The 138981-nt window shown below is 43.1% G+C and overlaps 2 protein-coding genes and 1 long non-coding RNA gene across 4 annotated transcripts in view; 1 reads left to right on the top strand and 2 right to left on the bottom strand.

Moving 5' to 3' along the window:
* Window positions 1–24148: 24148 nt before the first annotated feature.
* LOC111868286 (meteorin-like protein) lies at window positions 24149–103978 on the bottom strand. Its single transcript, XM_023858812.2, has 4 exons — window positions 103387–103978; window positions 33145–33548; window positions 29592–29648; window positions 24149–28558 (listed from the first exon to the last, which is right to left on the bottom strand). Exons 1-4 carry the CDS (start codon window positions 103656–103658, stop codon window positions 28209–28211), a joined length of 1083 nt encoding a protein of 360 aa, XP_023714580.1. The 5' UTR covers window positions 103659–103978; the 3' UTR covers window positions 24149–28208.
* Window positions 103979–108307: 4329 nt separating this feature from the next.
* LOC117282613 lies at window positions 108308–110566 on the bottom strand. Its single transcript, XR_004513415.1, has 3 exons — window positions 110431–110566; window positions 108735–108837; window positions 108308–108361 (listed from the first exon to the last, which is right to left on the bottom strand). It is a non-coding gene; the product is annotated as an uncharacterized LOC117282613 (long non-coding RNA).
* Window positions 110567–131821: 21255 nt separating this feature from the next.
* LOC111868287 (meteorin-like protein) overlaps window positions 131822–138981 on the top strand; it is a 135796-nt gene continuing 128636 nt past the window's right edge. For both annotated transcript variants that reach the window (XM_023858815.2, XM_023858813.2), the window contains exon 1: window positions 131822–133129. In XM_023858815.2, coding sequence (XP_023714583.1) covers window positions 132996–133129 — 134 coding nt within the window. In that variant the 5' untranslated portion in view covers window positions 131822–132995. The remainder of the gene's footprint in view (window positions 133130–138981) is intronic.

Here is a 138981-nt window from a genome sequence, read left to right as displayed (position 1 = left end):
CGTGTAGCGCGGGCAGCCCACTGCCCCCCCCCCCCCAGGAAGATTTCTCGTATTCATTTCTGTTAGAGTCGGCCTCAGGGCCATAGTGCGGCTGGAAGGATTAGATAAATTGAAAAAATCCAATGAATTCATCGGGAATCGAACCCGCGACCTTCCTGCTTGTAGCATAGGGCCTCAAAACAACTACGCTACCCCAAAGTTCAATTATGAATCTGACTGAATCGTTGTAAACCTAACAACACAACAACGGCGGCTACTGTTGTCCTGCAGAGAGCAGCACATCTGTAGACAATTTAAAAGCGCGTTTTTTTTTTTAATATTGTTTCAGCCATGTTTAAATTGCTAATTGTAGTTTGGTCCTGAATTCTCATTCTTTTACAGCTCTCTTTTTTTTTTTGTTGGAAATTTATGAACAAAGATCTCCTGCCTCTTCACCAATGACCTGACTGAAACACGCTGTCGAACATTGTGATGGACAAAGTCCAACCAGAAAACTGTCGGCTGTTTTTATTGTGTCGGACAATGCTGTAAGATGCCGACATTTCAGTGGTCTTTATAGGTAGACTTCCACTTGTATTTATAACACATTTAGTTGTATATATTGGCACAGGCTAAACTAAACGATCAAGAAAGAATAGACCTCACTTAAATTTTTTTTGAAAGACATTTCTTCTTGTAACTTCACATTTCTTTTCAGAATGTCAAAATGCTTTAAACATTTGGTCACCAGCTTGTACACGTATCTCACTTCTTTTTGCATTGAGTTTCACTGCTCTTCTGGGCTTGAATTGAGTTTGCAATGCGCTCGTATGTAGTCAGTGGCGACTCGTAATAAAGGAGAACAGGGATAAATAATTTGTATCAACAGGGTTAAAGAATTGGTACATTGACGAGGAAACCTCGGACTGGGCAGGACAACGCCTAAGGTGACACAAAGATATTATGAGATTAGTCTTGTACGCCTGGTTAAAAGAAACAAGTTCTGGGAAGAACTAATTTCCTACTTCCGTTTCATTGTACATTGAGCATTCGATACAACACGGTTTACATAGTAAACACAGCGTCCAACAGTTCTATTGTCGAAATGTGCCTGCTTTATCACAATTTTCACTGCATATTTTCTGTTATGTCTTTTTGAATTAGCCTGGTCTCAGGTAATTAAATAGCTGTAGTGAATATGACATGGGTTGTCTGGTGAGAACGGTTAGCTTCTTTAAGGGACCCAACAGAGTAGCTGTCTTCCCCCTCATCTGAGGACCTGGCCCTGTGATTGAGGTTAGCTCTTTCTGAGGGACCCAACAGAGTAGCTGTCTCCCCCCTCATCTGAGGACCTGGCCCTGTGATTAGCTCTTTCTAAGGGACCCAACAGAGTAGGTGTCTCCCTCTCACCTGAGGACCTGGCCCTGTGATTGAGATTAGCTCTTTCTAAGGGACCCAACAGAGTAGGTCTCTCCCCCTCTCATGAGGACCTGGCCCTGTGATTGAGGTTAGCTCTTTCTAAGGGACCCAACAGAGTAGGTGTCTCCCTCTCACCTGAGGACCTGGCCCTGTGATTGAGTTTAGCTCTTTCTAAGGGTCCCAACAGAGTATGTGTCTCCTCTCACCTGAGGACCTGGCCCTGTGATTGAGTTTACCTCTTTCTAAGGGTCCCAACAGAGTAGGTGTCTCCCTCTCACCTGAGGACCTGGTCCTGTGGTTAAGGTTAGCTTTTTCTAAGGGACCCAACAGAGTAGGTGTCTCCCTCTCACCTGAGGACCTGGCCCTGTGATTGAGGTTAGCTCTTTCTAAGGCACCCAACAGAGTAGGTCTCCCCCTCTCACCTGAGGACCTGGCCCTGTGATTGACTTTAGCTCTTTCTAAGGGTCCCAACAGAGTATGTGTCTCCCTCTCACCTGAGGACCTGACCCTGTGATTGAGGTTAGCTTTTCTAAGAGACCCAACAGAGTAGGTGTCTCCCTCTCACCTGAGGATCTGGCCCTGTGATTGAGGTTAGCTCTTTCCAAGGTACTCAACAGAATAGGTGTCTCCCTCCTCAGACAGGACAGAAACAGATCCAGTTTCCGGAACGTTGTGTTTTCTAGTTTCTAAAATACCGGACGACGGACAAAGTCCGAAACTTTATTAGAGAGGCACATATTTCTTGAATTCTTAGAGACCAGCCGCCACTGCGCCAAGTTTTTCCTAAGCGGTCACTTTAGAAAAGCTCCCAATTCCTCACATCCCACCCTACCTTACATGTCTGCTGCAACAGACCTTGCCTTCCACCTGCGTAGAATTTGAAATGAGCAGGAATAGAATCAGTAATGATGCTCTGGGTCACTTTCCAAGCGCAGCTTATAAATACCATAAATAATAACAGTTGAGCCATAACTAAGGGGAAAAATGGCAGACCTCCGTGACCAAGGTAGCAGCAACGTCAATAATTGGGCCGACGTTTTATTGTGGGTTCTTTGTAAGAGGCATAAAAATGCACGCATAATGGGCATGGCCTGTCCCTCTCTGTGCGTAGTTCCTCTTCGAGTGAGACTCACCATCAGCGGTTTACACAAGAGTTGTCCGCTGGATTTCGTTCAAGTTAGTTCGAAGTGATCCACTGTAACACTTGTCCATGTGTTTAGCTAATTAAGCACTACACCATGAAGACGTATGGGGGAATAGATGTATAGATCCACGTATTCACCTCGGCACTAGTTGAAGATGAATGGTTATCTTCATGCCACGGCCGCAGTACCCATAGGGAAAGAACCCCTGGTACCCATTGGACAGGAGGCTGGTTCTGCTCCAGAACCGGCTTGGACATCGTGGAGAACAGAGAAAATTTGCTTCAACATGGATTCGAACTGCGTACCCTCAGCCGCCCAGCCCGTAATCACACTGTAACTGCTATTGTAACGCCGTATACACCCTTCATATTCGTTCTATACGTGGTAATGTAGTTGGATGAGACACTATGCTACAAGCCGGAAGGTCCCGGGTTCGATTCCTGACGAGGTCATTGAATTTTTCAGATGACCCAATCCTTCAAGCCGCACTATGTCCCTGGGGTCGAATCAGCCTCTAACTGAAGTGAGCACCAGGAATTTTCATGGGGGGTAAAAGGCGGTCGACGTGTAAGGCTGACAACCTTACCGCCATCTGTGAGCCGATTGTTTAGAAAATGTGGAAACCTCAACATCTCACAAACCTATGGGCCTCCATGATCTGTTACAGGGATAGCTTTACCTTTTTTATACAATTTACACGAAATATTCTTGTTCATGAAAGTCCACGTTTCGTTGAATTCGCTTATGAATGTCGAAATGGGTATGATGACTGGGAAAATACCAAATTGCTCCACAATCACCCTCACCTATCATCTGTGGCTGCTACAATAGGCCAGAAGTGGCCGCAGTATAAGGGACTCAGTCCCACACCACTAGCAATAAAAAAAAAGTTACGTACTTTTCGCATCCGAGTCAAAAGACCAAGGAGATTCGATAAGAAGACAAGGGTTTTCTGTGGGAGCGACCCACAGCGCATTCTGAGTTCTGCGTAGTTTATAGAGCAACTATTATCTGTACAAAATATAAGTGGAGGGGCGGGGGGGAGCAGGAGAACAGACCACTTCTCTTCTTCTGCAAGAAACAAGGATATTCTTAGGGCTTCGGTACTCTGTTATTTTCAATTTGTGGATTTTAATAATTGATGCGACACTAATAGTGAAAAGAGAGAACATACATCTGACAGCAAAAGGCCACTTAAAACAAACCGAAATGCAAAGATGACATCACACATTGAATACAAAGGGAGTATTTTATTACTCCCCTGTTTTTTTCCTTACTTACGCTTTCTGCCAGCAGAAACAACCTTGAAATGCTTAACAAAATATTCATTCAATTCAAGACTCCTCGCATTCTACTGACATTGAATTTCTGATCAGGCTGACAACATAACCTTACAATATATCGTTTATGGAACAAAATAAAAATTTCAAATTAAGGAAAGACCACTTTTGATACGATCTCTTTGGTCTCCTTTTGTTTCATTTTTAAAACAAGCTGAACTGTATATAAATCTACAGGATATGTCATTTTTGTAGCAGAGATTTGTGTCCTGACGGCCTCTGTGGGCGCAGATTTGTATTCAAACTTTGTATTCTATTAACGAGATAGGAGATTTCATTTGGCAAACTATGGGCTCTAACACCGGGGAATCGGACATCGAATTCCGGTAGGGGCAAAGGAATTTCTCATCTTCACAGCGCCCAGACTACCTGTTGGCCCACCAGACCTCGTATCGAGTGAGTACCGGGGTCTCTTTCTCCTGGGGTAAAGCGACTGAGGCATGAAGCTGACTTTTCACCTCCATCTAGTGCTTAACTTAAGATTATATGGAGCTATTCCTCCAGGTCCAGTACCTTTCCATGTTTTGGTGCTTTGTTTGCATGACTTTTGAAGCGGAAAAGTTTGTTATACATTCCACCAGCTATAACACTATACAGGTGTCCCAGGAGGCAATGTGAATATTCTGGAAGGTTATAATATTGGTCATTCTAAGGAAAAAAACGTGTATATGTACATGTGTGGATGTTTGTGTGCGTTTTTCTGTGTTTGTCTACAGGTAGAGGCTTTGCGACGAGCTGATCACTCGCCCAAGGAGTCCTACTGAATGTGTAAGATCTAGAAAAACCGAAGTGAACGGAGTTCATGGAGGTAGGCCTAGGCCCACTGGGGCTGTAGTGCCAAGGGAAAAAAATGTACATGTGTCCTATTCCTATTGTATTTCACTGCACAGTCCCAAAACTGTTGACAAAAAAGGTATATTACGTACTGTTTCTAATACCGGTATTTATTGTTCAAGCGACAAAGTTGGTACAGCTTACCTAGTGTGATACATTTTCGAAAATTCTACCGTTAACTGCAGTGCACCTTGCAACTCGCGTGAGGACATGGCGTGTTGCTACTACTGGGAACCAATGCCAGATGACCCGGACTTTTGTTGGACTAGTTCTACGATAATAAATGTAAATTTAGACTTAAATCTGTTTATGTTATTCTCATACAGGGATAATGAATCTTTTATGAAACCAAATAGGTCTGTCACAGTAAATTTATGATTCTTCCATATTATTTATCGTTTCGCGGGCCAGTAGAAAGAGCCTCGCGGGTTGGATTTGGCTCGTGACCCATTGCTTGAATAGTTAGAGCCTCAACTTCCCAGCCCTTACCATACTCACCCCTCTGAAGAATCCTTTAATCGCATAGTCTGTTGAGTCAACGGGTGTTTCGCAGTAGGACGTCGCGTACATCTTCAGTGTAGAAGAAAAACCAAATCAAGAAATGAATCAAGTAGCAAGCAGAGCTATTCAACCTTGAAGATAGAGGCGAAATATTCCTCCGAAAAGTGTGTTGACTTTCAAAGACTACACGGCGCTATATCCCAGAAGACAGATCTCTTCATAACCACAGCTGTTACCACAAATCCTTCTGCATTCATTTTTTTCTTACGAAATATAGTTAGAGGATCTGGCTTCGGATAAATTATTTATGTTAGGAGTGAAGTTGAATTGTGGGTTCTAATGGAGGTCGTTGTCCTAATTACGCCTCCCCACCAAAGAAGGGAAATATTTCTGGGCCGCCTATTCACATCTTCCATCTCCCGGTTCTGTTCTTCAAAACCTTCACTTCCAGCTTAACTTTCCTCCCCCCTTTCACACCCCTCTCCAAAAAGTCTTAATTAGAGACAAGCACACGTGTGGTATTTACATAGCTCTTCCATTTTAACGGTAATAACATAGCAATGAACATAAAAAGAGGATTTATGGATTTTAAAATATAATTAGAAATCGTGACATTTCATAATGTTGTATTTAACTCTTGTACCTGCATTAAGTTGCGTCCAGTGTTCCCTAAAGCTTCTTAGCTACCCCGATGACAATCTAGCATTGTTGTCATGGGCCTCCTTCACCCCACCCCCCACCCATAGACTTTGCAGTGGGAAGTTTTGCTGTAAAGTGACTTAACTCCGCTGTCGGTCAGTCAGAGACTCGCATCTCCGGCAGGCGGCAGCTCGCCTCTGAAACGTCCCGTCTCTGTCCACATCACCGCGTCATATTCAGTGAATATTCATTTCCTTCTACGCGTTCCAGCACTTCATTTTCTATAAAATGATTATAAAATAATAAATAATAATATAAATGCTTTTACTCCATAATGCAATTACCCAATTAGAATGCATGGGAGGGTGGGATGGAGTAAGACTCCACTACATAGCTGCTTTAACAGAAGGGATGAATGATATCCATCAGATGAGACCGTACGTGGGCCCGAGAGCATTTCTGAACATGTGAACTAACGGGAAACGAAATCTGGTCTTGTAGCCTCCAGACACTCACGTCAGTGACTGAGACAACCCGGCTAATATCTCTCCCTCCAGTACTAAAGTAAGTAGTAAAAAAAGTAAAGTTATCCCTGTGACAGACCGTGAAGACCCGTAGGGTTGTGAGACGTCGAGGCTCCCACATTTTCTCTAGACGGTCGGCTCACAGATGGTGAGGTTGTCAGTCTCAAGCACCGGCCGCCCTTTACCCCCAGGAAGATTCCTGATACTAATTTCTGTTAGACGCTGAGTCGACCCCAGGGAGATATAGTGCGGCTGGAAGGATCAGGCCAATTGAAAAATCCAATGACCTCATCAGGAATCAAACCCGCGACCTTCCTACTTGTAGCGTAGTAAACGTAACTGGTATCCATTTGCAAGTTTCAGAAATGGACAGACGGAAAAAAGACGAAAATAACATCCTCATTATGCGCTCATTTCAATAAAGAACATGGTTTAACATTTTGAAGCATGTTCCCCTCCCATAGTGGACCTTTACCAGAATGTCATATAATAAAACAGTTTTAACATATCTCACCGTTACATTTGTATTAACGTTGAATTAATGGATCATGGATCAGACTCAAACACACACACACACACGCACACTGGCATTACAAGGATCCGACAGGATATCCACACATTTAACAAGCAGTGGAAGACACAACAAAACAATATATTTTTACCGATAATATTTAAACATCTAAAAGTTTAACCTATGTAATCATTATGGCTGTATAATTTATGGAGATCCGGGATAGGTCAGTTGGTATAGCGACTGGTTACGGGGCTAGACAATCGAGGAATCGGAGTTTGAGTCTCGGTAAGGTTAAGAATTTTCTCAACCTAGTCCAGACCGGCCCTGGGACCCACCCAGCCTCCCATAAAATGGGTACCGAGGCGTGAAGCTGACCACTCACCTCCAGCTAGTGCCGAGGTCAAGTAAATGTGGATCTATTCATCCACTCCCCCATACGTCTTCATGGCATAGTGCTTAATTAGTTAAGTACAGGGACAACTTTACATTTTGTTGCCTGTCTAAGTTCTTCAGCAATTGTAAAGCGATTTCCTTCTAGTGCTGAGCCCGCGAGGACGGCCTCGAAGAACATATAAATAATTGAATTATTTGGAATAAATTCTTTTTATATTGAATAGCTTGTCATTCCAAGATTAAAACATATTCATTCCAAATGTCAGAAACTATTTAATTATAATCTCAAAATTGTGGCTCGTAACATAAACTAATAATTAAGACATGTACTATATTTATCATGATGACGTGTTTTAGTATATTTGTCTGCCAGCGTTTCGGAAATAGTTATGTCCATCATAATAAACATAACTTATTATTACTCACTTATGTATGCACATAAAAGTATGTAGAAGACAGATACCTTTCTACAGAAATTCCCCCCAAACTGAAACAAAAATTATACACAATACTAGGTGTCCCCCCCCCCACTTCCCAAAATGGAACTGAGAGCTAATGACGTAAACGTTTCGTCACAAAGTCTTACCTCAATGATTCTATTGACCTGACAACATTCAACTAAAGAAGCCGCAGTGAAATCTGTCATGGTGACCATCTGGCCAAACGACAGGTGTTTTTGAAGCAAGGATTTAATATTCCATAAGGACAATGCATATTAAGTCAGTATCCCATTGTACCACCTGCACAGCGCAGCCACGATGTTACCACACGCCATATTGGAAATGCACCGCTATTTTCCTCTCGCAGTCGAATTCAAATTTTGTTTGGATGGGGCCCAGTTTTGCTTTAATGGCAATTAATCAGAGAGACCATATGACGTACTTTCTTACAAAACTGACTGTCGCAAGATCTCCCCCGATATGAAGNTTAATATGTTAATATTATTGTATCCAATTTTATTAATACTGCAGTTCAGTGGTGTATATATGTTAGCCTTGTATTTGCCTCATGATGGATATTAATAGCCGAAACATGTAGCAGAGCCAAACTAGGCACTGACCTTAATATGACGGTTTTAAAGAAAGAAATTGTCTTTCTAAAACACCCACAAGTTACACGTATTATGTCTTTTACAATCACTGGCCGTCGGTCACAGTAGCCGCGCGGTCTAAGGCATGAACTGTCCTCGGTCGAACGCTGTGATCGTGGGTTCGAATACTACTGAAGACATACATGTCTATGTGCGTTTATTTTGAGTTTATGTTGTTCTGTGTGTAGGTAGCGGCCTTGCGACATGCTGATCCCCTGTCCAAAGAGTCCTACCGACTGTGTATATGATTAAGAAACTGACGTTACATTCCAAAAGATACAATTCTTCATAATCAACACTGTCAGAACCTCAAATCCTATTGTCCACTTAAGAGCCGTTTTCGTGTTTTGAAGTTTCATCAAGAATTACATTAATGCTTCAGTTTTACGTGAAGATTTCACCTCTGACACTTGTGCTATTCATTCTGCATGAGTTCTGCTATGTTCCGACGCGTTAGTCATCAATAAGAAAGGAGGTTCGTTTTTTAGATTAGGGACACAGGGAAGAGGTTAGAAGTCAAAGTATAAATTCATATTTCCCGGATGTGTGCTATGTATAGAAGTAATTAACTCCATTTTCCCAAGGCAGCTTAATTGTTTTCCCGAGAGTAATTTTCTCGCAATTATAAACATCATTTTTCTCATTTAGGCACTGGAGTTTTGTGACAGGTAATCTGGTATGTCCTGCTTTCTTCAAGGGTCTGCAAACCACTGAGGTAGTTCTATACTCCCTTCTAACCAGAAGGTAAAAAGGTAAACTAAAGCTATCGCTGTAACAGGCTGTGGAGGCCCATAGGGCTGTGAGACGTCGAGGCTCCCACATTTTCTTTAGACAGTCGGCTCACAGATGGCGGTGAGGTTGTCAGCATTACGCTTCTGGCTGCCCTTTACCCCCAGGAAGATCCCTGGTACTCATTTCTGTTAGAGGCTGAGTAGACCCCAGGGTCATAGTGCGGCTGGAAGGATTAGGTCAAATGAAAATATCCTGTGACCTCTGGAATTAGAATAAATTCAGTTTTTATAGTTTAATACTGAGGATAAGAAAGGGACTATTGTACCAGCCCCTAAAACGTTAAAGTACAGCCCCTAAAACGTTTAAGTACGTATATGATATTCGCACGGAAAACCAAAGTGTTCGGAGAGAAACCTGCTCCAGTGCCACTTTGTTCACCTCAGATCCCATAAGGACTGCCCTCGAATTAAACTCGGATCTCTACATCTTAAAGTCACCTGAGTACGCCCATGTTTTTTTAATTCGCATAGCAGGGGGTGGAGTTCAACTGGGTCCACTCAGCACGGCGGCCACTGATTGGCCTATTGTAGCCTGTCCCGGGTGATTATGATGATGGAGAATTTGGTGGAATTAAAATTGGTAGGGGAAACCGAAATACTCGGAGAAAACCCGCCCCTGCGCCACTTTGTCCACCACAAATCCAATTTGACCAGACCCGGGATCGAATCCGGGCCACTGCGGTGGGAAACCAGCTACTAACCGCTTGAGCTATGGCGCGGCCATGCCCATGGTTAGCCAAATATGTAAATTACTGAATTATGTATGTGCTTTATACTCCCCGTAGGTAAAGAGGTTTGGGGCTTGAAGTTGACCATTCATCTGCGTCTTGTGTCGAGATTATGAATGAGTACAGGGGCATCCATTCCCAAATTAGCTGCTAAATTAATCAGAGGGACAAGTTTACTTTTGATAAATATCTGCATTAGAATTCTTCACGTTGCACTTCTCTGCCTCTTAACAGAAGACAGCCCACGTTCCTTACTGTGATGTATCAGAAAATGTTGCGTAGTGAAGACGAGATTAGGTAGACACAGCATCTGTCGGAGCTTCCTGCCCTCGGTTGCTTAGTATGTAAATGATACATTCAAAAGTGAGGGCAAAATTGTCCCTGCGTCATAATTCATTAAGCACCACGCCATGAAAACGTATGGTATAGTGGAGTTATAGCTCCATCCATCTTGATCTTGGAAACAGATGGAGGTGAGTGGTTAGCTTCACGCCCCGGCCTCTTTACCGAGGGGAAATGGCCCTCGTAAAGATAAAGTTGTCCCTGTGCTTAACTAATTAAGCACTATGACATGAAGGAGTATGGGGGAGTGGATGTATAGATCATATTTTCTTGACCTCGGCATTAGTTGGAGGTGAGTGGTCAGCTTCACGCCCCGGCCCCTTTACCTCAGATACCCATTGGATAGGAGGTTGGGTGGACCCCAGAGCCGGTCTGGACGACATGGAGAAAATTCTTGTTCCTACCGGGACTCTTAACTCCGACCTCTTGGTCGTCCAACCCGTAGCTAGTCACTACACCGGCTCACGGAGGGCACTAGTACCCATTATAACTCAATATGACATGGAAAATCTCGTACTGCCGTACATCAAACGGGTGTAATATTATGCGTGCCAAATTGACGGTCCATGGAAAGTGAAAGCATAAGTTGAAGGTGTTTAAGAACAAAATTCTGAGGACAGTGTTTCGACCTAAGAACGGAGAACTAACAATGACTTCTTTTCCTTTACGAACTGTTGTTATAGTGATTAAACCAAGGACAGTGAGATAGGCGAACATATAGCACTCGTAAGTTAGATAAGAAATTATAGCATTGTAATTGTAAAACATGAAAGGAAGACACGACTTCGGAGACCTAGAAGTAGATGGTAAGACAATATTAAGCTAGATCTCAAAAAAGTAAGATGTGAGACTGTGGGCTTAGTTCAAGTGCTTAAAAACAGGGTAAGTGGTGGGCTGAATTGAATAGGGATGAATGTATTTTCGAGGCCCAAAATGGGCGGACAATTTCGTGAAGATTTGTTCTGGTAACAGCAACACAAAATGTGGAGACCATAGTTTCAGTTGCAAATTATACAATTTCGCATTGTGTCCTTGCTACAACAATATTATCACTGTTAGAGTTAGTCCCTTAAACAATACCCTAATTGTTTAAGATTTGAGGTTTTCACGGCAGTTACTATGAAGAATGCAGCCTTCTGTGATGTGGCGCCGTGTAGATCTGCAGTCTGCAGCCACCTGCTCACGCTGGTTCTTCGCTCGCGGATTTTTCTACCCTGAAGATGGAGGCAATACATTCCTCCGAAACGTCGGTTCACACAAGATCTACCAGGCGCCACATCCCAGAAGACGGCATTCTTAATACCCTAATTATTTGAAATATGGAATCATGCAAGCCGAGATATTGCAGTTAGAAAAGTGATTTGTTACAGACTAGGCCAGGATTCGATTCTCGGAAGTAACATGAATTTCTCTTCTTGTCAACAAATCCAGACCGGTTGTGGTCCACCCAGTCTCTTACCTAATAGATACCATGGGTAAAGTAGCGGGAGCTTGAAGCTGAATCATTCATTTCCCCTACTCCCGATTATTATCATATGTGGAGCTTTACCTCCACATCCCTATACACTTTCGTGTTGCGGTTCACGGGCATAACATTCGAACCATCTGTAGTCCGTCGTCCGCAAGTTGAAAATCATTGGAGCTTCAGAACAGTAGGTTTACGGGGAGAAGAAAGGCTCTTAGTAATTAACTAACAGCATTTCTACGTTAATGAACTGCAAAAGACGTCCCTTTCATATTAGTCTCTCTTCTCCGAACATGTGCTGCCATCTGTGAATGGGGACCAAAGTGGGCGTGAATTTTTGCAGGAGGTAGTGGATGTAGAATCTGGGACTGGGGTAAAAACACTTGGATCCTTTTTTTTCCTTTTTTTTTTTGAGGGGGGGGGGTTGTGACGAAATTAAGGCCATCGCTTTTACAGTTTGGAAAGAGAGGTCAAGAGGTTAAAATTAAGCGATCTCTTAAAATATTACGTCATCTGACAGTTAAGAATGATGGTAGGATAGAAATGAGGGGGAATTAATAGAAAAAATGCTGTTTAGATGGAAGGGGGGGCGAGTGGATTGAAATAGCACGTGTATAGATGCATTCTGGGGAGATTTGTGAGCGAATATAAAAGATGGAGTAATGCGGGCTCTTTAAAGGGGATTAAGTGTTACTATATTTGTTGGGAACGGTATTAAAATGACAACATGTCAGTTGTGCTCAGATACTGCGAGGATTTGAAAAGTAAAAAGGGATACGTAGAATACACTTTCATAAATGATTTAAAAGGTTGGTAGACACTTGTTTCGTCTCAAAGAAACAAAAAATATCCTTATTTTAGTAAGAGCTATTAATCAGGTTTGCTGAAAAATTTAATGTTTATTTTTTATTTATGTTCTTTAAGGTATAACATAGAAGAACCCTCTAGTACGCCTGCGTGACTGTAAACTTGAGTTTCATGTGGGCTATTGAGCTGGAACCTTCTATTACTTGTTTCACAGCAACTCTGGATTCGATGCGAACACGAATAAGCGCGAGAGATTGAAAACGATAGTTCAAAATGAGTGGTTAGCTTTACACCCCTGGCCAAATTACCTCCGTGGCCCGGAATCGTGAAGTCGATAGATTCGTATCTATCACACACGGGTATTTAAGTTGTCCTTCTGCTTAATTAAGCGTCACGTCAGAAAGACGTACGCTGGATTGGAGGTATAGTTCCTTACATTCATAATTTCGGCACTGGATGAAGGTGAATGGCCAACTTCACGCCCCAACACGCTTTGCACCTGCAGAAAGATGTTCCACTATCTAGAAGGCTGTGGGGAAGAGAAATTTTCTTGCTCCTGCTGAAAACCAAACCCGGATTCCAGTTTTTCGAGCCAGTAGCCTAGTTGCTATACGGACTGAGCTATTTCGGTTCCAGCAGTATTTCTGTAAGACATGGAAATTGGTAGGCATTCTCAGAGCTCACAACTGTTACTATAGCTCCTGAGTTGTATCGCCGTGTAGTTCGGAGTCATACAGACATCTCAAAGAACATGTCACACAGTCTGCTTCCACTGGTTTCTTGCTAGGCTTACTTATATATCGAGAAGATGGAGTCGATATGTTCTTCCGAAACATTGGGCTATCTCCGAACTACACGACATTTAACAACCCAGAAAACTTTACTATTCCTTCTTGTGTTTGGTGTACGTGCTTCAACTATGACACCTCACGATTTCTGTAATGGTTCTGGAAACTCAAAACATAACAGGTTAAAGCAGGATTTAAAATATTTTCACTAACAATGACCGCAAGTGTTTTGTTTATATAGGATACAAGTGCGTCGTGAAGGTGATCTGCAGACTGTTCTGCTCTGCACAGATTCTGGGAGGCCAAAGAGAAGCCCTCCCAGCAGGAGTCCGTCCCTACAGGACATTCTTGACCAAAGGGCCACATGCAGGCTAATTATGTTCTTCGCTCCCCGTGGCACTGCAAACTTTTAACGAATGACCTTTCAGTTAAATGAAGAACACGAGGGTGAAATCTGACTCTTCTTTGGCCCAGGATTTATGTCGCCTCTGTATGAAGGGAACGTAAAAGAAAACAGACACTCATTTTGTGGATTTTGTGGAATGTGGTCCAAGTGTTAGGGTTCGTGAACGTGGGTTGTAAGGCGGAGAAATTGCTTGTAGCTCATAGTCATTAAAAGGCTGTCATCACGAGGAAGTTCTGTATTGAACAAAATATTGTTACATGTAAGAGTTCTGTGGTCTAGTGATCAGAGTTCCTGGCTACATACACAGAGGTTCCGGGTTCCATTCCCGGCGCTGCTAGATTTTCTGAGAAGTATTGGGTCTGGAACGGGGTCCACTCAACCTCGTGAGGATAACTGAGGAGACATTTCAAGGCTATAACGGCTCCGGTCTAGTAAACCGAAATTAACAGCTGTGGGGATCCGTTGCGCTGACCACTTGACACTCTGTATACGCTTAAGTTGGTACTTACTTCGCCGACAAGCGGCGGTCGCTCGGTCGGTATAATTCGCTTGCGGACTAAAGTCACGGTGTTTGTTTGTTGTAAGAGTTCTGTTTTCTGTCGTCGCCTCCATCTTGTAGGCTTGTTGCTTGCTTCAGGCTGGTTTCTTGTTTGACTTTTTAATTCTGAAGATGTAGGTGATATGTTTCTCCGAAACTTTAAATGGACATCGCGTTATAACCCAGAATATAGAACTCTTCATAACCACCTCTGTGGGAACCTCGGGTCTTACAAAATACATGTAAATAAGAGCTCTGAAAATTTCAAGGATGTGATTATTAAGAGAAGAGTCCTAGATGCGTGAGAGGGAGTGTAACCAAGATGTCTGCTAGTGGCAGTGGCACACAGAGCGGAAGAACTTTCCCTGTACTACCAAAAACGGAAACATAAGTACAGATTCAATTACATTCTCTCCAGCCACAAAGGGTGCATGTACTCTAAGTTCATAACCATTGTTTTATACCACATATGAAAAGGCAAAAATGAATACAGGGCTTTTTTATTATGTCTCTATAGCGACTAGTCTGGGCGCTGCACGACTGAGCATGAGTTCGATTCCCCGGAAGGGACAAAATATTTTTCTCTTCTCCACAATGTCCAGACCGGCTATGGGGCCCATAACTCCCCATCCATTGGGTACTGGGGGCAAAGAGAGAGGGGCATGAAGCTGATAATTCATTTCAAATTAATGATAAGGCTATAACTCCACTCCTCCATACGTCTTCATAGCGGGGTGCTTAATTAATTCAGCACAGGGATAATTTTACTTTTCACCTCTAGGCAAATGCCATGATAATACCTCAAATTTGGCCACGACAGCTTCTGTGCCCCCCCACAGGTGGGCATATACGCTCGATTCAGAACCATCGCTTTATATGGTAAAGTTGTCCCTGTGCTTAACTAATTAAGCACTACGCTATGAAGGCGTATGGAGGAGTGGATGTATAGATCCACGTATTCTTGTTCTCGGTACTAGTTAGAGATGAGTGGTCAGCTTCACGCCCCGACCGCTTGAGCCCCTCAGAAAGAGCCCTCGGTATCCTCTGGATAGGATACTGGGTGGGCCCCAGAACCATTTTGGACGACGTGGAATGTAGAACATTTTTGCCACTACCGGGACTCGAAATCCGTTTGGTCGTCCAGCCCGTAGCCAGTCGCTATACCAGCTCGCCCATTGCTTTAGACTGCGTAAGAAAAAGTACAAATCAATTAATATCCCTCTTATCAATAATATCTGAACATAGGATTGGACTGAATTTTGTTTTGAGATGAAATGCCTTGCTTTAAGTTACTTCGCTATTACTGTTGTATCAGGGTTTTGCGAGATTTTCTCGTGTTCCCTTTCTTCGTTTTGTCGATGTATATCGATGCACGACGTAGCGTAGTTGATTGAGACACTATGCTACAAGCCGGAAGGTCGCGGGTTATAGTCCCGATGAGGTGGAGTATTTCAATTGACCTAATCCCTCCAGCCGCACTATGGCCCTGGGTTGACTCAGCCTGTAACAGAAATGAGTACCAGGAATCTTCCTTGGGGCAAAGGGCGGCCGGCGCGTAAGGCTGACAACCTTACCGCCATCTGTGAACGATTGTACAGAAAATGTGGGAGCCTCGACGTCTCACAACCCAATGAGCCTTCACGGCCTGTTACAGGGATAGCTTTACCCCTCTTACTTATTAAAATTTGTAAGTATTCTTTTCGTAATTCATTGCAGGGGGGAAAATAAATATCTCCTATTATACAAATATACCTGGAAGCTGGGTGTGTGAACAGGCAGAATTCCTCTTCCGAAACTTTCTTCTTAGGCTAACCACAGTTCATGGTGCACCTTCCTTCACTGGATACTTCCATAATTCGTTTTTTTTTCACGGTTTATTTTGTATGTGTGCGGTAGATTCTAATATCTCAATCGAAGCTACAGCCTCTGTGTGAGGAGGGATGGAACATAATGACTTTCAGCGCACCTGACAGGTGAACTCCTGTCTGAACATCACACGCCTTGACCAGAGAAACCAGAACAAAGCGTGTAGGCCCAGCGGTTCCAACGGTTGTCTGTAACCTCACTGAAGACTTACGTACTTAATACCCCGGAGCAGATCACACAAATTAACCTTCTAACCTTCTCTATACTGCGCACGAACTATCTTGCTTGGTACACAGAGTTCCAACCTGAATATATCCGCCGTCCTTAAAGATTAGTGAAAGAAAATTCTCCCTTCATCTCTAAACCCTTAAATTATTTGTGTAATTTGCATGATACAATATAATCCCTATTGGTATGTTTCCTTGGAACTACACCACAAGAAGGTTAGCTCTTTACAGCTGTCACTGTGCGTACAACTTGCTTTAAAGTAAAATACCTTATTTTATTGGTAGCCGGGGTAGCGTAGTCGGTGTAGCGACTGGCTACGGGCTGGACGACCGAGGGGTCGGAGTTCGAGTCCTGGTAGGTTCAGCATTTTCTCTTCTCCAGACCGGCTCTGGGGCCCACCCAACCTCCTAACCAATTGGTAGCGGGGGCTCTTTCACGCGGGTAAAGCGGCCACTCACCTCCAACTAGTGCCGAGGTCGAGAAAATGTAGATCTATACATCCACTCCACCCATACGCCTTCATGGTGTAGTGCTTAATTAGTTAAGCACAGGGACATATTTACCTTTACCTTATTTTATTAAAACGCATCTTAGATAGGATGGGATGGGCTGGATTAATCTGGCTCAGGATGGGGACCAGCGATGGACTCTTGTGGACACGGACTGTGTAAAAGATTAAGAAATTGGAAAAGGGGTCATGGTCCAACACAGGCTGTAGAGCCACAGATCAATGAATTTTATTAAATTATTGATCTTTGTAAGGGTGATACCGCTGTGTTCTCTTTGAGATACTCATTCATGTTAGAGGCTGAATCGACCACAGGGCCATAGTGCGGCTGGAAGGATTAGGTCAATTGAAAATAATCCAATGACCTTACGGATTGTAGACGTAGTGCCTCAGATAACTATACTACCTTTTAATTGTTTCTTGCATCCTGTTGTGTATTTAATCAATATCAGAGTAAATTTTACCGACCACACAACATATTTTTATTATTATTATACTATATGTTTCGACCTCAAGAGGTCATCCTCAGGTGTACGAACACAGTTGTATAATTACACGCAATCGCATTCATCTTCTCACTTATTCGATCCTGTATCTTGTTCAGGCCCACGCTCAATAATATATCAAGCTCCTCTCACAAAACAGAAGTTATTCTGGTTTTTGCGTATCTTGGTGTTAGCTGAAGATAGATACAGGTTCTAAGTGGATGTTTTGTTGCAATTTAACAATTTGTATTTTATATTCAGATATTTATTTATGCTTCTTGCCTGACAGGCATTTATAATTTTAATTGTTTCTTGCATCCTGTTGTGTATTTAATCAATATTAGAGTCAATTTTACCGATCACGCACAATATATATTTTTATTATAAGTGAGAAGACGAATGTGATTGCGTGTAATTATACAACTGTGTTCATACACCTGAGGATGACCTCTTGAGGTCGAAACATGTAGTGTAATAATAATAATAAAAATATGTTGCGTGGTCGGTAAAATTGACTCTAATATGAACTATACTACCGCATATCCCCAATACAGCTCTAAAAGGCAAAAATATCCACAGTCACCACCATAAGAACTTTAAATATTACTAAGTGAAAATGTAATATTATTTAAACCTTTTTTGCCATGATCTGCTCTATAAATGTTTGACGAATGTTTCTTGTGGAGACGCAGAAAGGGAAGAGTCCCAGTTCCTTGAACAGTTGCTAGAGGCAAGCCTCAAATTCTGGCGCCAGAAGGAACAGAAGACAGTGCTGTTGGTAAGGAACGGGTTCCCAAACGCAACCAGTAAAATACAGAGGTTCAAATCTACTGTAAAATAATTGTGATATTCTCTTGGGTGAGGAAATGACCATTTTTAAAGAACAGTGATTTATATCTGTGATTCCAAATCGATGGAAACTAAACGTCGATAATAGAAACTGCAGTAATAACTATATTTAGCAGAAGTCTGAAAAACAGAGTTCTAAAATCTTCTTAGCTTCGGCAGGTGAAATCGTTTTGTCAGACAAAAGAAGAGGAAGGATTTCAAAAAGTGAGACAGGCAACGTTTGAAATATATAGAATTATATCTGTGTTCGAATCGTTTGATTTGAGCCTTGAAGGTATACCTTTGTGGAATCCTTTTACACAAAACCCGATTTAACTCAATTTAATCACGGTTTAGATTGGAGGTTATCTGACATAGGCCTTAACATTATGACAGTCAAATGTTTCGTTTAACCACGCACTTTTCTGCTGTGAGGCAAATGATGACAGGGTGATGTGCAAGGTCGTGGTTTCAGTATGACATTAGCGGCAACCACTGCGCATGCGCACTGAAACCGCAGTTTAAACAACAAACTCCCATCTTTATATCTGAAAACGTCTAGAATCCCGCGAAAGTGAACACGTTTTGATTTTTTTTGTGCATGTTAGTGATTTTCAACAAAAAATATTTTAAAACCGAATAACTATGTATTATTAATAAAAGGTAAAAAAAAAGTAAAGTTATCCCTGTAACAGGCCGTGAAGGCCCATAGGTTTGTGAGTCGTCGAGGTTCCCACATTTTCTAGACAATCGGCTCACAGATGACGTTGAGACTGCCAGCCTTACACGCCGGCCGGCGCCCTTTAGCCCCAGGAAGATTCTGCACTCATTTCTGTTAGAGGCTGAGTCCACCCCAGGGTCATAGTGCGGCTGGAAGGGTTACATCAATTGAAAAGCCCAATGATCTCAATGGGAATCGAACACGCTACCTTCCGGCTTGTAGCATACTGCTACCGCGTGCCCCATTTATTACTAACAGACAAATTAATTGGTAAACGAAATATGGAGATTATATTCGTGTGTTAAGGTATTAATTGTGGGGTCCTTTCACGAATTCTTCCCTCTACGATACCGCGAACATTTCTCTGACCATCTCGTTTATTCTTTCATCTCTGCTTCTTCATAATCGTGACGTAAGATTGTATTATACTCTCTTTTCTCCCATTAACATTTGGATCTGTGGTCAAATATTTTTCAGATGTTACATTTTTACAATATATAATGTTCTTACATGCTAAATCCTCATTTATGCTGTCATTTACGTGGATACAAATTCTTCCGCCCACTGTTTCACTTATCAAATATCTTAATAGTATAATTGTTAACTTTTTGGGCAATATCCATCGTTGTTTTATTAAAAAAAAAAAACTTCTCAGAGACTGGATTTTGCCTCCGCCCTCAGGTAAAAGCCTATTCAGTTGAGCTAGTCTCTATCAACGTTTCGGAGACTGGATTATAGCTCCGTCTTCAGGTAAAAGGCTACTCAGCTGTTATACAGTATATTCTCCAGAGACAGGGACTAGCTCTATCGATTGGGCTCAACTGAGTAGGCTTTTATCTGAGGACGGAGGCAGAGTCTGGTCTCCGAAACATTGTTTTTTACATTAAACCAGGAAGATTGATAATATTCAAAATGTTAAGAACTGCATCACCATAAGATCGTTGCAAGCCTTTATATCTTAGTTTAATTGCAAGCTAATATGTTTAGCTCTGTATGGGGCTCAAACATGGACACTTAGGGCAGTAGATCAGAAACATCTGGAAAGCTTCGAAATGTGGTGTTGGAGAAGAATGGAGAAGATCAGTTGGACCGATTATGTGAGAAATGAAGAAGTGTTATTTGGAGTTAATGAGCAGAGGAATATCCTACACGAAATAAGAAAACGGAAGGCTAATTAGATTGGTCATATCTTACGCAGTAACTGGCTTCTAAAAGAAGTTATCGAAGGAAAGATAGAGGGGCGGATAGAAGTGACAAGAAGACGAGGAAGAAGACGTAAGATGCTGGATGACCTTGGGGACAGAAGAGGATACTGTCATTTGAAGGAGAAAGCTCTAGATCGCATTAAATGGAGGAATTGTTGTGGAAGAGACTGTGGACCTGTCGTCTTGACAGATTACTGATGATGATGATGTTTAGACACCTCCCCCCCCCAAAAAAAAAACTGTGCGAGGATTTTAAAAGTACACAACATGAATGTACTAGTACATTAAGGCTGGACCCACCGAGCGCACAAAATGCGTCCGTTGTAACGAAGGTACTTTATGACGGACGTTGCTGATCACACCACACCGTTGCAGAATGCGGTGCACAGTTTTTTGTCTGCAATGGAGACAGAAGAAAGCGTAGCATTCGCCCCTCTTGTTTATTTCTACAACGGTGTGGGTTTCCACATAACAGACCAACTACAGATCAGATCGTCGGATATTGGAGAAAAAATGGGAGTACAATGAGACAGTAAATCAACTATTCACAGCCTTCTAGAAAGCCTATGGTTCAGTTAGGAGGGAAGTATTGTACAGTCTGTATATGAAGTTGACAGATTTAGTTTGCTTTCAAAGTATAGATTAATTTAATAAATCTTAACTTTAAGCTTGACCCAGTCATGTCAGTTCAGTATTAATTAGTGAATAAACACATGTAGCTGGCACGGGAGAAATGAAAAAAAAAAACTATATTTAAGCCGGAAAACCCGAAGGAAAAAGCAGCTTGGCTAGGCTGGTAACGCTGTCTGTATCCCGGAGACAAATATGCAATTCGCATTTCGGCCAGACATCCAGAAACCCCGACATTTTTATGTATTTCTCCAGGTGAATGCCAGGCCAGAACCATCAAAGACGCTACGGTAGTCCTCTTTTCAAATCGTTACTATATATAATCATTTTTCCATCTCTGTCAATTTTGAAATCTGTGCCTTTAAAACAACGTCGTTAAAAATTGCCTAGAAATCATGAAGAACCCGAGACCCCAATTTGGATGACCGCTCAGTTTGACTGGGGACAGTTTCGATTGGGAATATTTCTTGGCGTCTACCCTCCCACTGCACTATCTTCATCTTTTGCTTCCATAAGGACGCAAAACAGGTTTATCAGCCGATGTCAATGGTAAAGTTACAGAGTCCGTGTTTAACCAACTGATCACTGTGCCATGAGGATATATGGGGGAGTGGAGATACAGATCCACGTATTACTGACCTCGGCAGTAGTTAGGAGTTCAGTGGTCAGTTTCATGACCAATTTACTCCCGGTAGGCTGAGTGGGCCCCAGAGCCGGTCTAGATGACGTGCAGAGCCCTTACCGGGACTCGAACTCCGACCCTTCGGCCTTCCAGCCCATAGTCAGTCGCTATACCGGTTCCCAATGAGGGTGATCTTTCTCTCTCTCTCTCTCTCTCTCTCCTCTCCCAATTTGGAGCTTAGGGCTGATTTCTCAGTTTCAGGATCATTTTAAAGACGTTAGGACTCCTCGGAAGGGTGATCAGCCCGCCGCAAAGCCGCTACCTAAACACAGGACAACATAAACACAAAACAAACGCATACACACACCAAACATCCATGCCTTTTGTGGGATTCAAACCCACGAACCCGGCTGCCGAGCGAGTAAAGACAGTTCATGCCTCAGACCGCTCGACTACCGTGAAACAGGTGATATAATGGCATTAAATACTGCATTACTGACCTCATTGTCGAACTACTTACTTACTTATGTAGCTGAGCCCTTATTGAAGAGCCGCCAATTCTGCAGCTACTCAAGAACTTCCCAGTATTTTATGGAACTCAAAGGTTCATTACCGTGTTCACAAGAGCCTTCCACTGGTCCCTATCCTGAGCCAGATCCCTCTAAGATACATTTTAATATTGTACACCCACCTACGCCTTGGTCTTAGCAGTGGTCTCTTTCCTTCTGGCTTTCCCATCAATATCCTATATGCATTCCTCCTCTCCCCATTCGTACTACATGCCCTGCCCAACTCATCCACCTTGACTTGATCAGTCTAATTATTCTTGGAGAAGAGTTACAAGTTATGAAGCTCCTCATTATGCAGTTTTCTCCAACCTCCTGTCAATTCATCCCTCTTCGGTTCAAATATTCTCAACACCCTGTTCTCAAACACATCGAATTAATTACTTAGCTACTTGAATGTACTTTACGTTTAGTGAACAGCTGACATCAAAGTCCGTTCTTAAGTGTATTTATTCACTACCCTGAGTGCATTGCACTTTGACTCTATGTAGTTGAATTTTTAACTATTGAATGCTGTCAAAATGAAAGTCATCTTCATTAATTCCCTATTAAAATAACACATATCTTAAATTGCTTCACTCACCATAAGAACAGCCCTTCAAGAGTGTCCAATGGTCTAGCTTGTTAAAAACAGGACCCCAATTAACAATCGTCCATAAGGAAATGTAAATGCATCCTTTCACTGAAAGACCATAAAGCTACTTACCACTCGATTTTATCAGAACTTCCAACAGATGGGATGTCACAGAATCTTACAGATGCCATCAACTAAGAAATGGTTGTCAGTTGGAGAGATGTGGGTATTGGAGATGGCTCTTCTCCACTATACGGGATGTCTTTGTGTAAGTGCCTCTTCAGGACCGTTGGGATTACTGTAGAGGGGGGATTCGTGGTTAAGTGTCTGCCTTGTACCGCATGTAATTGAATTTTTGTGTCGATAATACCACTCTTGGTGGTTTTGTCAAGAGGATGTTCTCAACATCAGCGATATTGCAGATGTATATGCACGTTCCAGTACTTGTAACTTCTGAAAAATTAAGTTGGGAACATTAAGGACATAGTTTCGTGTTGCAAAAGCAGTGACTACGAAGTTCATTCTTTAATAAGTTTATTTCTTAAGTAGATTCTAATGGGTTCTGACGATGGTGGATAACTCAGAATTACTGGGTTTTTGGACTTTTTCCACCGTCCGGAATTTTGGGTAATATAGGACACGAAGTTTCGGAAATTGGATCTGTTGCCGTCTTCAGGTGAGAAAGGAAGACACTCAGTTGGGCCCCTTAGAAAGAGCTAATCTCAATCAATGAGATTGAGATGCTGGGAAATTCTTGAGGAGCCGCCAAGTCTGCAGCTACTCAAGAGCCCTCCACTGGTCCCTATCCTGAGCCAGATCAATCCAATCCATATCATCCCATTCTATCTTTCTAAGATCCCTTTTAATATTGTCCACCCACCTACGCCCTGGTCTCTTTCCTTCTGGCTTTCCCACAAATATCCTATATGCATTCCTCCTCTTCCCATTCGTGCTACATGACCTGTCCACCTCATCCTCCTTGACTTGATCATTCTAATTATACTTGGAGAAGAGTACAAGTTATGAAGCTCCTCATTGTGCAGTTTTCTCCAACCTCCTGTCACTTCGTCTCTCGTCGGTCCAAATATTCTCTTCAACAACCTGTGGAGAACTCCAAGAAAACTTACTTTTATTTTTACGACCCTTAATTCGGGTAGAAGTATTAAGATTCGTACATACGTCAAGTTAACCTTCTGGCCCAATGTATTTCACATCCATATAAACATGAAAGAATTACAACGAAGACAGCCTTCAAGAAACAAAAACTGGAGGGGTACAACTGTGCCACAAGGAGGCCATCAGTCGGTTTCGGAACTTGATTACAAATTCTTAGACCCTGTCCAATTTCGATGGAAAAAATGCCTTGAAGGATTCCACCGAAGCTCCACCTTGCATTTATTCGTACCTACCCAGGAGGGCAGAGGCACTGCTAGAGGCGGGGTTGCTTTAACATGGTCACGCCATTTTAACCAAAATACCTGTTCTTTTTCTTTGGCTTCCTTTTATCTTCCTCATTAGTATTCTTTTTAAACTCATACTGGACTTCCAGACACTGCAATGTGCCTTAAAGGAAACGATGTCAGGAATCATAGGAACAGATGTTTGATGAATATTATTTTCCTCAGTTACCATACTAGAAAATAAATAATCCCAAATAAATAAAATAACACACTATGTCTTAAAGAAAATGAAGATTTATTCTGATATATCTGTCACATGCAGTGACTTTTTGTTGTATCACAGTCTTCTGATTTCTACAGAAAACAAATTACAGTCGTATCTTGTCTAGAACAAAATGGCAGAATTAGTTTCTGTACATTCAGAAGCAAGTAACTTATCTACACCAAATTAAATGCCATTTATTTAAGCTTTATTTTAGTAAATGCAAAAAACAAAACCTGTGCCATTACTACAATGACAGTATACTGATCCTGGCCATTTTGTCTAACATCACTGAAGGAAACCCTGAAAACGTTTAATGTGTTTTCATGAACTGTAAACTAAATACAAATTCAGTTTAGTTGTATCTGTATTAAGCCTAGTTAACAGAGAATAATAATATTAAAAATCGAGAAAGGAAATTGTTTTCTGCACTGAAATACTAGTAACATAAACAAAAGAATATCAGGTTATGTACTTAAAAACAGGGTTTCTAAGATTTATAAAATTTTACTCCAGAGCATATAAAGTTACTTTTACTGCTTAAAGATCCACCACAAAGTCTAGCACCTCCCCAGCAATGGATATCCAAAAATACATATCTTTAGACACAAAAACAAACAATACAAAACTCTTTTTAATTATGAAGATCCAAATATTTTAATTTTTTCTTACAAATTCGTTCAGAAGTATCTTCCTCCAAAACACATTAAATTTCTAGCTAAAATCTCTTCAATTCAACAGTAACTAGGTTTTATATATATATTTATTTATGTTCTAAGCACTTTTAAAATGTATGATTACAATTTTTTGAGATCCTTTGTTTATATGACTACAGTTCCTTCGTAGAGAAAAAATAATACATGTTCACAATATGTCATTAAGAAATAATGGCACAAAAGACAAAGATTATCAGCACTCAGGGACACATCTCGCAGAGTTAGCAATTATGCTTTCAAAATATGTACAGCAAAATTATACAAAATTACAAGCTTGCCACATGATGTTGAGTGACATAATAATGGGATTGTAAACAGTACCAATGAGAGGTATTAATAAGCTCCGACAAAACTTTAGAAAATGTTTAGTTTCAGTTAAGAAATAAAGGAATTATAAAAAAAAAAGAGAGAGAAAAATGAGTAAGCAGTAAATGAAAGAACACATAGTAACGGAATATGAACAATTTTGAGGGGTACAGAGCATAAAAATGTAGGCCTACATTTTGAAATTAGACGTTTTGGCACAATGAATTCACAAGGAAGACATATTGTATCTGAATAATTGTTAATTTATTAGTCAATTAAATAAAATAATTTAGAAAAATACTGTAGCAGTGACATAGCTGGTTTTAAACATTATTTTTTTTAATATATACAAGAGAAAATGGATTATGTTACAGGAAAAAGCATAAAACGAATGGCATTGCTTTAAATATCATTAATCTTTACACAAAGCTTAATTCTGTCTTGGGACCATATTCACGAGCCCTGCTATCTTGTAAAACCTGAATTTCTGAACACATTTACAAGCATATTACTAAAAAGATATACTGGTAAAAAAAATCTTACAGAACCCCAAGAGAAATATACGTGCTACATTCTCACACAGATCCCCCCCCCCTGCATATGGCAGATTGGTTGTGCGACTTATTGCATCATAATAATAATAATAATAATAAAAAGCTTTTTATACTCCTTTATTCTTCTTCACTTTAGTTTTCATTGAAAGATTATGCATTTCAATTAATTTTAAATGCTTATGAATTTCACTTTTTCAGTTTTAGACAAAAAATTTGAGATCTAAAAGCTTGTGATGATGGTACATTAGTATAAATATTATGTTTTTGGACAGGACGATGGATGATGTCCAGAAATATAATATTTGTACAGATTTATTTGGTTACTTTTTTTTAGTCTTCTTACAAAAAGCATAAACATGAAATTTTCCTATGTCAAAATCATGGAAGCCACTAAATTCCTGCAATTTATACTTAAATGATATAATAACTTAAAACATTTGAGGTCAATTTGGTTTGGTACAGTATAACATATTAAGCAGGGCACTGCATACTGAAAAGCTAAGCTAAGCTGCTTAAAAATATAGGTAAGGCTACAACATTTAAATATTTATATGGATAAATAATCAAACAAAGTTTAGTGTACAGCATGGAAGAAAACATTGCAAGCTAACGTTAGGAACAGCAGAGAGAAAAAATATTTGTACTTCTTTGACCTCCAATTAGCTATATTAACACAAAATATAATATTTTGACAACCATCAGCTATGTCAGCAATTTATACAATTATTGCACATTATCATATCTTTTCTAATTTTGGACATATATGTATATATTTCAGAACTCTGGAGCTCCAAAAACACCCACCCACAACAAAAATTGTGCCAAATACTTTACTTCGTTTTAACCCTATAAGTGCCAAGTGTCAAGTACTCTGACCTATACATCTGCTGTATCTGGAAGAATGTGACATCTATTGGCATTTTAAATGAACTACATAATTAACAAAAGAAACTCTTGAAGGGAATTTTTCAATAAAGCAGAAATGTTCAGCGAGTTTTTAAACCTGCAGTACCCCCTAGGAAAGATCAGTTCCAACAAACTAATGACTTGACACTGAAGGAATTAAAGCTAGTACTTCTAGACTTAAAAAAAATTATGTTCACGTACTGCCGATGGTACAATCATTCCATTATTTTTTATTTAAAAGTAACCAGTCTTTTAAGATATATTCCTACATTCAGGGAGTATATTATTCTGCTTCTGTATAATTCGTCTAACTCTGTATTTATACATACTGTCAGCCAAGACATTTACATATGTGCATGCCTGTAAATACCATAAAGTGGGGAAAAATTCTCATTAATAACTCATTAATATAGTGGCTATGGCTTTAGAACTGGATTATGTTCAAAATCCATATCTGTTTCAGAAACTTTTTCTTAAATGAGCCCAAATTCGTAACAGACTGTGAATTTACACTGTACTTGGCCTCATCATCACATATACAGAATTCGTACCACTTTCTTCTAAAGCCTGTGTAATGTATCATTGCTTCTTTTCATCAATTCACCTTATTTGTAGCTTGGTGATTAGCAGCCTTCTGCCGCTACCTATAAATCTGCAATAATATTATGATCACCTGCTGGGTCTTACATCTTTTCTCCTTAACAGTCTTTGACAGCTCTTCTAGCAGTCTGCATACAGAAACAACACATTGAGTTGTTGTATTTTCCAACACCATAGTGTCTTTTTTTCGTCTGCAGTTAGTAGGGGTATGGCCGGATATACAGAGATGGAAAGGCGTTAAATTGGGCCTAAATTTCCTTCTCTAACCCCTCACCAATTTCAGTGACCCATTTCAAATGTTTCAGAAACCCCTGCTGTGCCTTTTCTATCATTTCATGTTCCACTTTCACAGCGAGGCATATTCGTGTGCACCAATTGGGATGCAATTTGAAATAATTTAATAATGCAACCTAATAATGTATATTCACTTTCGCTATTAATTATGCAATCGTTAAAGACTTCAGACTTAACACAAAAACTGAAAAAGGAGTAAATAATTTGACACTTCATAACGTACCCATTAGCAGGAAGTGGCGTTTCAATTTGGAAGCTGAAAGTCATTATGAAATGTGAACGAAAGCTGCAGAACAATCAGTACCAGCATATCTAAGTGAAAGATTATAATGAACTGACCAACAAAGATCACATACAGTTCTTTTTTAAAGAACTCAGTTACGAAATAATAATTATACCACATGCTTCGATGTATTAGTTCTGGCATAACAGTCACAATGCTAGGAGACAGCTTTGAGAGTTTGTACAATTTCCACAACAATATTGTTTTGTTATGTTTATGTACTGTCACCAGTGATTATCATGAAGTAAGAACATAATGACAATCAATATACTGCTTGTAACTTTCCATACAACTACACTTTATATACACAGTTCACAACTTCATGAATTTCCTTTAATAGGAAATTTTAATGTTCCATCTTGTATACACTGATGTCCACAACTTCTCAACATGTAACATTTCAATATCTTGCTAACTTTTCAACACACAATGTGCGGTGCCTTCTTTATTTATCTTTCGAACAATGTTCACCCAATCCTCCAATCTCGGTGCACATGACAGAGCTAAATCGCCTAGTTTTCGTCTTGCCATGAAAACAAATTCCCCTGTACCACGTCTTGCACCACAGTGAAGAGCGACATTGAGGAACACTTCTTCATCACTATTACCCATCACAACACTGTTTGAGTCATCAACAGATGTAGATGAGAAGGACACGTTGTCTTCTGTTGACTGTCTCAACAACTTCGTCAGTTTTACAGTCAGTTGGGATACCTCAAGTTCCTCCTTGTTTTCAATGCTTCTAATGATACCTCGGGCAACTGTAATGTAATGGAGAAAAGCAGACACGTTAGTATGTTGCATTCGATTCCCACCTCATGACTCAAGGTACGCACGTAAAAGATCCTCATGTCTCTAGGAGACCTCTGAGCAAAATTAGGTAAAGTTTCCCGCCCAAGTAGTTTCCAATGCCTCCGGTAGATGGGGGAAGTATCTGGTACCACAGTCAGTAGAGGGGCCGAACTCGCTGGCTGAAAAGGGCTGATAGCGAGCACCAGTACCGGAAGGGTATGGCGACTGGTAGAATATCAAAGGGGGACATACAATAGATCAACTGGTCGCGGTGCATGGGGAAACCTACCCCCTCCAATAATGAATGAATGTTGCATTTGAGGTCCATGGCAGTGAAGAGTTATAGTCTTCTGGGTTGTAATGCGGTTTAGTCAGGGGACAGTTTGAAGTTTCCTCTATCTTTATGTTCAGCCAAGCAAGAAACCAACATATGCAGGCGACAAGCTCAACCCAGAACATTGTACTCTTCAACTGGATTAATAATTTATCCATGTTCCTTATCAAAGATGTAACACTCAAGTATTTTCTCAATAGTTGCATGCTAAGTATCTGGTTTGATGAATAACTGACATTTAAATTTATAGATCAAGAATTTCTTACCAGAGCTGTCATTTTACACTAACAGTTCTGAAGGTTCTGAAAATAATACAGCTTAAATGTCACGTCACAATACGAAATGAACATTCTGCAGCTGTTACAAATGAAATGCATGTTTAAAAACACTGAGGAATATATTTCATGGTTACAAGAACATATTAATATGTTAATAAAACACTAATAAATATGTAAATGAGGCTGAGGGTCCAACCTCTTTGGGCACTCCTTCATGTAAGATTAATCTATGTCATCTTTCCAATCCTTGTTCGCATTTAGAAGGTTATTATTTCACAGCCTCTTAAATACCAGACCAGATTCAAGGACACAACTCATATAATAAGTTTATGTATATGAAGGCTCTAGATTAGCCTGAAGGAAGGAAAGAGAGAAGAAGCATGTACCCACCTAAATCGCTGGTGCAGAACGCATGGGCCATCTCTTCTTTAGTACAAGGCCGACATTCTGTAATATTAGAAAAAGAAAATTAGAATTGTTAGGTCTGGTCTTAATGGATATGAGTTTCAGTTCCCACAGATTGAGGGTTTCAAAGCAGTGACTACATGTATGAAGCGTTCTTGTATCTTCAGGTATATGTTATGTAGTCCGATGAAAATCAACCGATGTTTTGCAGCCCCCGAAAAAAAAAACTTATATGTTCCGGACTTTCACCAGACTACACAACATTACAACCAAGAAGTATGAACTCCTCAGAGCAGGATATGATTGCCCTACAATTATGTTTGACGCTAAACATTGCCTGATATGGGCCTAAAGTTGCACTACGCCCTTCTTCAGGCAACTGGTTGCTGTTGTTATACTCCGTGGCTTTAGTCCCCATGCGGACTATACGGAGCGACCGCCGCTTGTCGGCGAATTAGTGCCAACTTTGGTGGATAGAGGGTGAAGCATGGTCAGCGTGACGAATCCCCACGGCCGTTAATTTCGGTTTTCTAGACCGGAGCCGCCATTTCATCGAAATGGCACCTCAATCAGCCTCACGACAAATACATGGACGTTAAGTTAAACATTTGCAACAGAATGCTGAAATACAGAATTAACATTCTATGGTTTGTTTTCATTTCACAACGATGTCATTACCTCGCTATCTGGATTCAGGAACTCTAAAGGATCTGGAAGGAAGCGACCGTGTCCTTGGGTATTATTCCAACATTTTTCTGACTGGACTGAGGAAAACCAAGTATATTCCTATCAGTACAACCGGTGAGGCCGAGGCTCGAATCAAGCGCCTCCCAAATACAAATTCAGTTCCGTCTGCTGCGGAAGCCAAGAATGGTGGAGCTACGCATTCACTCCTCCATACATCTTCATAGCGTAGTGCTTAATTAATTATGCACAGGGACAACTTTACCGATTTATATCTTTTGTTTCGGTATCTATGTCCATGTTTATATATGACAAATGTATCGAATTCATACTGTGGTCTTTTGCGTTACTGAAGTTCTGCAGTCTGGCCGGTGGGTGCAGACTCTTCAGGGAAGCGTCCCAAGTTCATGTTTAGCCTGAAGACAGCAGGCTGACATAACCTACATCTTCATTGTTGGCCCGCCTCTGCGGTCTAGTGGTCAGAGTTCCTGCCTGCAGATCAAGAGCTCCCGGTTTCGATTCCCGGCGCTACCAGACTTCCTGAGAAGTAGTGGGTTTGGAACGGGGTCCACTCAGCCTCGTGAGGATAACTAAGGAGCTACTTGAATTGAAAACTAGCGGCTCCGGTCCAGAAAACCGAGATTAACGGCCATGGAGATCCGTTGCGCTGACCACGCGACACCCTCTAACCGCAAATGATAGCACTAACTTCGCCGACAAGCGGCGGTCGCTCGGTCGGTATAGTTCGTTTGCGGACTACAGGACACGGAGTTCGTTTTGATTTCACTGCTGTCAAAACTTCGAATATTTTGGGATAACATAAACTATGAGTAATATAGGAAATTAGAAGTGCCTAAATCTGTCCTAATGATCTTATGGAAATTTGGCACGTTCCCTTAAATTGCCAGCAACTAACAAGGAAAAAGGTTATTTGCTGAGGGCAAGTCACTGACCCTTCCGCCAGTCGCTCACTTGATCCAAGGAAACAGGAACAACAGCAAATTCCAAGGATTCTGGTTCTTATGCCCCTGCGGAACCCCCCCCCCCCCTTCTCCTCTTGCCGGCCCAAGGTCAGGCTTTCAAACATGATCTGGTTTTAGCGCGGCGTTTACTGCGATCTGCGAAATTGTCTCCTCTGTCGTGGTCAGTAATTCGAAAAGGATTTTCACAGACTTTCCGGCAATCTGCGTCCCGTTCCGTCCGCTTCTACTAAACGCGTTTCCTTGATGCTCGGTAAGGAAAACAGACGTCGTTTTGTCAATGGCTTATAAAACGTGAATGCACAATTATCCCAGTGCTGCATTTAGTTATCATTACACCGTAACGAACTCTCAGTTGATGCAGGAACAGACTACGTGCTGGAGGGCCGGAGTTTGATGTGCAGCGGGAGCAAGAACTTTGGTGCCCGCCCATCTTCCTATCCAATGGGTAAGGGGGCTCTGTTCTCGGAGCTAAAGCGGCCGGGGTGTGAAGCTGACCACTCGCCTCCAACTTTTGTCGAGGTCAAGAATGGTGTAGTTATCCCTCTACCCCCCAATACGTCATAACGGGGACCTACACCGTGAAGGTGTATGGGAGGAAAGGCTATATAGATCCATATATCTAACCTTGCAATAAATGGAGAATAGCCAACTTCATGCTACCGCCACTTTACACGCGTGGAAACAGCGCCCACCCCCGGCTGGTTACTCACTGAGTCGGCCCCTAAGCCAGTCTACAAGAAAGAATCGCTTGCCTGTGCCGTGAGTCGAACCCCTTCTTCCAAGAACCTAACACGCTGTTTTCTTCTCATCGAAAGATAGAAGGGCAAGTCTGTTCCTTACACAATGAGCTACAATTTACATGGGCCTCTATAAAATATAACGACATATCAAGGATATAAAAACTCATGCCCGTTGTAACAGTTTTTACATAAGCCTTTTATTTCCGCGTACTATATACTATATGTTGGGTACGGGGTAGCGTAGTTGGTTGAGGCACCATGCTACAAGCTGGAAGGTCACAGGTTCCATTCCCGGTAACGTCACTGGATTTTTAAATTTACCTAATCTTTCCAGCCGCACTATGGCCCTGGGGTCGACTCAGCCTCTAACAGAAATGATTACCATGAATCTTCCTGTGAGGTAAAGGGCGGCCGGCGCGTAAGGCTGGCAACCTCACCACTGTGAGCCGATTGTCTATAATATGTGGGAGCCTCGACGTCTCACAACCATTTGGGCCTCCACGGCCTACTGGATAGTTCTACCTCTACCCTCCATATCTGGAGGTCGTCTCCTCCAAGGACAAGGGGCCCACGTAACAGGTATCATATATTACTGGGAAGACACATCAAGGGTGACGTGTCCAAGAATGTGAACATGAGAAATGAACACACTAATTTAGTCTGAAGATAAGGCCGCGCCATAGCTCAAGCGGTTAGTCGCTGGCTTCCCACCGCGGTGGTCCGGGTTCGATCCCGGGTCTGGTCAAGTGGGATTTGTGGTGGAAAAAGTGGCTCTGGGGCAGGTTTTCTCCGAGTACTTCGGTTTCCCCTGCCAATCTTCATTCCACCAATTGCTCCACAATCACCCTCACCTATCATCTGGGGCTGGTAGAATAGGCCAGAAGTGGCTGCAGTACAGGGACTTAGTCCCACACCACTAAGGCGGAAAACATCAACTACGGGACGTATGAAAAAGGGAACGATAATACTAAAAAGAAAACAGAATGTGGGGGGAGGCGCAGACTGAATTCAACCGGCTTCGAACAGGGTTTTGTGACACGCAAGGTTGGAAATCTGCTGGATTTTCAGTTTCCCCATAAAGCATCTGCGCCATGAAGGTATTCAGATGACTGCAGCAGTGCTGATGCCTACCTTCAGACGGGTCATAAGCAGCAGCTCCTCTTGGTAACGCCTCTAGGTCATAGGTCAGAGAGGCCACCTCCTTCGTGAAGTCGGTTTTGGAGGTAGCCGCTTCTACATACAGAGCAGCCTGGCCGCCTCGACTATGGAAACACCTCACCAGCTGCACGGGCGCTCCGTCTTCCGCGGAGAAAAGTGGAACTAATGATCTCGGTCCTTCTAGAAATATTCGTGCTCCCCCGAAGTTGGACCCCACTTTCACACATCCCCGGAAGTCTCTCCCTGATGCTCCAAGTCTGACGAGCACCCGGAGGGCCCCGCGAGGGTACACCCACTCCAAATGCCCTTGAGAACATCGTAGGTAGACAGGAGTGACCCCTCGTCTTTGTCCATCGGAAGCTGATGTTGATAATCCACTGAAACAATGGAATATTTGTTATTTTCTCGGGCTGCCGATTACATGTGTACTAACCTAGGTCTATATTTAAGATAGTCGCAAATAACAGGACACAGGATCAACTGCAAATCTCCTGCAGACAGTATAGGACTTTCAACGCACAGAAATATAAATCAACGATTATACAAACGAGTGATACAATCTATAAACCCCGTAATGACTTAATTTCTTCAACACAATATATATAAATTCAGTTCATACCTCACAGGAAACACGTTACGTCTCTGCTACAAAGCCCAACCGGTTAATAGTCGCTGTTTATTGTGAAAACCATACGAAATACAGATACACTGTGTGAGCAGAATGCAAAGCTGTAGTATTGTCACGTGTCTGGGGTTCCGTAACAAACAACGGGTTCTGGTTTGGATTTATTTGCAATTCTATTACAATTACAATCAATTATAACCGCTCACAATCTACGGCTGTCTAACACTCGCTCCATTCCTTACTGGACTACGAGTGTCTTCTCTTCCTACTCTAAGTTACTTGGTTCTGATTTACTAATCGGTCACTTACGAATCACTAGGAACGAGTAACGAATACAGAGCAAGACAGCTCCTTACGAATGAACTGAACTAACTTTGGGGCGAACCGAATGTCACCATGTCTTACACTTCCTCTGTTGTTGTTTTACTGTGTTTATTCGTTGCAACGGGAACGTGCTTACCGAACCGTTGCCCAGCAATGGGCTATTCCATGTGTATTTGTTGCAGCGGGAACGTGCTCACCGAATCGTTGCCTAGCAATGGTAATATTCGTCACAGTCTGTTAAAGTGGGCGGTACATATAGTGACCAGTCGGCTTTATAAGGTTAGGTCTCACATTTCCACTGCCACAGCTTGCCACTATCTACAAGTCTTCAAATACAACCCTGGGATATGACGCTATGTAGTTTGTGGGCCAAGACACGAACGCGGGAAAGCATGTTTCGGAATGAGACTTTGGGGCATGTTTGTAATCTACGCCCAAGCCAAATTACATATTTCTAACTACAATACTCGGGCATTGCTGTGAAAAGGAATCCTGAAAAAGATTTCAGGCGACCGCCATCTGATGACGTCATGTTCTTACAAAGCTCAATATTTTTATATGCCAATTATCGGATAACATATCATAATGACCTCGCGGTCTAAGGCAAGAAATGTCTTCGCCCGCTCGAACGTTGGGATCGTGGTTTCGAATCCAACTCAAGGCATGAATGTTTGCCTGCGTTTCTTTGTGTTGGCAGCAGCCTTGGAACGGGCTGATCTCCTGTCCAAAGAGTCCTACCGACTTTGTAAGATTAAGAAACTGACGTGAAACGAGCATTTCACATATGTCCTATGCTCCTAGTGGGAGCAAAAAGGATACATAGATATCAGACAAACGTTTACGTTCTATTTATGATAATTATGACCAACCTATGACGTATCTTCCATGTTGATTCAGATTAATAGTTCACTTCTCACTTTTGTCGTTCTCACCTCAGGAAGTGAGACGGCCGCCATGTTAATATTAGTGACAAATAATTAAGAAATAAAATACGAAGTTGGGATGACCTTCAATACCTTGAAATACATACTAAATTTCACTAAAACCACCACCTGATTCATAAGTTATCAGAAAACTTACTCCCAAACATACAGAATCATGATACAAGATGTATCCTTTCGTGTCAGAAAACTTGCGCTAGACAGGAGCAGTGTTCTGCATCGTGAGATTTCAAATGCTCACACGTGGCGACAAACAAATGCAGAAATCGTACGAGTTAAGTTGAGGGTGTACTAAAAAACATTATGTTCACTTCCACATGCTCGAATAACTTCCTCCCCACTTCTATATGCTTCACTAACCTACCCTATACTGCAAAATGTCAACAATCAAGAGTCTGGGAATGCTTTTTTTATTGCTAGTGGTGTGGGACTAAGTCCCCTGTACTGCGGCCACTTCTGGCCTATTGTACCAGTCCCAGATGATAGGTGAGGGTGATTGTGGAGCAATTGGTGGAATGAAGATTGGCAGGGGAAACCGAAGTACTCGGAGAAAACGTGCCCCAGCGCCACTTTGTCCACCACAAATCCCACTTGACCAGACCCGGGATCGAACCCGGGCCGCCGCGGTGGGAAGCCATCGACTAACCGCTTGAGCTATGGCGCGACCTGGAAACATGTTTCTAGTGACTCAGCTAAAAGCTAGACGACCGAGAAATCTGATATTCCCGACAGAGGCAGAGATTGTGTGTTCTCTGCGTCGTCCAGGCGGACCCTGGGACCCATCCAGCCACATATGTAATGAGTACCAGGGACTGCTTCCCCGGGGACAGAGCGGCCGTGAAGTAAAAGTTCGCCATTCACCTCCATCTACTGCCGTGGCTAACGCTCGGAGCTGTACCTCCACTCCCCCACGTCTCACTAGAGTGGTGCTTAATTAAGCACGCGGATGACTTTCACACATTAAAGTTTTTTTCCGTTCTGTACAGTCCCGATAATAATGAGGGTCGTTAAATACCTTAAAAAAAAAGTCAAATATTTTTATGATGAAACTGTACTGTGCGCAAGAAATGTTCAGGCACTTCCTGTTTGACTTAGACGTCATTAGAAACGATGAAATGCAACAAATCGCGTGCAAAGGTTTACGCTTCGGTTGAGATACTGGTCATTCAATTCAGATACACGCTCAAATGGTCACGAAAACACCAGTTAACTGTTCAAGTCTTTCAGAATGTTAGGGCAGACCTTGGTTGCAAGAGGTCTTCACGGTAGTTTATATTCACTACACGGTCTTCTGGGCAGTCTGGTTAAGTAGTTATCAACGTTTCGGAGAAACCTCCTGCTTCCTTCATCCATTCGTTTATTCTACATCCTGAAAATGGTGGCAGAAGGTCACTCCGACAGGTTCGTACCGCCTAGAGGCTCAGATTTACAGAAGGGACGCTCCAAGGAACTTAGCCCTTCTGTGGAAGCCGCCAATCGCTCAGCTCCTCAAGAATTTCTCAAAAACCCGTAATATTCATAAGCAGCTTCCCCTGGTCACTATCCTCAGACATATGAATTCAGTCCACATGCTCGCAGCCTATTTCTTTAAGATTCGATTTAATATCATCCTTTCGCCTATGCTCAGTTCTTCAAAAACACTCAAAACTTTCAAACCATTAAAGAAACCGCCCTTAGTGTAACGTCCAGCCCTATTCCATCCTTCTGGATTTAATCAGTGAAGCAACTGTTAGGTGCAAAATGCAAAGCGTAAAGCTCGTCGCTGCGTGATTTTTTGACCTCCTGATTTATCCTTCTAACATCAAAATATTCACACGTTAAAACTTAAAAAGTTCTTCCTTCTGGAAAACAACTCAATATAGTTCTCTGTTTGCTGCCTGCTTCACGCTGGTTTATTTCTTGGCTCACTATTCAACCCTAAAGATATGTGGCATGTTCCTCCGAAACGTCGGCTAATTTTCAAACGGACTACACAGCGTTGTATCGCAGGACACAGAAGCCTTCATAACCACTGGTGTGAGAACCTCAGACCCTGCACTTTTCCCCCAAATATATTCACTGTTAATCTCCCCTCGCAAGTGAGATGTGGATTGTAACAAAAGATCAAATGTTAGTGCGCTGATTTGCACTTGAAAACAGGAGATCAAATGTTAGTGTGCTGATTTGCACTTGAAAACAGAAGATCAAATGTTACTGTGCTGATTTTCACTTGAAAACAGAAGATTAAATGTTAGTGTGCTGATTTTAACTTGAAAACAAAAGATCAAATGTTCGTATGCCAATTTTCACTTGGAAACAAAAGATAAAATGTTCGTATGCCAATTTTCACTTCAAAACAAAAGCTCAAATGTTAGTATATGCTAACGTTAGCTGGGGCACGATAAGATAGAATCCGCTATATTGTCTGCAGCAAAATGAAGATAGGCTCACTGTACCTGGAAATGACTGAGTATATGAATTACTTTATGAACAATTCCAAGAACTATTTAAAGTACTATTATGTTGCCTATCTCAACTATAACAGCGAGATTAACGTTCCGTCTTTTATTTTTATTCTCCATATATTCCTACGAAGCTGCTGGATTTTTAGTTACATGACGCCGTACATTTCAGAGGAGAAAGTACGGCGCAAAAGAACTGGTCTACAACCAGTCCGAGTGACCTGACTTTCTTGATAATTTAAAATATAACACACCCACAACTGCAGCATATCAAAGTCCGGTTTCACCTCGCCCAAGCCTGAGGCGTTTTTCAGTTCTACTCATGAGGCTATGGAACTTGTAACAATGATTCCTGTTTCATTTCCTTGGGCTTCTGTTGGGCGTGGTTAAAAATTGAGTTATGTTTTGTTACGTGGATTGATATCAACTGTAAAGCGTTCTGTATCTCGACATCATTAAAATTTCTTTTGAAAAGGTGACCTTTTTAAAGGCACAAAAAGAGTCATTAAAAGATGGATAGAATTTTATTAACAATAACAGATGGTAGTAGTAAAAGAATAAAACCAATGAGTCATTTCAAAGTTTTATCCTTCTTCTATCCTCGTGCCTGCTGTACATTATAAACATTAACAGACATAATACATTTCAGTAATACTAGCTACCATTCAGCCCAGAATCTTCTGTTGTCCTGTTTCGTATTTAAAATTTTCAGATATTTAATATACGAATAACTTTACATAATGTTTTACTTAGATGTGAAACTCGGTCTAAAAAACCGAAATTAACGGCCGTGGGGATCCAATGCGCTGACCACACGACACCCTCTATCCGCTAAAGTTGGTACTAACTTCGCCCGCAAGCGGCGGTCGCTCGGTCAGTATAGTTCGCTTACGGACTAAAGCCACGGAGATTTTTCCCTGCTTTAAACGCACTGCAGAAAATTCAGGGTGTGGTATATCTTCTTCAGTTCGTGTCACAATCAGTAACTGTGTTCCATTGTACAGTAGATCTGCCTGCTGAGGAAAGTAGGTGAAAAACTACAAAAATCTCGCTGAAACGTCAATATTCTAAGCCGTGTTCCAAAAGTTGCAAAAACTTGCCTCTTTGGTAACATGGCCGGGCTACAACGATAGTTCGATATATGTCGAACCGGTTCTTAATGTGTTAGCCCATTGGCATACTTTAATGGCCGATCATTAGTTGTAATAACGGTTTGTCGCTTGAGGATACTGCGAGATATTTGTTTAAAGTGAAGGGTAAAATGGAAAGATATCAATAGTAGTAGTAGTATCTGTAGTGAACACGGGAAATGGATATATGCCTTGTAGAACAAGACAAAATTAATTAAGGTGCTTGGATTGACGTGATCTTAGCTGATATATTAACATTGTATTTCATTAGGTTTTTTCCCCAGGCGAAAATAAGGCATTCTGGAGGGAGGAAAGGTCCATGTACATGCAACATGCGAACAACCGAATAAAAATTTTGTAAGGACGTTTTTATAACTTTGACAGACTTACTAGTTTTGTTCTGATATCTCAGAACTGATTTTACGTATGTCGAAATCGAAACAGTCTACATTACTTATTTTGTATTAAAAATTAGCTAATGTTCTGAACATTTTCGTAACAAGATTCTTTTTTATGGTGAGGAGTTGTTAAGACCTCTCTTGTCGGCTGTCCGCGACTGCTTATTCAATATATTCGCAGAAGACCACTGGGAAGACTAACGCGTAGGTGGGTGGACAATATTAAAATGGATCTTAGAGAGATGGGATGGATTGGATTGATCTGATTTGGGATATGGGCCGGTGGAGGGCTCTTGTGAACACGGTAATGAACCTTCGGGTTCCACAAAATGCTGGGAAATTCTTGATTAGCTGCAGAATTGGCAGCTTCTCAAAAAGGGCTCAGCTCCATGAACGAATGTTCTTCTGATGGCCAGCTGGGGGCTGCCCCGCCTTCATACTGTTTAATTACCGGTGTGAACTTCTGTGGTGGGAGTAAAATCAGTGTCATTTAATGTCAGTCACTGAAATACGTCTAAATCGACTGCTGAAGAAGTTACAATGCTTGTTAAGGCAACTGAAATTTTGTGCTTACAGGCAGACCGTAACTGCACTGACATTTTAATTAAGTTTATTTTATTCAAATCAGCAAACGCGGTAACGGTGCGAACCTCTGCAGTGGAGTGTAACTAATTCTGGTAGTGAAGACATGCAACAAAGGTCACACCACAGAATTCTAGAGACGCTAGCAGTGAATTCCTCACGGAACCCTAGAAGTTCATCACAGTGACGTGTTCTGAGCCATGCAAATCCAGTCCATGTCGCCATGCTTGTACACTTACGGTCCGTAACGGCCGCAATAGCTCAGTCGGTATGGCGACAGGCTTCGGGCTGGACCGCCAGGGTTCGATCCTTCGCAGAGGTAAGATATCTTGTTATACTTCGTATCGTCCAGCCCGGCTCTGGGACCCACCCAGCCTCCTATCCAATGCGTAACGGGGCGTGATTTCCACGGAGGTAAAGCGGCCGAAACGTGATACTGGCCATTCATACATTTGTATGTATATGTACTTTATTTTTCGCTCTGATGAGCGCTATATTCACTGCAATTCCATTATCTTTGATTTGTCCGCTCTAACAGGTAACATCTGGTGCTAGCGGTAGCGCAGTTGGTTGAGGCACTAATGTTACAATCCGGAAGATGGCGGTTTCGATTCCCGGTAAGGTAATTGGATTTTTTCGATTCCTCTAATCCTTCCAGCCGCACTATGGCCCTAGGGTCGACCCAACCTCTAACAGAAATGAGTACCAGGAATATTCCTAGGGGTACAGCGCGGTCGGTGCGCGAGACTGACAACCTTACCGCCATCTCTGAGGCGACTGTCTAGAGAGAATGTGGGGGCCTCGACGTCTCAGAACCGTATGGGCCTCCACGGCCTGTTACTGGGATAGCTCTACGTTTTTACTTGTAATGCTATCCGCCGATTACAATGGCCGCGTGGTCTAAAGCATAAACTGCCTTCGCTCGCTCAAACACTGGGATCTTGGGTTCGAATCCCACTCAAGGCATGTATGTATTGTGTGCATTTATTCTGTTTAGGTAGCGACCTTGCGATGGGCTGATCCCCCGTCCAAGGAGTCCTGCCGACTGTGTATAGGGTCAAGAACCCGAAAAGCGGCCAAGGCTCATCAAAGAGCCGTAGAGCATTATTATTATTATTATTATTATTATTATTACTATTACTGAATATCAAACAGAGTACAACTTATGAAACTCTTCATTATCAAATTATCTCGTGTGTTTCTTTGTCGTCTCATATTAATACTCCCTCCTATATAACAACACTACGAACTTAAATACGCAACTTTACAACACCAACAAATGCCATTTTGTTTAAAATGCGCATGAGCAATTTTAGGTACGGCTACAGGGTGTTTACTTTGGGAAATAACATTCACGTTTAACAACGTAAAGTACACGATATTCTTAATGCTCTTACATTACCAGCCTTCTGGCCTCGAAGAACATGGCAACGATATGAGATCCCATGCAGCAATAAGTGGGAACACGCAGTAGCAACTCGTTAATTGGCATCATAAATACGGAGGCATCTGTCCCCAGTCACTAACAAATAAATAAACTAGATGATTCCATTCTGCCGCCACATGCACTCCATTCAAGAGTTACTTCTATTTAATAATTCCTTATAAAATCAGTAAAGGAAATGGTATTCCAACAGATCAAATAAAAAAGTCTAAGAATTTCATCTCACTAAAACTGCAATCTATTTATCATTCTTCTTAAAAAGCATAGTCTAGAAGTGAGGTCATTTAGAATGATTCGAGGAGCTTACTAAAAAGCTCAACAAGCTAAAAAGGGTAAAGAATTTAAGTTCATGTCATTAATCACGGACATACAGACATACACACAATAGACTCAACAGAAAATACCACTCACTAACGCGAGCAACAATGAAACAAAGAAAAATGTCTGTTCATGCCGTTTGAGAATGCGTCGCTTCTACTATCATACAATCAAATACAACCTAGACGGTTATTGGACTGATTCTGCTAAAGGATGCTTAGAATAGTCATTTATATTTGTCACTGGATAAGCATTTCCTGCGCATGCTCTCAAACTTGCAGAATTAAAACTGTAGCACTGGCCTAAGAATTTCTTCTGAAGAGTATATAAGAATTCAGTTCGTACCTCATAGGAAACACATTACATCTGTACTTACTTACTTACTCATGGAGCTGAGCCCTTCTTCAGGAGCCGCCAATTCTGCAGTTACTGAAGAATTTCCGAGCATTTTATGGAACGCGAAGGTTTATTACCGTGTTCACAAGAGCCCTCCACTGGTCCCTACCCTGAGCCAGATCTATCCAATCCATAAAATTCCATCCTATCTCTCTTAAGATCCATTCTAATATTGTCCACCCATCTACGCCTCGGTCCTCCCTGTAGTTTCTTTCCTTCTGGCTATCCCACCAATATTCCCATTCCAGGTCTCCCCCATTCGTGCTACATGACCTGCCCACCTCAACCTCCTTGACTTGATCATTCTAATTATACTTGGAAAAGAGTACAAGTTATGAAGCTCCTCACTGTGCAGTTTTCTCCAAACTCCTGTGACTTCATCTCTCTTTGGTCCAGATATTCTCCTCAGCACCCTGTTCTCAAACACCCAGTCTATGTTCCTCCCTTAATGTCAGAGACCAAGTTTCACACCCATATAGAACCACAGGCATAATTATAGTTTTCTATATTCTAATTTTTATGTTTTTGGACAGCAGACGAGAGGACATTACATCTCTACTATACAGACCGATTGGTTAATGCTGTTTAGTGTAAGAACCATATGAAGTACACACTAGGGCCGCACCATAGCTCAAGCGGTTAGTCACTGGCTTCCCATCGCGGCGACCCGGGTTCGATCCCGCGTCTGGTCAACTGGGATTTGTGGTGGAAAAAGTGGCGCTGGGGCAGGTTTTCTCCGAGTACTTCGGTTTCCCCTGCCAATCTTCATTCCACCAATTGCTCCACAATCACCCTCACCTATCATCTGGGGCTGGTACAGTAGGCCAGAAGTGGCCGCAGTACAAGGGGCTTAGTCCCACCCCACTAGCAATAAAAAGAACTACACTCTGTGGGCAGAATGCAGAGTTTTAGTACGTTAAAGCAGGTGGTAGATATAGTAACCACTGGGCTTTAAACGGTTAAGTAACAGGTAACGATGTCTCAACAAGTTTCTGTTAGGAAAAAGGAATGAAGTGAACTGTTCATGAAGAAATGAACAGATGATTATATTCTGGAATTCCTGTAATCATTAAGTTCATAATATTTTTATTATCCCCTCTCCAGCTTAAGGGGGGCATGCGGTAGCATAGTTGGTTGAGGCACTATGCTACAAGCCGGAAGGTCGCGGGTACAAGTCCCGATGAGGTCTTTGGATTTTTTTTCAGTTGACCTAATCCTTCCGGACGCACTATGGCCCTGGGGTCCACTCAGCCTATAACAGAAATGAGTACCAGGAATATTCTTGGGGTTAAAGGGCGGCGGGCGCGTAGGGCTGACAACCTCACCGCCATCTATGAGCCGATTGTCTAGAAAATGTGGGAACCTAAACATCTCACAACCCTACGGACCTCACGGCCTGTTACAGGAATACTTTCACTTACCTCTCCAGCTTAAAAACGTTGAAATTAAAACATACACCGATTTCAATGGACAGAAGAAGGGGGGGGGGAAGAAAATCTGCACGGAAGAAAAAGCAATGGAGAAACATCTGCAATGTGGGGATTCAAAATCTGCATTAAGGATATATTATTAAGAATGAGATGAGTGTGGCATGTAGCATGTCAGATGTCGAAAAAGCCGAAATGATAGATAGCATTTGGGAGACACAGATATGTGAAGATAATATTAAAACGGTCATTAATGAAACAGGGTCTCACAAGTCTAGTACAACCCTGGCGCACCCACACGTGTTCACATGAAATACCTTGCAAATGTATCATCTTAGCAATATGGTAAAGTGACACACAGATAAACACCTGCTTATACGTGTGCATGGCACTGCAAGTACACCACAACATTCTGAACACGTGTCAGCATCTAAAAGAGAAGCCGAAAAGAAAACGAACAGAAGAGAATGAGGAATAGATAGCGAGATACAGGGGCATTTGATAAAAGAGGAGGAGAACAATATAAAAGATGCATAATCTACAGGGTGTTTCATAAGAACCAACTCCTAGCATCTCATCTCAATTCTGCGCCATGTCCTCCAAATTCTTAATGATATCCCACTGTCCATGATAAAGAGTCCTTCTTGGAAAGCTGATAGTCGCTAAACAGAGCTATAAATTACAGCCCTATATGGAACACAAAAATTTCGCTATTGATTTCACGCCCTGGCCGCTTTATCCCTAGTACCCAATGGATAGGAGGCTGGGTGGCGGAGGAGAACCCTAGTCCCTACAGGAGCTAGAACTCCGACCTCTCTTCCGTCCGGCCCGTAGATATCCCGTCTTTTAAGGCGCGTCCACATTACTCGTGCTCGTAAATCTTCGTCCACACTACTTCAGTTGCTCGCCAGGCTTGGGCGCGTGAGGATCCGTATATTTACTCGTAGTGTGTATAGGCTGTAGTCGTATTTTAATTTATTGGCTATAGTTTTTAAATTAAAAATTTGCTTGTCTCGTGACTTGTCATATCGTCCACATTATTCCCGAGCATTGCCAGTCACACGAGCACGAGTAAAGCGGACGCGCCTTTAGGTAAGGCGCGTGAAGTGAACTGTGGCAACCNCCCCCCCCCCCCCGCGCCACAACATACAGGCCCGTGTTCAATATTCTCAATCCAAAGTAGGGACAAAAACTGTGCAGTGCATCTGGTCCAAATTCGCGCGTTGAACGGCCGCTGACGAAAAATTAAGTTGCGGTCTGATAATAAGGAAAGTTCTTTTATCTGGGAACTGCTTTATCGTGAGAAAACTTAGATTCGAGGGCGACATAAAAACTAACAAAATCATCCACATAAGTCAGGAGGGAACGGAACCAGGTTCACATGGAACTTGCTTAAAAACGGCGAAAGTGCAATCGTGAATTGTGTCAATGCGGAAGGAAGCGATGTATTGTGGAGCTCAGAAGGAAACGTCAGGCAAGTATAGGATCCGTAAGCACAACTCCTATGTATATTCTATCTTTAACAATACATTTCGGCCATTAATGGGCATCATCAGGTAAATAGTTTTACACTGGCACTCTGCTTTTATGTTTTTTCCTCTTACATTGGCCACTGTTTACATTTTAGGGGGAAGGGTCACGTGTTATTTACAGTGTTAATGCCAGTAACAGTTTATTCATCAGTAATCTGTCAGACGATAGGTCCACAGTCTCTTCCAAAACAGTTCCTCCACTTGATGCGATCTAGAGCTTTCTCCTTCATATGAAAATATCCTCTTCTGTCCCCAAGGTCATCCAGCATCTTCCAGCAAACTTAAAATACATTAAACTAAAATTAATTTTAAATCATGTTAAAATAAAATAAATATTAGTATTCAGTAATTAAAGTTCCTCGTTTTTAAAATTTTGTTGGTTTATTTTGTCATGTATTAGCGATCTATTTTCATTTTTTCCTCCCTCTATGGCTCTACAGGAGGCACGCGGTGGCGTAGTTGGTTGAGGCACTGTGCTACAAGCCGGAATGTCGCGGGTTCGATTCCCGATGAGGTCAGTGATTTCTCAATTGACCTAATCCTTCCAACCGCATTATGGCCCTGGGGTCGACTCAGCCTCTAACAGAAATGAGTACCTGAATCTTCCTGGGGGTAAAGGGAGGCCGGGGCGTAAGGCTGACAACCTAACCACCATCTGTGAGCCGACTGTCTTGAGAATGTGGGAGCCTCGACGTCTCACAGCCCTATGGGCCTTCACGGCCTGTTACAGGGACAGCTTTACGTATGGCTCTATAGCCCTTTGGACCTTGACCGCTTTTTCAGTTTCTTAATCCTGTACACAGTCGGATGAGCCCGTCGGACTAGCTCTATCGACTGGGCCCAACTTAGTACGTTATACCTGAAGGAGACATAATTTTCTCCGAAAGGTTATATTTTGGAGAAAGACAAAACGATGGATAATGTCCAAAAAAACATATATTTGTACAAATGTACCATCTACACAAACTTTCAGATCATATTTACACTATCATACGCTTTAAAATGTGTTACCTTGTGCCGACGCTAAAAATGGTGGAGCTACACCTTCATTCCTTCATACGTCTTCATGATATTTTGCTTAATTACGCATAGTGACTTTTCCTTTTTACATTTTTGTACTTCATAACCCGTCACATTCTCTTCTACCTTCTTCCCACTTTATCGTACACACTTCATTCTCTCATTCGCCGCTCTACAATGCATGCTGATGAGGTGTCGTTAAATAAGCAAAGAAGTAAAAGCTGTATTAATACGTTTGAGATATCTTGTCTGTAGAGTGTGATACGTGAAAGCAAGACCATATTTGTGGTACACTCTGTAGGTCGCAAGGTTATTGCACTAGAGAAGCAGGTCGTTTGACAAAAGATACCTCCAGCTCTACCAACCTCTCAAATAGAAAGGGAATATAAAATATCCCTACGGAACTCATCTTGCAGCTATGCGTTTAGAATCTCACCATCTCCCGAAATCAAAGCAGCCCGCAGGCATGCAGTATATTCTCCGGAGCATTACAGTTGTCTGCGACGTCCCCTAATGGCGGATCTGAAGAAACCAATGCCATCGCGCCTGCGCATCAGTAACACTACTGTATCAGAACTAATAGGGCCGCGCCATAGCTCAAGCGGTTAGTCGCTGGCTTCCCACCGCGGCGGCCCGGGTTCGATCCCGAGTCTGGTCAAGTGGGATTTGTGGTGGACAAAGTGGTGCTGGGGCAGGTTTTCTCCGAGTACTTCGGTTTCCCCCGCCAATCTTCATTCCACCAACTGCTCCACAATCACCCTCACCTATCATCTGGGGCTGGTACCATAGGCCAGAAGTGGCCGCAGTACAAGGGACTTAGTCCCACCCCACTCATCATCAGTAATCTGTCAAGACGACAGGTCCAAAGTCTCTTTCAAAACAATTCCTCCACTTAATGCGATCTAGAGCTGTCTCCTTCAAATGACAGTATCCTCTTCTGTCCCCAAGGTCATCCAGCATCTTCTTACGTCTTCTTCCTCGTCTTCTTGTCACTTCTATCCGCCCATCTATCTTTCCTTCGATAGCTTCTTTTAGAAGGCAGTTTCTGCGTAAAACATGACCAATCCAATTAGCCTTCCGTTTTCTTATTTCGTGTAGGATATTCCTCTGCTCACTGACTCTAATTAACACTTCTTCATTTCTCACATAATCGGTCCAACTGATCTTCTCCATTCTTCTCCAACACCACATTTCGAAACTTTCCAGATGTTTCTGATCTACTGCCCTAAGTGTCCATGTTTCAGCCCCATACAGAGCTATGCTCCAAATGTAGCATTTCACTAGTTTCTTCCTCAAATTTAAGTCCAATTTGCTGGTAAAAAGATTCTTCTTCTTGCTAAATGCAGCTTTTGCCATGGCAATCCTGGATTTAATTTCACAAGTACACCTTCCATCATCTGTTAACAAGCTACCCAAATATTTAAAACATTTCACATTCTCCAGTTGTTTTTGGTCTATCTTTATTGTGACTGGGGTTGGTTGTCTCGAAATTTTCATTACTTTTGTTTTCTCCACATTCATTTCCATGCCATAGCACCTTCCAATTTCAATTAGTCTATCAATCATGCCCTGTAGCACAGTTTCTTCCTTAGCCATTAACACAAGGTCATCTGCATATTTCACAGTTTGAATAATTTGCCCTCCTACTTTGAAGTCACCGAGCCCATCCAGAGCTTCCTTGGTAAGGCATTCGCTGTACAAGTTGAACAGAATTGGTGATAAACAGCATCCTTGTCGAACTCCTCTTCCAATCTGCACACTTCCTGTCTCCCCCCTGTCCAGTCGTACTCTAACTTTCTGATCCATGTACAATTTGCTAATCAATCTTCTTTCATGCCAATCGATACCTGTTTCTTTCAGGATCTGCATTAATTTGGTCCAGTTTACCCGGTCAAATGCCTTCTGCCAGTCTATGAAGCAAACACACAGTTCTTCATCTATCTCCAAAGTTCGTTCCGCTATAATTCTCATCATCCCAATTGCATCCCTGGTTCCTTTTCCTCTTCTAAATCCAAACTGATCTTCTCCAAGTACATCCTCTATTTTCCTTTCAATTCTTCTTTTAAGTATCTTTGCTATTATCTTTGCTGTATGTGCAATAAGACTTATTGTGCGATGGTCGCTGCATTTTGTAGCTTTTGTCTTTTTCTTTAAGGCAATCATTGTAACTTCTGTAAAGTCCTTGGGCCACTCTCCACTTTCATATATGGTGTTCATTAGTTTTGTCAGTGTTTTCAAACCACCTTCTCCCAGTAACTTGAGCACATCTCCAGGTACATCATCATCTCCTGTAGCCTTTCCCTTCCTCATTTCCTTGATAGCTTTTTCCACCTCACTTTGTAAAATATATGGTCCTTTCTCGTCTGTATCTACTTCTTCTTCCGGTTCAACTTCTAAGGTTTCTGGCCGATTAGGTCGATCATATAGTTCTGAAATATAATTTTCCCAAATTTTCAGCACTTGCCTCTGATCTACTATTCTATTCCCCTGGGAGTCTTCGATGCCAACATTTTGAATCCCATGATTCTCTTTCCATCCTAGTTCTTTTGTCTTCATGTACATGTACCCCACTAGCAATAAAAAAATCTAATAGTAAATAATGATCACTGTACACAGTTTCCCAGCCATATTCCCACCCTAACAACGCATTTAGTTGGTTGAGGCACTATGCTACAAGCCGGAAGGTCGCGGGTTGCAGTCCCGATGAGGTGGATTTCTTTTTCACTTTACCTAATTCTTCCAGCTGTAATATGGCCCTGTGATCGAATCAACCTCTAACACAAATTAATACTAGGAATCTTCCTCGAGGGTAAAGGGCGGCCGGCGCGTAAGGCTGACAACCTTACTGCCATCTGTGAGGTCGGAAACAGGGACTAGCTCTATCTATTGGGCCCAACTGAGTAGGTTTTACCTGAAGACGGAGACAGAATAGTCTCCGAAACGTTGTGTTTTTAGACAAAGACAAGACGATGGATAATGTCCAAAAAAACACTACATGACTTAGGTCCGCAAGCGAACTATACCGACCGAGCGATCGCCGCTTGTCGGCTAAGTTAGTGCCAACTTTTGCGGTTAGAGAGTGTCGCGTGGTCAGCGCAATGAATCCCCACAGCCTTTAATTTCGTTTTTTCTAGACCGGAGCCGCTATTTCCTTGAAACAGCTTCTGAATTATCATCACGAGGCTTGAGTGGACCCCGTTCCAGACCCACTTCTTCTCAGAAAAAAAAAATCTGGTAGCGCCGGGAATCAAACCCAGCAAAAAAAATTTGGTAGCGCCGGGAATCAAACCCGGACCTATGACCATTAGACGACAGAGGCGGTCTGGATAATATCCAGAAACATAACATTTGTACTAATGCACCATCGTCACAAACTTTACCTTATTTACCGAACATTTGTAACCATTTTCACACGAGCCTGCAGCCACAGCATGAAGTGGATTTTGGCCAACGAACCGAATACAGCGGCTCTTTATAGCGATCAGCTCTCAACCCATCTTGCATTACCGCAGCAAGTGAATGTACCCCTATATACCCCCTTTTTTATCCTGTCAGCAACGTTTCGTTTTAACTGAACAGTGCCAAGCACGTTTTTTGATGGCAGATCGAATTACTTAACACCAAGTGTCAAGAAAAAGTGTATAGCTGTATAATGTCTGCAGATGTGTACAGGCTGTTAAGAGTTGTATGAGAAGTGTAGCAAGAATTATCAGGGAAGTGGTCGCAATACATTGTGGGCAGTAGGTGGCGCACTGCATCTAAGACCCTGTTATAACCCACACTTACCCTACAATCATTACCTCTTTGGACCTGACCAGATCTACTGCGTATTCTGTTGCGAGGGGCCAAGTCTAAAATCAGATATCAGACATGTTAAAAGGTTAAGCATTCGCTGAAAAACGGGCTTTTCAGCTTCCCAAATATCGTGTTTTAAGCGAACCCTCAGGGAGGCTTAACTTTATTATTATAGCTCTACCAGGTAAGGGCCACACCCTGGTCACTATAACACTCCCGCAAGGTTCCGAAGTAGAAGACTGCAAACTGAATTGGGGATTCCCTAATTATGGGGACAGTGCGTTTACAGTAGTTCCTCCTTTCACGCTCATGCGCTCTCCACTAGCAATATGCATGAGCAACTGTGCGAGTCTATGGTAAGCCGTCAAGTAGCGCCTATATCGGCAGTCACGCGAACTCTTTGCAACTGATGAGGTGCGACCATAACATTACTTTTCTTTTAGAGACGGGGGGGGGGACTCTTAGAGCCGTTTTAAGAGTATCTATAGAAGCAATTTTGTAAAGATCTGACAGTGGATGTCTTTTTCATGATAAGACCTTCTGAGGTTCATCCTCTGAAGCCAGTAGGTCCTTGATCGATTTTATAGTAACCGACAAGTAGGAGACTGAGTGATTAACCCATCAAAGACCACGTTTCTGACAATACATATATTCCTCCGATGTTGCCACGATGTAGCAAAAAGAAAAGTAACTTTCGCCATTTTCACTGTACACGTGCCATTTCCAGCGCCATAACAATCACATTCCCAATCTGTATAGGGCCTGGACTGAACAACAGGAAAATCGGGATTGGATTCCTGTAGGAACAGAGATCATTCGTCTTTTTCACAACGCCCAGACCAACTTTGGAGCCCAGTCATCCTTATTCATGGGGTACAAAGGTCCTTCTCTGGAATAAAGCGGCTGGGATATCAATATGTCCGTTCACCTCCGTCTAGTATCAAGTAAATGAATACATGGAGCTGTACCTTCACAAGTCTTCATGGAGACAGAAACTTGCTTTATCTCAAAGAATGTTTACCACATGAAAATTGTATGATAGTACATGACCGCTCGAAAAATGAGATCTCAAGTTCAATCAAGTTCTCTCCATATACGTATGCCCCCATTTTGGTTTTTGTTGTTTTCCTATGTGGATACAGATCTTGCGATGGGCCAATTCCCGGTTCAAGGATTCCCACCAAATGTCTGAAAAAAAATATTCAGCGAATCAAACGTAACTGTAATTTGGAAAGGGCCACAATTTTCAAGAAAAGATTTATGTAATAAGGTTGGAGTAAGGCTCGATTAGTACACTTGTGGTACTTCTGTCTTCAGGCTGCGCCATAGCTCAAACGGTTAGTCACTGGGTTCGATTCCAGGTGTGGTCAAGTGGGATTTGTGGTGGACAAAGTAGCTCTGGGGCGGGTTTTCTCCGAGTACTTCGGTTTCCCATGCCAAACTTCATTCGAGTAAATTCTCCATCATCATAATCACCCGGGGGAGGCTACAATAGGCCAATCAGTGGCCGCTGTGCCGAGTGGACCCAGTTAGACTCCACCCCCCACTCCTTTCTTCCAATTTACGTGCTCTGAACAATTCAAATGGAAACGCTGTCAGGAAACGGTTTCACACTTCCCTTTCAAGACAGAATACATGGAGCAGCTATCAGTAAAAACTGGGAGTAAATTGCTCCTGACTAGTAGGCAGAACGCACGCTTTAAGGGATTTCCTTCCCTTATCTCCACGACTCGCCGTATCGCCACTTTTATTTGTATTGCAATACCACAATCGCAAATAAAGGCGTAGGTTCTGTAAATTAACATTTCTTTATCTCCGACTAACAACTAATTGTTTCCACGTCGTTGTTTGTTCCTTCATAACTTCACGATTTCCTTCCTTCCCTCCTTATCAGTCGTTGGACTTGAAAAGTTGGGCAGGAATACCATTTCCTATCCCCTCCCTCACAATGCGGAAGAGTACTGTGTGACTGCATAACACACAGGCGCAATTGCTCGCCATTACAAAACTGAAATAAACCTTGAAACGGAATATATTTTCATAAACTTGAAATTTTAATGTTATAACATTATTAATACTGATATAATGGAACAAGTTAACACCGTTAAAACCATATCGGTCCGTCTGATATATTTCTGTTGGTCCTCGACAGCTCAGTACGTTCTTGGTTTCGAGTCTCGTCGGGAACTACGACCATATTTTTCAAGACTGTTACGTGTTTTGAAATGGGGCTTCCTCTTCAACGAGAGGTCTCACTGCTACTGGTAACTCCGTTCTCAGAGACAGAGATACTTTACGACTGGCGGTTTACCGCCAATCAGTTCGTCTTTGCACCAAGCCCCTTGAGACTCACGACTAAATTTTTTTTTTGCAACTGAACCCTTGCGGTTATAGCCCTTATGTAATATCCTCTCTGAGGAGAGGATGGGTTTGTCTCTTATGAATGTGCTTGGCCTTCTCAAGTGTACGTATTGCGCTTTCAGCTTGTTACTGAAAAGTCTTCCTTTTGTGCTATATAGAAGTCCTCTGTCAGTAATCTTTACAAAGCTTATCACAAACAGCGAATAAATGAACACAATACAGACATCCATGAACTGAGTGGGATTCGAACACATGATCCCACTGTTCGAGCGGGGGAAGACAGTTCATGCCTCAGACCGCACGGCCACTGTGATCGGCCAGCGTACATTATACGGCAAAAAAAAATATTTCTAACGTTAATTACTGGAATAAGACCATCCGACATGTTTTAAACCTTAACCTCATGGCTTTAGTTGCATATAAGGAGATAATGAACATGTTTCATCATAATCCGATGCGCACAGTGAATATGTGGCGTCCATATAAGGGAGCGAGTTTCTTTTTCGTCACGTGACCGACTATCAGTTTCTCAAAAAGGACTCTGCTGGATGCAAGTTAATTGGTTAGTTTTATCACGGACAGTCTAACTTGTTATTTAGGTCAATATCCCTGATTCTGATTCCAAATCTTTGAAGGGATACAACAAAATTTTAATCAAAGCCAGTGGAAAAATATTATTATTACATTATATTTCAACTCCCAGGACAGCGCAGTCGGTATAACGACTGGTTACGGGCTGGACCACCGAGGGGTCAGAGTGCGAGTCCCGGTTGGGTCAAGAACTTTCTCTGCTCCACGTTGTCTAGACCGGCTCTGGGTTCCACCTAGCCTCATATGAAATGAGTACCGGGGGCTCTTTCCCGGGGGTAAAGCGGCAGGGTCGTGGAGCCGACCACTCACCTCCAACTAGTGCCGAGGTCAAGAAAATGTGGATGTACACATCCACTCCCTCATATATCTTCATAGCATAACTCCGTGGCATGTAGTCCGCAAGCGAACTATACCGACCGAGCGACCGCCGCTTGTCGGCGAAGTTAGTGCCAAATTCTGTGGATAGAGGGTGTCGCGTGGATAGCGCAACGAATCCCCACGGCCGTTAATCTCGGTTTTCTAGACCGGAGCCGCTATTTCCTTGAAATAACTCCTCAATTATCCTCACGAGGCTGAGTGGACCCCGTTCCAAACCCACTACTTCTCAGAAAATCTGGTAGCACCGGGAACCGAATACGGGACCTCTGAATCTGTAGCCAAGAACTCTGACCACTAGACAACAAAGACGGCCCTCATTGCATACTACTTAATTAAGCACAGGGACAACTTTACCTTTTTACCTTATCCCGAATGTATGAGACTGATACGCAATGTTTCAATTAGGACACGCTTCCCTATTGCGCACAATTTCGTTAGTTGTAAAACTGCTCAGAAATGGAAGTTGATTTCTAATGGGCAGTGCTTGAACGGCCTGCACAGACCTGCATGCGGCCAACACCTGTTGTAGGCATTCCTACACAATGAGACTGCTATAACCTTACGCCACAAACACCGCACATAAAAGAAAGGTTTACCTGCGGCACATTATAAACGTGATTCATCATACGTGTTTCCTCCACCACGAAGCAGCGGTCTGAAGGTAAATCCTGGGAGTTCAATAAGCAATATCCTAATGACTCCGGTGTATCTAATCAAAATAGCTCAGAGAGCGTGGATCTGTCCACTATCATCCAGTGCCGCAGTTAATGAGGACTGCAGTTTTGGGCTCTGTCATGCCCCTGTAAGTCTGCACCTTCTTGGCTCAAACGCTAAGGCTAATTTAATCATGTATTTTTACGTGTATGAGTGCTTATAGACGGGGTATGGATTGGTAATTAGATTTACTGAGCAATTACAGATCGTAACTAAAGTATTTATATCGCTATCGCTAATTCACACACTCTACAATTCACAAGTCGTTGTCTGGCAATGGCTTCCAACGCCGTAGTTCCCTCAGCTTCCGTGTTCACGTTCTTGCTGGCTGGCGAATGTCTCACAACTAACTACAGTGAAATTTACTTTACGACTGGCGGTTTACCGCCAATCGGTTTGCGTTGGCGCCAAGAACCCCTTGAGAAACATGACCAGAGACTATTTTTAACTGAACCCTTACGGTCATAGTCCATGCGTGGCATCCTCTCTGACGAGAGCATGGTGTTGTCTCTTATGAATACGTTTGACCTTTGTCAAGTGTAGGTATCGCACATATAGCGTGTTGCCGAAAATTCTTCCTTGTGCACTGTATGTATTTTTTATTGCTAGTGGGGTGGGACTAAGTCCCTTGTACTGCGGCCACTTCTGGCCTATTGTACCAGCCCCAGATGATAGGTGAGGGTGATTGTGGAGCAATTGGTGGAATGAAGATTGGCAGGGGAAACCGAAGTACTCGGAGAGAACCTGCCCCAGCGCCACTTTGTCCACCACAAATCCCACTTGACCAGACCCGGGATCGGGAAGCCAGCGACTAACCGCTTGAGCTATGGCGCGGCCCTACACTATATGTAAGTCCTCTGTCAGTGCAAGCTTTGCAAAGATAGCAGCTCCTATATTAGACAAATATGTAAACTTGATTATTCAATATTTAACTGGGAAATGAAAGAAACCCAAGCAAAGATAACGAAAGTGATAAACAGGGGAAGGGCCCAACGGATGAAGATCTGGAAGAAATGACCCCCCCCCTCTAATGACTCTATATATCTTTTTACCTTGGACACTTTTTCAGTTTCTTAATCCTATACACAGTCAGTAGGACTCCTTGGACGGGGGATCAGTCAGTACCTACACACGGGACAATAAACGCACACACAAACCCATGCCTAGAGTAGGATTCGAACCCACGACCTGTGTTGGAGCAGGCGAAGACAGTTCATGCCTTAGATGGCGCGGCCACTGTGACCGGCATCTATAAAAAAAATGTGGATGTATGGATTGCCGTTTGACCTCGGCACTAGCTGGAGGCGAGTGGTCAGCTTCACGCTCCAGCCGCTTTACCCCGCGTACCCACTGGACAGGAGGATGGGTGGGCCCCAGAGGAGGTGTGGACATGAAGAAAATTCTTTACTATACCTGGATTCGAACGCCGACCCCTCTGTCGCTCAGCCCGTAGTTAAGCCTCTATACCGACTGCGCTATCCCGGCCCTTAAAAATAATTCCTAGTCTAGTTACATACATATTTCAGTACCTCTGTTTCTAAACACCAAGCCATTAAGTCATAAAGGAAGTGCGGAGGTAAAGCTCCACGCCTTCTAAACCTCGGCAGTAATTACATGTGGGTTTATCAGCCTTCAGGGTTCCCGTCTATCTCCAAGAAAATTCCTGAGCACCCTCTGGCTGTAAAATAACTACTCAATTATCCTCACGGTGCTGAGTGGACCCCATTCCAGACCCACTACGTTTCAGAAAATCTGGCAGCGCTGGGAATCGAACCCGGGACATCTGGATCTCTAGGCAGGAAGTCTGACCACTAGACCACAGAGGCGGTCCCTTGGATGTAACAACCAACAGATAAAGCTCTGCCGGTAACCGAACCCCAGGCGTCCAGCAAGTCAGTCACTTTGCTGACAACTTATAAAAACCATCTCTGTTCCTCAAACATCGGTATCTGCCGCCATATTTATCTGTTTCTTCATGGAGGACACAGTGCCTGCTGTTGTGTTCATGCTTTGCTGGGTTCATATGGCGCCCATACTGCTCCTCGGCTGCTGGAGCCTCTGTTTGACTTTCTTATAAGGGGATGATTATATTTCTAGGAGGCATTAGTTCACTATCCACTGTGGCTCGACAGTGGTAATTTCTAGCCACAAAAAAACCGTTCGGGAGCCTTAAAAAGGATGAAGAGTTCGAAGTAAACAAAATAAGTCAGTTCCTTGTCTGCAGATTTCAGACAGCCTGTGTATTTAAGTACGTAGAAAGATGTTATACAAACATTTATTTTTCTTAATGCAAGGAAAACATACAAAGCAGTGATAGCCTCTGTTAGCATTGTGTCGGCCTTTGTACAGATATTTGAACTGTAAAATAAGAATAATAAAGCTTATTTTGCATACATGAATAATGCGCACACAGAAGTTCCTTTACCAGAATAAGTACAGCGAAAGTCCATTAAGGATTACAGTTAATACTGGGCGAATTTTGGGAGTTTCCTTCTGTGTCAAATACATTCGGTCATAATTTCTACAACCAAACATATACAAGTCTCTTTTTAAGATGCTACATTTATTCACTGCAAAACAGCATTAAGGACCGCAAGTACGTTTAAATATTTGCCTCTTAATTAGTGGTACTTTTAAACATCAAAGAGAAGCTTAGAAGAATTGCGTTTCTAAATTTTGCCACGATTTAGAAGTGTGATTATTAGAAGGGGTACGTATTGATGAACGTATTTACTGACCAGTTACATACACTTTTCTGGAGCAATTACAACGCTATCTCTAATAAATACAGCATCCACTAATCCTTTTTACAACCTGCTGTGTCTTCAACGGCCGTTCACTAGTAACGGTGTCTAACAGTTGAGATTCATCTTCGCAACCTAACGTTCAGAATTCAGCTCGTGACAACTAGCAACTAACAAACAATTAGGTCGCCCCAACTGCCTTCAAGGTATTTTCTTAGCACGGACCGAGTAGAAAATACCCGTTTCCATTTTTGTAGTCAAACTGTTGCAGCTGCCTAGCAACGGGTTGCATAACACGTTTCCAACAGTAACTCTATTGTTGTAGAGGCGCGTTCACCGCGCCGATACATAGCAACGGTCGTGTCTCGTTATTTCGAGGTCTTTGCCTAGCAACGGGTCTATACGTCACAATATGTTTCGTTTGCAGCATTTAATCATATAAGAATTTTTATTTTGTGTCCAGAGCATATTAACGCATTCCGCATTATTTTCACCCGACTCTATCATTAATTGGCTGATCTTTGTGTTTTCGGCGACAGGAACGGAATTTTAATTATTTCGATGAGCTTCGTATTGTAAGGAGCCAAAGGGTGAGGAACCGCCAGTTGCCCCACAGCGGTATTGAAAATGTCCCTGGGGACCCCTTGTTACGTTAGAGTGCGGAAAAATTAAATTTTCCTCTATGGTCTACTTTGGCCGCACCATAGCTCAAGTGCTTAGTCGCTGGCTTCCCACCGCGGTGGCCCGGGTTTGATCCCAGGTCTTGTCCAGTGGGATTTGTGGTGGACAAGGTGGCGCTGGGGCAGGTTTTCACCGAGTACTTCCGTTTCCCCTGCCAATCTTCATTCCACCAACTGCTCCACAATCACCCTCACCTATCATCTTGGGCTGGTACAATAGGCCAGAAGTGGCCGCAGTACAAGGGACTTAGTCCCACCAAACTAGCAATAAAAAAAATGTATGGATCCGAGCCTTCACAACTGTGGAAACGTCACATCTCTCACGAAATGTCTTCAGCTAAAATCACATGAAACGGCCTGTTTTGACTACAATGCGAGACGCAGGTGGGACATCGGTGGAAAATCACAACTGGAAATGCAAATTTATTTTCCCACTTGTTGCTGAAGGTAGGAGTTGAGTTCCGTCAGAAACACCTGTTCGGAAGAAGACAAACGGGGGAAAGACGAAGCCACCTACACGCATGGCTGGCATCTAATCAGAAGGTCCCTTTGAAATGGCATATACAAGACTAGTATGGACCGGAAGGAACCATCTTGCGTCAAACAGGTTGTTGGCAGGTGCTCGCTGTTGCAGCTATGGTCACGGTGGACATACAAATGTGGTCTCATGGCCAGCTCTTGACCGTCGCATCGCGAATCCCTTACATAAGCCCCAGAAGTAAATAGGAGGAATATGGGATAAAACGCCGTGTAGTCTGGTGGGGTTTACGATGTTTTGGAGGAACATATTTGCATTCAACCCGTAGCCCGTCGCTATACAGACTTCTCTTTCGGTACCACTACCAATAACTCAGACATAGCGACAAATGGTAAAGGTAATCTTTTTTAATTCGCTTAGTGGGGGGGTGGAGTCCAACTGAGTCCACTCGGCACGGGGGCCACTGATTGGCCTATTGTACCTGAGTCGGGTGATTATGATGGAGAATTTAGTGAAATGAAGATTGGAAGGGGAAACCGAAGTACTCGGAGAAAACCCACTGCAGTGCCATTTTGTCCACCACAAATCCCACTTGACCAGACCCGGGATCGAATCAGGGCCGCCGCGGTGGGAAGCCAGCGACTAACCGCTTGAGCTATGGCGCTGCCTTTCATGGTAAAGGTAAAAAAAAGGTAAAGCTGTCCTTGTGCTTAACTAATTAAGCACTACACCATGAAGGCTTAGGAGGAGTGGATTTATAGATCCACATTTTCTTGACCTCGGTACTAAATGGAGGTGAATGGTTAGCTTCACGCTCCGGCCGCTTTGGCACCGGTACCCATTGGACAACATTGAGAAGTGAAAATTCTTGCCCCCACCAGGACTTGAAACTCCGATCCCTTGGTCGATCAGGCCCAAATGGTAGGACTAAAGACGTTTGAGGCACATCACAACGAAACACTGTTACCAGTCGTGTGGCTGTGTGGAAACAGCTCCATTTAAATCAAGGGTCCGCTAAGAAGTTTTCAAAAACGCTCGTGGAACATGAGCCTAATAACTGACAAACTGGAAATGATGTGGAGGGAAGTGGTAGTGGCCTAATCTGACAGCATTTTGAAGGAGTGAAGAAAACAACGAAAGATCTCCGGATAGCAGTGCGGTGGCTCTGCGTACATGTCGACAGGGGCCGTGCCATAGCTTCCCAACTCGGCGGCCCGGGTTCAAACCCAGGTCAGGTCATGTGGGATTTGTGGTCGACAAAGTGACAGTAGGGTATGTTTTTTCGGAGTACTTCAGTTTCCCCTGCCAATTATCATTCCACCGACTGCTCCACACTCATCTAACATCCGGGGCTGGTACAACAGGCCAATTAGTGGCCGACGTACCAAGTGGACCCAAATCTCACCCCACCCCAGGAAACTAAAACAAAACATGTTGGCAGCACTGTAATACTGACAGAATACCACGGAATGTACGCCTACCTGTGCTTTATATCATAGATTAGCGTTAAGCAAAAACATGCAGTTCAATTACGAAAGCTGTTAATTGCATCTCGTCTGCCTGACCGCCCTGAATTTGACAGAAGTTTCCTTTGCTGTGTGTGCACAAAAACCGCCATAGGGGACCAGACAGCGGAGGAAACGGAATTTACTAGAATTTTATTCGGACTAAAAGAACACGACACTGCGACCTGCAACAGGAAGACCTAGGTAGGACACGCTGGTTTGTCTTTTTTATTCGATTGTAACCGAAACGGTTTTAATCTGAAGAGGCGGTGACAAAAACACGTTACAAGATTCGCTAGTGGTAACGCTGTAAACATGTTCGGGAAATGTGAAGCCTCGTTACGGATGTTGTTACCTGAATCTACCACGTATTTTTGCTAGGCTGAAGACCAACTTTGAAACAGACCGTGATTTTACAATTTCAAATTCATTTGCGTTCACCATTTCCATTATGTCCGAAACTATGAAGCTGAAACTATAGTCCTTTTGTTGAACCTCGGCGGCTTTTTCCGTTTCTTAATCCTATACGTCGGTAGGACTCCCTGGATGGAGGATCTGGCCGTCACAAGGCCGCTACCTACTCACAAAAAAAAAATCCGTGGCCTGCAGTCCGCAAGCGCACTATACCGACCGAGACACCGCCGCTTGTCGGCGTAGTGCCAAATTTTGCGGATAGAGTGTGTCATGTGGCCAGCGCAAAGGATACCCACGGCCGTTAATCTCGGTTTTCTAGACCGGAGCCGCTATTTCCCTGAAACAGCTCCTCAATTATCATCACGAGACTGAGTGGACCCCGTTCCAAGCCCACTACTTCTCAAAAATCTGGTAGCGCCGGGAATCGAACCCGGGACCTCTGGATCTGTAGTCAGGAACTCCGGACCACATACAGAACAGCACAAAACCAGAATAAACGCACACACACACATCCATGCTTTGAGTGGGATTCGAATCCACGATCCCAATGTTCGAGCGAGCGAAGACAGTTCATGCCTTAGACCGCGCGGCTACCGTGACCGGCTGAAGATGAAACAGTAACATCAAATAAACTGAGAGCCGAGTTTTACGTTGCTTCACGTACTTCGGTAGGGACAAATTTAATACAGAAGTGCCATATGGAACACAATAAGATGCAAACAGACTGAGGTGGATCGCTTAGTTTGGAGCAGTGTCGATGATTCAAGTAAATTACAATTAGGGTTCCTTTTAACCTCTTGAGGCCTGAAATTAATGTTAATAAACCGGCCGGTCACGGTAGCTAAGCGGTCTAAGGCATGAACTGTCTTCGCTCGCTCGAACATTGCGATCGTGGGTTCGGATCTGTTTCCTGTGTGGTACGAACTGAATTCTTATATGTTATTCTTATACACTGCCGGTCACGGTAGCCGAGCAGTCTAAGGTATGAATTGTCTTCGCTCGCTTGGAAACCGGGATCGTGGGTTCGAATCCCACACAAGACATGGATTTTTGGTGTGTGTATTGGTTTATTCTGTTTGTGTTGTCATGTGTTTGGGTAGAGACCTTGCGACGAGCTGATCACCCGTCCAAGGAGTCCTACCGTCTGTAAAATGATCATGAAACTGAAAAATCAGAGGCCAAGGCCTAAGACCAAGGGGGCTGTAGAGCCAGTGAAAAAGTTATAACTCATTTCCGACAGCATACAAAACACATACCGCCTCCACTACGAAGACCAACCAGTTAATGCCGTTTAAAGGAATAATCTCCGTTTATAATCACACTGAAATAAATGAATGCAATATGAGGAAAACGTGAATGAACGTGGTACATATTGTCACGTGTCAGGGTGTTTTGCGTGAGACAGACGACGGGTTCTGGATTGGGTTTATTGCACCCTACACATATGCAACTCGGGACTACACGTAATTAGAGCGTTATCGCTGATTTACACACTTTATTGTTCACCGCTGCACGCGCACCTTCACTAGCCGTATCCTTGCAACGGATTTATCAGTCTCGCCGTCACTTCACATCACATATGAAGTTTTCGTTTCACAGCCTAATTCCAGTCTTGCCATTATTTTGCAACTGCCAATTCAATTCAAAGCTCGTCTCCCGACAGACTGACTTACCGAAACTCGACTCTTCACTCTCGACTACTGTTCTACGTGTAGTATACTGCCGAACACTTCTCATAACTCTGCACTGACCACGCACAAAACACATCCTATATTGTTAAGGAGGAGTGCTTACGGATCCGTTTCCTAGCAATAAACGTCCTATTGTTGCGCGCATTGGCTGCCATGGGAAAGTTGCCTAGCAATGGTTCTACGTGACAATATAATATTCATCGTGCTTTACGAATTAAATTATGCATAAAATTGAGGGAGATGTGTGAACTCTAATTTCGTGTCAGGAAGACGGGTAGCAGCGTGTCTGTTAAAAGACTGGATTGGATTCAACTGGTTTAGGATGAGGGCTCTTTATGTACACGGCAATGAAGGGAAATAATAAAACGCTGGGAACTTCTTCAGCTGCAAAGGCACTATGGTCTTCTCAATATAGATTTCACAGCTGTGATCGAAGAGAGGTCTATAATTGCAAACGCTGACTCCAAAATTGTACGTGGACATTTAAATGAAGAAAAAAAAAAATGTAATTTTTCTTTGAAAAGAGTTCCATAGTAAATCCCCAGCCGTATATACGTTGAAACATTTGCTAGTTGCCATTCTGTGAAAGAGAGTTACTCCCTTTTTACTCTTAATTTTTATTTGCATCCATTAGGGTTTGGGTTTTATAGCCTTTTCAAAAAGTTTGCATCACTTTATAAACAAACAATTCCAACAAAAAAAAACGCTAACGGAACCTTAAAACCCAAGCTTTCGTCTTTCTCAACGCAATTTGTCTTAACTAGAATATTTCTAAACAAGTTTTCCGTTCCTCATAACCCTCATCGCTGAGTGATAAGGTGCACACTCTGCTCCTGGTGGGAGGGTTGGCTTATCTCCTTGCAGACAGCTGAAGAAACAATTGCCTCTTGTTGACCTAAGGCACGGCCTCGCCAAAAGACAGTCGCACCCAGTTACCACCGCCAATGTCGAGGGATCCTCCTCCACTTCCTGTCTTGGGGGTTAAATACTTCGACCCAAAGAATGCACGCCGACGAAGACATGTCCCTGACTTCGGTACTGACATAACAAGAAACATGGACCCAAAGAACGGAAGGCCTTGTGCCAGCTACTTGCCTTCAAGGAACGCGAAAACTACACACGCCTCACACTTTTCATATTTCAATGCTGAACAACAAACCTACCAGACAACACAACAGCTGTTCAATTCGTCAATGAATACTCTGCATTATAACGAACCTGAAGGCTCATTGATATGTTCACAGGAGCCGCCATTGGTCCCTATCCAGAGCCAGAATAATCTAATCCACACCCTCTCATCCTACGCCTTGATCTTCCAACTTCTCTCCTTCTTTTAGGTCTATCAAAACTTTGTATGCAAGCTACATGCCCAACCCACCTCCTCGATTATATCACCCAAATATTAGCTGGAGTACAGAATATGAACCTTCTCAAGTAGTTTTATCCAGTGTAATGGTGAAGTTGTGAATGCACTGACTTGTACAGTGTACAACGGCCGTGTAAAACATGCGGCCCGCGGGCCACATGCGGCCCCTCAACTTTTAGAGCTAACTGATATTAAAATCAATATTAAAATTTTAGTAGAAATATTTTTTGTGAAGACAATTTTCCAACAGACCAGAAGACAAGAAGTCTCACGCAGACAAAAATTAGCAGGCTGCAGGAAATTCAATGTTTTGCTATTTCTAACATAATTTCTTGTGTAATCTCCCTTTTTACATATTGAAAAGCTGTTTGATACTTGTCAAAAATGGCATTTGCTTTTTAAAACTGTAAAATATGTGACTTTAGGTAATTATATTGAAATTATTCCTAAATAATAAATAGAATTAAATTTCCTTGTATCAAAATCTAATGTATATTTCTAGTTTGAAGTGCGGCCCTGGACTATTATTTATAGAGCCCTCTGTACAAGTTGAGTTTGACATGCCTGGCGTACAAGCTCTGAAACACTGAACATGAATGCTACGTTAGGTACAAAATGGGGCAAGCCTGTTCGGATGATCACAGAAGCGAAGATTGGTGGAAACGTGGCAATTAAAAGCCAGTGTCCCGTGATGCACCTGTGCAATTTTTATCTGTCGTGTCCAATGATAAGCGGAAAAAGCGCGAAAGGTGCAGCATTTTTATCCTATGTAAATAACATCGGTAAATAAGATTTCCTGTTGTATGTGACATGCGATGCAACTGAGCCCACAACTTATCTGCGTTTTTTTGTTTACCTAGCTCTATGTAAGATTAATCTACGAATAAATGAGAAAAGTATATAAATGTTGATAATGTTCCATACGACTGCCGGTCGCAGATACGCAGAACATGACACTTAAGGCAATACGCGACTTGGAACATTACAGAACATGGCACTCACGGCAATACGCGACTTGGAACATTACAGAACATGACACTCACGACAATACGCGACTTGAAACATTACAGAACATGGCACTCACAGCAATACGTGACTTGAACATGGCACTCACGGCAATACAGGACTTGCAACATTACAGAACATGGCACTAGTGGAAATACGCGACTTGAAACATTACAGAACATGGCGTTCTCTGCAGTACGGGACTTGCAACATTACAGGACATGACACTCACAGCAATACGCGACTTGAAACATTACAGAACATGGCACTCGCGGAAATACGCGACTTGAAACATTACAGAATATGGCACTCAAAGTAATACGTGACTTGCAACATTACAGAACATGGCACTCGCGGAAATACGCGACTTGAAACATTACAGAACATGACACTTGTGGTAATACGTGACTTGAAACATTATAGAACATGGCACGCGCGGAAATACGCGACTTGAAACATTACAGAACATGGCACGCGCGGAAATACGCGACTTGAAACATTATAGAACATGACACTTGTGGTAATACGTGTCCTGGAACATTACAAAACATGGTATTACCGGTAATACCTACCTTGAAACATTACAAAACATGGCGCTCACATAAATATGCGATAACAAACCATCTGGGTGCATGAACTAAAGAAAACATGCGACTCTATTGATTCAAAGTGAGCATAAAGTCCACTCGTCCCATGTCCATACTTCAAAAGGACAGTGACTCCCATGACATCATGTGCCTCTGTGTGCCTCTCCCAAACAACTTAACGTGACGTCAGCTTCTCGTATTAGATCCCATTATATTCTTATTGTTGAACTTGGTTTATTATCTTCAAACTGTCACACAAAACTTACTTTCCGAAATGAATTTACCCTCCTCACGATGGTATTCACGTATTGGAAGATTATATAAAAGTGCACTGACAAAAATGTTAAAACATGTTCAAAATCAACAAGAAATGAGTTAATCTACTGAGCTTTCAGAAAATGCGTAACATATGTGAGGACAGATACATCCGTGGATATATGCAACCTACTCATGTGTTTGTAGTGTTTTATGATACGTCTAGACACGTCTAGACATCCCCTTATAATATTTCATTCCACCCTTCAGCTAATACGTTTATGACACCATCCACAAACACATACCAGCGGTACTACAACCTTTTTATCATCTTCAACAAAACAGAACAGGCTTATACGGAGCCAGCGCGTAATAAACTGACAACCATGAAATATTCGGCATAGATATTTCAGTTTATTTTACTTGAAAATATATTTGTATGTCTAGAATTAAACTAGTCCGCTCTTATTTATACTACAAGGTTTATGGGTCATATAAATTGTAAAACCTAACAGAATTCGTGATAAAAAGCCCTTGGTCTTACTAAACCCAGGGCGCGGTCGTCCTTATCTCACGACAGGGCAGACTAAATTATCTGGCAGTTTGGTGTTAGGTGTTTTCTTAGGGCGTCATTTTTAGTTCATAAGGGATGTCTGCCCCTAATTAATTTTCTTTCTTCTCCCTCCCATTCCATTACAAACTTCCATTCAATAGAACTGCCTTCTGGAACCAGCTCAATATAAAAGTCTGCAGCTGATGAACAAACAGGATCAAAAGATATACTGCAGGTTCGTGTATGCAGAACCGTAAGGTAAAACCACGCCATGATACGTGGAGGTATAGCTCCAACATTCCTGACCTAGGCACTAGATGCAATGGTCAGCTTTACGCCATTACTTACATATTGGACTGAGTCCTTCTTGAGGGGCCGCCAATTCTGCAGCTACTCAAGAATTTCTCAGCATTTTATGGAACCAGAAGGTTCATTACCGAGTCCACAAGAGCCCTCCACTGGTCCCTATCCCGAGCCAGGTCAATCCAACCAATACCATCCCATCCTATCTAAGAACCATTTTAACATTGTCCACCCACCTATGTCTTGGTCGTCCAAGTGGTCTCTTTCCTTCTGGCTTTCCACCAATATCCTATATGCATTCCTCGTATCCCCTATTCGTGCTACATGGGCTGCCCACCTCATCCTTCTTGACTTGATCATTCTAATTATGCTTGGAGAAGAGTACAAGTTACGAAGATCCTCATTATGCAGTTTTCTACAACCTCCTGTCACTTCATCTCTCTTCGGTCCGAATTTACGCCCCTGTTAACCACTGGATAGGAGACTGGGTGGGCTCCCGGAGCAGGTCTGGGCGCTATGGACAAAAACATCTTGCCCCAGACGAGAATCGAATCCGGACCTTCCAGCCCGTAACTATACCGACTGATCTGATATCGTTATATGCTGCAAACTGGTATGCCCCTTAATTAGATGCTACTTATTTAACGGCGCTTTCTCAAGTACTAAGTTGCACAGAACACAGGGGATATGGAACATGTGCAAAACGCCACACCAACTACTTACGTCACATAGTCCTAGTGGGAGTATGATGAATTTGGAAGCGTGGGGAGAGAGGAACCTGAAGGTACCATCCGAGTATCAGCCTGCAAAACGTGAGGAACCAGCAGACAATCTGGTCGAAACAGCCTGCCTTTAGGCTGAGAATATATTTGGGGAGAGGGGGGGTGCCAATTACTCAAACAAGACGTTTAGTTGGATGTAGCGGTTGCCCGTCGCAAGGCCTCTACCTACACACAGACATCCACACCTCGAACAGGATTGGAACCCACGATCCCAGCGTTCGAGCGAGCGAAGACAATTCATGCCTCAGACCGCGCGGCCACTGTGATCGGCTCAGTCGTTCTACAAGTCACATTTGAGGTACTCACAGCAGTGGCTGAGACACAGTGCCGTGTTGTCTGAAAGTCACTCAACGTACTGGCGGAACATACAGCCTCAGGGTGTAAGGAGTAACCAAATGAAGAAATCAGCATTAAGTATACACAGCAAGTAGTTTGCTGTTTCTAATTCAGCTTACTCTGCGGCCCTGAAGATAATGGAGACATGTTCCCCTGAGAGTCCGTTGACTTTCACTGGACTACAAGGCGCTGTGTCCGTGAGACAGAACTCTTCAGCTTGCCTCAAAGTTACCCTTGTTCTTATGCACCACTCCATGAAGACGGGTAATGAACTTCGAACTAAATCTCAACTCTGCCGAGACCTCTTCATTAGATGAGATGGACAGCTTCACGCTCCGATCTGATTGGCTATTTCACTATTTTTTGTGGCTGATAAAACTCAGATCCAAGTATAATTAGAATGATCAAGTGAAGGAGTATGAGACAGGCAGGACATGTAGTACGAATTGGGGAGAGGAGGAATGCATATAGGATATTGGTGGGAAAGCAGGAAGGAAGGAGACCACTGCGAAGACCAAGACAATATTAAAATGAATCTTAGAGAGATATAATGCAATGGTATGGATCTGATTTATCTGGCTCGGTATAGGGACCAGTGGAGGGCTATTGTGAACACGGTAATGAACCTTCGGGTTCCACAGAATGCTAGAAAGTTCTTGAGTACCTGCAAAACTGGCGGCTTCTCAAGAAGGGCTCAGTTCCTTGAGTGAAAAACTCAAAAGCCAGAGACACTATTAACGAGTTGCAATTGTCCTTCTGTATCCTATTACTGCAACGTCACGTTGGAATATAAGGGAGTTATTGTTGCGTGCCCATAAACCGAGATATGCCTATCAATCCTTCTTAGCACTTCAGTGTGACTTCGACGTGCAGGTGTTTTGACCTCTCGGTTTCTTGAACGATGGTAATATTCCGAACATTTACGCCCCTGTGCAGAGCAAGAACACTCAAGGATTCCATTAAAATCTAACTGCAACAAGAAGTTAATTCAGTACGAGAACAAAGACATAACGCCATAACGTACGTTTATGACACGCTGTAGAAACATCACTTACATCAACAAGGAGGCAACAAACGTTACGTAGGAACGCTTGTTGAATACAGTTGAGTTTTCTTAGCAGCGCAATAATGAAACGAACTTATATATGAGTCGGTAAATAGGCCACAAATGGAAGTAAAACAACTGCAATGTGCTTAAAAAATTTTCTATGTGTATCACTAGGTAGCAGCACAGCCCAGCTTCATTACGGTCTAGGTAGCAGACGCGCATGCGCATGTTCAGAGGCTGGTTTTAGTAGTCAAAATGGTTATCGTGCTTCAGAATTATACTACCGAAGAGCAGAGATCTTCTGTGCGTCTTTTTGCGGGCAAAAAGACTCTATGCAAAAGATATTCATAAAGAAAATGTTCCTGCTTAAGGCCATCCACATGGATTGCAGAATTTTCTCTGGCGACGAAGAGGTTGAAATGGATGTGTAGAAGTGACTGACACAAGAGTCAAAATACTTCTATACTGTGGATTTCGACGCACTGGTAATGTGATGGGGAAAGTGTATCAATGTTCGTGGAGGATATGAAGAGAAAAAGTTCGAATATTACATGTTTTACATGTCTCGTATCCATCTGTGACCTATTTACTGCCTCTCTCACGTATGTTATGGGTCGGGCCGACTTGACAAGAGAATCGTCCGACTCTTCTGTCGCGAGTTTACACTCAGAAAAATCTTAATGGATATGTAAAGAAGGGCTTAACAAATTCTGCGGAAGAAAATGTGGCCTATAAAGGAAACTTAAGTTACTCTGTGATTATTCACTCCTCTATATATGCATGACTACAGAAATAAACACCGCCATATTATCTGAAATATTAATTACCAAGTTTTATTACAAGTCATTATTTGTTTTACCATCTCAATTTATTTTTGGTGAACTCAGAAGTAAATTGTAAAATAGCTCATCAATATTCTGTAGTATTCTTTTTAGTTCACGATCATTTATCGTAAATATGTAACTGACACTCAGACCGATTGCTTGTTTACTTAACATTCCTGACACAATAAGATAAATTCTTGCGTGCAACAGCGACACATGAGATGTTGCACTTCCAACTGCTCTTCCCAGCAGAAGCGTCACTAACGGTCGCGTGACCACAGTGGCCCCGTGTGCAAAGGGCCCAAAACACTCCGGCTTAGCGGCAGGCAATCAGAGTTCGGACATCAGCCACATCGGTTCGATGGTTCTAGAGTTTTTTCTCAGGCCCTCCAGGCACATGCGACGATGTTCACAAAGTACTTAATTATACATCTGAAAACGCGCCATTGAAAGCGTGAAGCTGTGCGCGTTTGCTCTTATCGAATCAGATTTTGTCCAAGTATATGCTATAAGCCGGATGGTCACGGGTTCGATTCCCGATGAGGCCATTGGATTTTTTATCAATTTACCTAATCCTTCCAGCCGCACCATGACCCTGGGGTCGACTCAGCCTCTAACAGAGTACCAGGATTCTTCCAGGGGGTAAAGAGCGGCCGGCGTGTCAGTCCAGTCTATAAAATATGGGAGCCTCGACTTCTCACAACCATATGGGCCTCCAGGGCCTGTTACAGGGATACTTTTACCTTTTTCTACCTTGATGGAGGTTGACTCCCGCACAATTTAAGTACGCCGTTTTAACTTAACCGGTTACGTAACCTTGAACGAGACAGGGAAATTCCCTTTAACAGAGAATATGCAAGGTTTCGGAAAGGCAAAAAAAAAAGTTACGTATTTCAAGCTATTATACCAGTCTCGGGTCTCGTTTCCTCTAACTGAAGATGGAGACGACATGTTCCTACGAAACGAAGGTAGTACATGTATACCAAACTACACGGCGTCACATCACATAATATTCTAGTATCACAGTATTTGCTTGGGGTGATGAAAACTCGAAGAAAAAAACGGCAGTGGTAACTTTGCCGAGATCATAACCAAAAAGCGGTACCGCTACGTTAACCTGCTCAGCTGTCTGGCCTTAAATCCACGAACACATAAAGGAAGCCTAGAGCTTAATCCTTGCCAGCCGAAGCAGCGGAGAGTTGCTGTAATTCTGAATAATAATAATAATAATAATAATAATAGTCTAGGATAGATCAGTCTATATAGCGACGGACGATTTGGAAAACCGGGGTTCTGTACCCGGCAGGGTCAAGATTTTTCTCTATTCCACAGCATCCAGACAGGCTCTGGAGCCCACCCCGCATCCTATCCGACTGATAACGGAGGTAAAAAGGCTGGAACGTGAAGCTGACCACTCATCTCCATCTATTGCTGAAGTCAATAATGGTGGAGCTATACCTCCACTCCCCATATGCCTTCATGGCCTGGTTCTTAGTTTTTATTTTTTTGTAGTTTCTTGGGTTGGGGTGGGACTGAGTCCCCTTTGTGCGTCGCCCATTAACTGGCCTAGCCCCGGATGACAGACGACGAGTGTGGAGCAGTCGGTGGAACGAGAACTGGGAGGGGAAACCGAAGTACTCGGAGAAAACCTACTTTGTCCACCACAAATCCCACATGATCTGACCTGGGCTCGAACCCGGGCCGCCACGGTGGGAAGCCGGCGACTAACCGCCTGAGCTATGTCAAGGCCTTCTTAATTAATTAAGTACAGAAACAATTTTGCCCTTCATAATAAAGACAGCTAAGAACATGGCTTTATAAGGGCCAGAGTAAAGTACTCGTGAGCCCTTGTACGTCTCAAGCAGGTCCACGTATAACTGGCTCCGTTTCAAACAAAGGAGCCATTAACAGTTCAAATACGGGTTTCATAGGTTGAACTATGACCCCACTCTCATTTCTGTTAACTGATCGGTCTTCCAACTGCACTCACAAGTCTGGCATTGCCCCCGGTAGCGACCTCCGTTTCAAGGAGAGGACTCCTTTATTAAGCTTCGAAGCTGATTGGTTCTCGCCATATTAAGATTATTAAAAGAAATTACCTTCATGTTCTGAACTGCTGTCACACTGACCGCGTAATTCTGGCGTTCCTGCAACCTCAAGACAGGGACACTTCACTTAAACTAACCAACCAACTAACTACGTATCTAGGCTGCGCCATAGCTCAAACGGTTAGTCACTGGCTTCCCACCGCGGCAGCCAGGGTTCGATCCCGGGTCTGGTCAAGTGGGATTTGTGGCGGACAAAGTGGCGCTGGGGGCAGGTTTTCTCCGAGTACTTCGGTTTTCCCTGCCAATCTTCATTCCCCCAACTGCTCCACAATCACCCTCACCTATCATCTGGGGCTGGTACAATAGGCCAGAAGTGGCTGCAGAACAACGGACTTAGTCCCACCCCACTAGCAATGAAAGTAAACTACGTACATATGTATCTATCGGTTTATGTCCGTCCGTCCGTCCCTCCATCCATCCGTCTGTCTGTCTATGTCTGTATCTATCTACTGCCTCTCTGTGTCCGTCCGTCTATATCTATCTATCTGTCCGTGTCTGTCCGTCTGTATCTATCTCTCTAACTAACTATCACTAACTATCAAGACGTAAAATTAACAGACATGACGACTGACCGAAATAAAACTAACTCCACTGAACTAAGCCCTTCTTGAAACGCCGCTTAGCTGCTCAAGAATTTCGCAATATTTCATGGAACCTGATGGTTGATCACCGTGTTCACAACTGCCGCCTCCCAACTGGGCTTCATCCTGAGCCAGATGAATCCAGTCCATACCACCCTATCCGAATATCTAAGACCCATTTTAATATTATATTCCCACCTACGTCTAGATCATCCTAGAGGTCTCTTTCCTTCTGGTATTCCCACCGAAGCCCAGTATACATTCTTCTTCTTCTCCTCCTCCACCACCGTGCGTGCTACATGACTCAACTGCATATCAGCATACTGATTCTTGGCGACTCGATATTCGAACTTCAACATACAACTTGAAGCTAACCAGACAAACGCCATGCCATCCCCAATTCATGCACGTAACAATGAAGGAGGTCTCAAGCAACAGCAACAACAAAAAAGGATCATGTGGTTTTACAATTTCGAAACTATGTTGTACACTTTCGACAGTTCCCTTTCAACCTTATTTTCTTCCTCTTTCTTTCCCAAATAGGAACTGTCGTATCCATTTTCCCTCCAGTTCATTGCACCACTACAATTGGAACAACAGCGCTCAATGTCCATCCAAAAATAAATAGCCTCTTACTGGCGAAACCCATTCACGGTACAGTGTTGCCAGACGCTCGGGTCCAGTGGACTGCAGGAAAAACCTAATGGGCTGGAAAGGTAACGACCCCGCCCTGTCAACGGCAGTAAAAGCCAGAATTGAAATCGTGCCCTGAATGATCAATTTTACGAAAAATGAGTCCTGTATAATCAAACATTTCTCCAGTATGACAATTTTTGCGCCTCATAAAAAATTGTAAACGCTATATAGTAACTTTCTGATGAATAGGCCGTGCCATAGCTCAAGCGGTTATCGCTGGCTTCCCAACGCGGCGGCCCGAGTTCGATCCCGGGTCTGGCCAATTTGTGGCATAGGGCAGGTTCTCTCCGAGTACTTCGGATTCACCTGCCAATCTTCATTCCACCACTTGCTCCACAATCACCCTCACCTATCATCTGGGGCTGGTACAATAGGCCAGAAGTGGCCGCAGTACAAGGGACTTAGTCCCACCCCACTAGCAATAAAAAGCTTTCTAATGAAGAAGTTATTACATGTTCAAAATGCTTCCGGTGGTGATACGCCGGAAGGAAATTTAAACGTACTTGTATAGGACATTTCTTATGTAATTATGTCTACATACTACATGAAGTACCTTGGCACATAGAACAAATTTTCCATGTAAATCAAGTGAATGCAGGGTGTGCTATACTTTATACAGACGTTATAGAGCTAAAGGTATCCATCCCTGTAATAAGTCCTGGAGGTCCATAGAGTTGTGAGACGTCGAGGCTCCCACATTTTCTAGACAATCGGCTTACAGATGGCGGTGAGGTTATCAGCCTTACACGCCGGCCGCCCTTTGCCCCCGGGAAGTTTCCTGATATTCATTTCTGTTAGAGGCTGAGTCGACCCTAGGGACACAGTGCGGCTGGTAGGATTAGATGAATTGAAAAGTCCAGCGATATCATTGGGAATCGAAGCCACAACCTTCCGGCTTGTAGTATAGTACCATCAAAAACGGTACAGGCTACGGGCTGGACTGAAGGGTCTGAGTTCGAGTCCCACTATGGTCAAGAATTTTCTCTTCTCCGCTTCGTCCAGGACCCACCAGCCTCCTAACCAATGGGTACCGGGGGCTCCTTCCCCGGGGAAAGGCGGCCAGGACGTGAAGCTGAACACTCACCTCCAACTAGTATTGAGATCGAGTAAATGTGGATCTATAGCCACTCCCCCATACGCCTTCATGGTGTAGTCCTTAATCAGTTAAGCAAAGGGACAACTTTACCTTCTACTGATCTGGAGAGTATGCCTAGTTCTGAAGAGACTTGACGGAAATGGCGACAACTCGAATTTGGACATCTCTGGATACAATGCGCACGCAACACACAGGCCGTACTGCCCAAGCTTCTGCTTTATTATTTTGGTTGAGTGTACCAGTGTATGAATGATCTAGAAAACCGGCAACGATGCGGCAGTTAGCTGGTTTGGTGGTGATTTTAAAAGCGAGGAAAACTGGAAAACCTATACCTCTCTCTCTCTTTTTTTTTTTTTTGCAACGAGAATGGGGTGGGTAAAAGTTGCATTTCTTTCTTCACCGCCATATCTGTAGCACACTTGTCAGCGGTCAGGTCTGCGTTCAAACCTCTCCTCAAACTCTGTGGTTCAGCTGAAGGGGCAAGCGACGCTGAAGCAACGCTTAAAATGCGTCCATTGCAGTCTTTTTATCGCTACGTTACTGAAGAGTGCATGATCTGATTCAAAATAACAGTAAAAGATAAGGTAAATTTGTCCTTGTGCTTAATTAAGCACTAAGCCATGAAGACGCATGGGGGAATGGGTGTATAGATCTACGATTTCTTCACCTCGGCACTAGATAGAGGTGAGCGATAAGCTTCACGCCCCGGCCTCTTTACCCTCGGTATCCATCGGATAGGAAGTTGAGTGGACCCCAGAGCATGTCTAGACGACGTGGAGAAAATTTTTGACCCTACCGGGACCCGAACTCCGACCCCTCGGTCGTCCAGCCCGTAGCCAGTTGTCATACCGACTGAGCTATCCAGGTAAATTGTCTCTGTGCTTAATTAAACACTACGTAAACGTATGGGGGAATGGAGGTATAGTTGCATCCCTTATCCCTCCACATTTAAATTCATGTCAAGTTACAAATAAATCCAATAAGCGCCTGCATACTGTGTCACTAAATGTGCAGTGCCCTCTGAACCGCTTCATGATAGGAATGCTCGAGGCGCCGGGACGTACGGAGGGAAATTACGCAATTTCGAGTTAAAGAATATTATTTCAGAGACAGATTTTTTAAATCGTTAAAAACATTCAATAGTTTTTTCCTTTCTACATTTTTTTTAATTCGCTTAGTGGGGGGTGGAGTTCAGCTGGGCCCACTCGGTACGGCGGCCACTGATTGGTCTATTGCACCTGCCCCGGGTGATTATGATGATGGAGAATTTGGTGGAATGAACACTGGCAGGGGAAACCGAAGTACTCTGAGAAAACCCGCTCCAGCGCCACTTTGGCCACCACAAATCCCACTTGAGCATACCAGGGATCGAACCCGGGCCGCCGCGGTGGGAAAACTAACCGCTTGAGCTATGGCACGGCCTTCCCTTCTAAGTTACAACAAAAGGCAAAAGTGGATCCTCGCCCTTGGCAAGGCCGCGCGGGCCCCTAGGTGCCCACACTTTGAGGGTAAAATAACATCACAAGAGCAACCTGGAAGGAAGCTACCGTGACCCAATGCCGTTCAGTTTGTTAACATTCCGCATCGCGGTCGGTATAGCGACTGGCTACAAGATGGACAGAGGGGTTGGAGTTCGAGTCCAGGTGGGGTCAAGAATTTTCTCTTCTCCATGTCGTCCAGACCGGCCCTCGGGTCCACCCAGCCTCCTATCCAATGTGTACCGGGGCGTGAAGCTGACCACTCACCTCCAGCTAATGCTGAGGTCGAAAAATGTGGATTTATACATCCACTCCCCATACGCCTTCATGGCGTAGTGCTTAATTAAGAACTTTTCTTTTTGTTTTGGACCCCTGAATTTGTATCACGGTCAAATACTGGCTTAACATAAACCGTGATCCACTGTTTCCCCATTGTTCAACACTTGAACACTGTTCAAGATTACAAACACTATTCCTACTGCATAATTCAAGAGCTGTTCGTTCAGTGAACGTGTCCCTTTTTAATATTAATGAATATAATCTTGGTTTAATCACTTATAGAGCTTTGGCATTCCCTTAGGAGCCGCTACAGCGTCGGTCTAGCGACTGGCTACGGTCTCGGCGACGAAGGGGTTATGTTCGAGCACCGGTAGAGTCAAGAATTTTCTCCAAGTCAACCAGACCGGCTTTGGGGTCCACCCAACCTCCTGTTCAAAGCGTACCGGGTGTAAAGCGGCAGGGGCGTTAAGCTGACCACTCACCTCTAACTAGAAACGAAGTCAAGAAGACGTGGATCTATACATCCACTCCCACCATACGTCTTCATGGCATAGTACTTAATTAGTTAAGCACAGGGACAACTTTACCTTTTACCTTGGCCTTCCCTTACACTGTAACTCTTCTGTCGCTCATTCAGTTTCTTGCGATCATGTGTATGACATGCCTGAATCGACTTCAGACCAGGCACCCACCCCGCCTTCTTCACGCCTCAAATCCGGTTTGTCCTCCTCGCTCTGCTGCTGCTGCCACTGAACTTTCAAAAGAAACTGGAATATAATAGTTTCTTGTGAGGCCAAACAGAATGAAGTGCCTCGCGGAATGGATAACCTAGGCAAAATGATTCAAACCGAAACACCAAGCCAATTTATGTGACGGAGGTTAATTCTGTTTGCTTACTCCCTACAGCAGGATCATTTGAGAAGCTAGTTGTCGCTCAGGTACTCAAATTATTCCTGCACTTCTATGGACCCTCCGGTCTCCGGCACGAATAGTCAAGAGTCGATTTCCTCGAGATCTGTATTAATGTTACCCTCACATAACTTTTTTTCTTCTCCTCATACAAGTAAAATGGATCTTAGAGAGACAGGATGGGATGGTATAGCTTGGATTGATCTGGCTCAGGATAGAGACCAGTAGAGGGCTCTTGTGAACACGGTAATGAACCTTCGGGTTCCATAAAATGCTGGGAAATTCTTGAGTAGCTGCACAATTGGCGGCTTCTGAAGAAGGGCTCAGCTCCATAAGTATTTTTTTTAATTGCTATTGGGGTGGGAGTAAGTCCCTTCTTCTGCGGCCACTTCTGGCCTATTGTATCAGCCCCAGATGATAGGTGAGGGTGATTGTGGAGCAATTGGTGGAATGAAGATTGACAGGGGAAACCGAAGTACTCGGAGAAAACCTGCCCCAGCCCCACTTTGTCCACCACAAATCCCACTTGACCAGACCCGGGATCGAACCCGGGCCGCGGCGGTGGGAAGCCAGCTCCATAAGTAAGTAAAGCATAGAAGTAACAAAAAACTGTGACCTAGATTGTTTTATTAGCAGAAACTCCAACATCAGAGTTCCAAACAAGTTCACATATTTTATGTTATAATATACAAACAAATTAATTATTTTTAGTTCATATTCAATAACTCTATGAAACTTTATACATGATGTCAACCGTCCTTAATGTGAACCCTTTTTCTTTGGGTTTCTCTTTTACCCTCTTTCATTTTTTTCCCCCTGGATCATTTTACTTTACGGGGTGCGAGTTGTTTATCGGAAGCATTCTTAATGACTCAACTGTTCATATCTGGATGTGGTATTAGTGTGTGGATATTTATTTTTCATACTAAATCACTATGAGAAACTTTGTCTAAAACATCTCTGCGGGTATGTCTTAAGGTTCGGCCACACAGAGCGCTACGCTATGTTCGCTACGTACGCTGTGTATACTCTGCGACGCAGCTAACATAGGGAAAATAGCGTACGTAGCGTACGGTAGTCTGTGTGGCTAGTCACATTGGCAATAAAGGGAGATATTTTTCTGTTCGTATAGGGAACATAGCGTACGTAGCGCTCTGTGTGGCCCAACCTTTACCGTGAATAAGCAACCTTACGGAAGAAAAGTCCCTGTGTTCAACGAATTTCCAGTACGTCTATTTTAGTTTAAAACTGAACCTAGTGACTCTCCAACGATAACGTAACAATTTGTGTTACCATATTTTGAAGACGAAACTTCAAAGAAGTTTTAGACACAGTGCAATAGCATCTATATTAATCAGGTAAAGTTAAAATTAGTTTCTGTGCTTAACTTTCGAGTCACGAAGGCATATAGACCACGGGCAGGCAAACCTTTATGCGATGTTAACGGCAACACTGGTAAATAATGACTGCCATGGAGGCGGTCAAAATGCATTGATAAAACTATGAAAATGTAGTCGTGCCCATAGGCAGACATCTTAAACCTATCTTTCATAATCCCCGAGAAATTATTTTACAAACTACTTCATACATGCTAAGCATACTTATGTACAGTGAGGTCCTTTACCTGCCCTGGTGTCCATTCCATAGAAATCTCCCATTGTTATTCCAATCACCCATAAATTTGTCACCGTTTTTCTTTTTACCACAATATGCTATTGTAGTCTTTATCGTTCTCCTTCTGTACCCCTCCGGGACATACTTTGACTGCGTGAATCCTATTGTTCCGAAGAGTGAGATAGTCCAGTTCTATTCACATGTACAGGGATCTGCGTATCTTAGCATTATTTAAACATACCAATGTTTCTTTCTCTTTGCCCGATATTCTGTCATAGGCTCTTGCAATTATCGCATCTTCATGCCGTCTATTAAATTCAGCGCGTGAATAGCAACTTACTTACTTACTTATAGAGTTGAGCCCTTCTGGGAGAGCCACCAATTCTGCAGCTGCTCAAGAATTTCCCAGCATTTTATGGAACCCGAATGTTCATTACCGTGTTCACAAGAGCCCTCCACTGGTTCCTATCCTAAGCCAGATCAATCCAATCCATACCATCCTACCTCTCTAAGATACATTTTAATATTGTACACGAACCTAAGCCTTTGTCTTCCCAGTGGTCTCTTTCATTCTGGCTTTCCCACCAATATCCTCGTCTCCCCCATTCGTGCTACAAGCCCTGCCCATCTCACCCTCCTTGACTTGATCACTCTAATTATACTTGGAGAAGAGTACAAGTTATGAAGCTCCTCATAATGCAGGTTTCTCCAACTGTGAACAGCAACGCACCTCCTGAAAACACACCGATGCTAGAATATAAATATGAAATAACTTCACTGATTGTTCTGTGTATTTCTTTCCCGAATTCAAAACGCTTAGTCGGTATAGCAGTGGGCTACGGGGTGGACGCCTGGGTTCTTTTCCCGGCAGGGTCAAGACTTTTGTCCTCCACAGAATCCAAACCGAATGTGGGGACCAGCCAATGGGTACTAGGGACCCCTTCGCTGTGGGGGAAAGCAGCCGGGACGTGAAGCTGACCACGTACCTCCAACTAGTGCCGAGGTCAAGAAAATGTGGAGTTATACATCCATTCCCCCATACGTCTTTATGGTGTGGTGCTTAATTAGCTGAACACACAGACAACTATACCTTCTACCCATTGGATAGGAGGCTGGTTGGGCCCCAGGGCCGGTCTGGACGCTGTCAAGAAGAGAAATATCTTCCCCCTACCGGAAATCCAACCTCGGCTGTCCAGCCGATATCCCGTCACTACCCCGCCTGAGATATCCCGATTCCTAACATACACGGGTTCAACTGCCGCGTTCATGTGACATAAGATGGACCCTGCAATCTGCAACATACATAACGGACCTTTCTGCTTCCTTCACGGAGACATGGCCGTATCTCTCGGGAGAAATATTCTGCCTTTCCATTTCGCGACTGGCGTTGCTGTGGGAGGCAGTGCTAGCAGAAAAACATAACCTTCAGACACACTACACAGAATACCAATCAGCAGTGAATTACACACTTTAATGGCTTTTAAAAGTGTATTTGCCGTCGTGGTGACCAATGGACCAAAAGTATTTTTTGGTGTCGAGATTATAATCTTTTAAGCTTTCAGACAAACCGAATGCTTATTTTAAACCATGTTTAATGGGGTCCTGCCATGCGAGAAGATAGTGTTTGTCATACCCACTTCTTTTTCCCCTGCCTCTTTTTGTTTAACACACGATGTCACACTGACCAGACGTGAAGAGCGAAGAGTGTAGTTTTCGGTAGCATAAACCTGTGTCTCGTAATCAGTGGTCCGAAAACCATTATTGGTCCATGGCTTAATGTGTGCACGTTATTTGATAAGAATGAAATTACTATGCGAGTCTTGAAGTTGTCTCAAAAGTAACGCACAGTTAACAACTGAAAATCTAGTCTTCTACCCTGAAAATGGAAGCACGAAGCTTCTCGAAACGTTTGTAACTACCGGACTACATGATGTCATATCCCAGAAGACCTGTAATTTTCCTTTCAATAACTAAACAGTAAAAAGTTAAAGTTATCCCTGTGCTTAACTAATTAAGCACTACGCCATGAAGACGTATGGGGGAGTGGATGTATAACTCCACATTTTCTTGACCTCGGCACTAGTTGCAGAGGAGTGGTCAGTTTCACATCTCAGCCTCTCTACCCCCGAGGAAAGAACCCCTGGTACCCCTTGGACAGGAGGCTGAGCGCGCCACAGAACAGGTCCGGACGTGAAAATTCTTGACCCCATCGGGACTCAAACTCATAACCCCCCGCTGGCCAGTCGTCAGTCTCTATACCGACTGCGCTATCCCGGCTCCTGCAGTTTTAATTAAAAAAATAACCACTTTCAGTATATTAATATCAAGAATGTTTCTGTCAAACCAAAGAGTATAACCACAATATGCAACCAACCATGATTACACGCAGTCTCCAATCCAGTCTTTCTTTGGGGGCAAATCGGAAGGGGTGTGAACTGATCTCTCGCCTCAACCCAGTGCCGAAATCTTGTATGTGTACAGCTTTATTTCTACGTCTCCTCAAGATCCAAAGTCACCACACTTAAAACGTAAAACGTTACTAACAGCTAAACACTAAGAATTAAATTTAATAATTGTAATGACAGGCCGGTCACGGTAGCCGAGCGGTCTAAGGCATGCACTGTCTTCGCTCGCTCGGAAGCCGGGATCGTGGGTTCGAATCCCACTCAGGGCATGGATGTTTAGGGGCCTTGCGACGAGCTGATCACCCGCCCAAGGAGTCCTACCGTATGTGTAAGATCTAGAAAAACCGAAGTGAACGGAGTTGATGGAGGTAGGCCTAGGCCCACTGGGGCTGTAGTGCCAAGGGGAAAAAAAATAATTGTAATGACAAAGACGACCGAGCGACCGCCACTTGTTGAAGTTAATGCCAACTTAAGGACAGAGGGTGTCGCGTTGGGAAGCTCAACGAATCCACACGGCCAGAACCGCTACTTTTCCATTCAAGTAGCTCCTCAAACATCCTCATGAGGCTAAGTGAGCCCGGTTCCAGACCGACTATACCTAAGAAAATCTGGTAGCGCCGAGAATCGAACGCGGAACCTCTGGATCTGTAGCCAGGAACTCTGACCACTAGACCACAGAGGCGGTCGGTCGTTATAGTTCTCTTGCGGACTAAAGCCAAGGAGTTAATTAAGTTAGTTGACGACAAAGACGAAGGCAAGCCGGTAAACAGCTCAGTATAGCGACGGGCTACAAAGTGGACATGGGGTAAAAACATTTTCATCACCACAGCGTCCAGACCGATTATGGGGCTCACTGAACCTCTTACACAATGGTTTCTGGTGGGTAACGCGGCCGAGGCGTGAAGCTGACAACCTTGCCAAGGTCTTGAACTGATTAATTACTTTTCTAACGGTAAAGGTAACTACAGAACAGCACCAAGAGTTTCTGAGGTAGGCTGCTTGCAAGGGAACTTCAACGGCAACTTCTGGCGCTCTCTGTGCGTTACAACGTTCTCTTTGTCGCTACAAGAGGACTGGGGCGGCTGTACGGATGAACCTTTCGTTCCTGCAAGGTCGGTCAAACATCGTTCATTCGTCTCTCTCAGATCATTAGTTCTTAGCTTGCGCGGATGGAATGTGGGGAGGTTCTGCAATCAGACTACCAATTTATGTAGTCTCCAGAGTTAGCCATGCTACGCCGCAGTAATCTTCATACGCTCAGAATGCCGTTTCAAAAAAAGATGATGTACACCTGTTACGGACGCCCGCATCGAACAGCCCAGCTCCCAAATAAAGGGTTCACTAACTTCGCTCCGCGACCTGAGGGATAGATCAGTATTATACCCATTTCATTCTAGCAGCCTTATTTCCTTCTCGTTTCTTTTATCCTTGTCTTCCTTCACTTCTTTCTTCCACACGGTTCTCCTGTTTCTTTCTTTGTCCCTCCATTCTTTCTACCAACCTCTTCTGCATGTCTTCCTCACAATGTTCATTCGTCTCCTGCATGTTCCTTCTAGTCCGCAAGCGAACTATACCGACCGAGCCACCGCCACTTGTCGGCGAAGTTAGTGCCAACTTTAGCGGATAGAGGGTGTCACGTGGTCAGCGCAACGAATCCCCACGGCCGCTAATTTCGGTTTTCTAGACCGGAACTGGTACATTTCAATTCAAGTAGCTCCTTAATTATCCTCACGAGGCAAAGTGGACCCCTTTCCAGATCTACTACTTATCAGAAAATCAGGTAGCGCCGGGAGTCGAACTCTGACCACTAGACAACACAGGCGGTCAACACCTATATTTATAACGCAGAGCCATAAGGAGGCAATTGTGTATTTTATTTACAATCTGTTGGCCCATGCGCCCGAAATATGTAATGGTTGAATGAAACAACACAATTGGTTAAACCAATGATAGTTTTTATGTTCATCTTTTTATTCTTCCACCCTTACGGATTAGGCCCTCTGGCCCGATTCTATTCAGAATTATGAAATTGACCATCTCCATAATCCACCCAACTTCTCTCCAGGGCTGCAGTGGTCAATGGCGTTCCTGTTTAATTGCTGTTGATTGTGTTAAGGAAAGCACAGATCTTTTAAAGTGTTCTCAATACTTAAACATTAAATCCAGCTAACAGTACGAGCATGGATAGCGCAGTCCGTATAGCGACTGGCTACGGGCTGGACGACCGAGGGGTCGGAGTTCCAGTCCCGTTGGGGTCAAAATTTTTTCTCTTTTCCACGTCTTCCAGACCGGCCCTGAGGCCCATCCAGCCTACCCAATAGGTATTGTGGGGGCATAGCGGCCGGGTCGTGAAGCTGACCGCTCACTTCCAACTAACGCCGAGGTCACAAAAAACGTCAACTACCCCATACGCCTTCATGGCGTAGTACTTAATTAGATAAGCACAGGGACAACTTTACCCTTTACCCACCTGACACTTGACCATCCCATAAAAGTCAGAGATGCATGACGTGAGAGTGGAGAATAAAAAAGTTCGAAACGTGGCATTAGCTACGGTACGCCGCCTCTTACGGGTGGCCGATATACATACGGGGGCCAGTTATTCATTTGTTATCCCGTGGACGACTGCAGGCAGTTTTCTTTTGAAAAATCCTCCACGGTCGTAGGCCTGCGTCTTAGCTTCGAGTGCTGCTTAATTTTTCTTGAGTTATAGGGTGCCTCTGTACGAAGTTCTCACAGAGCATCAGGTCTAATAATTCGGTCAATATCGCAGGGCATTTCTTGAAAACAGTTTCTATTGTCTCGTTCTTCATGATCTTTACCTCCTTGTCCTCCTAATTCATACTCTTTCTTCTTCACTTTACCTCGCTCTTACACCTCTTACATGCCTTTCTACTGTTCTCTCACATCGTCTGAATTGTTATCATCCATCCATTATTTCATTCTATCCTTCTTGTTAATCTCCTGCTTTTGCATTATCTCAATTTCATCCTCCTTGTAGTTTGTTGGGGGGCTATGCTACAAGACGGTAGGTCGGGCGTTCAAGTCCCGATGAGGTCATTGGATTTTTTTTCAATTGATCTAATCCTTCCAGCCGCACTAGGCCCTGGGGTTTACTCAGCCTCTAACAGAAATGAGTACCAGGAATTAATTAATTAATTTTCCTGGGGAGTAAAGCTCGGCCGGCGCGTAAGGCTGACAACCTTACCGCCATCTGTGAGCAGATTGCCCAGAAAATGTGGGAGCCTCGACGTCTCACAACCCTATGGGCCTTCACGGCCTGTTACAGGGATAGCTTTACCTTTACTTACTTTTATGAATACAAATGGGATTGTGAGACTTGCAGCACCTGATGATGGCCCGTTAGGGTCGAATTTGTATATGTTGATTCTTCCCTTCTGCCTCTCTTCTATACCATCCACTTATTTTCCTCAACATCTTCTCCTCTTTTCATCCTTCACATTTTCTAGACCTCGGCACTAGTTGCAGGAGTGGTCAGCTTCACGGCCCTGCCGCTTTAACCCGGGGGAAAGAGCCCCCGGTACCCACCGCATATGAGGTTGGGTGGACCCCAGAGCCGGTCTGGACGATTTGGAGAAGAGAAAATTCTTGCTCCTACCGTGACTCGAACTTCGATCCCTCGTCCGTCCAGCCCGTAGCCAGTCGTTATACCGACTACACTACCCCGGCTTCTAATGTAATCATGGTTCTGCTGGGAAAGCCAGAACGAAAAAGACCGGTAGGAAGACCTAGAAGTAGGTGGGAGGGTAATATTAAAGCAGATCATAGATAAATAGAATGGGGTGGAATGGACTGGATACATCTGGCTCAGGATATAGACCAATGGACGGTAATGAACCATCGGGATCCGTAAAATGTTGAAAAATTCTTGAGTAGGTGAGCGACTGACGGCTTCTCAAGAAGGACTCGGCTCTATGGAATTAGTTACTAAGAAAACTGAACAGTGTCAGTGTGGTATCTGCACATACCACACTGAAGAACAGGCTTAAATTTGTACTATTTAACTAAAAACGTTTTGTTTATGTGCTGTTTCATCCGAGAAGCTTAAACCAGTCTGCCGAAATGCACTGACTTTAATGGGACTTCGGGTGAACAAACCTTTGATTACGATTGCCCTAAATGATGACTTGAGCACTCTCTGGCGGCCATAGCAGTAAAAATGTCGGCGACAAATGTGGAAATTGTGGAGAGTCGTTCCGCGTCACTACAAGAACTTTGACCCTCTTGCTCGTTTTACAAGATTAAGACCAGTATTCGACTCTCTTGGGTTTATCATCAAAGATCTTGCTTTTAAAACGACACGACATCAGCACTCCTCCGAGACATTGCAAGGAGGCTGGTTCAGACTGCACAACGGCAAAACGGCAAGAGTTCTCTTTGAGACCCTGATGGCTGCCCATCTGATCACGATTTGTTCCGCATTTTATACAAAACTCGTTACCTGTTCACCTGAACTCAGTCCACGTCTTCATACCCCGTACCTATCATCCAATTTGCACAATATCTTACGTTCAAAATAAAAGATAAAAACTTAAAGCTATCCCTGTAACAGGCCGTGGAGGCCCATACGGTTGTGAGACGTCGAGGCTCCCACATTTCCTAGACAATAGGCTCACAGATGTCGGTGAGGTTGTCAGCCCTACGCGGGGCCGCCCTTTACCCCAAGAATATTCCTGGTACTCATTTCTGTTAGAGGCTGAGTCGACCCCAGGGCCATAGTGTGACTGGAAGGAATAGGTAAACTGAAAATAATCCACCTCATCGGAACTTCAACCCGCGACCTTCGGACTGTAAGCTATCCCTGTAACAGGCGGCCGAGGCTCCCATATTTTCTAGACAATCGGCTCAGAGATGGCGGTGAGGTTGTCAGCCTTTACCACCCAGAAAATTCCTGGTACTCATTTCTGTTAGAGGCTGAGTCGATCCCAGGTACATAGTGCGGCTGGAAGGATTAGGTAAATTGAAAAATGCAATGACCTCATCGGGAACCGATCCTGCTATCTTCCGGCTTGTAGCATAGTGCCCCTAGGGGTTGGAGGGGTGGGACAGAGTGCGTGCGTGTCAAGTCCACATATACGAGCAGTACATTTAAGGAATAAAATAAATTCGATTATAACGCATTATCGTTATTATTAATAATTTTATTTTCTTTTTTATTAGTTTGCGACTGCTGAAGAGGACACAGTTAATTGCTGACAATACAAGTATGAAATGTATTCAACCCTTTTGTTCAGTTATCTCCAACAGCTCAAGACGTAAGGACATAAAATATTGAAAACAAAATGTTTCAGTTTTCTCGCCGATATAGCGAGATGCGCTTAGAAACGCACGTAGGTCTTTATATGATTCGGTCGTTGAAAAAAAAAAAATTTCTTATGTGAATTTAAAACCAGACGACCCGTCAATTATACCGCAATTTTCCAAAACCAAATTTCATGAAAATCCGTCTCGTATGGACGTACGGATCTGGCGATATTAACAGCGCTCTGAATGGTTACGAACGAGCCCCAAAACCAAAATACTTACATGGAAATTTCGCTCTTCTTTATTAACAAAAGGTCAACTGAAACATCTACATATAAATAATGGCTAGTTTGTCACATGCTCAGGCCCACTGCTCCTAGGACATGGTGAGAAGCCGGACAATAGGATGGACAAAGAAATGAATGAAAATGAATCTAGGATAAAAGGGGAGGGAAGGGAATAAAGGTACAAAAGGGGTAAATGAGTGGAAAAATTAGCGTTACAGAAGGTGAGGAAAAGGGCGAACTGAATGGCGACGGGACGGAATCGGAAAACAATGATCTAGAAAGGTGGGGAGGAGATAAAGGTACACAGGGACAGAGGAAAGACCAAAAGAAGAAAAAAATCGTTAGTACTCGTAGTAATACATGAATAAAAATTATATGGGCCGTCACGAAAATGGAAACCTGGCGGTCCAAATTTGTGCAGGTATTATTGCAACTAAATCAAAATTATACCTCGCTAATTCTATTTAAATTGTGTTCAGTTAACTTAAGGAGGCCTACAGTCTCAGTCTTCCATTTCTTTTTCCGTTGCCTAGGTCATTGCCAAAGAATCTATCCGAGATCGAGACTCGTGACATTTCCTAATCAATTAGTTTTAATTTAATCTCATAGGTCGTTATTAGCTCACTCAACCCTAAAGTTGGAGGTCCGCTCCTCGTCTGCATTTCCGATTGCATCAATAAAACAAAAAGGAAATGATAAAACTGTCCCTTTCTTCGCCCGCTCGAACACTGGGGTCGTGGGTTTGAATCCTACTGGAGGCATGGATGCCGGTGTGCGTTTATTCTTGGTGTAGGTAGCGCCCTCGCGACCCGCTGACCCCCCGTCCAAGAAGTCCTGCCGACTGTGTATTCGTTTTCCTTTAGCGCTACAGCCCCAATTTGGGCCTTGTCCTACCTCCATGAAAATCTCCGTTTCACTTTGGTTTACTAGATCTCAGACATTCAGTAGGACTACTTCGGCGGGTGGCCAGCTCGTCGCAAGGCCTCTGCCTGTACACAAACACAGAAAATCACACGCACACACAATGAACATGCATGCCTTGTGTGGGATTCGAACCCACGATCCCGACTTCCGAGCGAGCGAAGACAGTTTATGCCTTAGACCGCTGGACTACCGTGACCGGCTTGCATTGGATTACGATACTGAAAAAGGTACCAGGGCTTAACAAATGGTTGTAAAGCCACTGATGAACTAATGAATAAAAACTGTCCCTGAGCTTAACTAATTAAGCACTACGCCATGAAGACATATGGGGGCGTGGAGGTATATCTCCACTATTCTTGACCTCGGCACTAAATGGAGATGCTCCTTAATCCATTGTCCTAAGATTCCGTGAAGAGCAGATATTACGAATCTCCTTAGTATATAGTTCTCTCCCACCTTATACTCAAATATTCTCTTCATAAGCCCCGTGGAAGGAAACTTTTATCTCTGTTCCCCCGTAGGACTGATGGCCTGAGTTTCACACCCATTTAAACAGTTAAAATGCTGTGTAGAGGCAAAAAGTCACCATCAATTAAGCAACACGCCATTAAGACAAATAGGGACAAGGAGGTATAGCTCCACCATTCTTAACCTCGCCACTAGATGACGATGAATGGTCAGCTTCATGTCCAGGCCGCTTTAACTCTGGAAAAAACATCCCCTGATGCCCGTTGTATATGCCTTGGGGGGCATAGAGCCGGCCATGGACTCTATGAAGAGAAGGAAAGCGTTTTGCCTATGCTTCGAAAAGAACATGCATCTCGGTCGTCCCAACTCTTCAGCTAGTCGCTAGAACCAAGCTATCCCGGATCCTATTCTGCTATTTTTACGTCGGTAAAAGTGAGGTGAGATGAAACACCCTATACCTCGAGACATAAAATGAACGGACAGACAGATACTGAATTACAAATTATTATGGTTAGTGAGTTCACTAAGCCGGGCAGACTGAGGGCGAATTGCACCTCGGGGCTTAAGCAAACGATCTTACCGTGTCCGCCTTAAAAGTCCCTCTTCTTTTTTTTTTTGTTCCTACTTCATAGCGCTGTGCCCTGACGGAAGGAGCATGGCTTTCGCTGTTACAGTCGGGTTTCAATCCTTTATCTCATGGCCTCTTGAGCTGTGGGTCGCGACCTATTCCAACTGAAGCCATCGAGTTCTAAGGAATTATTTAAAATAGTTACATCCAGGTACAGTTTCAGCAGTGCAGCGAGATTAAATGTGTACTTTCGGAAAATGTAGCAGCAACTGGCGAAACATTTCGTAAATTTCTTCAAGACTGTACAGTAACATTTTATACACAGCTTACTGTAGAGGAGAGAACTTGTAAGGCTATTTAGGTTCCTGCTGTCACCGTACACTCTGATAGGGACCTGCAACAGTGTGCAGAACTGCACTTTTCGTGACTGTACAGGAACATTTTATAGCTTACTGTAGGTGTAGAGAGGCTGTACAGCTATTTAGGTTCCTGCTGTCACCGTACAGCCTGATAGCGACCTGCAACAGTGTGCAGAACTGCGCTTTTCGTGACTGTACAGGAACATTAAGCTTACTGTAGGTGTAGAGAGGCTGTAAAGCTAGTTAGGTTCCTCCTGTTGCCGTACAGCCTGATAGGGACCTGCAAAAATGTGCACAACTGCACTTGTTGGCTGACAGGCAGATATGCATAAATTTCTGTCATTTTATGCAGTAGGTCTGACCCCCTGCTGTGTGAAACAAAACGCGCCACGGTTCAGTAAGCAAGGTGTCTGACTGAACCTACATGCACTTGATTCGATTCCCGACACGGAAGTAACGAATTATGTTATCCTTACAATCAAAAAAGGTGGATCGAGATATTCTGTTGCTTGGTATCCCTCCGTAAATCCTTCCAACAGTTTCGTTGAAGTGAAAAGTCAAATAGGTGTATCTCAAAATAGCCCAATGGTAGAATACTGAAGTACATTAAACATAATATTTAATGCTATTCGTCCTAGGTTTTCTGTGTATAAAAAGAGAGAAGTTTTGGAACTGGGTTTTACTTTTGTCGTAAGGTGGACATGGTATGAAGAAATTTCGACTTTGATCCAACCTTACGTACAACTACTGTAATACCCTCCAACAGATCTACTTACGGGCCCAACACAGTAAATTTCTTCTAAATATACAAAAATCCAGTTCGTACCTCACAGAAAACAATTACGTCACCGCTACAAAGCCCAACCGGTTAATGCTGTTTAGGGAAAAGGTCGCTGTTTATTTTTGGAACCATACGAAACACACAGATACACTCTGTGGGGCAGAATGCAGAGTTTTAGATTGTTAAAGCGGTCGGTATAGTTCGCTTGCGGACTACAGACCACGGAGTTTTTATTTGCTGGTCTGTTAACGAAAGCGTCGACCACGCTACCCGACAATACTAGGCAAACATGTCACTGTGTTTACATAAGTGAGGTCAGTTTAGAGGCAGCCGGACGTTTCGAAGGAACATATGGTCTCCATCTTCAGACGTGAACAATAAAACAAGCAAGAAATCAGCTTGCCGCCTGTTTCCAGTTTGGTTTACTCTTCGTGGCTGAAGGAGGCGGTGTTCCTTCGAAACGTCGGGGTATCTCCGAACTAAACACCCAGACGACTTATGTGGGAACCTTCCTCGAGAAGTTTGTCGATAAGCGGCGAACAGGAGACTCCATTTATACGTGGTCTCTTATTTCTGTTTTATCATGCAGCCCATAGGCCTCTAATATAACGATGACGTGAAGGAATTCAACGCCTGACAACCCTAATGCAAGTCCGTCCCATAGTTTTCTTCGTAGACAGGTAGGTAGAAAGCCGATAAGCTACCACTTAGCCTGGAATCCCCCCTCCCCCATAATGAGGCGGTACTTTATCATGCTTATAAACACAATGTGTCTTTTTGGACTTGGCCTCTGGAGACGAGAGAATTATTCTCAGAAGCAGTGAGTGAGGCAGTGACTTCAGCGGCGGGAGGGAGGGAGGGTGACGCACTAGGCCCCTGTTGGATAAATATAACTTAACGTTGTCCCTATGCATAATTAAGCACCACGCAATGAAGGCGTATGAGGAGTGAAGTTTCATCACCATTCTTAACCTCGGCAGTAGGTCGAGTGGTCAACTTCGCGCTCCCGGTCGCTTAACCCCGGAGAAAGTTCCCTATGTACCCACTGGATACGAGGCTGTGGGGGCCCCAAAACCGCTCTATACGTTACTCTTACCGGGAATCGAACCCGGACTCCTTGTTCGTCCACCCCGTAACCTAGTGGCTCTACTGAGTTATGGGCTGATACGGAAATGTCTGTTATCATGCTTTTATATGCCGCATGTCTGAGCAAGAACATAACAAGGGAAAGTGGGCAGAAGTGCAAGACAGACATAACTCCTTAGGAATTTACAGTGCTCTTGCAAGTTGACGGTTCTTATCTGTGCCAGGTGGGAGAACTGAACTGAAATTGTCAGACACGGCTTCAGAGAAGTGACAAACCACAAGGAGAGAACATCAAGCTCTTCACACAAACACCTAACCAAAGGATTTCACTATAATCGTCCTCCGTTTGCTCTCTAAACCTGAGGATACATGAACATTAGCTTGCTGGTATGATGCCCTGAAGTTCGTTAAAAGTTCGCGGCGTTTCGGAGGAACCTGTCTCTATATTCAGGAATAAATATATCCAAACAACCAAGACGACACACGCAGGACGTGCAGCAGGGGTTTGAGAAAGCAAACATGGTCAGAGCGTGAAGCTGATCCATTACCTCCATCTGGTAGTCCAATTAATGTCTACACCTTCAAGGCTTTTACAGTAACAATGACGTAGCTAGTCTACGACAAAATTGAAAGTACTTTAGTTTTCCCTCTCGCTCCAACTTTGGAGCATTGACCTGATTTCTGTTTCATTGATCACTTTTACAGACTGTAGGACTCTTTGGATGGGTGATCAGCTCGTCGCAAGGCCTGTACCTAAACACAGAATAAACGCATACACACACTAAACATGCGTGCCTTGTGCGGGATCCGAACCCACAATCCCAGCGTCCGAGCGCGCGAAGACAGTATACTCGTATACCTCAGACCGCTCGGCTACCGTGACCGGCCTGAAAGTAGATTACTGAAGATATTTTTTTATTGTTTTTCATTTCATGATTGTAATTTCTGTTTCTTTTCTTTTCAGATGTTTACTGTGCACTGCCATTCATCGCCTGAAATCTGCACAACTCTCACTGGCACACCGGAAACGCAGGGAATGATCAGCTTTGAATAACGCAACATCTTCATTTGGTGAGATTCCAGTAACCAGGTACGGTTGTTTACAGACGTTATTTGACGTCGCTCTATCAGTTATATAAGTTAATTACATATCATATGTCATGATCAGGGCCCGGATTTTGATGACATGTCATCTTTTTTTTCCTTGTATCCCATGCGATGCTCTTAAATATATACATCTCGGATATGAGCTGCTGGTTACAGAAATGTAAATTTTATAGGTAATGTTTTTTTACATTTTTAGGCTTAAGGTCATTTTTCTCATTTTGGGGGTAATTTTTTGGTAAATTTCTGGACTTTTAAGGGTATTTCTTGTCATTTTTGGCCATTTTAGGGAATTTTTCTTCATATGTTTTCTGAAATGTGAATAACATGAAAGCGAAGTGTTCTTTATTTTCTCCTTTAGGTCATTTTTCTGGATTTTTTCGGTCATTTTTTAAATATTTTCAGGTCATCAAAATCCGGGCCCTGGTCATGATTAACTAAGGCGAATACAATGAAAAGAATGACAGACAAAACACAAAAACACTGAAGAGTTGTTCATACATTCCTCGTTAGCTGAGTCCTACATGAGTCCTGAAGGCGGATGGCATCGAAGGGTGAGGGTATGACAGTAGAGGCAGCCTACACCGTTGGCGGAAAAGCAGGAGTTAACAGAAAACATCCGTGATTTCAAATGTGGCCTTTCTCCGCAGAATGAGTTGTGTATCTGGTCGAGACAAGTGGGATGAGGATTATAGGCTGTTTAGTGCCACAAAACCGTCACCCTCTCTACCACAATGTAACTGCAACCACTGCCCAGAAGCTTCTTGCTATACATCTCCGCGCAAACGCAAACCCAAAAACATGGCTGCTAACTACAAGGTCAACTTCTTGACTGGTAACGTTCGTTCCTCGTCTGTCCACAGTATAACACGGCAGACACGGCAAATAAAACCGCTCTCCGGTGCGGAACTCACGTTAAATGAACTGTTTTTCACACCACAAAAGAGAAAAAAAACAAAATGTGAATATGTGACATAACCGTTAAGTGCGAAAACCGGACGAACAGTCTGAATTTTTCGCAGTTCATTCCAAGATGCAATCTTTTATACTGAGCGAGTTGCAGTAGCAGTAACTGTCTTAATATTTGGTTAAGTGCTCGGTTTGAATCTCGCCTAGGACGTGGGCTATCCTGGTTCTTCTCCCGTGGCTTTCACCAATCGCTCTATACATATTCAAGGACAATACCTCGATCAGTCTACAACCGCGTCCTTCCAAATTCCTTCCAATCTTTCATCAATCGTTATCCTGCCATTCCATGCTACACAGTTTAGATGCTGACAGCATCTTAAAATGAGCCACGACCTACAGAGCCCTTCAAAATACTCGTTCACAAATCAAATCCCAAGAAAAAGACATTGTTCATTCTGTAACTCCCACATAAGTCTAACAAATCCATTCAGATATAAAGATCTGTAATGTTTCGACACTGATGTTACCATTATCACATCTGACCAAAGATTTTTATTATACACTTAATTATATTCTCCTACATACGGATTAGTATGCCATTCGCATTCATTTGTATGCAATAATTCTGAGAAGTGGGGTTAGGGATTCAATAGGTATACAAAATTAAACAATAATTCTATTTTCTGCTATGTCATGCTCCAAATTTCAATGTTTATAATCTTCCTCTTTAACGATCAGATGTCAAAATAATTATAAAAGCAGGGGGACGGGTGGGGGGTCAGCGTATTATAAGATGAACAAGCCGATACGGCTTTCTCCTTCAAGTCACGACCACACTTACATGCAGAATAGTAATTTACGACTTGACTGCAAGATATGAAAACAACATTGAGGAGGAGGAAGACGAGGAATAGCAAGAGAAAAGAGAAACGTACAGGGAAGTGAAGAGAACAAAGAGTATTCATGTTAGATTTTGTCCAGCGATATTTTTCAAACGGGACTTTCAGTTTGTTAATGTAATATTAAATACGTTGGCTATAATACATTTCTGTCTAGTTCGTAAAGCCGACAACGTCTATATTATTCAATGATGACGCAGATGGTTATGAACTTTATGAGCCTCGTGCTCTTTTGTACTGAAGATTTTCCAGATCAGTGCTTCCACGGGAGTTCACAGAAAACGTTGATTCTGCTTTGTCATGTTACACGGTACATCTTCTTTACTGTACTGCACAGAACGGGAGTTTCACATCATAACTAAAGGATACAAAAGTTGACTTTTTCCCAATCCAGGAGGTGTCCGCCCCATTACGTTATACAATATATGCATAATCTCACATAAAAATGCATTCCCACGCCCAAAATGCCAGAAAATATATGGTAATACCAACCGTGAGACACATCACTGCAACTGTAGTCTGGTCAATGTTTACAGACGTTTCGGAGGAAGGTACTATATCAATCTTCATGATCGAAGACTATTTTTTTATTACTAGTGGGGTGGGACTAAGTCCCTTGTACTGCGGCCACTTCTGGCCTATTGTACCAGCCCCAGATGATAGGTGAGGGTGAATGTGGAGCAATTGGTGGAATGAAGATTGGCAGGGGAAACCGAAGTACTCGGAGAAAACCTGCCTCAGCACTACTTTGTTCACCACAAATCCCACTTAACCAGACCCGGGATCGAGCCTGGGCCGCCGCGGTGGAAAGCCGGCGTCTAACCGCTCGAGCTATGCCACGGCCTGATCGAAGACTAAATAGATTTGATTTTTCGATCATGATAATATTGGTAGCACTTTCCTAGAAACGTCTGTATCCCTCTACCTGAATACAGGGTGCCACAATTAGTTTTTTCTCATCCCAATCAATATTACGTCATTAGAAAGGAAATATTTCAGAAACTAATTTCCCATAACCCCCCCATCCTTTCCGTGTTTCAGTTAAATGGTTTCCGTTTGTTAGACGATATGTATGGACAGCAATAACATGATTCTAGGGAGATGGATGAAACTGGCTCAGGATTGTGTCCAATGGCACGATGTTGAATTTTCGGATTCTGCTACAAGTGTTACAATCATTCTACATATACTTTTCAGTTGTCACGGACGTACCGATAGTCTCCGGCTTTCCACAGGGGCAGCCCGGGTTCGATCCCAGGTCAACTCATGTGGGGTTTGCTGTAGACAAACTGGGATTGGGGCAGGTTCTGCTGAGATGTCGCAGTCATACTGGCTACTGGGTGGACGATGGAGGGTTCGGAGTTCCGAGTCCCGGTAGGGTCAAGAATTTTCTCCGCGTTGTCCAGACCGGTTCTAGGGCCCACCCAACCTCCTATCGAATTGGTACCCCGGGTACAGCAGTCGGGGTGTGAAGCTGACCACTCACCTCCAACTAGTACCACGGTCAACAAAATGTGGATCTATACATCCACTCCCCAATGCGCCTTCATGGCGTGTGCTTAATTAGTTAAGCACAGGGGGCAACCTTACCTTTTAAGGCCGCGCCATAGCTCAGGCGGTTAGTCGGTGGCTTCCCGCCGCGGCGACCCGGGTTCGATCCCGGGGTCTGGTCAAGTGGGATTTGTGGTGGACAAAGTGGCGCTGGGGCAGGATTTCTCCGAGTACTTCGGTTTCCCCTGCCAATCTTCATTCCACCAATTGCTCCACAATCACCCTCACCTATCATCTGGGGCTGGTACAATAGGCCAGAAGTGGCCGCAGTACAAGGGACTTAGTCCCACCCCACTAGACTTAGCTTTTACCTTTCTCAGATTACTTCGGTTTCCCCTCCCGATTCTCATTCAACCAAATGCTCCACACTCATCTACCAACCTGGAAGGCTGGTACAATAGGTCAATTAGTGGCCGCCGTACCAAAGTCTCACCTCACCCCCAAGAAATTAAAAAAAAAATTACTCATTAATCTAGGATGAAGCATTTTCCAATATGGACATGTTTCATTTTCCACACGATTCCCTGAAATAGACTAACTAATGTGTACTCGAAAGCTGTTAATACTGACAACGCGGGAGCATTCCGTATCTACTGCTCCTTAATCGGGAGGTCGCGGTTTCGTATCTCACCTCTCAACGGACTGCGGACTGCACTGCGATGTATCTCAGATGGCAGATCTCTTCAGCCCGTTCCTTTCAACAAGAGGATAATTCTCGCCCGCCCACCATTAGCCCATGAGTGGATTCCTCCGTCCTTCCTTCCCTCTTCCGCCCACTATGTGCTATATATAGAACAACTTTTTCTTACCCATCGCCTTCTTAATTTTAATTCGGCACGGCTGCTGATGCATCTCACCCGACGTAGGGGTAATGATATATATATGAAAGGTAGGCACGCAATGCTCTGGGCCCGAGGATAAGCTTTTCAAGGAGTGGAGCTGATACTGACTTAAGTGGTTTTCTTTATCCTGACCGCAACGGTGAGTCAGCACAATTGTCAACTCCTGGTACACTTTGGTTCTTATGGTACCTGAGACAGCATAGCACGAGTATCATTATGCTTCTTGTCCTCATAGTTCGATCTCAGTTGGTGGAACGAGTTCTGGCTATGTTCAAGGGAGTTGGGAACTTTCCGACTGATTCCCTGATGAATGTGGGAAAGTAGGTGCTATTCTCTGGTTCCCTCCTAGACACGGGGAAGTGGGTGACTATCCTCCCTGGCTCTGCTAGACACGAGGAAGTGGGTGAATATCTTCTCTGCTTCCCCCCCTAGACACGAGGAAGTGGGTGACTATCCTCTCTGGCTCTGCTAGACATGGGGAAGTGAGTGACTATCTTCTTTAGTTCTCTCCTAGACACGAGGAAGTGGGTGACTATCCTCTCTGGTTTTCTCCTAGACAAGAGGAAGTGGGTGACTATCCTCCCTGGCTCTCCTAGACACGAGGAAGTGGGTGACTATCCTCTCTGGTTCTCTCCTAGACACGAGGAAGTGGGTGACTATCCTCTCTGGCTCTGCTAGACATGGGGAAGTGAGTGACTATCCTCTCTGGCTCTGCTAGACATAGGGAAGTCTGCAACTTCTCTCTTAGATATTCCACACTACGCTCCTCTGAAAATGTGCATGTAGAGACACTCAAATGCACACCATACAGGTACGAAAATGATTTGAAACTCTTAGTCCAGATTTTCTAGAAGTAAACTTTAATACCGTGGGCTGTGGCAGCTCCGTCCGTACAGTAACCGGAACTGGTTGCCAAGGGTTTGGTTTGGGCCAGGAGCAGATATTTCTTCCCTCTCCACGTGCATCTCTGGGATCAAACCAGTCCGGGAGTAAAATGGCCGAACTTGATGATGACCACTCGAACTTTCATCTACTTCACGTTTCTTAGACGCCTTCAGGGTGTGGTATTTCTCGGACAACCTTTACATAATAAAGGATTTGGTATTTCCATTCTTCTTGCCCCTCCACGCGTTGGGTGGGGCTTCTCTCGCGAAGATCAAGGGCGAGGAACTACCTTGAGGCCTATCATCATCATCTGCAGCAGCAGCAGCAGCAGTAACTCTGTCTCAAAACTCGGAGTCATTTCGCCCACGAGAAATACAAAATTACGAATTATTCACACACTCTCGCAAATTAGACTACTTAACGCACAAGGTTGAAAAGCTTCTATCGACACAATTTGGTGAAAACAAGGCGAGATATTGGTTAACAGAATTTGATGCTTATCCCTTCCGAGCATAACTGAAAAACGGTGCACTGCTAACGGCTGCAAGTAGAAGCATGTCGAACTTTTAGAGCATGCTGGTCACTACACACAGAACATGCTTTAACATTAGCCCACATTATTTTACGGTTTCGTGTGCTTCTCAGAATAATCTGCAATTACCTTCCCAAACATTAATCTGTTGATCTTTGTAATAAAGTGTTTTCTGTGAAGTAGGAACTGAATTTTTAAACATTACTTAGAGATTAATTTCTTCTTCATGCCGTCCAGACGTGTGGTCCACCCAACCCCCTATCCAAGGCGTACCGGAGGGCTCTATCCCCGGGGGTAAAGCGGCCAGGGCGTGAAGCTGACCACTCACCTCCAACTAGTGTCGAGGTCAAGAAAATGTGATCTATACATCTACTCCCCCATACGCCTTCATGGCGTAGTGGTTAATTAGTTAAGCACAGGGACAGCTTTACCTTTTTACCATATTTTGATTAATTTTACCTCCAAAGGGTGACATTATTTTTTATTGCTAGTGGGGTGGGACTAAGTCCCTTGTACTGCGGCCACTTCTGGCCTATTGTACCAGCCCCAGATGATAGGTGAGGGTGATTATGGAGCAACTGATGGAATGAAGATTGGCAGGGGAAACCGAAGTACTCGGAGAAAACCTGCCCCAGCGCCACTTTGTCCACCACAAATCCCACTTGACCAGACCCGGGATCGAACCCGGGCCGCCGCGGTGGGAAGCCAGCAACTAACCGCTTGAGCTATGGCGCGGCCCTAAGGGTTACATTAACTAGAAGTTACATCCTTACCGGCTGGCGATTATCCCACAACCGACTAAACCCTAAAAATGTCACGTTAGCAACTTCCTGACACGGACCGCATAGCAGACAATTGTTGCGGTGAGAACATGTCTATTTTCCAAGGCATTACTCAGCAACGGCTGTAGTAATTTCCTTATTCCGCGGACGTTTCCAAACAGCGGGCGTCGTTTATGGTCATTATTTAGTAATGGGCCTACATTCTACAGTAGGCTGCGCTCTAATTATTTGTACGATGAACCATTTTTGTCAAAATAGATTTTATCCACCCGAAAGTACGATAATCCCGTAGACCTACGTTTGTCCGATACGAACCAAAATCTAGTTCGCTCTCCAACATCCAGTGCCGATCCAGAATATCAAATTTAATCGAAATCTTATTAACAGTTTCGGTGATAAAACAATACAATGTCCGATTCACCATCTAGCTTCAAACAAGAAAAAAAACGTGATTTTAATCCGCAAGCGAACTATACCGACCGAGCGACCTCCGCTTGTCGGCGAAGTTAGTGCCAACTTTAGCGGATAGAGGGTGTCGCGTGGTCAGCGCAGCGGATCCTCACGTCCGTTAATCTCGGTTTTCTAGACTGGAGCCGCTATTTCCTTTAAACAGCTCCTCAGTTATCCTCAAGAGGCTGAGTGGACCCCGTTCAAGACCCACTACTTCTCAGAAAATATGGTAGCGCCGAGAATCGAAGCCGGACCTCTGGATCTGTAGCCAGGAACTCTGACCACCACCTAGCTTCAAGAGATAGAAAAGCCAGCCTTTGTTAAGCGCTATACTGTCATGGAAACAGACTATTCTTTCAAGTTGTGGAGACCAGGGCGTTGCCAGATACGCCTAAACTTGAACACAGAGAGTACCTTCTGCCCTTGTCTCTCCGTAGACGATAGTACAGCACTGAATATGAAGTGTGATGACATCTTCGGATGTACAAGACATGGTGCCTGCCAGAAGGAAGGAGGGTCAAGGCGATGCCTCCATATTGGTGCAGTACTGCTCCAAGCACTAGCGTGTGAAACAGGATCTAAAAATCGGCGCCATGTTTCACGTTACCCTTCCCAAAACCGGTTTTCTACTGCGCCAGCAACACACAACCATTTAAAGTACTGAAGCCAGAACTATTATGCACGCAACATTCTATAACAAGAATGTTGCATGAGACACTAACTTCATGGAGCTGATCCCTTCTTGAGAAGCCGCCAGTTGTGCAGCTACTCAAGAACTTCCCAGCATTTTTTGGAACCAGAAGGTTCATTACCGTGTTCACAGGAGCCATCCACAGGTCCCTATACCGAGCCAGATCAACCCCATCCACACCACCAAATCCTATCTCTCCAAGATACATTTTAATATTATCCCACGCCTAAGTCTTGGTCTTCCTAATCTATTTCCTTCTACCTTTCCCACCAATATCCTATAAACATTCCTCTTCCCCCCCCTCATTCATGCTACACGCTCTACCCATCTCATCCTCATTAACTTTATCATTCTAATTATACTTGGAGAAGAGTACAAATTACGAAGCTCTCTCCAACCTCAAACAACTTATCTTCTGAAATAACACTTACTTACTTACTTACTTACTCATGGAGCTGAGCCCTTCTTGAGGAGCCGCCAATTCTGCAGCTACTCAAGAAGTTCCCAGCATTTTATGGAACCCGAAGGTTCACCACCGTGTTCACAAGAGCCCTCCACTGGTCCCTATCCTGGGCCAGATCTATCCAATCCATACCATCCCATCCTATCTCTCTAAGATCCATTTTAGTTACACATTTTTTTATTCCAAATCAGGTTCCAAACAGGTTAGTCTAACAAGCACTTATGTATGTTGGAATAGCAAATCATGTTTAGTTGAACACGGTTATATAAATTAACATAATTAGCATCCACCGCTTCCGTAAATAGTATCTAAGGCCTGATGCTGTGGAGTGGAGCGAATCTCTTGCTCCTCCCGGGAACAAAACCATGGCCGTCCATCCCAACAGACTGAGCTATCCCGGTTCCGAAGAACATTAAAATCTAAAATAACAGTATGAGGGGGTGATATGAATTCAACTGGCTCATGCAGACAGACTGCTGTCGCCATCTTGTGAAAATAGTACCGAAATTCGTGTCCCATAAAAGTAAGAGAATTTCTCGATCGGCTCAGTAAGTAGGGTAGGTAAAGTTGTTCCTGTACTTAACTACTTAAGCACTACGCCACGAAGGCGTATGGGGGTTGTGGGTGTATAGATTAAAGTGTTCTTCACCTCGACACTAGTTAAAGTGGTCAGCTTCACGCCCGAACCGCTTTAAACCCAGAGAAATATCTGGGAATTCACTGGATACGAGGCTGCGTGGGTTCGAGCACCGGTCTGGATGACATGGAAAGTGAAAAATTCTTGCCCCTACCGGTACTCGATCTCCGACCCTTCGGCCATCCAGCCAGTTACTATACCGACTACGCTATCACGACTCACAGGTAGAGTACGTTTTAAGATAAACGACTGTACTTCATGGTGTTGGTTACTTGAAGTTCTGAAGACTGACTTCAGCCACCTCACGAGTTAATATATACGGCTCGAATTTGTGCGTGACTGCCCTTTCACCTGCTCCAGAGAAAAATAAATGAAAAGTAGGTTATGAACAAATGCAGGGCTGTATTAGGCAATATTAAAAATACACCCTATACGGGTTTTATTGTCGGATATCGCTTTATCCCCCCTCTATGTGCAGAGAAATCGGCGGTCTGCCCTTTCACTAAATTTCCAAGCATTTACAACAGTTCTGTTACGTAATATGATAGAAGTCACGGCCTGCTTTGGTTCTAGTCATGATCAGAACTGTATTTTGCTGCGGAACTGCTCGGACACGAATGCGCATGATTCTCGGGTCCGTTTACTTACGTCACTACGATAATTTTGAAAGATCACGTATATGGAAAGGTCGTGGACTAGTGATTGCCTGCTGAACAACGATAGAATCTCTTGTGTCTCCATCTTTACGGTGTTCTTGAACCATTACATCTGATCCACTCACGCGCTCAAGCGACGGGCTGAGGGAAGAGAGTCTTTCTTCTCCAGTGTCCAGCCCGGCTCTGGGTCTCGCTCACCGTCCATGGCGTGAAGCTGACCATTCTTAATTTAGTACCCAGGTCAAGAATGATGATGTCATACCTTCACTCCCCAATACATCTTCATGACATGGTGCTTAATTAATTAAAAACAAACAAAATACAAATTCCGTGGCCTGTAGTCTACAAGCGAATTACACCGACCCGAGTGACCGCCGCTTGTCGAAGTTAGTGCCAACTTTAGCGGATGGATGGTGTCGCGTGGTCGGCGCAACGAATTCCCACGACCGTTAAATTCGGTTTTCTAAACCGGAGCCGCTATTTACTTGAAATAGCTCCTCAATTATCCTCGCGAGGCTGAGTGGACCCCGTTCCAGACCCAATACTTCTCAGAAAATCTGGTAGCACAGGGAATCGAACCCGGGACCTCTGGATCTGTAGGCACAGAGGCGGTCTCCATAACACAAATGTGACAGCAAAAACATGTGGTGTGGATTACACTGAAACACCGCCAAAAATAGCGCCCAGAACGCAATGAGCCCCCTTGTCACCTTCACAGAATCTCTTCAGAATTTCGCACGCATATGAAAGTTCCAGAAAATTGCTTTAAATTACAGTTAAATTGAAACACTGCGCGCCTTATATGCAGATACTTTTACAAACTAGTTTATTTTCGCTTCGTTAACAGTAAAGAGATTTACCGCCATGATATCTCGCGTTCCCACGTCCTGATTTCTCAGTTATAAGCAAGTTACAGACGATGCCCTGACTGTGCAACCAAACTGCACCTTTTCTCTCGCATTGTTCACGCATTGATCATTGGTGATATTCTATATGTGGCGATGCTGATAACCAGGTCCCGGATTTTGATGACCTGAAAATATTTCTAAAAATGACCTATAAAATGACTGAAAAAATCCAGAAAAATGATCTAAAATATGACCCAAAATGTAATAACCTGGGCCCGGACTTTGATGACCTGAAAATATTTAAAAAAATGTCCTATAAAATGACCGAAAAATCCAGAAAAATGACCTAAAATATGACCCAAAAAATGTAATATGCAGGGCCCGGATTTTGATGACCTGAAAATTATCAAAAAATGACCGAAAAAAAAAACAGAAAAATGACCTAAAGGAGAAAAGAAAGAACACTTCGCTTCCATGTTATTCACATTTCACAAAACATATGAAGAAAAATTCCCTAAAATGGCCAAAAATGACAAGAAATACCCTTATAAGTCCAAAAATTTACCCAAAAAAATGAAAAAATGACCTTAAACCTAAAAATGTCAAAAAATGACAATATACCTATATAATTTACATTTCTGTAACCAGCAGCTCATATCTGAAAATTGTATATTTAAGAGCATCGCATAGGATACAAGGAAAAAATGATGACATGTCATCAAAATCCGGGCCCTGCTGATAACTTTATAGAAACACTGAAACAGGAGAGATACGTATTTTTTCGCCTTGTGCTGCTGGTTGAATAGAAATTTCGTAACATGTAGCGTTCACAGATGGCAGATTATGAACTGAGTGTATCAAGCATATCCCAAATTTAATCTGCTTTTAATTTTTTTTCGGGAATGTGCTGTCATTTTAATGGAGCATGCAGTACCGTAGTTGGTTGAGTCAATATGATACAAATCGGAAGGTCGCGGGTTTGAGTCCCGAAGAGGTAGATTCTTTTCAGTTGACCTAATCCTTCCAACCGTACTATGGGTCTTGAGGTCGACTCAGCTTTTAACAGAAATGAGTACCAGGAATCTTCCTGAGGGGTAAAGGACGGCCGGCGCGTAAGGCTGACAACCTCACCGCCATCTGTGAGGCAACTGTCTAGAGAAAATGTAGGAACCTTGACGTCTCACAACCCTATGGGCCTCCACGGCGTGTTACAGGGATAGCTTTACCTTTTTACCTTTACTGTTAATCTCAATCTGTTAATATCGTTCTCAAACACAAACTTTATCATGGTTTTAAAAGACTTGTTAGCTGCTAAGTAATATTAAACTTTTTGTTATTGCTAGTGGGGTGGGACTAAATCCCTTGTACTGCGGCCACTTCTGGTCTATTGTACCAGCCCCAGATGATAGGTGAGGGTGATTGTGAAGCAATTGTTGGAATGAAGATTGGCAGGGGAAACCGAAGTACTCGGAGAAACCCCGCCCCAGCGCCACTTTTTCCACCACAAATCCCACTTGACCAGACCCGGGATCGAACCCGGGCCGCCGCGGTGGGAAGCCAACGACTAACCGCTTGAGCTGTTTACTTCATTAACTTATAACTGAATCATACAATCTGTATACAACAAAAGGCATGAACAAAAAATATATTCAACAATGACAACTTCAAGATACTTTTCGATGTACACACACAATTCAATGAAGTAATCACATTTCACTCGTAAAGCTGGGCCGTTCTTGAGAAGCCGCCAACTGTACAGCTACTCAAGAACTTCCCAGCATTTTATGGGACCCGAAGGTTCATTATCGTGTTCACAAGAGCCCTCTATTGGTCTCTATTCTCAGCCAGATCAATCCAATCCATACCATCCCATTGTTTCTTAAAGATCCATTTTAATATTGTCCACCCACCTATGTCTTGGTCTTTCTTGTGGTCCCCTTCCTTCCGGCTTTCCATCAATATCCTATATGCATTCCTCCTCACCCCCATTTGTACTACATGCCCTGCCCATCTCATCATCTTTTATTTGATCATTCTAATTATACTTGGAGAAGAGTACAAGTTATGAAGCTCGTCATTATGAAGTTTTCTCCAACCTCCTGTCACTTCTCTCTTCGGTCCAAACATTTTCCTCAGCACCCCGTTCTCAAACACCCTCAGTCTATGTTCCTCCTTAAAGAGACAAAGTTTCACACCCACACAGAACCACAGGCAAAATTATGGTTTTGTATATTTTTATGTTATTAGACAGCAGACGAGAAAAAAAAAGGCTCTGGATCCGAATGATAGCAAGATTAACCAAGTTCATTCTCCTCTTAATTTCCTCCTGAATCAGGTTTAGATTTTTTATTGTAGTTCAGAAATATCTGAACTGTGCCACATTTCACAATACGTAAACATATACACAGAATATGACAATATCGGCATCCAGTCTATACATCACGGTGACCACGCTGCTCTGCTACCTTCATCGCATGACCGCTCCCCGGAGAATCTAGCCGACACCTTCCGGTTGAAAGTAGTCATAATCAGTTCTACTAAAACTATCACAGCTACACAGTATTAACGTACTGGCAGACCTGTTTAATGTTTCTTGGATTTATTTGGATCTTAAATGAACTCAATGCAGAATTTCCGGTTATCCACAAATCATCTTCCTTGCCAATTTTGATCTGTGACAAAGTACAAACCACTTTTACCTACCTGCATACATTTCGAATTTGCTTACCCATGCATAAAATTATGTCGCTCGTACAATTACTTGAAAACGATTCGAGGTTTCACAGCCCTGAATATTTAGACTATGACCTTCTACGTTACGACCCTGCAACTCGAGGCAAAATATCGGTAACCACGGAGACTAGTCTCACTGCCCAGAAGACCACAACCTATCGGTATATTCGTTAGCCAACGGATAAATCACACCAAAAATAGCTTCTCTGAAATTTGAAGATTGCGTGAACATATTTCGTTGTTACACAGCACACAACTTTCTTCCTAAATCACAACCAGTGATATTAGTAGCAATAAACTCAATGGTTCAAAAAACTAAAATTAAATATAACAACATTTACCTTCCGAACCAATCGCATTCGTCTCCCATGATGTTGGCCGTCGTCATGGCAATATGCGTTGCTAGGATAAAGCTGATAATCACTAAAAATGTACTAAATTCAGTTTTATTCCTTCTGTACGAATTGTTCACATATCCACGGTGATGACAAGAATCACTTCTGCACGGACATCCACAATCGCAATTCCCACTATAGTACGCTTCACTTCCACACAATCGTTTACAGTGTCCCGTCTCCCACTTTCTGAATGGCAAAACCACTGGAACGTACATGGTTAATGTCTTCTAATAGGATACTACTAAGAGATCCAAATAAATTCGCGCCACAATGCATGACACTAAGCGATACGTATTCAAGTTCCTTCAAACAACGATGCATCAGGAAAACACGGATTACAGATATATTTCAGAACACTGGAACGCATTGGTATGTGGTAATAATCACATTCAGTTAGAACTTCAAACAAGTGTTCATAAAAAATATATCCACCTGTTCACGAAATGTCGAATTTCACAGTTCAGACCACCATGCCATACTAACACTAACCATTTCACAACACGAAAGCTCGGACTGAACTCTTGTCAACTCAGCGCGAACGAACTGACACTGGCTCACGGAGCAGTGCTGCCCTCTGCACAACTTTCCCTCCTCCTAACAACAACCAATCAGAAGTAGGCGTGCAGACGTAGGCTGAGAGATGCGGGTAAATTGTGTTTCGGCGACCCAGACTTCGGAGCCAATAAAGAATGTCAACATGACGAGAAAATTGACACCTAGTATCAAGGGCCTGGTGGACTATGTACGCTGCCCCATAAAAAGGGATAAGGAACGCACAGAATATTTTGGTATCGAAATAACTTGGAAGACTTAGAGGTGAGAAGATCCCATTAAGACCTGTGGCAGATACTGGTAAGTTGTGAAGGTGGACTGTGGATGTAAATGTCTTAGGTTAGTGACCAGTGGTGACCTTTAATATTAGAGCTGTTACATCTTCAGGTGTATGTATGTTTTTTCTAGGTTCGATTATCAGATGTCTTAACATTTTGTATCCATTTGTGACGTATTTGCCGACTGTCCCTCGTATGTTATGTCCTTTACGTTAGATACACCTGCTAAATGACATCATACTCAGTAATTCAGTGGAATATTGTTAGAAAAACACTGTCTTCTGGAATGTAGTGCTATGTAGTTGAGAGAAAGTCTGACGTTTCGGAGGAAACGAAAAATAAATTAAAGAGGAAAACAGTAAACGCAGGCGACAAGCTAGACCCGAGGAACGAAGAATAAAATAAGTGAGTAAACATTAAAAGCAGGCAGCAAGTTGTGAATGAAGATGGAGGGTACATGTTTCCCCGAAACTTCGGGTTTTCTCTGAACTACACGGTGTCACAATCCAGAAACCTATACTCTTCATAATCAATGCAATGATAGTATCAAATCAAACAAAGAATACTGTTCAGTAGTTTATTACAATAAAATTGAATATAATTAAAGGAAATTATTTTAATTGAAATCAGTGGTATATTGACAGTAACATTCTCCCCCGTGTCGTGCCTCCAGCTGTGATTAAATTCGCTTTAATTATCATGTCTGTTCGTACGAAACTGTTTGTGTGAAGGCTAGTTCGTACTGTCCTGTGCTTGTCTCTGCGGGAAACTCATTTTCATTCCAGGTTTAAAACTATTATTTTATTCATGCTGACTTCACTCGCCACGGGGTGCTTGAGGAGGAGGGGAGGAGAAATATTGTAGAATGATTAAGATACATTTCTGAATTAAAGAAATTTGAAACACATAACAAACAAGAAATTGACATGTGAGCAGCAAGTACATTACTGCCTTCAGAGAACGAAGAGTTTATCGTCATGGTCCTTTTTGTTTTTGTCCAACATCTCCATCAGCATGGTGACCAAGCGCTGTTTCCTAAAGAAGATAACATTAAAATATTTTTAGTAATAATTATTTGCAATTATGGCGCTAAATTGATAATATGGGGGACATGCGGTAGCGTAGTTGGTTGAGGCACTAACCTACAAGCCGGATGGTTGTGGCTTCGATTCCCGATAAAGTCATTGATTTTTCTTTTAATTGTCCTAACACTTCCAGCCGCACTGTGGCCCTGGAGTCGACTCAGCCTCTAACAGAAATTAATATCAGGAAACTTCCTGGGGGGTAAAGGCCGGCCAGCGCGTAAGGCTGACAAACTCACCGCCATCTGTGAGCCGATTGTCTAGAAAATGTGGAAGCCTCGACGTCTCACAACTCTATGCAACTCCAGGACTTATTACAGGGATAGCTTTAGCTCTACAACGTCTATATAAGGTATAGCACACCCTGCATACACTCGGTTTACATGTAAAACTTGTGCTAAGTACCAAGGTACTTCATGCATTCTGTAGACATAATTACATGAGAAATGTCCTATATACAAAAAACAAAAACAAACTCCGCTGGTTTAGTCCACAAGCGAACTATACCGACCGAGCGACCGCCGCTTGTCGGCGAAGTTAGTGTCAAATTTAGTGGATAGAAGGTGTCACGTGGTCAGCGCAAAGAATCCCCACGGCCGTTAATTTCGGTTCTCTAGACCGGAGCCCCTATTTCCTTGAAATAGCCCCTCAACTATCCTCACGAAGGTTCCAGACCCACTACTTATCAAAAAATCTGGTAGCGCCGGGAATCGAACCCGGACCCCTGAATCTGTAACCAGGAACTCGGACCACTAGACAGCAAAGGCGATCAATGTCCTGTACAAGTACGTTTAAATTTTCTTCCGACTTATGAACAGCTAAAATATTTTGAAGATGTAATGACTTCTTAAATATGACGTAACGGTCCGCGTCAGTAATAATGACGCAAACAGTTCCCTTATTTTTTTTCCCTTGGCACTACAGCCCCAGTGCCTAGGCCTACCTCCATGAACTTCTCCGTTCACTTCGGGTTTTCTAGATCTTACACATTCGGTAGGACTCCTTGGGCGGGTGATCAGCTCGTCGCAAGGCCTCTACCTGTACACAAACACAGAAAAACGTACACACACACAAACTAAATATCCATACCCTAAGTGGGATTCGAACCCACGATCCCGGTTTCCAAGCGAGCGAAGACAGTGCATGCCTTAGACCGCTCGGCTACCGTGACCGGCAGTTCCCTTATTAGATGTAGTAAATTACATTTGGTTCCACATTTATGTGACCAGAGACATATACCGATTACAGAGTTCTGTTTTATCCACGTTTTACCTGTTCACGAGATACTTACGCCTCATCAATGAATGTTTGCTTCTGAACATTCCCTTCCTGATCTGTCGGCGGAAATTCTTCGAATATCGGAATTCCCAGAGCCATCATTCCTTTAACAAACAAATTCATAACGTTATCCTTACATCCTTTGTAGGCCGCGCCATAGCTCAAGCGGTTAGTCGATGACTTCCCACCACGGCGGTCCGGGTTCGATCCCGGGTCTGGTCAAGTGGGATTTGTGGTAGACAAAGTGGCGTCGGTGCGGGTTTTCTCCGAGTACTTCGGTTTCCCCTGCCAATTTTCATTCCACCAAATTCTCCATTATCATAATCACCCGGGGCAGGCTACAATAGGCCAATCAGTGGCCGCCGTGCCGAGTGGACCCAGTTGGACTCCACCCCCCACTATGCGAATTAAAAAAAAATTACATCCTTTGTATTTTAAGGTTAATTATTCAGTAAGCGAATAAAATAATATATCAACTAATAATGAGGAGCTTCATAACTTGTACTCTTTTCCAAGTATAATTAGAATGGTCAAGTAAGGATGATGAGGTGGGCAGGCAATGTAGCACGAATTGACGAGACGAGGAATGTATATAGGATATTGGTGGGAAAGCCGGAAAGAAAGAGACCACTGGGAAGACAAAGACAGTATCAAAATGGATCTCAGAGAACATTTCGTTTTACGAAATGGTGCAAAATGTGACTCAAATTGGGCGTCTGCCTTGAAAATATCGGAATGGGCGATGAATTTCCATACTAATTTGTACAAACAAAAAAAAAAGTAAAGCTATCCCTCTAATAAGCCGTGGAGGTCCTTAGACTTGTGAGACGACGAGGCTCCCACAGCTTCTGGACAATCGGCTCACAGATGGCGGTGAGGTTTTCAAGCTTACTCGCCGCCCTTAACCCCACAGGAAGATTCCTGGTACTAATTTCTGTTAGAGGATGAATCGACCCCAGGGCCATGGTGCGGCTGGAAGGATGAGGTTAATTGAAAAATCCAATGACCTCATCGGGAATCGAACCCATAGTAATGATTTAAAATAAGATATTTTGCTCTATTCAATATCGTGAGGTTCCCCTTAGTATTACAGGTCAGAGGTACAAGATGAATCCAATTCTTGCTCTAACATCTCATCCTTTAAAACAATTTTAATATTATCTCTGTTAATGCCAGATCTGCCAGTGTACCGGTATAGAGTTTTGTATGCATTTCTCATCTCCCACGTGCATGCTACGTGTCCTGTTCACCTCAGTTTAAAACGATATACGTAAGTAGAAGAAAATTCGTCAATACCAAACTTCACCAAATACACAGATCTCTGAAGTGTATATATATATATATATATATCCTATCTCCCACTCCTTACCAAAGAAACGCTTACAGCGTAAAGCATCTGTCCCCCCTGAAATATATGAATAGAATGTCCCCAAGAACTTCGAATGTATGGAAAAATTCCCTCCACTTATCACTTAATGCCTGTTGAAATACGTTTTGTAAAGATCGAAATTTTCGACGATTGGCACTTCTGGAGTTAAAACGATATAAATAATTCTTCCTCACCTGTTCTGTACTCATACATTGATACGGTGCCGGCGTCCAAAGGATCCAGAGCTTTGAATATTTCTTCAATGTGCTCGCTCTTGAAGAGTAGGGGTGGTTCAGCGCGTCCCTCTCTGAATGACACGCATTTCATCAACAGGGTGGCCAGGAATTCTACAGGATCGTCTGAAAACAGGTTCAGTAGCTCTGGCATGAGACTGCCCTCAGGATGTTTTCCTCATTTTAAACAGATCACAGTGGCCACGCGGTCTAAGGCAAGAACTGCTTTAGCTCTCTCGAACTCTGGGATCGCGGGTTCGAATCCCACTCACGGCATGGATATCTATGTGTAGGTTTGTGTTTGTGTTGTCCTGTGTGTAAGCTACCGGCCTTGCGAGGGGCTGATCCCTCTACCGACTGTGTAAAAAAAGAAACTGAAGAAGAAATTAAATTATACATTGGTGTTAAACAGTCTAATTAATGAAGTTTTGAAATACGGCCATAGCATTTCGTTTTTCATTTTACAATTCACACAAACCTGTTTATGCAGCGCACTTACCGGGTTTCTTAAGCAGCAAATGTCCAAGTAAGAAGTTAAAAATTTCCGGTATATTCTTCGCTTCCAAATATTCATTTGCTTCAGTTTGAGCGTTGCAGATTCCCTGTATAAAAAAAGTAAAAGTAAGTAAAGGTATCCCCGTACCAGGCCGTGGAGGCCCATAGGGTTCTGAGACGTTGAGGCTCCCACATTATCTAGAAAATCGGCTCATAGATGGCGGTAAAGTTGTCAGCCTTACGTGCCGGCCGCGCTTTACTCCACAGGAAAATTATTTAATTAATTTCTGGTACTCATTTCTGTTAGAGGCTGAGTGAACCCCACGGTCATAGTGCGGCTGGAAGGATAAGGTCAACTGAAAAAAAAAATCCAATGATCTCATCGGGACTTGAACCCGCGACCTTTCGTCTTGTAGCATAGCCCCTCAACCAACTACGCCTGTATACAAAGAAAAACCCCAGAATGTAGTATTCTCCATATTTACCGCCACTGGAACCTCAAGTGTCACAAAATATCTTCTTTTTAAAAAGTGTACTTTTACAATTATGCACATTTTAATATTTTGTTATTAATTAAAGGAAATTCATAATAACTTAAACATTGCAAAAAAAATTTTAATATATTTTGATAATATAATTAAGAAAACCGAAGTACCTCTGTTGTTACTCACTCACTCACTCACTCATGGAGCTGAGCACTTCTTGAGGAGCCGCCAATTCTGCAGCTGCTCAAGAACTTCCAATCATTTTATGGAACCCGAAGGTTCATTACCGTGTTCACAAGAGCCCTTCACTGGTCCATATCCTGAGGCAGATCCAGCCAATCCATTCCATCCCATCCTATCTCTCTAAGATCTACTTTAATATTATCCACCCACCTACGTCTTGGTCTTCCCTGTGGTTTCCTTTTTTTTCGGCTTTACCACCAATACCCTATACGCATTCTTCCTTGCCTCCATTCGTGCTACATGCCCTGCCCACCTCATCGTCCTTGACTTGATCATTCTAATTATACTTGGCAAGAGTACAAGTTATGAAGCTCCTCATTATGCAGTTTTCTCCAACCTCCTGTCACTTCATCTCTCTTCCGTCCAAATATTCTCCTCAACACCCTGTTCTCAAACACCCTCAGTCTATGTTCCTCCCTTAATGTCAGAGACCAAGTTTCACACCCATACAGAACCAACTTCTGTTGTCAGTAATTTTAATTTATCTTACTTAAAAGCACAATAGACCACTGTAGGTCGCGGTGCAAGGGCCAAGGAGTCCTACCCCTCATACATTCATTCAAACCTTACTTGAGCGTTTTCAGTATATATATATATTCACACAAAAGTGAGAACATTTCCCGGAATGAACGAGAGTTCTTATATAAATGAACTTCATGTGAGTGAAGCAGTATTTTGACACTTCATATCCAGCCCATAAAGTCCCACCTTTTGACTCACACTGATTTAGTTTTAAGAACACTGATTTAATATACAAAGAAATCCAAGGTACATCCCTGCAGCTACAGCTACTAACAAACATGTTAAAAACTGGACAATTAAGCCTATATGAAAACGGAAATAGATTTATGCCTCAGAGAACCTACAACAATACAAGGTATTAAAACTTCATGTGAGAAGACATTTCAACAGTTGTACAGAATGCGTACTTTGGTTATGTACGTAAAGTAATTCAACATTTTCTGTACTTACTCGTACTTCTTCCGCAACTGACAACTTGTCAGACATCTCTTCCATTTCTTCAGTTACTTATCTGTAATTATTGATGTCTTATTTTGCTATTTGCACCTTTTATGCCTCTTACCGTCTTATTTTAGATTTCAGTCAACTTACATTAATTGTTGGCTAGCATATAAACAGTTGCACGCGAGAAAACAATTGCCTGTCTGCATATATCGAAGTCAGAGATCAAAGAAAGCGAGATATAAGAACGAAGAACAAGCTAAACTGCCACTTAGATTATCATACTGATCCTCTGAATATTAAAACATACAACCATTCTTTATTTAGCTAAAGAGCCATTTGACTGTGCGTAAAATAAGTATTATCTTACCGAGTATTTCGGCAGAAAATTGAAAGAAAACCCTGTGTCTAATATCACACCTTTAAAGTATAAAGTATGTAGGAAATTTCCATGCATACATAACCCTCAAACACCAAGGTTGATCTGTCTTACGAAACAGCACGGCAACTAATCCCAAAAGATTGTATTGTTGTCACAGCCGCGAGAAAAATAAATCTCACTAAAGAATATTTTTTATCAATACATTTTAAACTTCACTGAATACAAGTCGTAAGTAATTGCCATGTTTTTAGTTTTAAAACTCAGAACTTTAATTAGTCTTTATAAACTGATAATGCATTTGGATACAACTACCTAAAATCATTGCATATTTTTATACTATTCTATTCAATTCCTCCACTAAAACCTGGTAGCTGCCTACCCACAGTATTTCCATCCTAAAATATCCTCTCGAATACTTAGGCGATCCTTGTCGGGTTTCATAAAATAAACCGTTTCGGTCCAATTTCGGGGTTGTAATAGACTTTTCAAAGGCTATTGGAGTTATTGGTTATAAATTATTTTCCGTATTTTGTGTTGACGTATCCCTCAAGTGAGCAGAGAAAGGTATAAAAAGGGCAGATTTTATTGCACTTGCTTCCTGAAATACTTCATGGTCAGTGATGCTTTTATTTAGCCTTCACAGTTTGGGCGCCTCTTTATTGTGCTTGTTTAAGGGAAGTGTACGTCTGGGGAATTAGACCGCAGCAAAGAAGTGGCCTCAGCAGGTCCCAGATGCATCTTTGAAAGGAGGCCGGCTTTCCCTGAACCAGTCTGAACGCTATGTAGTACAGAAAAATCTGTTTCCTCTTCTGGGAAACGAACCCCAGCCCGTAGCCAGTCGCTATACCGACTGAGTTACACCGGATCCCCTCAGACGAGAATAAATAAGAAAATGGGAAAAATTACATAATGAAAAATTATATAATTAATTATAGTGATAGTGTCAAGGACGGACAGGTGAGTACAGAATGTAGCACGCATTAGAAAGACAAGAAATGCATACAAAATTCTAGTCGGAAGAGCTGAAGGGAGTATATTATTTTGGAGACGTAAGTACAGACTGTGTAATAATATTGTGGCATGTCGATTACTCAAAAATTTCCCAGAATTTTATGGAACTCGAAGGTTCATCACCGTGTTCACGAGAGCCCTCCATTGGTCCCTATATTGAGACAGATCAATCCAGTCCATACCATCCCGTCCTATATCTTTAAGATCCATTTTAATAGTATCCTCCCACCTACGTCTACACTTCCCTAGTGATCTATTTCCTTCTGGTTTCCCCACCAAAATCCTATATCCATTTCTCGTCTCCCCCATTCATGCTACATGCCCTGCCCACCTCATCCTCCTTGATTTGATCATTCTAATTATACTTGGAGAAGAGTACAAATTATGAAGCTCCTCATTAGGCCGTACTTATATATTTTACATTAAAATCTTTTAAAGGCGACTATAAGCAGTAAGGACATAATGTTTAAACGTTACGGTGTTTAGGGTGTGTCCACAGGTATCGACACGGACGTTGCCAGTGCTCAGATTATCCGAGCACAGACATTCACACAGGCTCCGTTATGTGTCTTGTGTTATGAACAATAGCAGAACATTCCTGTGTTTGAATCCCACTGATCCTTCCCCAGCAATAGTATTTTCATTGTTCCACCTGTTGATTTCATGTTGGCGCCTGTGGTTTTCCAGTGTACCTGTCAGAAGCTGTCCCAAATCCATCCAGTAATTGAAATAACGGGCCCTGGGTACAAGTACCAAGTAACTCTTAAGCCTCGCATTTAGAACAGGTATCAGCTTAGTGAGGTTATGTTGTTCAGGTTGTAAAGCGGCTGTGAGAACAGCAAATCCTGCGGTATTCCATCCGACAATCCTGGTGCTCGGTGGCTACTGAAATTGTTTCTCTTCTTATCTTTCAAGTTTAGATCCTATGGCTTGTGCCTTCATCAGTTGAATCCATCTTCACATCCTGTAGTCTTGTGTACTTCCGCTTTATAATTTCATACTATAGCATACTAAGTAATGACTCAAAAACAATGCACGTTGCTAGGCAATGACGGGGGCCGCGCCATGGCTCAAGCGGTTAGTCGCTGGCTTCCCACAGCGGCGTCCCGGGTTCGATCCCGGGTCTGGTCAAATGGATTTGTGGTGGACAAAGTGACGCTGGGGCAGGTTTTCTCAGAGTTTTTCGGTTTCCCCTGCCAATCTTAATTCCATCAATTGCTCCACAATCACGCTCACCTATCATCTGGGGCTGGTACAATAGGCCAGAAGTGGCCGCAGTACGATGGACTCAATCCCACCCCTCTAGCAATAAAAAATCAATAGGTAAGGACCGCAAAATAAGCAAATATACGGCAGTCGTTGCTGTGTAAAAGGTCAAGAAACTGAAAAAGATGCCAAGGACCAAAGGCTGCAGGGCCATAGATAGATGTGTTGATTATTGTATGAAAATGATATCTATAGAATAAGTTAGTTATCACGATCATTATCATCATCTTCATTGATCAGGCTGAACGTAGTCTGTTCCGTCCTCTTGAAGCGTACGCTGATCTTTCCATCTAAGCTATGGGCTTCCAATATTTCATTTCGTTTTTAGGTTTTATGTTAGAATTTGTTTCGGAAATTCGTTTTGTTTTCCATTCGTAGAACGTGATATTGTCACTGTGATCTGGATTTTAGAATTTTAGAATAAGATTTTCAGCTCTTCCCTAATTATAATATTTCGTATTTGGTCTTTCCTTCTATAACCTGCTACATTCCTCAATAATTTAATTCTGCACTCTCAGTTTTTGCTACTCTTTTTTTTTCTTGGTACAGAAATTAGTTATCTCTGTCCTTACAAGGAGGAGTACCCACGGTTGACAATTACTGAAGTGGTGGCAAGTCAACCAAAAGCAACACAAACTACTGCTATGTCGCCTCTAACATTTTCAGAGTTTCAGTTCTTGCATTGGTTTATATTGATGATGAAAAATGAAGCGAAAACCTGAACAATTACCAGTTGCAAAAAGCTCGAGAACTGATCCGCCTTTGGGTCAGCTTGCGTCTTTTTTCACCAACATTTTCGGGGAATCTTCAAGCCAAGAAGAGACTTAATCCTCGTAGGCAGAGACAACAATGAGAAACCTGTTTTCGGCGACATTTTTACTGGAAGGTAGAATTTCTAACTAAGATTGTGTTTCCTTCCAAAAGGAATGGACAAGCCGTCCTTCCCGAACAATTTAAAGGGCGTGGTTGTAAAGGGAAAGCGGGGGGTCGGTTATATCCCCGCAAGGGGGCACGTGAAGCCCCTCAAACTAGAATCTTTAGTTCATCAGTCAGCCGGAACAGCAGGTGGAAAAAGAAGGTACATGGGACAAAAACTGAACATTGTGTTTATGGGGAAATGATTTGTCTTGTGGTGCTGTGATAGCTCAGTCGGTATGTCGACTGGCTAATGGTTGGATGGTCGAGGGTTCGGAGTTCGTGTTCCGGTAGTGGAAGACATTTCCTTTCTCCACGCTGTCTAGACTGGCTCTGGGGCCCACCCAGCCTTCTATGCATTGGGTACCGGAGGTATAACGGCCGGGGCTTGAAGCTGATCATTGACTTTTAACTAGTGTCGAGGTCAAGAAGAAGTGGATTTATACGTCCACTCCTCCATACGTATAGTTAAGCACTGGGGCAGATTTATATTTTTATACCTTGTGCTCCTCTGATTGACCATACAGATTTATGAGAAATAAGTTATGAAGAATTCGATAAAGGTAAGGTCCCGTTTCCCAGATGTACGTTATCCGTAAGTGGATTCTCAGCCAGATGAATCCAATCAATACTGTCACACTTTCTCTATGTAAAAATTAATTTTATTCGAGTATTTCCTTTTATCTGTGCATAGATCTCCAATGCCGTTTTTGTTTATTAGATTTTCCAATTAAAATGTTACAACGCCACGTTATCCGACAGCGAAACTTGGAACAGTGAGAAAACCCGTAAAGGAATCAGTAGTACGAATGCTCAAAAACCTTTAGGCCTTTAGGCTTTGTAACTACAGCTGGTACATATCTAAGTGAATCAGTTACGAAACCTGAAAAAAAAAACTATAAATGAATCAACAGTGTTAAAATTCCTAAAACTTTTAGACATTTTAACATTTCAAGTTTAAAATCATTTTAACATTTTAAAACGTAATTAAAATTTCAGGAGGTTGCAGAAAACTGCATAAAGATGAGCTTCATAACTTGTACGCTTCTCTAAGTATAATTAGAATGATCAAGTCAAGGAGGATGGGATAGGCACGGCATGTAGCACGAATGGGGAAAGAGGAATGCATATAGGATATTGGTGGGAAAGCCAAATGGAAACAGACCACAGGGAAGACCAAGACATAGGTGGGTAGACAATATTAAGAGGGATCTTAGAAAGATACGATAGGATGATATGGATTGGATTAATCTGGCTCAAAATAGGGACCGGTGGAGGGCTCTTGTGAACACGGTAATGAACTTCGAGTTCCATGAAATGCTGAGAAGTTCTTCAGTAGCTTCACAACTGGTGATTTCTCAAGAAGGGTTCAACTCCAAGAGAGGGAAAGGTAAAATTTTCCCTATGCTTAAATAATTAAGTACTATGAAGAAAGCAGTCTTTTGGGATTTGTCACCGTGTATATGTGGTGTTAACAGACGTCTGCTTTTACAGGTTCTCACGGTCTCTTAGCTTGCAGATTTCTTATATTTTTTCTTCTACCCTGAAGATGGAGGCGATACGTTCCTCCGAAACGTCGGTTAACACCACATATACACGGTGCCAAATCCCAGAAGACTGCTTTCTTCATAGTCACCGCCGTGAAAGCCTCAAATCTTACAATTAAGTACTACTCCATGAAGACGTAGGGGGGAGTGGAGTTACAGCTCCACCATTCTTGAACTCTACACTTACGGTTATTGTAATGCACTTATTAAGTGTAAAGTCTTGGACCCAGTGCTCTATTCTGTTTTAATAAAAGAAATTGGATACTTTACCCATCGATTCAACTCGCTTTGTACGTGACACTGCTCTAATGATCTGTTGTCCATTCCTCAGGTGTTGTGCACATCTCAGACAAAAATCAGGTCGTCCAGTGGACAGGTGTCCACTGGACACGTCATAACATTGGTTCCTCATGACGACTAAGCTCCTGCTGTACTCTTATTCATAAAGGGAGGCCTCTCCTTCACCCTCTGCAATCCTTTTTGCCTGAGGGACGGTCATTTGGTTTATTCCCTTGTGTAATATTTCATCCAAAACATCCTTCTTGCGTTCCCATTCTCATGTTTCAAGGTGTATAGGAGGACTCATAGTTTGATGTACATAACCTAAACCTGTGACCATATTTACAGATGATGAATATAACTATTTACAGAATTAATTTATAGCTTTGGGCTATATATAAAGAAAGTATTTCATCTCTATTTTATGTGAGAAGATCTTCAATGCTGGTTGTAAGACCTGAAGATTGCATTAAGATTTTATCAAATTAATCAATGTCAAATACGTCAGTAGGTCAGGAGGCATGAGTGTCATCTGTGTATCTTCTGTTGGAGGTGATACCCCGAGGACATCATGCCCATATCGCACCTGTTGCATCGTACTGTGATCTGTGGCCAATACTTTGTATCCTGAGATGCAAATCTTTTAAGAGTTTCTGGTTTATATTACGCATATGCTTTAGGATTTCATCTCCTACGGGTGTCACGTAAACCTTTGTAACAGGTCACGAAATGCTACAAAGATACTTAAAACAGTGAGTGGTACTTACAGGCAACAGAAATATATTTACATGGAATTATCTTTAATCTTATCTGAGAGAGATGAATGCAGGAACAGAACTTGCATATCTGTCTACGTGCGGGTTAGCTCCAGTGGTGACTCTTCTGAATTGTATAGGACCTACAGGAAGTGACCAGTTCGAATCTCGACAGTGACCCCGGGTATGCTGAAGGAGAATTTTCCTGGTTTTCCCTGTCTCGCCGGGAAAATGCTTGAATTTATCCAAATTTTAGTGGGGAACTTTATTGAAGGACATCGTTTTGTTCGCCTAGACACAGATGAGTGAATGGGTATAAACTGGCAAATGTGAAGTAGTTCCTGTACTTAACTAATTAAGCACTACACCTTGAAGGTGTATGGGGGACTAGATGTGTAGATCCATGTATTCTTGAACTCATTAGCTGGAGGTGAGTGGTCTGTTTCACGCCCTGCTGCTTTGCTCCCAGAGAAAAATCCCCCGATACCCATTGGATAGTAGGCAGGGTGTGGGCCCCAGAGCTGGTGTGAACGACATGGAGGAAAAGAAATCTTGTCCTTACCGGCACTCGAACTCCTATCCCTCGGTCGTCCAGCCCTTAAGCCAGTCATACCGACTAAGCTAGCCCGGCTACTAATGTTAAACTGGTTCATACTTATACAGCATGTGGAGTGTACTGTGTTCAGCTGACACAGGATGTGGTCGAGTAACGGGCTTTTTTGATCACACTTATGAACATTTTAGTAAAAAATTTCTTGACCAACTGACCAATTACAAACTCAAGAAGAACTCTGCAGCTTGGAATCAGCTACAGGCTACGGGCTGGACGGACGAGGTTCGATTCTCGACAGGGGAAAGAGATTTTTCTATACTTCACAGTGTCCAGACCGGCTCTGGGGCCCACCCAACTTCCTTTCCAATGGGTACCGGGGGCTCTTTCCTTTGGCATAAAGCCGACGGGAAGTGAAGCTGACCACTCACCTCCAGCTAGTGCCAAGGCCAATAATCGTGGAGCTATACCTCCACTTGTCGCTCACGGTAGCCGAGAGGTCTAAGGCATGTACTGTATTCGCTCGCTCGGAAGCCGGGATCGTGGGTTCGGATCTGTTACCTGTGAGGTACGAACTGAATTTTTATATATTATTTTTATACACTGCCGGTCACGGTAGCCGAACAGTCTGAGGCATGTACTGTCTTCGCTCGCTCGGAAGCCGGGATCGTGGGTTCGGACAGCACTCAGGACATGGATGTTCAGTGTTTGCGTGTGCGTGCGTACGTTTTTCTGTGTTTATGTACAGGGTAGAGGCCTTGCGACGAGCTGATCATCCGCCCAAGGAGTCCTACCAAATGTCTAAGATCTTGTAAACCGAAGTGAAACGGAGAGGATCATGGAGCTAGGCCAGGGCTCAAATTGGGGCCAAAGGAGAAAAGAACTTCCTCCACTTTCCGTACGTCTTCATGGTGTGTTGCGTAATTAATTAAGCATATAGATAACTTCACCTTTTATTCAACGAATGAAGAAGGCTTGTTACGTTACATAAGATACAAATAAAAGAAAATACATAATACATGAGGAGGACTGTTTAATTTCAATAGCTAGATTCCTTATGTATTTTTGTCACTCTGAATATGATAAATATTATTTAGGCTGTCCCACTCCTTCAGTGTGTTTGCCGAACTTGCGTGCAACCGGTACAGAAGGGACAAACAAAATGGCGTGTTTGTTATGTTGCCCCCTTTTTTGTCCTTACGCACCTGAACCATTCATGGTGGGTCCAAGTAGCACTGACCACCGGCAGAGCAGTTCTCTTCAGATCATTTATCCAAAATAGGAGAAGAATCAGTGGCGGTTTCTTATTAAATTTTTGACCAGTGGCGTTGCGGTGGAGTGATTACGGACCCGCTTCATATTCGAAAAGTCCCAGGTTCAAGCTTTGGCCCTGAGATCGCTGACCGTGAAGCTGATCACTCAACTAGGTCAAGAGTGCTGAAGCTATAGATCCACTCCCCCATACGTCTTCATGGCGTATTGCTTGATTAGTTAAGTCCTGGGACTACTTTAGCTTTACCTTACCATTAGAAGTTACATATGCTTCAGTTTGTATTGTAGTCCAGAAATTTTATGAAAAATTTACGACTAGATAGCACCATCGATTATTCATTCAAGTTTTTTCCGGAAGCTTTGAAATTCATAATACTGCACCATATAAACATGTTGCTAGGCAACGAATGTGATATAAGCAATTACACTACAGCCGTTACTAAGCAACGGCTCCGCCAATAGACACGAAAGCAACAATTCCAAAGCAAGAGGATGCAACAACAATGGGAAATGGTGTTTTCTACATTGTCCGTGCCGATATGTTATAAACAGAATATGTTAGAAATTACGAGTCTGGGGTGCTTTATGCCAAGACAGACTGGCCGACTGACCGTCAGTCATAAAATGAGACTCAGACTCAGACTCAACTGCAAGCCGGAATAGCTCAGTCGGTATAGCGACTGGCTACTGGCTGGACGACCGAGAGATCAGACCTCAAGTCCTGGTAGGGTCAAAAATTTCCACGTCGTCCAGACCGCCTCTGGAGTCCGCCCAACCTCCTATCCAATTGGTACCGGGGGCTCTCTCTTCGGGGGTGAAGCAGCAGGGGCGTGAAGCTGACCACTCACCTCCTACTATTGCCGAGGTCAAGAAAATGTGGATCTATACATCCACTACCCCATACGCCATCATGACGTAGTGCTTAATTATTTAAGCACAGAGACAATTTTACTTTACAAGTTAGGAAATACTTTGTGAGGAGTGAGTTGGATGGTTGGAGAGTCAGCCAGTGAGTCAGAGAATTGCTGTGGCTCAGATGTGAGCTGTTGCTGTTAGCAGCCGGTAACTGAGACAGGGAAACGTTCTGGAAATGTCCACCTTTGGAAGCCGCTACCAAGCAACGGCTAGAAAAGACTAAGAAGACTTTATGTGTGCTGTAGTTACAGTGTGTAACTGTCGTAGTTATTTGTAGTTACGTTCTGTAAGCGTTCAGTAAATCCGATTACCGGTCCAAACCCCGTCTATAGTCACTCTATCACGTGACATTATGCGTAGTCTGTGAAATCTTGATTTGAAAGTGTCACCCAATCTATAAGAGTGGACAAATTGAGGATTTATCTACAAGAACCATAGTTGGATATTGTTACATTATGCCACTAAAATTTCAAAATTCTTTTCAATAACCGAAGAAGACCACATGTAGCACGAATGGGGGAGACGAGGAATGCGTATAGGATATTGGTGGGAAAACCACAAGGAAAGAGACCACAGGGAAGACCAAGGCGTAGGTGGGTGGACAATATTAGAATGGATCTTAGAGAGATAGGATGGGATGGTATGGATTGGATAGATCTGGCTCAGGATAGGGAGCATTTGAGGGCTCTTTTGAACACGGTAATGAACCTTCGGGTTCCATAAAATGCTGGGAAATTCTTGAGTAGCTGCAGAATTGGCGGCTCCTTCAGAAGGGCTCAGCTCCATGAGTAAGTAAGTAAGTAAGTAAGCCGAAGAAGACCGAGTTTAGTGAGGACAGGAAGTACGTGCCGCCACTGTGAAATGTGGAAGGGTTGCCGCAAATCCCAGTGGAATGATTTGTTTTGTACAGCCTTCCACCTGAATGCATTGCAGGAGGTGCCATGTTTTCAAGATCTCCCTCCTACCCCCCCTTCTTCATCACACAATAGGGTTATGTATTATCCTCTACAAGTTCGTATATTATTCAGAGACACTATGTAAAGAGACTGGTCATGCTACATACTGAACAATGAAATGCAGATAAAACCTCAAGATATTAATTCGTGGGTCACATGAGACGTACAGGAATTGACATAATAGCACCTCCCCCTTCAAAAAGGAAATTGTTTTGATTTCTTCTTTCATAATTCAATGACGCAATATTGGAAAAAGTTGCATATTGAGGAACATTGGAATTTGTACACTTGATTTAATGTTGTTACAGTAGAGAGCTTGGCGGATGGGGCAGACACGCATTTCTTTGTAAATTACATACAGCTTATTGTAATTTGGCTTCCTACATATTCCTACCGGAGACACATTTCGATTCTTGGCAGAAGCACGAAATTTCTTTTGTACTGCACAGCGTCCAGACAGCCCTCATTTGGGCCTAGGCCTACCTCCATTAAATTCTCCATTTCACTTCGGTTTTACTAGATCTTAGAAATTCCGTAGGCTCCTTGGGCGGGTGATCAGCTCGTCGCAAGGCCTGTACCTGTACACAAACACAGAAAAACGCACACAAACATCCATGCCCTGAGTGGGATTCGAACCCACGATCCCGGCTTCCGAGCGAGCGAAGACAGTGCATGCCTTAGACCGCTCGGCTACCGTGACCGGCAGTGTATAAGAATAATATATAAGAATTCAGTCCGTACCTCACAGGAAACAGATCCGAACCCACGGTCCCGGCTTCCGAGCGAGCGAAGACAGTGCATGCCTTAGACCGCTCGGCTACTGTGACCGGCACTTTACTTACATACTCGTCATTAATTAATCACTTGAATTACTGTTAAGGCTCAAATATTTCACGTATATTCGGTAGCACTAATCTATAATTCTGTTGAGGTAACTACGGATGTCATTTGGACCATGAATTATTTTGCTTTGTTCTGCACAAAGAGATCTCTTATTTGACGTAGATTGTTTTATGGTTAATATAGTGGACATGTTTATAGCCTCCTTCAAGTTTCATAAAGAAAAGAGAGATGGACCATTTATGGACGGCCTTTGTTGTGCCGATGCGATAACCTGGCATGGAAATGTTGCCAACGTAATTCAATCAATTAATTGTCCGTGAAGCGGGTTGCTGACACGATGGCCCGAGGGCAATGTCATGTCCAATGAACTAATTTTTTGACTGAAAGAAAAATTTATGACAAAACAGTTAATGTCATCATCAACGTCATCAACGTCATTCCACCAGGGTGGGTCCGCTTTATAAAAAAGAAGTATTGCATTCTTCTCTGTCCTCCCTTAAACCCCTTCTCTGTGTCTTCATCTACTTTTTCCCTATTTCTTTTGTTATCTTCCCTCGTTTCGTCTCTTCGTCTATCCAGAATATATAGATATATCTGAGAGTACAGCTTGTCTTCACTGTACACTGTACAGACGAGCAACACGCCATGTCTTCACACAGGTTGCAAAGTGCTTTGATGTTGAAGGGGGAATATTCGGAAATGTATTACATGGGTAAACTGTACCAACTTTGTCATTTGAATGATACATATTGGTATTAGAAACTGTGAGGACACGCAATAGCATAGTTGGTTGAGGGGTATGCTACAAGCCAGAAGGTTACGAGTTCAAATTCAAGGTCATTGGATTTTTTCAGTTGACCTAATCCTTCCGGCCGCACTATGGCCCTGGGCTTTATTCGGCCTCTAACAGAAATGTATACCAGGAATTAATTAAATAATTTTCCTGGGGAGTAAAGGGCTGAAAGGTTGACAACCTCACCGCCATCTGTGAGCCGATTGTCTAGAAAATGTGGGAGCCTCGACATCTCACAATCCTATGGGACGCCATGGCCTCTTACAGGGATAGCTCTCGCTTGAAGCACGGAAGGACCGAGATTAATTTCTCTTATTATTTTCAAGTCCCTTCACAAGCTAACACGTGACGGTGCCATAAACCTGCGCATTGGCTACCCAGACTACAATACTCACTGCTCATGTTTCTCTGATCACATTTCACGCCCTCAGCCATGTTTCTGAATAGCCGTTAGGGAAACTGGAATAACCTTAGAGGCAGTAACGTCAGTCATAAAACTACAGACATAAACAAAAGATCGTAAAACAAAATATTTCGAGGACGAAGCAGGAATTTACGAGTTATTGATTGTGTCTCTTTTATGCTTAATCTTCTAGGCTTATAGAAAATCCTTTCGCTGTGTTATTTATTCTAAGGAAGCTCAAAAGCAATTTCATTACATATAAGCTCTTCAGAGACTGAACAATAGAAGAGTTAATATCTGTCACTAAAGCGAAGATCTGTGTTCAACTCCGCTTGAGCTATGGCCGCGCCATAGCTCAAGCGGTTAGTCGTTGGCTTCCCACCGCGACGCCCCGGTTCTAGTCAAGTGGGATTTGTGGTGGACAAAGTGGCGCTGGGGCAGGTTTTCTCCGAGTACTTCGGTTTCCCCTGCCAATCTTCATTCCACCAAATTCTCCATCATCATAATCACCCGGGAAAGGTACAATAGGCCAATCAGTGGCCGCCGTGCCGCGTGGACCCAGTTGGACTCCACCCTCCACTAAACGAATTTAAAGAAAAAATCCTGTGATAACTTATGATCCGTTTATCTGTCAGTGATATATCCAGACTGATAAGTATGAAGATAATATAGAGCTACATATACCTTGCGCAGGAACTCGGAAGTTTTTTTTTTTTTTTGTAATATCACAAAAATGTCTAATTTGTTGGAACTTTTATTTTTGCCTTGAACCGATTTACAATCATGCCTTGATGGTTGTAAAAACTCATACAAATTTTATTAAGGTAACATTTTAAATTTAATGTCCGCAAAGAATGAATGTGGACAGGCTAACCATTTTGTTAAGGAAATGAAGGAAGGAGAAACATACACAGGGAAGGGAGTGTTTTAAGTGGGAAATAGATTAACTTCACCCCACTGTATAATGGTACATAATATAAGCCAAAACAACCCTTCTTTTTTACAGTGACATTTTATTTTAAAATTCCAAATGTATAAAACAAAAAATAAATGACATGTTTTTAACTCTAGTTCGGGGTATATATATATATTTTTTTCTTGCAGAGTCTGAAAATGTATTTTGGTAGGGTGACTGCAGAAGCTAAAGGTGTCAGCTTACATAAACCTTTTTTGTATGTCTAGCTAAGGTTGCAGACTTGGAAGAAAGTACGGGAACAGAAACATCTGTGCTGCTATTACACACACGCAGCAGACTTGAAAGAAATACAAAAATATGAATGTAGAAATTAAAACAGAGACTAGGACATTGTGACGATAATATAAAGCAATTGTACGTTTTTGTTCGTAGGTTAAGAAAATCCAGACGACCATAACCACTTCTTAAGAGTTGTGATCCTCGGAGGGAATATGACATCCACGTTCTGTAATTTACAGCGGTCTATGTTCAAACTATCGTCTGTACTAATGTTATTTAAATTGAATTACAATCTGCAACGTACTTAGAGGATGGCAGATAAGGGGTGGCTCACAAGCCTCAGGGTTGGGCGGGAGGTTCAATAAAGGCCGCGCCATAGCTCAAGCGGTTAGTCGCTGGCTTCCCACCGCGGCGGCACGGGTTCGATCTCGGGTCTGGTCAAGTGGGATTTGTGGTGGACAAAGTGGCGCTGGGGCAGGTTTTCTCCGAGTACTTCGGTTTCCCCTGCCAATCTTCATTCCACCAATTGCTCCACAATCACCCTCACCTATCATCTGGGGCTGGTACAATAGGCAAGAAGTGGTCGCAGTACAAGGGACTTAGTCCAACCCCACTAGCAATGATAATAATAATACGTACTAGGGATTATCACAAAGGTATTAAGACTTGAAGGTATTTCTTAGCATGTCCTAAGCAACGAGAAAGACATGATATTTGGAACTTGGAGAGTCAGGATTCTTTATAGGACAGGTTAATTAAAGTAAATACATTACTAAGAGTATATATCCGAGCTTACGTTGGAGCTTCATAATTTCAATTTTATTAAATACTGAGTTATTAAAAGGTGAAATTAAAATTGTCCCTGTGAAAACCTTAAAACTTACCTAAATTATGTTCCTTCCTAAGCACATATTTTTTTGTAAAGAGACGAACATCTTATTAAGACGCTGATGCGCTGAAGAAGACTGTAATATAAAGCGAAAGTTTCTGGAAATAAGTGTGTAGTGTCTTTTTATATACAAATCTTCTTTTTGCTTTAGAATAAGAAGAAGAAGAATAGAGAGTAACAAGTTCTGTGGCGTATAAACAGTGAGATTTATGTTCTGCACGAGTGACACAAACAAACGCTGGGTGTAGGGCACAAACACAACAGGGAGACCAGATGGATGTAGCAGTTAAGCCAGTCCAGTTACAGGTGACAAGTTCAGAACACTAAAACACTTTCCTGTTACGACAGATATATAACATAAAATTAAAATACGTAATATTCACTTCTAATGGAAAGGTTGTTATCGCGTAGACTACAGTTCACACCTCTCTGTTCTAAGACAGAACATATCGAAAGGATATAAACTAGAACTTTTGTAAATGGAGGATGCGTGTTCAGAGTGTCAGAGATCCCTGTATCTGTGTCCGGTGACAGGGGCGTACACAAAGGAAAGTCTGTTTCGTTAGTAGGACACAGTAACGATATATCTGTAAATGTGTGAAGTTTCATCTATATGCATCCTTCTACAATTATAGAAACATTAAAATATCGTACTAGAGAAAATTGATATTATCGATTTTAATTTTGTGTTGTTTTCGTTTAAAAATCGATAGATTTATTTCTTTATTTATTTATTTTCAGATTATGTAATTGAAGAGTTCAAATTACAAAAGTTATAAAGTGTTGAATATTATTGGAAGATGACAGTGAACAGTGAAGAAATTCTCTATCACCTTCAAGTAATATTCGACAAAAACAAAACAAACTCCATGGTTTTAGTCCGCAAGCGAACTATACCGACCGAGCGACCGCCGCTTGTCGGCGAAGTTAGTGCCAACTTTAGTCGATAGATGGTGTCGCTGAGTGGACCCCGTTCCAGACCCACTACTTCAATTAATTTTTTATAATTTCAACGCCGCACAAATATTTTAGATTAGCCGCTATTTGTATTGGATCTTCTAGTTATGTTTCTCACTTCCTCCAGTCGAATTCCGGGATAGTGCCTTGAATAATATATGTCTGCTGATTTCCATATATTTTCCATTTTCTGTCCCACAGCAGGACAACAGCTCGGTGAGAGAGTGACTGCTTCCTCCCTCCTACTTCGCAATTTATTATTCATGAATCATTTAACTATTCGACGCCCTACACTTTTTTTCTACTGACATCATCGTAACACAACCAAAAGAACTCCACTATCCACGTCCTTCGACAAAATTGCCTCCTAAATACTGTATGCTCATGTCACTCCAGATATCCAGTGACAAACTTGTCCCCTAAATACTGTATGCTCATGTCACTCCAGATATCCAGTGACAAACTTGTCCCCTAAATACTGTATGCTCATGTCACTCCAGATATCCAGTGACAAACTTGTCCCCTAAATACTGTATGCTCATGTCACTCCAGATATCCAGTGACAAACTTATCTCCTAAATACTTATGCTCATGTTACTCCAGATATCCAGTGACAAACTTGTCTCCTAAATACTGTATGCTCATGTTACTCCGGATATCCGCTGACAAACTTGTCCCCTAAATACTGGACATCCCTATCGTGCTAGTGGACATTCAGTCCACGTGTCTGACAGCAGAGGGTAGCCTACAGATAACAGGGTTTGGTATTCTGGAAAGCGTGCTTCACACTCCCCTGGGATGGGGTGACATGTAATGTAGTTTTACTAAGGCCCATTACCCTCAGTTGTAACGTTTTACAGTCTTCTCCCCTTTCCTGAGGCGAACATATCTTATTGATATACAGGGTGTTTCACTTTAGGGCACAACTGCAGGAGGTGATCTCCTAGGGCTTTGTGATCAAAACAGTTCATATAAACATGTGTCCGACTTTGGGCGGTTACGGAGTTATGACCGTTTTTTCATTCCCGTACACGCCCTCGTGTGAACCGCGTCTGTCAGCTGTCGGGTCGCTATCTTTAGCCAGCTACAGACAGAGCGTTCTCGTTATCTCGACACTTAAGAGGTACCTAATACGTGGTGGGTTGGTATGTCCGGCGCGGTTCACAACCGAGCGGCAGCCTGTGTTGCGGCCGGCGGTGGCATTTTCGAAAATCAGCTTTAAGCACCAATAAATTCAAATTAAAGGTAATTTCATAAAATTAACTTTACGTTAATACTTTAAATGTATCATGTATTATGCTGGTTTATTATTTTGTTCCGTTTATTGTCTGTAATCGTTACCTTCTATTCTGAGTTTAAAACGGTCATGACTCCGTAACCGTCCAAAATCGGACACATGTTTATATGAACTTTTTTTATCACAAAGACCTAGGAAATCACCTCCTGCAGTTATGCTCTAAAGTCGTGAAACACCCTGTATACAGCACTGGATTTGAGGGGGTTGATCTAGGGTGGTGGCCCCGGGGCCCCCACATAACAGGGATATAATCCACAGATTTTGGCACATTTTGGTTCCCTAAATATCACGAATAATTATTCCGTATTTCCAGTTATTATAGGAAATAGGGGGAACGGGAGGAAATATAACCAAATTTGTTGTTACCCATAGGGGCCCGAACATTTTGATTACCCCGGTGCACCCACAAACGTGAGTCCGTCTCTGGATATAGAATCATCTTCTGGTAGGAGAAAATATCACACCGGATAAAAGGAACTGAGAGATTTTCGATTCAACCATGATCACATCTGTTACTACTTTAAGAAAAAGTAAACTGCCCTTCAAATCCTTACACTATATTTACGAGTCAGACCCAATAAGTAGAAAAAAGGTAAAGCCATCCCTGTAACAGACCGTGGAGACCCATAGTGTTGTGAGACGTCGAGGCTCCCACATTTTCTGGACAATCCGGTGGCGTAGTTGTTTTAGGCACTATGCTACAAGGCGGAAAATCGCGGATTCGAGTCCCGATGAGGTGGATTTTTTCAATTTACCTAATTCTTCCAGCCGCATTATGGCCCTGGGTTCGACTCAGCCTCTAACAGAAACAGTAATAATAATAATAATAATAATAATAATAATAATAATAATACACATTTATGACGTGATACTGCAACACAGGAACTACTTTCGCTTTACTTTTATCAGCAATACCGCTAGAAGGAAAGCTAATTACGACTGCTTCGAATTAAGTGCAATGTTCATTAAATTTTAGTAGGCTGGGAACAATGTGGAGGAGCAAAGGCTTATTTCAAAGCAATATCCAAAAGTTCAGTTCGAACATCTGAGAAAAATCACAAAAATTTCGATCAGGACAGGCTGCAAAAAAAGGTAAAAACGTAAAGCTGTCCCTGTGCTTAATTAATTGAACATTACATCAGTAAGACATGTTGGGGGAATGGAGATATGGCTCCACCATTCTCTCGGCACTACATGAAGGTATGTGGTCAGCTTCACGCCCCGGCCGCTTTACCTCCTGACCTCCTGTACCCCAGAACCGTTCTGGACGCTGTGAAGCCCCTGCTCGTCGCTATACCGAATGAGCTTCCCGACTTCGTGTAGGCTGTAAAGCGGTTCAAATTCGATCCGCGAACTGTCTGAACGCGAGTCGGGAACGAGCGCACAGGATGCGTCCATCGTAACGAACGTCGTGACGTCCGTTGTAGAAATAAACAAGAGAGGCTAATGCTACGCTTTCTTCTGGCTCCATTGCAGACAAAATAAACTACACACCGCATTCTGCAACTGTGTGGTGTCCTCAGCAACGTCCGTCATCATAAAGTACGTTCGTTGCAACGGACGTACTTTGTGAGCTCGTGTGGCCCCAGCCTACGGAGCTGCTCTGTGTCACGACACGTGATTCATCAACTGCAGGGGACCAAATGGATCATATACCAACCCTGCCGATATAAATGTGTTTCAGCGGTAAGATTACAGTTTTTTTAAAGGCTTTTCGATGTCAGCCCACGCCTGCACATAAATTCTTTGAAGAGAGACGCGAATGGGAGGGGGGAACTTTTAAAGAAAGGCGTAGTCCTTAGTTACCTCACACTTCAGTTTGTCTCTCTGTTGCATTTCCTTTTTTATCGGTCCATTTGTATCCCTAGACGGAGACACCGGCCATGATGGTTATTTTCTGTCCCTTCTTATGTTCCTTATCACAGATCTTACTAATGCAACTAAACATTGTAGCGTTCAGAGCCGCTGCTACGCAACGACCGTGAGATGGATGGATATAACATGGACGTTTCTGGGCAACGCCTCTGTAAACACGTTCCCGTTGCTAGGCAGCAAATTCTTAATAATGCAACAGTTGGATTACAACAATCGAAGAGCTGTGTTTTCTGTGTGGTCCGTGGTCAGGTTGTAAGCGACGTAAAAAAAATTGCCTGATCTGAATGTTCCTAACATGAGAGTCTGGACAACTCAGTATAGTGACAGGCTACGGGCTGGATGACCAGGACGTTGGGTTCGATGATGAATAATTTTTCCTGGTTGTAAAGCGGCCGAGGCGTGAAGCTATCACTCACTTCCATCTAGTTCTGCGGTCATGAATGATGGAGCTATACCTCCACTCCCCCATGAGTATTCAAGCCGTAGTGATTAATCAATTAAGCGCAGGGACAACTTTATAGGAGACGCGATTCCAATTATAGGACTACTGTGTACAGGCACTGAAGAAATTACGAGCACTTTTGCAGCGATATGAAAAGAAATTGCAGTTTTATTAACAAATATATTCGTTACTTATTTCTGCACAGAATGACCGGACAGTGCACTGGAATAGGTCACGACCGCTTCTCTCTAAATTCTTATACACTCAGTATTCACAATCATCTTTCTATATGAGTCGACGTTATGTAATCTTTTCAGTAGAATGGATTTAGACTTGTCTGGCTCAAAACTCAGGGTTCCTGCCTACATATCCAGAGGTCCCGGGTTTAGTTCCCGGCGCTACCAGATTTTCTGAGAAGTAGTGGGTCTGGAACGGGGTCCACTCAGCCTCGTGAGGATAATTGAGGAGCTATTTCAAGGAAATAGCGGTTCCGGTCTAGAAAATCGAATTAACGGCCGTGGGGATCCGTTGCGCTGATCATGTGACACTCTCTATCCACAAAAAGTTGGCACTAACTTCGGCGACAAGCGGCGGTCGCTCGGTGAGTATAGTTCGCTTGCGGACTAAAACCACGGAGTTTTATTTTTACAGGTCGTAAATGCAAATATCTATAACACTATCGCTATTTGCCACATTTTACAGTTCACTAGAACACACAGTCTAGAATTCTCACTCTGTTACAAGATGTTTCCTGGTAACGGCTCCAACAACAGTTATTCCCTTACTATCGGCCTCAAGTCCTCTCTTCACAGAGTCCCGTCTCGCTTACAACCTGACCACGGACCACGTAGAAAACACAGCTCTTCGATTGTTGTAATCCAACTGTTGCATTATTAAGAATTTGCTGCCTAGCAACGGGAACGTATTTACAGAGACGTTGTCCAGAAACGGCCATGTTATATCCATCTATATCGCAGTCGTTGCGTAGCAGCGGCTCTGAACGCTACAATGTTTAGTTGCATTAGTAAGATCTGTGATAAGGAACATAAGAAGGGACAAAAAATAACAGAAAATTTCAGTCTTTTACTATTAACTCAATAAAATACTTTGAAGACGCCATGAGGATATAAACGTTATGAGACATCCGTGTACCCTTTCCCTATATCTCTCTTCTCATTACCATATAAGAACGACGTTAAACAGCTATCGACACACGCCTCTCCTTCAAGGCATTCTCTGTTTCTTTTGTGTCTTGTCACTCCGTGTTATAAAACGGGGTGGAGGGTCACTTCCATTCCGTGTAGGTGTTTTCAATTCTTTTTTTGGTCTCTTCGCGTCAGAGGGTAGAGAGGCGGCCTAGACAGGCCAGATTCCTTTGCTTAGCAACAGCGTAGGACTCGCAGGCCTGTACGGTACGTTTCAGAAAGCGTCCATCAGATGAAATCGCTGTTCTCTTCAAGTATCACCTCATGAAAGCGTACATGAGGCGTAGATACAGAACGCCACGTATTGTTGACAACAAATATTGTGTTTCTGGACATTGTCCATCGTCCTATTTTTATCTGGAGCTGGGATAGCGTAGTCGGTATAGCGACGACCTAGGGTTCGGAGTTCGAGTTTCGGGAGGGTCAAGAATTTTATGTTCTAATCTTCCAGACCGGCTCTGGGGCCCACCCAATCTCCTATCCAATGGATACCGGGTGCTCTTTCCCCGGGCTAAAGCGGCCGGACCGTGAAACTGACCACTCATCTGTAACTAGTGTCGAGGTCAAGAAAGTGTGGAACTATGAATCCACTCCTCTATAGTTAAGCACAGGGACAAGTTTACTTTTACCTGTTTTTATTTAAAAATACAATATTTCGGAGACTGGGTTTTATCTCCTCCTTCAGGTAAAAACTTACTCAGTTGGGCTATACGGACTATACGGAATCACAAGCCAGAAGAACATTGCTTCCTGTTACTCATTTCACAGAGCAGAATCATTCTTGACAACCTGGCAGACGTTTTCTATCTTCTGGGATATAACGCTGTGTAATCCGTTGAAATCAACCGAAGTTTCGGATGAATACATCGCCTCCATCTTCACGGTCGAAGAATAAGACGAGCAAGAAACCAGCATGAAGCACGTAGCAACCAGCATGCTAACTGCTTCCTCCGAAACATCAGTTGACTTTAACCGGAATACACGGCGGTATATCCCAGAAGATAGAACTCCTCATAACAACCGCTGTGAGAACCTGATAGTCGCTTAGTTGATCATGAATTTTTGGTATATTCTACGAAACCCGAAATTTTGTTTCCGTGTTCACAATAATAGCCAGTGATATCAGTTGAACTGAAAAACAAAACAAACTCCGTGCCCTATGGCGTATGGGGGAGTGGATGTATAGTTCCACATTTTCTTGACTTCGGCGCTAGTTGTAGGTGAGTGGTCAGCTTCACGCCCGGGCCGCTTTACTTACGAGGAAAGAGCCCCCGGTACCAATTAGATAGGCGGTTTGGTGGACCTCAGAGCCGGTCTGGAAGACGTTGAGAAGAGAAAAGTCATGACCTTACCGGAACTCGAAATCCGACCTCTTGGTCGTCCAGCCTGTAGCCATTCACTATACCGACCACTACGCTATTTTATGGGTGTCGGCGTTGTAGTTGATTTTTCTTTAGTTTTCTTTATTGTAAAGGCCATTTTATTTAAGAGTCTATCCCTTCCTTTAACTGCATTTACCTTGACTTCAATAAAATCAGTCCTCATCTATCACCACGTGCCATCAAGATGATCAAGATGCAGCAGTCACAGTAGAGAGTTTGTACCGAGAGGTGGCAGCACTGTTACGCTGTACGGCGGGAAATGTTGAGCGGATAGGGAGGCGGGGTCAGTGTGTAATGATGGTCCAGCGGAGTGACTTGAGGCTTGAGTTGCCTGTAAGGTTGCATCTAAAACAGTTTGGTTTGGGACAGTCGGGGCGAGTCAAGGGGTTTAGGAGGGGCTAGCAAGTGTATATACTGTAATGGTTGACTGCTAACACTGTTGTTGTGTCACGTTATTACTAGTGTTTGTGTCTGTTCACTGAAGATCTGAAACGTGCAGTGTTTTATTACTCTTTTATGCATTAGCGTGAGTTTAAGGGAGAGTGGATGTTTGCGAAAAATAACTTGAGCGAATGTGTGGACTGACATGTTGGAACACTGTGACCAAACGGCCAACACTAAACGTTCAGCGCTCGCGTTACAACTGTACATAGTTCTCGCTAATTTTTTTTCATGGACGAAGAGTATTGAAAATGTGTTATATTTTGGCGTGTTTATATTGCCGACAGTGATCCAGTGCACAGTTTAGTTCTGTTCGTAATCATAAATATTTTTACAGAGGTTAGAAATGAATGCCCCATTTGACATTTCTGTAAATGTTCTTTTCACAGTTTGGCGGATTTAACCATCTGCGTAACTGTATATCACAAGTAGCCTTATATACTTAAAGTCACCATAAAAAGTGCTGTCTTTTTAGTAATAGTAACTTACAGAAGCGTTATTAGTTCCCATGAACATGAATATATCTTGAACCCATACATCCGGGACATGTGTATATGTTTTAAAATATGTAAATGAACACAATTTTATTATGACCTTCGTGTTGTGCACAAACATACATGGCTCTACCATTATATTCACAGCGCCTGGAGGAAATCTCCACTTCTTCACGCTTCGCATATGGTTTCAAGACATTTACTCGTACATATAATCCACATTCCTTTCGTCGATAAAGAACTCGCCCCTGGTTTCGTTATAGACTTTCCACTTCGGAGTTAAATGGGGAATGTACAGTCTCGTAGACCGATTCATTTTCGTTCGTTCATGGAACTGTCAAACCAAAAGGAAATGTTGCAACAAGGAAACTGGACAATATAAGAGAGTGATTAAGTATGTTCGCTGCCTGGGGCGCGTTATCTTGTGTCTATATGTCTGAAGACAGTAACACCATGTTAACGATATATCGATCTGTGTTGGTTTATCGAAGGTGAAGTCGTTTTATAAAAATGAAGTTTCCGTTTCGATTAAAAGACATATTTGTCAGTTGCTTGGTAACAGTACTTATGGTTAATTTGAGAGCAAACTGCCGTCTCATTGGCTCAACCATCTCCCTTGGCGATGGATGCGACTGGTCGGGAAGGTAAGTGGTGATATACATTATTATATATATGTTTACGTTTACGTTGCTGGGTCTTGTTTTCTGTTGATAAGTTTGTAACCACAATTAAGTACAAACTAACTTTATTTCTTATACATTTCATTATCGCCGTTCTAGGGTTCACCTAGTTTCTTATGTAAATGATACGGGGGCATCCTCCTCGGATGGTAAACCGTCAAACTGACCACTCGTCTCCAACTAGTGCCGAGATCAAGAATACATTAATGTATACGTTCATTCTGGGGCATGCGGTAGCATAGTTTGAGGCACTACGCTAGAAGCCGGAAGGTCGCGAGTTCCTAGCCCCAATGAGGTGGATTTTCTTTTTTTCAGTTTACCAAATCCTTCCAGCCGCAATATGGCCCTGGGGTCGACTCAGCCTCTAACAGAAATGAGTATCAGGAATATTCTTGGGGAGTAAAAGGCGGCCGGCGCGTAAGGCTGACAACCTTACCACCATCTGTGAGCCGATTGTCTAGAGAAAATGTGGAAGCCTCGACATCTCACAAACCTATGGGCCTCCACAAGGATAGCTTTACCTTACACATTCACTCTCCCCTGCGTCTTCAGTGCGTAGTGCTTCATTAGTTAAGCACAGAGACAACTTTTACTTTTTGCTTTTCATGATTGTATCTCAGCTTGGTTTCTCTTTGCGGTGGACCGGGTTCATTCAGTATACTAGAATAAATTCCGTGTAACGTTTGTGAACATTGAAATGTACTTTTGAATAAGTACGGCTCGAAATTAAGCGATTTCTCATTTCAGTCGTGTCATGTCTCCAAATCTCATGGCATAAATCGTTAAGACTAACTTCGGGTTTCCGCCAGTGCTTGGTACCCATGTATCACTACACCCTGAGAGACAGCCGTCATGCACGTTATCGTAAACTGGTCGTCAGTTGGGGATTTTTGTATCTCGAACCGCACACTACACCAGGGCCAGGTGGTCGCCCGGCGGGGACTTCCACAAAATAGAAATAGAATCCACGTATTTTATTGAGACATCTGTTTCTGAAAAATCGCTGAAAGTTAGTTTGTATTTTTAATTATAAGAAATAATAACAAAGAATTTAAGATTTGAGGTTTTCACGGCGGTGACTATGATGAAAGCAGCCTTCTGGGATGTGGCGCCGTGTAGATACAGTGATAACCGACGTTTCGGAGGAACTTATCGCCTCCATCTTCAGGGTAGAAGACAAGAAGAAATCCGCGAGCGAACCAGCGTGAGCAGGTGCAACAGATTTTTCTCCTCTACCCTGAAGATGGAGGCGATACGTTCCTCCAAAACGTCGGTTAACACTATATCTACACGGCGCCACATCCCAGAAAACTGCTTTCATCAGTAACAAAGAAGTGTTGGCAAGAACTAATCGCCCACATTCCTTTGATACGACACGGACCGCACAGAAAACAACACGGTCAACAATTGTTCTGTTGCATGTATTCGTTGCAGCGGTAATGTGTTCACCGAGCCGTTGCCTAGCAACGATAGGGGACTACCCATTACAGTCTGATGGGAAAGATTTATTAAGTCCATCGTTGAGATAGGCTTAGGCATTCAGAAAGTGGATTCACAACCACACAGGCAACGTGGTAATCTCATAAGACTAATTTTATTTTTTTAAAATAAGCAAAATAGTGTAAAATATTGTCATAACCTAAATTTGTTGTCACTGGTAGAGGTCTCTATAGTTTTGGTGCCTCCCCCCCCCCTTCCCCCCACAACTTCAAATACGCCGTCGCGCTTCACTGAACCGAGAACAGAGAAATAATTCAGTTTTACTATATGCCCATCTTGCACCAATATCTCAGACCCGATAGCATCGAATGGAAGAATTACAGATGAATGATTTGGTTGGTAGTGGTCGTGCCCTAATCGAGGTATATTCTAGAAGGACTGAATGAAACCACGGAAACGTGAGATTAGCCTCCCAAACAGGAGTCAATAGCATTACCTCCACGCCAACCCGTTCTGCGTGGCGTTCAGTGACCCACGTAATGATCACGAAGGTTCTATACGGGATATTTATTGACCAGCTGAGGGAACGTTAGCTTCTCAAGAATCATGTCTTGAGTGGAGTTAAACCACCCATGTTGCGTCAGTCAACAGTTTTTCCATTTGAAGTGTATCAGCTTGGCCCACTCCCTTGCCTGACGTTAGACAACCGTGGTTCCTCATTATTGCAGACACCTTAACGCGTGATCTAGCAGGTCTCGACTCACCGTCAGCTCGGCCTTGAATGCAATAAGCAGTTCAGAAGTGGCACTCGCCCAGTGACGTGAATCAAAAGTAGATTCGATAATAAAACAGAATGATCTGAACTGCCGAACCGCGATCCCTGCTTCTGTCACGTTCTAATGTGTTCTTTGCACAGAATACACAAAATGGACGCGTTATAGGGAGGTCGGCAACTGCATAACGAGGAGCTTCGTGAAATGTACGTGTATTTCTCGCCAAATATAATTAGAATGACTAAGCCAAGGAGGGTTCACCTCCTATCCTATCGGTACCGGGGACTCTTTCCCCCAAGGTAAAGCGGCCGGACCGTGAAGCTAAAAGTTCACCTCCAACTAGTGCCGAGGTCAAAAAATGTGGATCTATACATCCACGCCCCCATACGCCTTCATGGCATAGTTCGAAGAGATTTTTATGTACCCAACAGTGTCCAGACTGGCGTCCACCCAGCCTCCTGTCCGTTGGGTACCAGTCGCTCTTTCCCCGGGGGGGGGGGGGGGGTAAAGGGGGAGGNTCTGTTTTTGGAAAGAGACTATCCAGGAAAAGTGATAATGTGGTAGTTTTTCCATTTGCTTTCCACATCGCAGTACAACAGCCGTTCAAACCACTCTGGTTACGCCTGTTGCTATACGAACTTGAACCATCTCGAGCATCATTTGCTCTGTGCTTCAAGTCGCTGCTGATGACGCTGCTTCCGGCATCAGTTTTTGGTTTTTGGTGTCTCTCTTCGTCTGATGCCTACCCTTTGACCTGTCCAGCAAGGGAGGCCCTGCCAGTAGCTACGCTACCGCTGGTATAGCTCTCAGGGTCCTTGGCATACTCAAACCTCCTCACCACGATGAGGTGGAAACACCAACGAGGTGGCGCTATACCCCCCCCCCCACGTCTTCATGACATTATGTTAAATTAATTAAGCGGAGAGAAAGCCTTATCTTGCCCCCACCAAGTATAGAGTTGTCAGTGTTTTCGTATTCCTGCAGCCTTCTTCATTCTCTGGGTTATTTTATGTTGCGCATGCGCAGTTACTTTCCGTAATTGGTCTGCATGAGGTGTAGTCCATAGCTTTGAAAAGACTGTAAGTGGAATAAGCCTGCCGTATATGGCAGTGACCGCTCGGTTGGTATAGTTCGCTTGCGGACTCAAGCCACGGAGATTATTTTTTTTTGTTTGTAAAGCGGGTTCAAGTCCCAATGAGGTCACTGGATTTTTTTTTCAATTGACCTAATCCTTCCAGCCGCACTATGACCCTGGGATTTACTCAGCCTCTAACAGAAATGAGTACCAGGAATTAATTAAATAATTTTCCTGGGGAGTAAAGCGCGGCCGGCGCGTAAGGCTGACAACCTTACCGCCATCTTTGAGCCGATTGTCTAGATAAGTGGTACCCTCAAGGTCTCACAACCCTATAGGCCTTCACGGCCTGTTACAGGGATAGGTTTACCTTCTATATACCCTAGACAGGACTCTAGTCCGCGGTTTCTCGGTATAAACCTGTCTTTTCCATGTGTTATTCCGAGCCACTTCTCAAAACATGCACATTTTTCCTCACAAGTTTTAACACTGACAGTAGAACACCATTAATATCGAAGCTTTATACCGCGGTAGCTGAGTTTTTTTTTTGCTAGTGGGGTGGGAGTAAGTCCCTTGTACTGCGGCCACTTCTGTCCTATTGTACCAGTCCCAGATGATAGGTGAGGGTGATTGTGGAGCAATTGGTGGAATGAAGATTGGTAGGGGAAACCGAAGTACTCCGAAGCGCCACTTTGTCCACCACAAATCCCACTTGACCCGGTAGCTGAGTTAATAGAGTGCCTAGCTACAGGTTAGACAGCAGAGAAATTGGGTTCGAATTTCGTCAGAGGCAAGAATTTTTTGTCATTTATACAGCGCTGAGACCAGCACTGGAGCCCAACGAGACTGTTATTCTGTGGGTGCCAAGATCTCTTTCTCAAGATGTAAAGCGGGTTGGGGCGTGAAGCTGTTACCGAGATATAAATGAGCGACGCTAATTCCTCATTTCACGTTACTTAGTCACGGGGCAACATTGCTTTTAATATTAAAGCCTTTCTTGTGGCACAATATATGGACATTTCCAAGCACTATTCATCCTCCACTGTAGCTCAGTCGGTATAGCGACCGGCTACGGGCTGGAAGACCGAGGAGTCGAAGTTCGAGTCCCGGTAGAGTCAAGAATTTTCTCTTCTCCATCTCGTCTGGGGTCCACCCAACCTCAAATCCAAAAGGGTACCGGGGGTTGTTTCCCCCGGGAGTAAAGCTGCAGGGGCGTAAAGCTGGGCACCCATCTCCAACTAGTGCTGAATTCACTAAAATGGAGTTCTGTAACCCCCATAACCTTTCATTGCGTAGTGCTTAACTGGTTAAGCACAGGGACAACTTTACTTTTTACCTTTCCAATGTTCTCTTTCGCCTGTGAAGTGTCCTTCATGATTGTGACATCATTTATGTATCAGGCAGACAGGACGGAAGGAAACTCAGATAAATCTCATATTTGCAGTTGGCGGAAGGCAATGAGAGAGGCGCAATTTTGAGGATCTCGTTGTGTGTCGTGTTATCTTTTCTTTCACGTAACCTAAAGTTTTCTAATACCCTTGGCTAACAGCTGAAAACACACCCTATATAAATGCGCTATACTGCATCTGCAGTGAGAAACTACGGTGCATTATTGCCAGTTAATTCCTGGCTACAGATCCAGAGGTCCGGGTTCGGTTCCTGGCGCTACCAGATTTACTGAGACGTAGTGAGTCTTGAACGGGGTCCACTCAGCCTCGTGAGGATAATTGAGGAGCTATTTCAAGGAAATATCGGCCCCGGTCTAGAAAACCGAAATTAACGGTCGTGGGAATTCGTTGCGCTGACCACGTGACACCCTCTATCCGCTAAAGTTGGCACTACCTTCGTCGACAAGCGGCGGTCGCTCGGTCGGTATAGTTCGTTTGCGGACTAAAACCACGGAGTTTGTTTTATATAGTTGGTTGAGGCACTACGCTACAAGCCGGAAGGTCGCGATATCGAATCCCGATGAGGTTATTAGATTTTTTTTTCTCAATTTACTTAATCCTTCCAGCCGCACTATGGCCCTGGTGTCGCCTTAGCCTCTAACAGAAATGAGTACGAGGAATATTCCTGGGGGTGAAGGGCGGCCGTCGCTTAGGGCTGACAACCTTGCCGCCATCTACATGCTAATGGATTTGTTGTTGAGTTGTTTAGTTAACTGGAAACATATCGTAAATAATAATTACCGCGTTCTCAGGGGCAAGCGATTGGATCCTATCCTCAGAAAGTTGAATCCAGCTTACATCCTATTTCCATTAGATTGATTTCAATAGTCCCTCATCTATATCTAGGTCTCCCAATTGATCTTTTCATTTTAGGTTTTCCGATGAAAATTTTATATGCATTTATCAGCTCCCTGAAGCATGTTACACGTTCTTCTTACTCATCCTCATTGATTTCATTACCATGCTCATCCTTGATGGAGGGAGCAAATTGTGAAGCATCTCATTATGCACGTAACATCTGTATCCTTGTGTTATGCCCGCTTAGAACGAATGTACCCCTGGGCACCGCTGTATCAAACA

Source organism: Cryptotermes secundus, unplaced genomic scaffold (genome assembly GCF_002891405.2).
Source record: "Cryptotermes secundus unplaced genomic scaffold, Csec_1.0 scaffold1003, whole genome shotgun sequence".
NCBI classification, from domain to species: Eukaryota; Metazoa; Arthropoda; class Insecta; order Blattodea; family Kalotermitidae; genus Cryptotermes; species Cryptotermes secundus.
The sequence above is the reverse complement of the archived record's forward strand: the minus strand, read 5'-3'. Positions and strand labels throughout refer to the sequence as shown.

Excerpts from the sequence above, each read along its gene's own strand:
- LOC111868286 (XM_023858812.2), bottom strand. The coding sequence starts at position 103,658 with ATGTACGTTCCAGTGGTTTTGCCATTCAGAAAGTGGGAGACGGGACAC. Across the intron at positions 33,549-103,386 it reads GAATGCGATTGGTTCGGAAG|TGGATTATCAACATCAGCTT; the intron begins GTAAATGTTGTT and ends CCATTGTTTCAG. Across the intron at positions 29,649-33,144 it reads TGCTTATGACCCGTCTGAAG|AATGTCGGCCTTGTACTAAA; the intron begins GTAGGCATCAGC and ends CTAATATTACAG.